The following is a 144,179-nucleotide window of genomic DNA, read 5'->3' as shown; positions in this document are numbered from 1 at the left end:
TATCTTTTTTGGCAATTTCTAAACATGTGACTGTGGTCACTTTATTCTAGCACACTCATAATTATACATAGTGGAAACAGCAGCGTTCTAATAAAGAGACGGTTTGAAATAGTCTTCTGGTAGGGTCCCATCACCGTCTGAGAAGGATGAATCAGAAGCTAGATTGACAGCTCTGAAATCCGTATCTGGGTCTTGGAGGTAGAGAAAAGGGTCTTCAGTGTTTTCTTCATTTGGATCTTGGGCATCTTGCAGATAAGGGTCATATGGGTCTGATTTTGGGCCTTCAGCATCATCGGGTATTCCTGCATCAATTCTAGTTGGGCTTGGTGGTAAAGCATACACTCTTCCACCTGGATCTTCAGAATTCAGATCTTCTTCAGAATATCTGCCTGGAACTTGTGTGGACGTACTGGGCTGGTCCGTTGGAGCATAAAAGGAGTATTGTCCAAACTGGTTGATTATTCCTGAAGTTATAAATCTGGACTGAAACTCTTGGAGAGTTATCGGTGGGACATCCGATTGAAATGGGAGTCCTTCAACTACATCTTTTTCTCCATATAGTCCAGGTTGCCAAAGTTGACAAAGGTATTTGGCCAAGGCATTCAGGACTGTCTTTTCATCTGTGGGCCATATGGTAGAATATCCAACAATTTCGACCCTGTTCTTGGTATGTGTCCTCTCATTATGTGCTTTACATCCAGAAAAATAATCTCTCTGTAAAGTGACAAAACAACAGAATTTTCGCTTTGTCTTGGAGGATTTATCCCATAATTGGTGCTGCTCGATCATGTTATATAACATTCCTCTCCATGCTCCAAGTGGTGCATACATAGCAAATAACCTGACTAGATGAGACTGGGCTTGAGTACTGTTACACAGAATGTGATATACTGGGAAGAGTGGTATTATAATAGCACATGGATATAGGGAAGACAGAGCCCAGATATACCACATCATCTCTTCTGGTATAGGTCCTTGGATTATTGGTATAGTGCAAAAAGGGGTATCCATGTCAAAGTACTTTGGATTTGGATGTATTTGGGTTATGGTAAGAAGCTGGTGTAGCCAGTAGAACAAAGTTTGCCTGGCTAAACAGACTATTTGAAACAGTGTCTGGGGTCTTGCTTTGAAAGGAAAAGGACCAATTTTTCTTCTGTATGGGTTATTACGAAGTGGACAATCAGGAAATGGGATGGTGTATGAAGGGTTGTAGGTGCTCATGGTGCAAATGTAATGGATTGGTTTAGGGAGTGATTCTACTGGTTTGGGGGGTGGTTCTTTGGTTGGCCTGGATAGGAAATCTGCAAGTGTGTTTTGGTGTCCTTTGATGTGCCTTACTTCGAATTTATAGCGAGAGAACCAGTCCTTCCATCTTAGCAATTGAGAGTCTGGCAGGATTTTTTTCTTGATTTCCAGCATTGATGGGAAAGAGGTGTTATCCATTTCCACAGTGAAATGATAAGAACTGAGGTGGAAATTGAATTTTTCTATCCCTCTTTTGACAGCAAGAATCTCTTTGTAAGTGGCATGGTAATGTTTTTCAGATTCTTTGAACTGTCCACTAGCATGCGCGCAATAGTGTCTTGTTCCATCAATCTCTTCAAGTAGCACAGCTCCCCAGAATTCATCACTAGCATCTGTCTGCAATATTCTTTTTCCTGTGCTGGGAATCTTTAAAGGTGGGGGGTCTTGTGCTATCTTCTTCAGGGTTTTGACAGCTGTGGTTTGTTCAGGTCCCCATGGTAGGGGCTTCTTTTTTAGGAGTTTTGACAGCTGGCTGGTGTGTTTGGTCACATCTGGGATAAAGTCTCTGATGTAGTTGACGATTCCCAAGAATTGTTGGACTTGTTTGACTGTCAAGTTTTCATCAGGAAAATGGATTAATTCTTTGGCAAGGTGATCCCCTGGTTGGAAAAATCCATTTTCGAAAATCATCCCAAGGAATTCAATTTTTGTCTTAGCAATAGAGCTCTTTTTTGCTGATAGCATGATTCCCTGGTCTTTGATGATCTGAGTGAATTGGGCCAGGAGTGCCCTGTGGGCTTCGCTGTCTTTTGAGAACAGTAAGATGTCATCAATGTAGATGAGTGTGGAGTGTAGTATGGGCTCAAAGATTTTGGTCATTGCTTTTTGGAAGAGAGAGGGGGCTACTTTGAGTCCAAATGGCATTACTGTCCATTGGTATTGGGCTTCAGGTATACAGAACGCTGTTTTATACCTATCTTCAGGATGGAGCCCAATTTGCCAAAATCCAGCTTTCAAGTCAAACTTGCTGAATATTTTTGCTCCACTTAATCTTTGTGTAATAACTGAGATTCTTGGTAGAGGAAACTTGTCGTCTTGTAAGAAGACATTAAGTGGCTTATAATCAATGACAAGCCTCTTTTTCCCTCTATTTTGCTCAGCTCTTTTTTCAACATAGAATGCTTGACATGCCCAGTTGGAGTTGGTTGGTTCAATGAGTCCTTGAACAAGAAGGGCTGCACATTCAGCTCTTGCCAACTTAAGATCTTCAGGGTTCATTCCTGAGTGCGTGGCCTTTGTAGGGTTGATGTCTTCATTCTTTTTGAAGGGGAGTCGGACATAAAATTCTGGATTTTTCCATAAAGGAGCAGGGTGGTTGAATTGATCATGACTATCACAGCAAGCACTGAGGAGTAGCTGTTGGATCTCCTTATATTCTTCTGGAGCTTCTTGGATTTCGAGGATACTTTGTATCCCTGTAAAAGGCAAAAACTGCCCTTTGTAACTCAGACCAGTGGGTTTGATGTGTAGCCCATGAGTTCGGAAGAAGGCATCGAATCCGAACAGAACATCTTTGTCAGGGAGGTAGCTTCCCAGCACTCTAAGCCAAGTGGTCTGGCCTGCAAATATCTCCAGTCCAACTGGTTTTTTGGAGATGAGATTGATGGTGAAGACTTCACTGTTAGCTGCTGCAAATTTCTTGGAAAAAGGTGCCCACATCTCTTTTGGTAAGACATGTGGTTTTACGACAGTAGCACAAGATCCAGTGTCCATTAATGCAACGGCCTTTATTGGTTTATCATAGACAGATGTTTTGACTTTTAGATCAAAATGAGGTCTAGGAGTACCATCAATCTGTTTTACTCCTAAAGATCCGAGATACCCAAGTTCTTCTTCTGGCATACTCGTTCCTTTAGGAATTCTTGTGGTGATGGAAGCAATAGATGATATGGTAAAGATAGACCTTTTTGGTGGGAGGTCTTCTTCTGAACTATTCTCTTCTGAGTCAGAGTCCTGGAAGACGTATTCAGTTTCATCATCTTTGCTTCTCTGTTCCTCAAGTACTGACTCTAGATCTTCCTCTTCACCAATGGAGGCAGCATCCATTAAAGACTGGAGCATTTTTATTTCCTTCTTTGTCTTGTGAGGACATGACTTAGCAAAGTGTCCTTGTTTTCCACAAATGAAGCATTTGTTTGACTTGGTATGGGGTTTCCTCCTTTTGAAGTAACGGTATTTTTGCTTGCTTCTTCTCCTTCTGAATGCTTTCTGATGAAATGTATTGGTTGATGATCGCCAATGCATCTTTTTCTTTGGCTTGCATTCACACATACTTGACTCTTTGCACTTAATTTTCAGATGGGATTTGCTGCATGCTCCTTTGAGTTTGCCTAAGTTTTTGTTAAGCTGTTTGAACATTTGTTGTTGTTCACACAACTTGTCCAAGGCAGCTAGGGCTAACTGGTATATTTCTCCAATGGTTGTGGTAGCCACTTCTTTGCGAAGAGTCATCATCATTCGCTGTATTTCAGGCTGAAGCTCATCTGGCAAGGATGCTATAAAGACTTGCTTAAGTGGCGGATTATTATTTCCTCCAAGAGGATAATATTTAGCAGCCATCTTTTTGTAGTGTTTTTCCAAGTCTTTTCTGTTGAGGGAACAACACTTCATCTCAAAGTATTCTTGAGAATTTCTTTTTTGGATAATTGCAATGTCTCCTAGAAATTCTTGATGTATTATCCCCAGAAATTGTGAAGAGGTACCATTGATGAGTTGGAGTCTTTCATACTCAGAAAGGTTAGTTGCCCATTCTCGGAGATTGCCAGTCATCCGATTTATAAAATCTGCAAGGACTTGTCTGCTTGTGAGATTTGGGTTGGCCATGTTGGTCTGAATCCATGCACTAAATTCATTCAACCTTTCTCTGTATCTTGCTGGTGGGACATCATCAAAAGTGAACCATTTGTTGGGAGTTTTAACTTCAATTGGGCTTATATGATCGTGATTAGCTGAAGTTTCTGGTTCATCCCTTTCAGAAGTTATCTCTTCCTCCTCTTCCTCTACAGGGTTGACCATGGCTATTGCTGAAAGATCTGCTTCATAATCTCCTTCAGACTCCTCATCTTCTTGTTCACTGGTCTCAGTAGTCTCATCTTCTGATTCTTCAGTAATTTCTTCACTGGGTGATTGAGTATCCAGAGTAAGGGTATATATTGATCGTCCTGGAGCAGGAGACCCTTCTTTGATGCCCTTATCTTTCATAGGGACATTGGAAGATGTTTCGTCTCTAAAAAAATTTCCTGGTTTCCAAGGAGGATGATGTCTAGATTGAGATTGTGGTGGCCTAGGCAAGGACGAATGATGCCGTCCTTGAGGAGAAATAGATCTTTTAGTGTTTGCTTGCCTGGCCAAATGGTAGGTGGATTTGAAGATGGAGTCATAATCTGGGGTTTCTGGTGGTGAATATGTGGAAGGGAATAAGACAGGTGAATATGAGGGGTATGGTTTGGCATACATGGATAATGGGTCTATGGACAGCGTCTGGGGTACAGTTGTTTTGCTTTTGTCCATCTCAATTTGTCGAAGTTGAGCTTTGACTTGATCCAATTCTCTGTTCTTCTTTTGGAATTCTGGGCCAAAGTAACGATTGTCAATGTAGGCCTTGAGTTCTTGATCAAGTTGAAAAGCTTGTGCAGAAAGTCGATCTTTGAGTTCAGCCACTTGTTCTGCCATAGAACTTAATTGTACTGAGAGACCCTCAGTTTTTTCTACAAGAGTATCAAGAGTGTGATCTATTCGGAGCAGTACTTTATTTTGGCTGACTGCATTATCTGTATGCCAATTGAGCACTTCTTCTTGAGGAGTTGTAGCTTGATGTCCATGTGGAGTGATTCCTTGAGGTATCACATAAGGTCTCCTTGTGATTTTCTTTTCATCAGTTTGGATCACTAAAGGTGGGAATTCTTCCTCATAAGATCTGAGGGTGGCAATACATGGGATTGTATCGTCTGGCTGAAAAGGATAATCTGTGAAGCTTTTCCTAGACAGTTTCGTCCTTTTGATCATTGGTTTCTTTCTGAGCATTGGAGCTGATTCAGCATCATCAGGAGGCTCAGGTCTTTTATAGGAGCATGGGGCTTGTAACGACTTCTTCTTCTTTTTCTTGTTCCTCCGTCTTCTAGCATAATCTTCATCATCAGTGTCACTCCATTGATTAGCACAGTCACAGTCAGAATCACACATAGAGGGATCAACATCCCAAATGAAGTGGCCATTTACGTGAGAGACGTAAACAGGTTTTCCATTCTCATAGAAATGCACTGGTGGATCATTTTGATCATGAGTTGTTTGCACCTGAACAGGAGAAATCATATTGATCCTTCTGAAGGATGATCTTCGCAGTGAACTTTGTTTGGTCATCCCAGGTTTCTGAAAAACAGTCGTCACCGTTCCATCACTATTATGGGTAATAGTTGGAGGTGCTATAGTATGAACATCAACCTGTTCTTTTGGGAAAGCTTTCTCATAATCAGTAATCCATTCCAACGGAATGATAGAAGCAAGTTCTTCAGTAGTGATCATCCTTGGAATATTTACTATTGCAGGTCCTCCAGCACTGTCTGTGAACATGAATAGGGCTTCTCCGGTAGTGTTTGGGAGATTAAGATCAAGAGCATGATCTTGGACTCTGTAGAGGACTTGGTGATGTAGAGTGGCCTGTTCAGCATTAGAGTCCTGAATTACTCCTACCAATTGTATTTGGATTTTCAGCCTTTGACTTATCGTAGGATCTGATAATCTCATGGTGAAATTAGGAGCTATAGTAAGAATGACACTTCCATTTGAGAGTGTTGTTACTAATGCTCCGATCAAGGCATGTTGGTATTCTTTGAAAGTAGTATCTAAAAGAGCAACTTTGGCTGTTACCGGAAGAGATCTCCTTCCATGAAGGGTAAGAATGAGCCTGACTGCCCCTAGATGCATATGAGTGTAGCCTTGGTTTTGGTAGTTTTGGATGAGTTCTTGTGGGATTTCTAAGGTGATGTATTGTTCGGTAGTAGTGGCTTTTAAACCACACTGTTGGAGACTAGAGGACTGGATGACTTCTTTGGGAGGAGGAGAAGGGTTTCTATGGATGAGATGGCGAATAGAAGTGAGGGTTGATTTCTTTTGTCTATGGTAGAAAGAGTAAGGACTTATGAGAGGGTATTCAGTGGCCGGGGTACGAGAGTCTTCTGGAACATGAGTGAATTCTACCAACTGATCAATCTTATTTCCAAGAGTTTTCTTTAAACTGGCGGGTAATCGGTCTATGCTCAGAGGGGTAGAGTGATGTATAGGTTGAGAAGAACTTGATGAGTTTGTGAGATCCATGATTATGTTTAGTGATTCTCTCTTACTTGCTTTTACTAGTAATACCTTCTTCTTCCTCTTATCAACCTGAGGCTCTGATACCACAGGGGTGGATCTCCAGTACTTCAGGATAACAACGATACAATGCATCGTTTGCTTATCCCAATCACTCTTTCCAATTATTATAATGAGTGAGATCAAAGGGTCCGAGCAAAATTTAGCATTATAACATTGAATCCCTTTTCCACTATGAGAAATTACGAAACTGTCTAGGAAAAGCTTCACAGATTATCCTTTTCAGCCAGACGATACAATCCCATGTATTGCCACCCTCAGATCTTATGAGGAAGAATTCCCACCTTTAGTGATCCAAACTGATGAAAAGAAAATCACAAGGAGACCTTATGTGATACCTCAAGGAATCACTCCACATGGACATCAAGCTACAACTCCTCAAGAAGAAGTGCTCAATTGGCATACAGATAATGCAGTCAGCCAAAATAAAGTACTGCTCCGAATAGATCACACTCTTGATACTCTTGTAGAAAAAACTGAGGGTCTCTCAGTACAATTAAGTTCTATGGCAGAACAAGTGGCTGAACTCAAAGATCGACTTTCTGCACAAGCTTTTCAACTTGATCAAGAACTCAAGGCCTACATTGACAATCGTTACTTTGGCCCAGAATTCCAAAAGAAGAACAGAGAATTGGATCAAGTCAAAGCTCAACTTCGACAAATTGAGATGGACAAAAGCAAAACAACTGTACCCCAGACGCTGTCCATAGACCCATTATCCATGTATGCCAAACCATACCCCTCATATTCACCTGTCTTATTCCCTTCCACATATTCACCACCAGAAACCCCAGATTATGACTCCATCTTCAAATCCACCTACCATTTGGCCAGGCAAGCAAACACTAAAAGATCTATTTCTCCTCAAGGACGGCATCATTCGTCCTTGCCTAGGCCACCACAATCTCAATCTAGACATCATCCTCCTTGGAAACCAGGAAATTTTTTTTGAGACGAAACATCTTCCAATGTCCCTATGAAAGATAAGGGCATCAAAGAAGGGTCTCCTGCTCCAGGACGATCAATATATACCCTTACTCTGGATACTCAATCACCCAGTGAAGAAATTACTGAAGAATCAGAAGATGAGACTACTGAGACCAGTGAACAAGAAGATGAGGAGTCTGAAGGAGATTATGAAGCAGATCTTTCAGCAATAGCCATGGTCAACCCTGTAGAGGAAGAGGAGGAAGAGATAACTTCTGAAAGGGATGAACCAGAAACTTCAGCTAATCACGATCATATAAGCCCAATTGAAGTTAAAACTCCCAACAAATGGTTCACTTTTGATGATGTCCCACCAGCAAGATACAGAGAAAGGTTGAATGAATTTAGTGCATGGATTCAGACCAACATGGCCAACCCAAATCTCACAAGCAGACAAGTCCTTGCAGATTTTATAAATCGGATGACTGGCAATCTCCGAGAATGGGCAACTAACCTTTCTGAGTATGAAAGACTCCAACTCATCAATGGTACCTCTTCACAATTTCTGGGGATAATACATCAAGAATTTCTAGGAGACATTGCAATTATCCAAAAAAGAAATTCTCAAGAATACTTTGAGATGAAGTGTTGTTCCCTCAACAGAAAAGACTTGGAAAAACACTACAAAAAGATGGCTGCTAAATATTATCCTCTTGGAGGAAATAATAATCCGCCACTTAAGCAAGTCTTTATAGCATCCTTGCCAGATGAGCTTCAGCCTGAAATACAGCGAATGATGATGACTCTTCGCAAAGAAGTGGCTACCACAACCATTGGAGAAATATACCAGTTAGCCCTAGCTGCCTTGGACAAGTTGTGTGAACAACAACAAATGTTCAAACAGCTTAACAAAAACTCAGGCAAACTCAAAGGAGCATGCAGCAAATCCCATCTGAAAATTAAGTGCAAAGAGTCAAGTATGTGTGAATGCAAGCCAAAGAAAAAGATGCATTGGCGATCATCAACCAATACATTTCATCAGAAAGCATTCAGAAGGAGAAGAAGCAAGCAAAAATACCGTTACTTCAAAAGGAGGAAACCCCATACCAAGTCAAACAAATGCTTCATTTGTGGAAAACAAGGACACTTTGCTAAGTCATGTCCTCACAAGACAAAGAAGGAAATAAAAATGCTCCAGTCTTTAATGGATGCTGCCTCCATTGGTGAAGAGGAAGATCTAGAGTCAGTACTTGAGGAACAGAGAAGCAAAGATGATGAAACTGAATACGTCTTCCAGGACTCTGACTCAGAAGAGAATAGTTCAGAAGAAGACCTCCCACCAAAAAGGTCTATCTTTACCATATCATCTATTGCTTCCATCACCACAAGAATTCCTAAAGGAACGAGTATGCCAGAAGAAGAACTTGGGTATCTCGGATCTTTAGGAGTAAAACAGATTGATGGTACTCCTAGACCTCATTTTGATCTAAAAGTCAAAACATCTGTCTATGATAAACCAATAAAGGCCGTTGCATTAATGGACACTGGATCTTGTGCTACTGTCGTAAAACCACATGTCTTACCAAAAGAGATGTGGGCACCTTTTTCCAAGAAATTTGCAGCAGCTAACAGTGAAGTCTTCACCATCAATCTCATCTCCAAAAAACCAGTTGGACTGGAGATATTTGCAGGCCAGACCACTTGGCTTAGAGTGCTGGGAAGCTACCTCCCTGACAAAGATGTTCTGTTCGGATTCGATGCCTTCTTCCGAACTCATGGGCTACACATCAAACCCACTGGTCTGAGTTACAAAGGGCAGTTTTTGCCTTTTACAGGGATACAAAGTATCCTCGAAATCCAAGAAGCTCCAGAAGAATATAAGGAGATCCAACAGCTACTCCTCAGTGCTTGCTGTGATAGTCATGATCAATTCAACCACCCTGCTCCTTTATGGAAAAATCCAGAATTTTATGTCCGACTCCCCTTCAAAAAGAATGAAGACATCAACCCTACAAAGGCCACGCACTCAGGAATGAACCCTGAAGATCTTAAGTTGGCAAGAGCTGAATGTGCAGCCCTTCTTGTTCAAGGACTCATTGAACCAACCAACTCCAACTGGGCATGTCAAGCATTCTATGTTGAAAAAAGAGCTGAGCAAAATAGAGGGAAAAAGAGGCTTGTCATTGATTATAAGCCACTTAATGTCTTCTTACAAGACGACAAGTTTCCTCTACCAAGAATCTCAGTTATTACACAAAGATTAAGTGGAGCAAAAATATTCAGCAAGTTTGACTTGAAAGCTGGATTTTGGCAAATTGGGCTCCATCCTGAAGATAGGTATAAAACAGCGTTCTGTATACCTGAAGCCCAATACCAATGGACAGTAATGCCATTTGGACTCAAAGTAGCCCCCTCTCTCTTCCAAAAAGCAATGACCAAAATCTTTGAGCCCATACTACACTCCACACTCATCTACATTGATGACATCTTACTGTTCTCAAAAGACAGCGAAGCCCACAGGGCACTCCTGGCCCAATTCACTCAGATCATCAAAGACCAGGGAATCATGCTATCAGCAAAAAAGAGCTCTATTGCTAAGACAAAAATTGAATTCCTTGGGATGATTTTCGAAAATGGATTTTTCCAACCAGGGGATCACCTTGCCAAAGAATTAATCCATTTTCCTGATGAAAACTTGACAGTCAAACAAGTCCAACAATTCTTGGGAATCGTCAACTACATCAGAGACTTTATCCCAGATGTGACCAAACACACCAGCCAGCTGTCAAAACTCCTAAAAAAGAAGCCCCTACCATGGGGACCTGAACAAACCACAGCTGTCAAAACCCTGAAGAAGATAGCACAAGACCCCCCACCTTTAAAGATTCCCAGCACAGGAAAAAGAATATTGCAGACAGATGCTAGTGATGAATTCTGGGGAGCTGTGCTACTTGAAGAGATTGATGGAACAAGACACTATTGCGCGCATGCTAGTGGACAGTTCAAAGAATCTGAAAAACATTACCATGCCACTTACAAAGAGATTCTTGCTGTCAAAAGAGGGATAGAAAAATTCAATTTCCACCTCAGTTCTTATCATTTCACTGTGGAAATGGATAACACCTCTTTCCCATCAATGCTGGAAATCAAGAAAAAAATCCTGCCAGACTCTCAATTGCTAAGATGGAAGGACTGGTTCTCTCGCTATAAATTCGAAGTAAGGCACATCAAAGGACACCAAAACACACTTGCAGATTTCCTATCCAGGCCAACCAAAGAACCACCCCCCAAACCAGTAGAATCACTCCCTAAACCAATCCATTACATTTGCACCATGAGCACCTACAACCCTTCATACACCATCCCATTTCCTGATTGTCCACTTCGTAATAACCCATACAGAAGAAAAATTGGTCCTTTTCCTTTCAAAGCAAGACCCCAGACACTGTTTCAAATAGTCTGTTTAGCCAGGCAAACTTTGTTCTACTGGCTACACCAGCTTCTTACCATAACCCAAATACATCCAAATCCAAAGTACTTTGACATGGATACCCCTTTTTGCACTATACCAATAATCCAAGGACCTATACCAGAAGAGATGATGTGGTATATCTGGGCTCTGTCTTCCCTATATCCATGTGCTATTATAATACCACTCTTCCCAGTATATCACATTCTGTGTAACAGTACTCAAGCCCAGTCTCATCTAGTCAGGTTATTTGCTATGTATGCACCACTTGGAGCATGGAGAGGAATGTTATATAACATGATCGAGCAGCACCAATTATGGGATAAATCCTCCAAGACAAAGCGAAAATTCTGTTGTTTTGTCACTTTACAGAGAGATTATTTTTCTGGATGTAAAGCACATAATGAGAGGACACATACCAAGAACAGGGTCGAAATTGTTGGATATTCTACCATATGGCCCACAGATGAAAAGACAGTCCTGAATGCCTTGGCCAAATACCTTTGTCAACTTTGGCAACCTGGACTATATGGAGAAAAAGATGTAGTTGAAGGACTCCCATTTCAATCGGATGTCCCACCGATAACTCTCCAAGAGTTTCAGTCCAGATTTATAACTTCAGGAATAATCAACCAGTTTGGACAATACTCCTTTTATGCTCCAACGGACCAGCCCAGTACGTCCACACAAGTTCCAGGCAGATATTCTGAAGAAGATCTGAATTCTGAAGATCCAGGTGGAAGAGTGTATGCTTTACCACCAAGCCCAACTAGAATTGATGCAGGAATACCCGATGATGCTGAAGGCCCAAAATCAGACCCATATGACCCTTATCTGCAAGATGCCCAAGATCCAAATGAAGAAAACACTGAAGACCCTTTTCTCTACCTCCAAGACCCAGATACGGATTTCAGAGCTGTCAATCTAGCTTCTGATTCATCCTTCTCAGACGGTGATGGGACCCTACCAGAAGACTATTTCAAACCGTCTCTTTATTAGAACGCTGCTGTTTCCACTATGTATAATTATGAGTGTGCTAGAATAAAGTGACCACAGTCACATGTTTAGAAATTGCCAAAAAAGATAAGGCTTATCCTTATCCTCCAGGTGGCATTGTATGATAGGCTTGTTTAGATTTCGCTTCTATCTAGAGGCCTCTATATAAAGAGGTGCTCACCCCAGTTGTAATCAGATCTCAAGAAACATTGTAATATATCCACTTTTCCTATCTCTCAAAATGTTCTGAATTCTTTTTCTCTCTCTCTGAAAGCTTAGCTAGTATTATTTCCTTCTTCCTCAATCCAGTGCCATAACAAGTATGCTCTGAGCTTGCCTCTTTAAGAGGATCCTGCTCATCAGAAAATGGCATGGACCAGATCCACGGGAATTTCTCATAGTGGAAAAGGGATTCAATGTTATAATGCTAAATTTTGCTCGGACCCTTTGATCTCACTCATTATAATAATTGGAAAGAGTGATTGGGATAAGCAAACGATGCATTGTATCGTTGTTATCCTGAAGTACTGGAGATCCACCCCTGTGGTATCAGAGCCTCAGGTTGATAAGAGGAAGAAGAAGGTATTACTAGTAAAAGCAAGTAAGAGAGAATCACTAAACATAATCATGGATCTCACAAACTCATCAAGTTCTTCTCAACCTATACATCACTCTACCCCTCTGAGCATAGACCGATTACCCGCCAGTTTAAAGAAAACTCTTGGAAATAAGATTGATCAGTTGGTAGAATTCACTCATGTTCCAGAAGACTCTCGTACCCCGGCCACTGAATACCCTCTCATAAGTCCTTACTCTTTCTACCATAGACAAAAGAAATCAACCCTCACTTCTATTCGCCATCTCATCCATAGAAACCCTTCTCCTCCTCCCAAAGAAGTCATCCAGTCCTCTAGTCTCCAACAGTGTGGTTTAAAAGCCACTACTACCGAACAATACATCACCTTAGAAATCCCACAAGAACTCATCCAAAACTACCAAAACCAAGGCTACACTCATATGCATCTAGGGGCAGTCAGGCTCATTCTTACCCTTCATGGAAGGAGATCTCTTCCGGTAACAGCCAAAGTTGCTCTTTTAGATACTACTTTCAAAGAATACCAACATGCCTTGATCGGAGCATTAGTAACAACACTCTCAAATGGAAGTGTCATTCTTACTATAGCTCCTAATTTCACCATGAGATTATCAGATCCTACGATAAGTCAAAGGCTGAAAATCCAAATACAATTGGTAGGAGTAATTCAGGACTCTAATGCTGAACAGGCCACTCTACATCACCAAGTCCTCTACAGAGTCCAAGATCATGCTCTTGATCTTAATCTCCCAAACACTACCGGAGAAGCCCTATTCATGTTCACAGACAGTGCTGGAGGACCTGCAATAGTAAATATTCCAAGGATGATCACTACTGAAGAACTTGCTTCTATCATTCCGTTGGAATGGATTACTGATTATGAGAAAGCTTTCCCAAAAGAACAGGTTGATGTTCATACTACAGCACCTCCAACTATTACCCATAATAGTGATGGAACGGTGACGACTGTTTTTCAGAAACCTGGGATGACCAAACAAAGTTCACTGCGAAGATCATCCTTCAGAAGGATCAATATGATTTCTCCTGTTCAGGTGCAAACAACTCATGATCAAAATGATCCACCAGTGCATTTCTATGAGAATGGAAAACCTGTTTACGTCTCTCACGTAAATGGCCACTTCATTTGGGATGTTGATCCCTCTATGTGTGATTCTGACTGTGACTGTGCTAATCAATGGAGTGACACTGATGATGAAGATTATGCTAGAAGACGGAGGAACAAGAAAAAGAAGAAGAAGTCGTTACAAGCCCCATGCTCCTATAAAAGACCTGAGCCTCCTGATGATGCTGAATCAGCTCCAATGCTCAGAAAGAAACCAATGATCAAAAGGACGAAACTGTCTAGGAAAAGCTTCACAGATTATCCTTTTCAGCCAGACGATACAATCCCATGTATTGCCACCCTCAGATCTTATGAGGAAGAATTCCCACCTTTAGTGATCCAAACTGATGAAAAGAAAATCACAAGGAGACCTTATGTGATACCTCAAGGAATCACTCCACATGGACATCAAGCTACAACTCCTCAAGAAGAAGTGCTCAATTGGCATACAGATAATGCAGTCAGCCAAAATAAAGTACTGCTCCGAATAGATCACACTCTTGATACTCTTGTAGAAAAAACTGAGGGTCTCTCAGTACAATTAAGTTCTATGGCAGAACAAGTGGCTGAACTCAAAGATCGACTTTCTGCACAAGCTTTTCAACTTGATCAAGAACTCAAGGCCTACATTGACAATCGTTACTTTGGCCCAGAATTCCAAAAGAAGAACAGAGAATTGGATCAAGTCAAAGCTCAACTTCGACAAATTGAGATGGACAAAAGCAAAACAACTGTACCCCAGACGCTGTCCATAGACCCATTATCCATGTATGCCAAACCATACCCCTCATATTCACCTGTCTTATTCCCTTCCACATATTCACCACCAGAAACCCCAGATTATGACTCCATCTTCAAATCCACCTACCATTTGGCCAGGCAAGCAAACACTAAAAGATCTATTTCTCCTCAAGGACGGCATCATTCGTCCTTGCCTAGGCCACCACAATCTCAATCTAGACATCATCCTCCTTGGAAACCAGGAAATTTTTTTAGAGACGAAACATCTTCCAATGTCCCTATGAAAGATAAGGGCATCAAAGAAGGGTCTCCTGCTCCAGGACGATCAATATATACCCTTACTCTGGATACTCAATCACCCAGTGAAGAAATTACTGAAGAATCAGAAGATGAGACTACTGAGACCAGTGAACAAGAAGATGAGGAGTCTGAAGGAGATTATGAAGCAGATCTTTCAGCAATAGCCATGGTCAACCCTGTAGAGGAAGAGGAGGAAGAGATAACTTCTGAAAGGGATGAACCAGAAACTTCAGCTAATCACGATCATATAAGCCCAATTGAAGTTAAAACTCCCAACAAATGGTTCACTTTTGATGATGTCCCACCAGCAAGATACAGAGAAAGGTTGAATGAATTTAGTGCATGGATTCAGACCAACATGGCCAACCCAAATCTCACAAGCAGACAAGTCCTTGCAGATTTTATAAATCGGATGACTGGCAATCTCCGAGAATGGGCAACTAACCTTTCTGAGTATGAAAGACTCCAACTCATCAATGGTACCTCTTCACAATTTCTGGGGATAATACATCAAGAATTTCTAGGAGACATTGCAATTATCCAAAAAAGAAATTCTCAAGAATACTTTGAGATGAAGTGTTGTTCCCTCAACAGAAAAGACTTGGAAAAACACTACAAAAAGATGGCTGCTAAATATTATCCTCTTGGAGGAAATAATAATCCGCCACTTAAGCAAGTCTTTATAGCATCCTTGCCAGATGAGCTTCAGCCTGAAATACAGCGAATGATGATGACTCTTCGCAAAGAAGTGGCTACCACAACCATTGGAGAAATATACCAGTTAGCCCTAGCTGCCTTGGACAAGTTGTGTGAACAACAACAAATGTTCAAACAGCTTAACAAAAACTCAGGCAAACTCAAAGGAGCATGCAGCAAATCCCATCTGAAAATTAAGTGCAAAGAGTCAAGTATGTGTGAATGCAAGCCAAAGAAAAAGATGCATTGGCGATCATCAACCAATACATTTCATCAGAAAGCATTCAGAAGGAGAAGAAGCAAGCAAAAATACCGTTACTTCAAAAGGAGGAAACCCCATACCAAGTCAAACAAATGCTTCATTTGTGGAAAACAAGGACACTTTGCTAAGTCATGTCCTCACAAGACAAAGAAGGAAATAAAAATGCTCCAGTCTTTAATGGATGCTGCCTCCATTGGTGAAGAGGAAGATCTAGAGTCAGTACTTGAGGAACAGAGAAGCAAAGATGATGAAACTGAATACGTCTTCCAGGACTCTGACTCAGAAGAGAATAGTTCAGAAGAAGACCTCCCACCAAAAAGGTCTATCTTTACCATATCATCTATTGCTTCCATCACCACAAGAATTCCTAAAGGAACGAGTATGCCAGAAGAAGAACTTGGGTATCTCGGATCTTTAGGAGTAAAACAGATTGATGGTACTCCTAGACCTCATTTTGATCTAAAAGTCAAAACATCTGTCTATGATAAACCAATAAAGGCCGTTGCATTAATGGACACTGGATCTTGTGCTACTGTCGTAAAACCACATGTCTTACCAAAAGAGATGTGGGCACCTTTTTCCAAGAAATTTGCAGCAGCTAACAGTGAAGTCTTCACCATCAATCTCATCTCCAAAAAACCAGTTGGACTGGAGATATTTGCAGGCCAGACCACTTGGCTTAGAGTGCTGGGAAGCTACCTCCCTGACAAAGATGTTCTGTTCGGATTCGATGCCTTCTTCCGAACTCATGGGCTACACATCAAACCCACTGGTCTGAGTTACAAAGGGCAGTTTTTGCCTTTTACAGGGATACAAAGTATCCTCGAAATCCAAGAAGCTCCAGAAGAATATAAGGAGATCCAACAGCTACTCCTCAGTGCTTGCTGTGATAGTCATGATCAATTCAACCACCCTGCTCCTTTATGGAAAAATCCAGAATTTTATGTCCGACTCCCCTTCAAAAAGAATGAAGACATCAACCCTACAAAGGCCACGCACTCAGGAATGAACCCTGAAGATCTTAAGTTGGCAAGAGCTGAATGTGCAGCCCTTCTTGTTCAAGGACTCATTGAACCAACCAACTCCAACTGGGCATGTCAAGCATTCTATGTTGAAAAAAGAGCTGAGCAAAATAGAGGGAAAAAGAGGCTTGTCATTGATTATAAGCCACTTAATGTCTTCTTACAAGACGACAAGTTTCCTCTACCAAGAATCTCAGTTATTACACAAAGATTAAGTGGAGCAAAAATATTCAGCAAGTTTGACTTGAAAGCTGGATTTTGGCAAATTGGGCTCCATCCTGAAGATAGGTATAAAACAGCGTTCTGTATACCTGAAGCCCAATACCAATGGACAGTAATGCCATTTGGACTCAAAGTAGCCCCCTCTCTCTTCCAAAAAGCAATGACCAAAATCTTTGAGCCCATACTACACTCCACACTCATCTACATTGATGACATCTTACTGTTCTCAAAAGACAGCGAAGCCCACAGGGCACTCCTGGCCCAATTCACTCAGATCATCAAAGACCAGGGAATCATGCTATCAGCAAAAAAGAGCTCTATTGCTAAGACAAAAATTGAATTCCTTGGGATGATTTTCGAAAATGGATTTTTCCAACCAGGGGATCACCTTGCCAAAGAATTAATCCATTTTCCTGATGAAAACTTGACAGTCAAACAAGTCCAACAATTCTTGGGAATCGTCAACTACATCAGAGACTTTATCCCAGATGTGACCAAACACACCAGCCAGCTGTCAAAACTCCTAAAAAAGAAGCCCCTACCATGGGGACCTGAACAAACCACAGCTGTCAAAACCCTGAAGAAGATAGCACAAGACCCCCCACCTTTAAAGATTCCCAGCACAGGAAAAAGAATATTGCAGACAGATGCTAGTGATGAATTCTGGGGAGCTGTGCTACTTGAAGAGATTGATGGAACAAGACACTATTGCGCGCATGCTAGTGGACAGTTCAAAGAATCTGAAAAACATTACCATGCCACTTACAAAGAGATTCTTGCTGTCAAAAGAGGGATAGAAAAATTCAATTTCCACCTCAGTTCTTATCATTTCACTGTGGAAATGGATAACACCTCTTTCCCATCAATGCTGGAAATCAAGAAAAAAATCCTGCCAGACTCTCAATTGCTAAGATGGAAGGACTGGTTCTCTCCTATCCAGGCCAACCAAAGAACCACCCCCCAAACCAGTAGAATCACTCCCTAAACCAATCCATTACATTTGCACCATGAGCACCTACAACCCTTCATACACCATCCCATTTCCTGATTGTCCACTTCGTAATAACCCATACAGAAGAAAAATTGGTCCTTTTCCTTTCAAAGCAAGACCCCAGACACTGTTTCAAATAGTCTGTTTAGCCAGGCAAACTTTGTTCTACTGGCTACACCAGCTTCTTACCATAACCCAAATACATCCAAATCCAAAGTACTTTGACATGGATACCCCTTTTTGCACTATACCAATAATCCAAGGACCTATACCAGAAGAGATGATGTGGTATATCTGGGCTCTGTCTTCCCTATATCCATGTGCTATTATAATACCACTCTTCCCAGTATATCACATTCTGTGTAACAGTACTCAAGCCCAGTCTCATCTAGTCAGGTTATTTGCTATGTATGCACCACTTGGAGCATGGAGAGGAATGTTATATAACATGATCGAGCAGCACCAATTATGGGATAAATCCTCCAAGACAAAGCGAAAATTCTGTTGTTTTGTCACTTTACAGAGAGATTATTTTTCTGGATGTAAAGCACATAATGAGAGGACACATACCAAGAACAGGGTCGAAATTGTTGGATATTCTACCATATGGCCCACAGATGAAAAGACAGTCCTGAATGCCTTGGCCAAATACCTTTGTCAACTTTGGCAACCTGGACTATATGGAGAAAAAGATGTAGTTGAAGGACTCCCATTTCAATCGGATGTCCCACCGATAACTCTCCAAGAGTTTCAGTCCAGATTTATAACTTCAGGAATAATCAACCAGTTTGGACAATACTCCTTTTATGCTCCAACGGACCAGCCCAGTACGTCCACACAAGTTCCAGGCAGATATTCTGAAGAAGATCTGAATTCTGAAGATCCAGGTGGAAGAGTGTATGCTTTACCACCAAGCCCAACTAGAATTGATGCAGGAATACCCGATGATGCTGAAGGCCCAAAATCAGACCCATATGACCCTTATCTGCAAGATGCCCAAGATCCAAATGAAGAAAACACTGAAGACCCTTTTCTCTACCTCCAAGACCCAGATACGGATTTCAGAGCTGTCAATCTAGCTTCTGATTCATCCTTCTCAGACGGTGATGGGACCCTACCAGAAGACTATTTCAAACCGTCTCTTTATTAGAACGCTGCTGTTTCCACTATGTATAATTATGAGTGTGCTAGAATAAAGTGACCACAGTCACATGTTTAGAAATTGCCAAAAAAGATAAGGCTTATCCTTATCCTCCAGGTGGCATTGTATGATAGGCTTGTTTAGATTTCGCTTCTATCTAGAGGCCTCTATATAAAGAGGTGCTCACCCCAGTTGTAATCAGATCTCAAGAAACATTGTAATATATCCACTTTTCCTATCTCTCAAAATGTTCTGAATTCTTTTTCTCTCTCTCTGAAAGCTTAGCTAGTATTATTTCCTTCTTCCTCAATCCAGTGCCATAACAAGTATGCTCTGAGCTTGCCTCTTTAAGAGGATCCTGCTCATCAGAAAATGGCATGGACCAGATCCACGGGAATTTCTCATAGTGGAAAAGGGATTCAATGTTATAATGCTAAATTTTGCTCGGACCCTTTGATCTCACTCATTATAATAATTGGAAAGAGTGATTGGGATAAGCAAACGATGCATTGTATCGTTGTTATCCTGAAGTACTGGAGATCCACCATTTGTTGGGAGTTTTAACTTCAATTGGGCTTATATGATCGTGATTAGCTGAAGTTTCTGGTTCATCCCTTTCAGAAGTTATCTCTTCCTCCTCTTCCTCTACAGGGTTGACCATGGCTATTGCTGAAAGATCTGCTTCATAATCTCCTTCAGACTCCTCATCTTCTTGTTCACTGGTCTCAGTAGTCTCATCTTCTGATTCTTCAGTAATTTCTTCACTGGGTGATTGAGTATCCAGAGTAAGGGTATATATTGATCGTCCTGGAGCAGGAGACCCTTCTTTGATGCCCTTATCTTTCATAGGGACATTGGAAGATGTTTCGTCTCTAAAAAAATTTCCTGGTTTCCAAGGAGGATGATGTCTAGATTGAGATTGTGGTGGCCTAGGCAAGGACGAATGATGCCGTCCTTGAGGAGAAATAGATCTTTTAGTGTTTGCTTGCCTGGCCAAATGGTAGGTGGATTTGAAGATGGAGTCATAATCTGGGGTTTCTGGTGGTGAATATGTGGAAGGGAATAAGACAGGTGAATATGAGGGGTATGGTTTGGCATACATGGATAATGGGTCTATGGACAGCGTCTGGGGTACAGTTGTTTTGCTTTTGTCCATCTCAATTTGTCGAAGTTGAGCTTTGACTTGATCCAATTCTCTGTTCTTCTTTTGGAATTCTGGGCCAAAGTAACGATTGTCAATGTAGGCCTTGAGTTCTTGATCAAGTTGAAAAGCTTGTGCAGAAAGTCGATCTTTGAGTTCAGCCACTTGTTCTGCCATAGAACTTAATTGTACTGAGAGACCCTCAGTTTTTTCTACAAGAGTATCAAGAGTGTGATCTATTCGGAGCAGTACTTTATTTTGGCTGACTGCATTATCTGTATGCCAATTGAGCACTTCTTCTTGAGGAGTTGTAGCTTGATGTCCATGTGGAGTGATTCCTTGAGGTATCACATAAGGTCTCCTTGTGATTTTCTTTTCATCAGTTTGGATCACTAAAGGTGGGAATTCTTCCTCATAAGATCTGAGGGTGGCAATACATGGGATTGTATCGTCTGGCTGAAAAGGATAATCTGTGAAGCTTTTCCTAGACAGTTTCGTCCTTTTGATCATTGGTTTCTTTCTGAGCATTGGAGCTGATTCAGCATCATCAGGAGGCTCAGGTCTTTTATAGGAGCATGGGGCTTGTAACGACTTCTTCTTCTTTTTCTTGTTCCTCCGTCTTCTAGCATAATCTTCATCATCAGTGTCACTCCATTGATTAGCACAGTCACAGTCAGAATCACACATAGAGGGATCAACATCCCAAATGAAGTGGCCATTTACGTGAGAGACGTAAACAGGTTTTCCATTCTCATAGAAATGCACTGGTGGATCATTTTGATCATGAGTTGTTTGCACCTGAACAGGAGAAATCATATTGATCCTTCTGAAGGATGATCTTCGCAGTGAACTTTGTTTGGTCATCCCAGGTTTCTGAAAAACAGTCGTCACCGTTCCATCACTATTATGGGTAATAGTTGGAGGTGCTGTAGTATGAACATCAACCTGTTCTTTTGGGAAAGCTTTCTCATAATCAGTAATCCATTCCAACGGAATGATAGAAGCAAGTTCTTCAGTAGTGATCATCCTTGGAATATTTACTATTGCAGGTCCTCCAGCACTGTCTGTGAACATGAATAGGGCTTCTCCGGTAGTGTTTGGGAGATTAAGATCAAGAGCATGATCTTGGACTCTGTAGAGGACTTGGTGATGTAGAGTGGCCTGTTCAGCATTAGAGTCCTGAATTACTCCTACCAATTGTATTTGGATTTTCAGCCTTTGACTTATCGTAGGATCTGATAATCTCATGGTGAAATTAGGAGCTATAGTAAGAATGACACTTCCATTTGAGAGTGTTGTTACTAATGCTCCGATCAAGGCATGTTGGTATTCTTTGAAAGTAGTATCTAAAAGAGCAACTTTGGCTGTTACCGGAAGAGATCTCCTTCCATGAAGGGTAAGAATGAGCCTGACTGCCCCTAGATGCATATGAGTGTAGCCTTGGTTTTGGTAGTTTTGGATGAGTTCTTGTGGGATTTCTAAGGTGATGTATTGTTCGGTAGTAGTGGCTTTTAAACCACACTGTTGGAGACTAGAGGACTGGATGACTTCTTTGGGAGGAGGAGAAGGGTTTCTATGGATGAGATGGCGAATAGAAGTGAGGGTTGATTTCTTTTGTCTATGGTAGAAAGAGTAAGGACTTATGAGAGGGTATTCAGTGGCCGGGGTACGAGAGTCTTCTGGAACATGAGTGAATTCTACCAACTGATCAATCTTATTTCCAAGAGTTTTCTTTAAACTGGCGGGTAATCGGTCTATGCTCAGAGGGGTAGAGTGATGTATAGGTTGAGAAGAACTTGATGAGTTTGTGAGATCCATGATTATGTTTAGTGATTCTCTCTTACTTGCTTTTACTAGTAATACCTTCTTCTTCCTCTTATCAACCTGAGGCTCTGATACCACAGGGGTGGATCTCCAGTACTTCAGGATAACAACGATACAATGCATCGTTTGCTTATCCCAATCACTCTTTCCAATTATTATAATGAGTGAGATCAAAGGGTCCGAGCAAAATTTAGCATTATAACATTGAATCCCTTTTCCACTATGAGAAATTCCCGTGGATCTGGTCCATGCCATTTTCTGATGAGCAGGATCCTCTTAAAGAGGCAAGCTCAGAGCATACTTGTTATGGCACTGGATTGAGGAAGAAGGAAATAATACTAGCTAAGCTTTCAGAGAGAGAGAAAAAGAATTCAGAACATTTTGAGAGATAGGAAAAGTGGATATATTACAATGTTTCTTGAGATCTGATTACAACTGGGGTGAGCACCTCTTTATATAGAGGCCTCTAGATAGAAGCGAAATCTAAACAAGCCTATCATACAATGCCACCTGGAGGATAAGGATAAGCCTTATCTTTTTTGGCAATTTCTAAACATGTGACTGTGGTCACTTTATTCTAGCACACTCATAATTATACATAGTGGAAACAGCAGCGTTCTAATAAAGAGACGGTTTGAAATAGTCTTCTGGTAGGGTCCCATCACCGTCTGAGAAGGATGAATCAGAAGCTAGATTGACAGCTCTGAAATCCGTATCTGGGTCTTGGAGGTAGAGAAAAGGGTCTTCAGTGTTTTCTTCATTTGGATCTTGGGCATCTTGCAGATAAGGGTCATATGGGTCTGATTTTGGGCCTTCAGCATCATCGGGTATTCCTGCATCAATTCTAGTTGGTATTCTTTTCATCAGAAAGCATTCAGAAGGAGAAGAAGCAAGCAAAAATACCGTTACTTCAAAAGGAGGAAACCCCATACCAAGTCAAACAAATGCTTCATTTGTGGAAAACAAGGACACTTTGCTAAGTCATGTCCTCACAAGACAAAGAAGGAAATAAAAATGCTCCAGTCTTTAATGGATGCTGCCTCCATTGGTGAAGAGGAAGATCTAGAGTCAGTACTTGAGGAACAGAGAAGCAAAGATGATGAAACTGAATACGTCTTCCAGGACTCTGACTCAGAAGAGAATAGTTCAGAAGAAGACCTCCCACCAAAAAGGTCTATCTTTACCATATCATCTATTGCTTCCATCACCACAAGAATTCCTAAAGGAACGAGTATGCCAGAAGAAGAACTTGGGTATCTCGGATCTTTAGGAGTAAAACAGATTGATGGTACTCCTAGACCTCATTTTGATCTAAAAGTCAAAACATCTGTCTATGATAAACCAATAAAGGCCGTTGCATTAATGGACACTGGATCTTGTGCTACTGTCGTAAAACCACATGTCTTACCAAAAGAGATGTGGGCACCTTTTTCCAAGAAATTTGCAGCAGCTAACAGTGAAGTCTTCACCATCAATCTCATCTCCAAAAAACCAGTTGGACTGGAGATATTTGCAGGCCAGACCACTTGGCTTAGAGTGCTGGGAAGCTACCTCCCTGACAAAGATGTTCTGTTCGGATTCGATGCCTTCTTCCGAACTCATGGGCTACACATCAAACCCACTGGTCTGAGTTACAAAGGGCAGTTTTTGCCTTTTACAGGGATACAAAGTATCCTCGAAATCCAAGAAGCTCCAGAAGAATATAAGGAGATCCAACAGCTACTCCTCAGTGCTTGCTGTGATAGTCATGATCAATTCAACCACCCTGCTCCTTTATGGAAAAATCCAGAATTTTATGTCCGACTCCCCTTCAAAAAGAATGAAGACATCAACCCTACAAAGGCCACGCACTCAGGAATGAACCCTGAAGATCTTAAGTTGGCAAGAGCTGAATGTGCAGCCCTTCTTGTTCAAGGACTCATTGAACCAACCAACTCCAACTGGGCATGTCAAGCATTCTATGTTGAAAAAAGAGCTGAGCAAAATAGAGGGAAAAAGAGGCTTGTCATTGATTATAAGCCACTTAATGTCTTCTTACAAGACGACAAGTTTCCTCTACCAAGAATCTCAGTTATTACACAAAGATTAAGTGGAGCAAAAATATTCAGCAAGTTTGACTTGAAAGCTGGATTTTGGCAAATTGGGCTCCATCCTGAAGATAGGTATAAAACAGCGTTCTGTATACCTGAAGCCCAATACCAATGGACAGTAATGCCATTTGGACTCAAAGTAGCCCCCTCTCTCTTCCAAAAAGCAATGACCAAAATCTTTGAGCCCATACTACACTCCACACTCATCTACATTGATGACATCTTACTGTTCTCAAAAGACAGCGAAGCCCACAGGGCACTCCTGGCCCAATTCACTCAGATCATCAAAGACCAGGGAATCATGCTATCAGCAAAAAAGAGCTCTATTGCTAAGACAAAAATTGAATTCCTTGGGATGATTTTCGAAAATGGATTTTTCCAACCAGGGGATCACCTTGCCAAAGAATTAATCCATTTTCCTGATGAAAACTTGACAGTCAAACAAGTCCAACAATTCTTGGGAATCGTCAACTACATCAGAGACTTTATCCCAGATGTGACCAAACACACCAGCCAGCTGTCAAAACTCCTAAAAAAGAAGCCCCTACCATGGGGACCTGAACAAACCACAGCTGTCAAAACCCTGAAGAAGATAGCACAAGACCCCCCACCTTTAAAGATTCCCAGCACAGGAAAAAGAATATTGCAGACAGATGCTAGTGATGAATTCTGGGGAGCTGTGCTACTTGAAGAGATTGATGGAACAAGACACTATTGCGCGCATGCTAGTGGACAGTTCAAAGAATCTGAAAAACATTACCATGCCACTTACAAAGAGATTCTTGCTGTCAAAAGAGGGATAGAAAAATTCAATTTCCAACTCAGTTCTTATCATTTCACTGTGGAAATGGATAACACCTCTTTCCCATCAATGCTGGAAATCAAGAAAAAAATCCTGCCAGACTCTCAATTGCTAAGATGGAAGGACTGGTTCTCTCGCTATAAATTCGAAGTAAGGCACATCAAAGGACACCAAAACACACTTGCAGATTTCCTATCCAGGCCAACCAAAGAACCACCCCCCAAACCAGTAGAATCACTCCCTAAACCAATCCATTACATTTGCACCATGAGCACCTACAACCCTTCATACACCATCCCATTTCCTGATTGTCCACTTCGTAATAACCCATACAGAAGAAAAATTGGTCCTTTTCCTTTCAAAGCAAGACCCCAGACACTGTTTCAAATAGTCTGTTTAGCCAGGCAAACTTTGTTCTACTGGCTACACCAGCTTCTTACCATAACCCAAATACATCCAAATCCAAAGTACTTTGACATGGATACCCCTTTTTGCACTATACCAATAATCCAAGGACCTATACCAGAAGAGATGATGTGGTATATCTGGGCTCTGTCTTCCCTATATCCATGTGCTATTATAATACCACTCTTCCCAGTATATCACATTCTGTGTAACAGTACTCAAGCCCAGTCTCATCTAGTCAGGTTATTTGCTATGTATGCACCACTTGGAGCATGGAGAGGAATGTTATATAACATGATCGAGCAGCACCAATTATGGGATAAATCCTCCAAGACAAAGCGAAAATTCTGTTGTTTTGTCACTTTACAGAGAGATTATTTTTCTGGATGTAAAGCACATAATGAGAGGACACATACCAAGAACAGGGTCGAAATTGTTGGATATTCTACCATATGGCCCACAGATGAAAAGACAGTCCTGAATGCCTTGGCCAAATACCTTTGTCAACTTTGGCAACCTGGACTATATGGAGAAAAAGATGTAGTTGAAGGACTCCCATTTCAATCGGATGTCCCACCGATAACTCTCCAAGAGTTTCAGTCCAGATTTATAACTTCAGGAATAATCAACCAGTTTGGACAATACTCCTTTTATGCTCCAACGGACCAGCCCAGTACGTCCACACAAGTTCCAGGCAGATATTCTGAAGAAGATCTGAATTCTGAAGATCCAGGTGGAAGAGTGTATGCTTTACCACCAAGCCCAACTAGAATTGATGCAGGAATACCCGATGATGCTGAAGGCCCAAAATCAGACCCATATGACCCTTATCTGCAAGATGCCCAAGATCCAAATGAAGAAAACACTGAAGACCCTTTTCTCTACCTCCAAGACCCAGATACGGATTTCAGAGCTGTCAATCTAGCTTCTGATTCATCCTTCTCAGACGGTGATGGGACCCTACCAGAAGACTATTTCAAACCGTCTCTTTATTAGAACGCTGCTGTTTCCACTATGTATAATTATGAGTGTGCTAGAATAAAGTGACCACAGTCACATGTTTAGAAATTGCCAAAAAAGATAAGGCTTATCCTTATCCTCCAGGTGGCATTGTATGATAGGCTTGTTTAGATTTCGCTTCTATCTAGAGGCCTCTATATAAAGAGGTGCTCACCCCAGTTGTAATCAGATCTCAAGAAACATTGTAATATATCCACTTTTCCTATCTCTCAAAATGTTCTGAATTCTTTTTCTCTCTCTCTGAAAGCTTAGCTAGTATTATTTCCTTCTTCCTCAATCCAGTGCCATAACAAGTATGCTCTGAGCTTGCCTCTTTAAGAGGATCCTGCTCATCAGAAAATGGCATGGACCAGATCCACGGGAATTTCTCATAGTGGAAAAGGGATTCAATGTTATAATGCTAAATTTTGCTCGGACCCTTTGATCTCACTCATTATAATAATTGGAAAGAGTGATTGGGATAAGCAAACGATGCATTGTATCGTTGTTATCCTGAAGTACTGGAGATCCACCCCTGTGGTATTACTAGTAAAAGCAAGTAAGAGAGAATCACTAAACATAATCATGGATCTCACAAACTCATCAAGTTCTTCTCAACCTATACATCACTCTACCCCTCTGAGCATAGACCGATTACCCGCCAGTTTAAAGAAAACTCTTGGAAATAAGATTGATCAGTTGGTAGAATTCACTCATGTTCCAGAAGACTCTCGTACCCCGGCCACTGAATACCCTCTCATAAGTCCTTACTCTTTCTACCATAGACAAAAGAAATCAACCCTCACTTCTATTCGCCATCTCATCCATAGAAACCCTTCTCCTCCTCCCAAAGAAGTCATCCAGTCCTCTAGTCTCCAACAGTGTGGTTTAAAAGCCACTACTACCGAACAATACATCACCTTAGAAATCCCACAAGAACTCATCCAAAACTACCAAAACCAAGGCTACACTCATATGCATCTAGGGGCAGTCAGGCTCATTCTTACCCTTCATGGAAGGAGATCTCTTCCGGTAACAGCCAAAGTTGCTCTTTTAGATACTACTTTCAAAGAATACCAACATGCCTTGATCGGAGCATTAGTAACAACACTCTCAAATGGAAGTGTCATTCTTACTATAGCTCCTAATTTCACCATGAGATTATCAGATCCTACGATAAGTCAAAGGCTGAAAATCCAAATACAATTGGTAGGAGTAATTCAGGACTCTAATGCTGAACAGGCCACTCTACATCACCAAGTCCTCTACAGAGTCCAAGATCATGCTCTTGATCTTAATCTCCCAAACACTACCGGAGAAGCCCTATTCATGTTCACAGACAGTGCTGGAGGACCTGCAATAGTAAATATTCCAAGGATGATCACTACTGAAGAACTTGCTTCTATCATTCCGTTGGAATGGATTACTGATTATGAGAAAGCTTTCCCAAAAGAACAGGTTGATGTTCATACTACAGCACCTCCAACTATTACCCATAATAGTGATGGAACGGTGACGACTGTTTTTCAGAAACCTGGGATGACCAAACAAAGTTCACTGCGAAGATCATCCTTCAGAAGGATCAATATGATTTCTCCTGTTCAGGTGCAAACAACTCATGATCAAAATGATCCACCAGTGCATTTCTATGAGAATGGAAAACCTGTTTACGTCTCTCACGTAAATGGCCACTTCATTTGGGATGTTGATCCCTCTATGTGTGATTCTGACTGTGACTGTGCTAATCAATGGAGTGACACTGATGATGAAGATTATGCTAGAAGACGGAGGAACAAGAAAAAGAAGAAGAAGTCGTTACAAGCCCCATGCTCCTATAAAAGACCTGAGCCTCCTGATGATGCTGAATCAGCTCCAATGCTCAGAAAGAAACCAATGATCAAAAGGACGAAACTGTCTAGGAAAAGCTTCACAGATTATCCTTTTCAGCCAGACGATACAATCCCATGTATTGCCACCCTCAGATCTTATGAGGAAGAATTCCCACCTTTAGTGATCCAAACTGATGAAAAGAAAATCACAAGGAGACCTTATGTGATACCTCAAGGAATCACTCCACATGGACATCAAGCTACAACTCCTCAAGAAGAAGTGCTCAATTGGCATACAGATAATGCAGTCAGCCAAAATAAAGTACTGCTCCGAATAGATCACACTCTTGATACTCTTGTAGAAAAAACTGAGGGTCTCTCAGTACAATTAAGTTCTATGGCAGAACAAGTGGCTGAACTCAAAGATCGACTTTCTGCACAAGCTTTTCAACTTGATCAAGAACTCAAGGCCTACATTGACAATCGTTACTTTGGCCCAGAATTCCAAAAGAAGAACAGAGAATTGGATCAAGTCAAAGCTCAACTTCGACAAATTGAGATGGACAAAAGCAAAACAACTGTACCCCAGACGCTGTCCATAGACCCATTATCCATGTATGCCAAACCATACCCCTCATATTCACCTGTCTTATTCCCTTCCACATATTCACCACCAGAAACCCCAGATTATGACTCCATCTTCAAATCCACCTACCATTTGGCCAGGCAAGCAAACACTAAAAGATCTATTTCTCCTCAAGGACGGCATCATTCGTCCTTGCCTAGGCCACCACAATCTCAATCTAGACATCATCCTCCTTGGAAACCAGGAAATTTTTTTAGAGACGAAACATCTTCCAATGTCCCTATGAAAGATAAGGGCATCAAAGAAGGGTCTCCTGCTCCAGGACGATCAATATATACCCTTACTCTGGATACTCAATCACCCAGTGAAGAAATTACTGAAGAATCAGAAGATGAGACTACTAAGACCAGTGAACAAGAAGATGAGGAGTCTGAAGGAGATTATGAAGCAGATCTTTCAGCAATAGCCATGGTCAACCCTGTAGAGGAAGAGGAGGAAGAGATAACTTCTGAAAGGGATGAACCAGAAACTTCAGCTAATCACGATCATATAAGCCCAATTGAAGTTAAAACTCCCAACAAATGGTTCATCAGAATTCAGATCTTCTTCAGAATATCTGCCTGGAACTTGTGTGGACGTACTGGGCTGGTCCGTTGGAGCATAAAAGGAGTATTGTCCAAACTGGTTGATTATTCCTGAAGTTATAAATCTGGACTGAAACTCTTGGAGAGTTATCGGTGGGACATCCGATTGAAATGGGAGTCCTTCAACTACATCTTTTTCTCCATATAGTCCAGGTTGCCAAAGTTGACAAAGGTATTTGGCCAAGGCATTCAGGACTGTCTTTTCATCTGTGGGCCATATGGTAGAATATCCAACAATTTCGACCCTGTTCTTGGTATGTGTCCTCTCATTATGTGCTTTACATCCAGAAAAATAATCTCTCTGTAAAGTGACAAAACAACAGAATTTTCGCTTTGTCTTGGAGGATTTATCCCATAATTGGTGCTGCTCGATCATGTTATATAACATTCCTCTCCATGCTCCAAGTGGTGCATACATAGCAAATAACCTGACTAGATGAGACTGGGCTTGAGTACTGTTACACAGAATGTGATATACTGGGAAGAGTGGTATTATAATAGCACATGGATATAGGGAAGACAGAGCCCAGATATACCACATCATCTCTTCTGGTATAGGTCCTTGGATTATTGGTATAGTGCAAAAAGGGGTATCCATGTCAAAGTACTTTGGATTTGGATGTATTTGGGTTATGGTAAGAAGCTGGTGTAGCCAGTAGAACAAAGTTTGCCTGGCTAAACAGACTATTTGAAACAGTGTCTGGGGTCTTGCTTTGAAAGGAAAAGGACCAATTTTTCTTCTGTATGGGTTATTACGAAGTGGACAATCAGGAAATGGGATGGTGTATGAAGGGTTGTAGGTGCTCATGGTGCAAATGTAATGGATTGGTTTAGGGAGTGATTCTACTGGTTTGGGGGGTGGTTCTTTGGTTGGCCTGGATAGGAAATCTGCAAGTGTGTTTTGGTGTCCTTTGATGTGCCTTACTTCGAATTTATAGCGAGAGAACCAGTCCTTCCATCTTAGCAATTGAGAGTCTGGCAGGATTTTTTTCTTGATTTCCAGCATTGATGGGAAAGAGGTGTTATCCATTTCCACAGTGAAATGATAAGAACTGAGGTGGAAATTGAATTTTTCTATCCCTCTTTTGACAGCAAGAATCTCTTTGTAAGTGGCATGGTAATGTTTTTCAGATTCTTTGAACTGTCCACTAGCATGCGCGCAATAGTGTCTTGTTCCATCAATCTCTTCAAGTAGCACAGCTCCCCAGAATTCATCACTAGCATCTGTCTGCAATATTCTTTTTCCTGTGCTGGGAATCTTTAAAGGTGGGGGGTCTTGTGCTATCTTCTTCAGGGTTTTGACAGCTGTGGTTTGTTCAGGTCCCCATGGTAGGGGCTTCTTTTTTAGGAGTTTTGACAGCTGGCTGGTGTGTTTGGTCACATCTGGGATAAAGTCTCTGATGTAGTTGACGATTCCCAAGAATTGTTGGACTTGTTTGACTGTCAAGTTTTCATCAGGAAAATGGATTAATTCTTTGGCAAGGTGATCCCCTGGTTGGAAAAATCCATTTTCGAAAATCATCCCAAGGAATTCAATTTTTGTCTTAGCAATAGAGCTCTTTTTTGCTGATAGCATGATTCCCTGGTCTTTGATGATCTGAGTGAATTGGGCCAGGAGTGCCCTGTGGGCTTCGCTGTCTTTTGAGAACAGTAAGATGTCATCAATGTAGATGAGTGTGGAGTGTAGTATGGGCTCAAAGATTTTGGTCATTGCTTTTTGGAAGAGAGAGGGGGCTACTTTGAGTCCAAATGGCATTACTGTCCATTGGTATTGGGCTTCAGGTATACAGAACGCTGTTTTATACCTATCTTCAGAGAGAATCACTAAACATAATCATGGATCTCACAAACTCATCAAGTTCTTCTCAACCTATACATCACTCTACCCCTCTGAGCATAGACCGATTACCCGCCAGTTTAAAGAAAACTCTTGGAAATAAGATTGATCAGTTGGTAGAATTCACTCATGTTCCAGAAGACTCTCGTACCCCGGCCACTGAATACCCTCTCATAAGTCCTTACTCTTTCTACCATAGACAAAAGAAATCAACCCTCACTTCTATTCGCCATCTCATCCATAGAAACCCTTCTCCTCCTCCCAAAGAAGTCATCCAGTCCTCTAGTCTCCAACAGTGTGGTTTAAAAGCCACTACTACCGAACAATACATCACCTTAGAAATCCCACAAGAACTCATCCAAAACTACCAAAACCAAGGCTACACTCATATGCATCTAGGGGCAGTCAGGCTCATTCTTACCCTTCATGGAAGGAGATCTCTTCCGGTAACAGCCAAAGTTGCTCTTTTAGATACTACTTTCAAAGAATACCAACATGCCTTGATCGGAGCATTAGTAACAACACTCTCAAATGGAAGAGAGAGGGGGCTACTTTGAGTCCAAATGGCATTACTGTCCATTGGTATTGGGCTTCAGGTATACAGAACGCTGTTTTATACCTATCTTCAGGATGGAGCCCAATTTGCCAAAATCCAGCTTTCAAGTCAAACTTGCTGAATATTTTTGCTCCACTTAATCTTTGTGTAATAACTGAGATTCTTGGTAGAGGAAACTTGTCGTCTTGTAAGAAGACATTAAGTGGCTTATAATCAATGACAAGCCTCTTTTTCCCTCTATTTTGCTCAGCTCTTTTTTCAACATAGAATGCTTGACATGCCCAGTTGGAGTTGGTTGGTTCAATGAGTCCTTGAACAAGAAGGGCTGCACATTCAGCTCTTGCCAACTTAAGATCTTCAGGGTTCATTCCTGAGTGCGTGGCCTTTGTAGGGTTGATGTCTTCATTCTTTTTGAAGGGGAGTCGGACATAAAATTCTGGATTTTTCCATAAAGGAGCAGGGTGGTTGAATTGATCATGACTATCACAGCAAGCACTGAGGAGTAGCTGTTGGATCTCCTTATATTCTTCTGGAGCTTCTTGGATTTCGAGGATACTTTGTATCCCTGTAAAAGGCAAAAACTGCCCTTTGTAACTCAGACCAGTGGGTTTGATGTGTAGCCCATGAGTTCGGAAGAAGGCATCGAATCCGAACAGAACATCTTTGTCAGGGAGGTAGCTTCCCAGCACTCTAAGCCAAGTGGTCTGGCCTGCAAATATCTCCAGTCCAACTGGTTTTTTGGAGATGAGATTGATGGTGAAGACTTCACTGTTAGCTGCTGCAAATTTCTTGGAAAAAGGTGCCCACATCTCTTTTGGTAAGACATGTGGTTTTACGACAGTAGCACAAGATCCAGTGTCCATTAATGCAACGGCCTTTATTGGTTTATCATAGACAGATGTTTTGACTTTTAGATCAAAATGAGGTCTAGGAGTACCATCAATCTGTTTTACTCCTAAAGATCCGAGATACCCAAGTTCTTCTTCTGGCATACTCGTTCCTTTAGGAATTCTTGTGGTGATGGAAGCAATAGATGATATGGTAAAGATAGACCTTTTTGGTGGGAGGTCTTCTTCTGAACTATTCTCTTCTGAGTCAGAGTCCTGGAAGACGTATTCAGTTTCATCATCTTTGCTTCTCTGTTCCTCAAGTACTGACTCTAGATCTTCCTCTTCACCAATGGAGGCAGCATCCATTAAAGACTGGAGCATTTTTATTTCCTTCTTTGTCTTGTGAGGACATGACTTAGCAAAGTGTCCTTGTTTTCCACAAATGAAGCATTTGTTTGACTTGGTATGGGGTTTCCTCCTTTTGAAGTAACGGTATTTTTGCTTGCTTCTTCTCCTTCTGAATGCTTTCTGATGAAATGTATTGGTTGATGATCGCCAATGCATCTTTTTCTTTGGCTTGCATTCACACATACTTGACTCTTTGCACTTAATTTTCAGATGGGATTTGCTGCATGCTCCTTTGAGTTTGCCTGAGTTTTTGTTAAGCTGTTTGAACATTTGTTGTTGTTCACACAACTTGTCCAAGGCAGCTAGGGCTAACTGGTATATTTCTCCAATGGTTGTGGTAGCCACTTCTTTGCGAAGAGTCATCATCATTCGCTGTATTTCAGGCTGAAGCTCATCTGGCAAGGATGCTATAAAGACTTGCTTAAGTGGCGGATTATTATTTCCTCCAAGAGGATAATATTTAGCAGCCATCTTTTTGTAGTGTTTTTCCAAGTCTTTTCTGTTGAGGGAACAACACTTCATCTCAAAGTATTCTTGAGAATTTCTTTTTTGGATAATTGCAATGTCTCCTAGAAATTCTTGATGTATTATCCCCAGAAATTGTGAAGAGGTACCATTGATGAGTTGGAGTCTTTCATACTCAGAAAGGTTAGTTGCCCATTCTCGGAGATTGCCAGTCATCCGATTTATAAAATCTGCAAGGACTTGTCTGCTTGTGAGATTTGGGTTGGCCATGTTGGTCTGAATCCATGCACTAAATTCATTCAACCTTTCTCTGTATCTTGCTGGTGGGACATCATCAAAAGTGAACCATTTGTTGGGAGTTTTAACTTCAATTGGGCTTATATGATCGTGATTAGCTGAAGTTTCTGGTTCATCCCTTTCAGAAGTTATCTCTTCCTCCTCTTCCTCTACAGGGTTGACCATGGCTATTGCTGAAAGATCTGCTTCATAATCTCCTTCAGACTCCTCATCTTCTTGTTCACTGGTCTCAGTAGTCTCATCTTCTGATTCTTCAGTAATTTCTTCACTGGGTGATTGAGTATCCAGAGTAAGGGTATATATTGATCGTCCTGGAGCAGGAGACCCTTCTTTGATGCCCTTATCTTTCATAGGGACATTGGAAGATGTTTCGTCTCTAAAAAAATTTCCTGGTTTCCAAGGAGGATGATGTCTAGATTGAGATTGTGGTGGCCTAGGCAAGGACGAATGATGCCGTCCTTGAGGAGAAATAGATCTTTTAGTGTTTGCTTGCCTGGCCAAATGGTAGGTGGATTTGAAGATGGAGTCATAATCTGGGGTTTCTGGTGGTGAATATGTGGAAGGGAATAAGACAGGTGAATATGAGGGGTATGGTTTGGCATACATGGATAATGGGTCTATGGACAGCGTCTGGGGTACAGTTGTTTTGCTTTTGTCCATCTCAATTTGTCGAAGTTGAGCTTTGACTTGATCCAATTCTCTGTTCTTCTTTTGGAATTCTGGGCCAAAGTAACGATTGTCAATGTAGGCCTTGAGTTCTTGATCAAGTTGAAAAGCTTGTGCAGAAAGTCGATCTTTGAGTTCAGCCACTTGTTCTGCCATAGAACTTAATTGTACTGAGAGACCCTCAGTTTTTTCTACAAGAGTATCAAGAGTGTGATCTATTCGGAGCAGTACTTTATTTTGGCTGACTGCATTATCTGTATGCCAATTGAGCACTTCTTCTTGAGGAGTTGTAGCTTGATGTCCATGTGGAGTGATTCCTTGAGGTATCACATAAGGTCTCCTTGTGATTTTCTTTTCATCAGTTTAGATCACTAAAGGTGGGAATTCTTCCTCATAAGATCTGAGGGTGGCAATACATGGGATTGTATCGTCTGGCTGAAAAGGATAATCTGTGAAGCTTTTCCTAGACAGTTTCGTCCTTTTGATCATTGGTTTCTTTCTGAGCATTGGAGCTGATTCAGCATCATCAGGAGGCTCAGGTCTTTTATAGGAGCATGGGGCTTGTAACGACTTCTTCTTCTTTTTCTTGTTCCTCCGTAGAAACCCTTCTCCTCCTCCCAAAGAAGTCATCCAGTCCTCTAGTCTCCAACAGTGTGGTTTAAAAGCCACTACTACCGAACAATACATCACCTTAGAAATCCCACAAGAACTCATCCAAAACTACCAAAACCAAGGCTACACTCATATGCATCTAGGGGCACTCAGGCTCATTCTTACCCTTCATGGAAGGAGATCTCTTCCGGTAACAGCCAAAGTTGCTCTTTTAGATACTACTTTCAAAGAATACCAACATGCCTTGATCGGAGCATTAGTAACAACACTCTCAAATGGAAGTGTCATTCTTACTATAGCTCCTAATTTCACCATGAGATTATCAGATCCTACGATAAGTCAAAGGCTGAAAATCCAAATACAATTGGTAGGAGTAATTCAGGACTCTAATGCTGAACAGGCCACTCTACATCACCAAGTCCTCTACAGAGTCCAAGATCATGCTCTTGATCTTAATCTCCCAAACACTACCGGAGAAGCCCTATTCATGTTCACAGACAGTGCTGGAGGACCTGCAATAGTAAATATTCCAAGGATGATCACTACTGAAGAACTTGCTTCTATCATTCCGTTGGAATGGATTACTGATTATGAGAAAGCTTTCCCAAAAGAACAGGTTGATGTTCATACTACAGCACCTCCAACTATTACCCATAATAGTGATGGAACGGTGACGACTGTTTTTCAGAAACCTGGGATGACCAAACAAAGTTCACTGCGAAGATCATCCTTCAGAAGGATCAATATGATTTCTCCTGTTCAGGTGCAAACAACTCATGATCAAAATGATCCACCAGTGCATTTCTATGAGAATGGAAAACCTGTTTACGTCTCTCACGTAAATGGCCACTTCATTTGGGATGTTGATCCCTCTATGTGTGATTCTGACTGTGACTGTGCTAATCAATGGAGTGACACTGATGATGAAGATTATGCTAGAAGACGGAGGAACAAGAAAAAGAAGAAGAAGTCGTTACAAGCCCCATGCTCCTATAAAAGACCTGAGCCTCCTGATGATGCTGAATCAGCTCCAATGCTCAGAAAGAAACCAATGATCAAAAGGACGAAACTGTCTAGGAAAAGCTTCACAGATTATCCTTTTCAGCCAGACGATACAATCCCATGTATTGCCACCCTCAGATCTTATGAGGAAGAATTCCCACCTTTAGTGATCCAAACTGATGAAAAGAAAATCACAAGGAGACCTTATGTGATACCTCAAGGAATCACTCCACATGGACATCAAGCTACAACTCCTCAAGAAGAAGTGCTCAATTGGCATACAGATAATGCAGTCAGCCAAAATAAAGTACTGCTCCGAATAGATCACACTCTTGATACTCTTGTAGAAAAAACTGAGGGTCTCTCAGTACAATTAAGTTCTATGGCAGAACAAGTGGCTGAACTCAAAGATCGACTTTCTGCACAAGCTTTTCAACTTGATCAAGAACTCAAGGCCTACATTGACAATCGTTACTTTGGCCCAGAATTCCAAAAGAAGAACAGAGAATTGGATCAAGTCAAAGCTCAACTTCGACAAATTGAGATGGACAAAAGCAAAACAACTGTACCCCAGACGCTGTCCATAGACCCATTATCCATGTATGCCAAACCATACCCCTCATATTCACCTGTCTTATTCCCTTCCACATATTCACCACCAGAAACCCCAGATTATGACTCCATCTTCAAATCCACCTACCATTTGGCCAGGCAAGCAAACACTAAAAGATCTATTTCTCCTCAAGGACGGCATCATTCGTCCTTGCCTAGGCCACCACAATCTCAATCTAGACATCATCCTCCTTGGAAACCAGGAAATTTTTTTAGAGACGAAACATCTTCCAATGTCCCTATGAAAGATAAGGGCATCAAAGAAGGGTCTCCTGCTCCAGGACGATCAATATATACCCTTACTCTGGATACTCAATCACCCAGTGAAGAAATTACTGAAGAATCAGAAGATGAGACTACTGAGACCAGTGAACAAGAAGATGAGGAGTCTGAAGGAGATTATGAAGCAGATCTTTCAGCAATAGCCATGGTCAACCCTGTAGAGGAAGAGGAGGAAGAGATAACTTCTGAAAGGGATGAACCAGAAACTTCAGCTAATCACGATCATATAAGCCCAATTGAAGTTAAAACTCCCAACAAATGGTTCACTTTTGATGATGTCCCACCAGCAAGATACAGAGAAAGGTTGAATGAATTTAGTGCATGGATTCAGACCAACATGGCCAACCCAAATCTCACAAGCAGACAAGTCCTTGCAGATTTTATAAATCGGATGACTGGCAATCTCCGAGAATGGGCAACTAACCTTTCTGAGTATGAAAGACTCCAACTCATCAATGGTACCTCTTCACAATTTCTGGGGATAATACATCAAGAATTTCTAGGAGACATTGCAATTATCCAAAAAAGAAATTCTCAAGAATACTTTGAGATGAAGTGTTGTTCCCTCAACAGAAAAGACTTGGAAAAACACTACAAAAAGATGGCTGCTAAATATTATCCTCTTGGAGGAAATAATAATCCGCCACTTAAGCAAGTCTTTATAGCATCCTTGCCAGATGAGCTTCAGCCTGAAATACAGCGAATGATGATGACTCTTCGCAAAGAAGTGGCTACCACAACCATTGGAGAAATATACCAGTTAGCCCTAGCTGCCTTGGACAAGTTGTGTGAACAACAACAAATGTTCAAACAGCTTAACAAAAACTCAGGCAAACTCAAAGGAGCATGCAGCAAATCCCATCTGAAAATTAAGTGCAAAGAGTCAAGTATGTGTGAATGCAAGCCAAAGAAAAAGATGCATTGGCGATCATCAACCAATACATTTCATCAGAAAGCATTCAGAAGGAGAAGAAGCAAGCAAAAATACCGTTACTTCAAAAGGAGGAAACCCCATACCAAGTCAAACAAATGCTTCATTTGTGGAAAACAAGGACACTTTACTAAGTCATGTCCTCACAAGACAAAGAAGGAAATAAAAATGCTCCAGTCTTTAATGGATGCTGCCTCCATTGGTGAAGAGGAAGATCTAGAGTCAGTACTTGAGGAACAGAGAAGCAAAGATGATGAAACTGAATACGTCTTCCAGGACTCTGACTCAGAAGAGAATAGTTCAGAAGAAGACCTCCCACCAAAAAGGTCTATCTTTACCATATCATCTATTGCTTCCATCACCACAAGAATTCCTAAAGGAACGAGTATGCCAGAAGAAGAACTTGGGTATCTCGGATCTTTAGGAGTAAAACAGATTGATGGTACTCCTAGACCTCATTTTGATCTAAAAGTCAAAACATCTGTCTATGATAAACCAATAAAGGCCGTTGCATTAATGGACACTGGATCTTGTGCTACTGTCGTAAAACCACATGTCTTACCAAAAGAGATGTGGGCACCTTTTTCCAAGAAATTTGCAGCAGCTAACAGTGAAGTCTTCACCATCAATCTCATCTCCAAAAAACCAGTTGGACTGGAGATATTTGCAGGCCAGACCACTTGGCTTAGAGTGCTGGGAAGCTACCTCCCTGACAAAGATGTTCTGTTCGGATTCGATGCCTTCTTCCGAACTCATGGGCTACACATCAAACCCACTGGTCTGAGTTACAAAGGGCAGTTTTTGCCTTTTACAGGGATACAAAGTATCCTCGAAATCCAAGAAGCTCCAGAAGAATATAAGGAGATCCAACAGCTACTCCTCAGTGCTTGCTGTGATAGTCATGATCAATTCAACCACCCTGCTCCTTTATGGAAAAATCCAGAATTTTATGTCCGACTCCCCTTCAAAAAGAATGAAGACATCAACCCTACAAAGGCCACGCACTCAGGAATGAACCCTGAAGATCTTAAGTTGGCAAGAGCTGAATGTGCAGCCCTTCTTGTTCAAGGACTCATTGAACCAACCAACTCCAACTGGGCATGTCAAGCATTCTATGTTGAAAAAAGAGCTGAGCAAAATAGAGGGAAAAAGAGGCTTGTCATTGATTATAAGCCACTTAATGTCTTCTTACAAGACGACAAGTTTCCTCTACCAAGAATCTCAGTTATTACACAAAGATTAAGTGGAGCAAAAATATTCAGCAAGTTTGACTTGAAAGCTGGATTTTGGCAAATTGGGCTCCATCCTGAAGATAGGTATAAAACAGCGTTCTGTATACCTGAAGCCCAATACCAATGGACAGTAATGCCATTTGGACTCAAAGTAGCCCCCTCTCTCTTCCAAAAAGCAATGACCAAAATCTTTGAGCCCATACTACACTCCACACTCATCTACATTGATGACATCTTACTGTTCTCAAAAGACAGCGAAGCCCACAGGGCACTCCTGGCCCAATTCACTCAGATCATCAAAGACCAGGGAATCATGCTATCAGCAAAAAAGAGCTCTATTGCTAAGACAAAAATTGAATTCCTTGGGATGATTTTCGAAAATGGATTTTTCCAACCAGGGGATCACCTTGCCAAAGAATTAATCCATTTTCCTGATGAAAACTTGACAGTCAAACAAGTCCAACAATTCTTGGGAATCGTCAACTACATCAGAGACTTTATCCCAGATGTGACCAAACACACCAGCCAGCTGTCAAAACTCCTAAAAAAGAAGCCCCTACCATGGGGACCTGAACAAACCACAGCTGTCAAAACCCTGAAGAAGATAGCACAAGACCCCCCACCTTTAAAGATTCCCAGCACAGGAAAAAGAATATTGCAGACAGATGCTAGTGATGAATTCTGGGGAGCTGTGCTACTTGAAGAGATTGATGGAACAAGACACTATTGCGCGCATGCTAGTGGACAGTTCAAAGAATCTGAAAAACATTACCATGCCACTTACAAAGAGATTCTTGCTGTCAAAAGAGGGATAGAAAAATTCAATTTCCACCTCAGTTCTTATCATTTCACTGTGGAAATGGATAACACCTCTTTCCCATCAATGCTGGAAATCAAGAAAAAAATCCTGCCAGACTCTCAATTGCTAAGATGGAAGGACTGGTTCTCTCGCTATAAATTCGAAGTAAGGCACATCAAAGGACACCAAAACACACTTGCAGATTTCCTATCCAGGCCAACCAAAGAACCACCCCCCAAACCAGTAGAATCACTCCCTAAACCAATCCATTACATTTGCACCATGAGCACCTACAACCCTTCATACACCATCCCATTTCCTGATTGTCCACTTCGTAATAACCCATACAGAAGAAAAATTGGTCCTTTTCCTTTCAAAGCAAGACCCCAGACACTGTTTCAAATAGTCTGTTTAGCCAGGCAAACTTTGTTCTACTGGCTACACCAGCTTCTTACCATAACCCAAATACATCCAAATCCAAAGTACTTTGACATGGATACCCCTTTTTGCACTATACCAATAATCCAAGGACCTATACCAGAAGAGATGATGTGGTATATCTGGGCTCTGTCTTCCCTATATCCATGTGCTATTATAATACCACTCTTCCCAGTATATCACATTCTGTGTAACAGTACTCAAGCCCAGTCTCATCTAGTCAAGTTATTTGCTATGTATGCACCACTTGGAGCATGGAGAGGAATGTTATATAACATGATCGAGCAGCACCAATTATGGGATAAATCCTCCAAGACAAAGCGAAAATTCTGTTGTTTTGTCACTTTACAGAGAGATTATTTTTCTGGATGTAAAGCACATAATGAGAGGACACATACCAAGAACAGGGTCGAAATTGTTGGATATTCTACCATATGGCCCACAGATGAAAAGACAGTCCTGAATGCCTTGGCCAAATACCTTTGTCAACTTTGGCAACCTGGACTATATGGAGAAAAAGATGTAGTTGAAGGACTCCCATTTCAATCGGATGTCCCACCGATAACTCTCCAAGAGTTTCAGTCCAGATTTATAACTTCAGGAATAATCAACCAGTTTGGACAATACTCCTTTTATGCTCCAACGGACCAGCCCAGTACGTCCACACAAGTTCCAGGCAGATATTCTGAAGAAGATCTGAATTCTGAAGATCCAGGTGGAAGAGTGTATGCTTTACCACCAAGCCCAACTAGAATTGATGCAGGAATACCCGATGATGCTGAAGGCCCAAAATCAGACCCATATGACCCTTATCTGCAAGATGCCCAAGATCCAAATGAAGAAAACACTGAAGACCCTTTTCTCTACCTCCAAGACCCAGATACGGATTTCAGAGCTGTCAATCTAGCTTCTGATTCATCCTTCTCAGACGGTGATGGGACCCTACCAGAAGACTATTTCAAACCGTCTCTTTATTAGAACGCTGCTGTTTCCACTATGTATAATTATGAGTGTGCTAGAATAAAGTGACCACAGTCACATGTTTAGAAATTGCCAAAAAAGATAAGGCTTATCCTTATCCTCCAGGTGGCATTGTATGATAGGCTTGTTTAGATTTCGCTTCTATCTAGAGGCCTCTATATAAAGAGGTGCTCACCCCAGTTGTAATCAGATCTCAAGAAACATTGTAATATATCCACTTTTCCTATCTCTCAAAATGTTCTGAATTCTTTTTCTCTCTCTCTGAAAGCTTAGCTAGTATTATTTCCTTCTTCCTCAATCCAGTGCCATAACAAGTATGCTCTGAGCTTGCCTCTTTAAGAGGATCCTGCTCATCAGAAAATGGCATGGACCAGATCCACGGGAATTTCTCATAGTGGAAAAGGGATTCAATGTTATAATGTTAAATTTTGCTCGGACCCTTTGATCTCACTCATTATAATAATTGGAAAGAGTGATTGGGATAAGCAAACGATGCATTGTATCGTTGTTATCCTGAAGTACTGGAGATCCACCCCTGTGGTATATATAATTGCGGATATGAAAATAATACCCTTGATAAAATAAAAAAAATGAAGATAACGCTTGAACTAAAAAATGACGAGAAGCAAGAAGTCTTGATCATTATTGATGTTATATATTTCCTTTTATTTTTTTTCTATAAAAAAAAATCTTGTTCACATTCACTTAGATAGCGTTTGATAGAGAGACAAAGACTGAAAGATGGAGATTGAAAGACAGAGACTAAGAGACAGAAATTAAAATAAATCTTAGTATTTTGTTTGGTGCAAAGTGGAAAATATGAATTGAAACAAGAATAAAGTTCTAATTTAATTTATACAAAGGGTAAAATTAGAATTAATTATTAAAATGAGAGTATTTTAGGTATAAAATGTTATTAAAATTTCAATTTTCGTCTCTAAAATTTTCAGTCCTTGTGTCTCTACTTTTTGGAGGTACTGAAAAACTGAAATTTTAGAGATAGAGACAGAAATTTTAGTACCAGTCTCTGAACTAACAAATATAATACTGAGTCTCAGTCTCTCAATCTCTATCTCAATACCTCAAAACAAACACTACCTTAACGACTACTACCTCTTAGGCTTAAATATAAAGATTATGTTAATATAAAAACCACTTTCTTAATAGGCATGTAAATTTTGTTTTATTTATAAAAAATATGTTTTATATACTAACAATAGAAAAGAGTCTTATATAAGGGTAATTTATTATCTTTGAAATTCGACAAAAGTTTTAAAAATATCCATAAATTTTATTTTGTTTAAATTTTATATTAAAAATTTTAGATTTACATCAAATATATCCTTAAAAATTAATTTTTCAAAGAATTAGGACCAATTCGATAACAATTTCATAAGAATAACCTTTAAAAGAAGTAAATCAAGTATAATTTTCATGCATTATTATTAGATTAGTCTTAAATTTTTTGAAAATTTAGCTGTCAAAGGTATATTTGATGCAAATCGAAAATTTTTGGAACAAAATTAAAACAAAATAAAACTTAAGGATATTGTTAAAACTTTTATTAAATTTCAAGGATAAAAAATATACTTTATCCTTTGTATAAATATCAAATATATATTGTTGTCACATTTATAAAAATAATTAATTCTTAAACCCACTACTTAAAACTCAGCTAAATGTATGACTACGTAAAATTATTTATAATGTCAATTTATTAAAATTAACATTTTTGTGTTAAATGAAAGTAATAATGATAAATAAAAAATTAGTTATTATGGTAAATATTTTGCACTCTGAATAAGAAATTTTGAATTCAAATTTTAGACAAAACCCCTCTTAATATTTTTGCATTCTGAATAAGATATATATAATAAGAGTATTTTATTCAAAAAAAAATAAATTTGTAGGCAAAATCCCTCTCAATAAACATCACATCTTTTTAAATAAATTAGAATAATATTTCAATCTAGATGAACATTCCTAAAAAGGTTTTATCATCTAAATTTTAATAATTATATCATGTCTGCAATCTTTTACTCTACTAGTTATTGACTAATTTATTAATTAAAATTTGCTTAAAACTAAGGTAATTATTAACTGTAAATTTCTTAGCTTAAAGAAGATAGTCAGAATATTAATCAATAAATTAAATAAATTTTAACAAGCAACATCTGTCAGATAAGTAAAAGTATTAAAAACAAGACAGGATATTTGTTTTAAAATAAAAATATATTACTTTCAGCGATATACACCAAAAATAAGTTTTGGAGATGATAATGTCACTTCTGTTTTAATAATATTATTATTTTTTTTATAAATTCATATAAAATACATTAAAAAAATCACATAAAAAATAATATTATCAAAAATAAAAGTTGCATTATCAGTTTTCTTAAGTTTACTTAATTGTCATGACAATATAACATGATCCAATGATTACATTAATAAAATTCATCCCACTTGAAAATGATTTAATAATATAAATTAAGAAGACTTATACATATAAGTATAACAGATGACAAAAATATAAAAATAGACCAATCAAAATTTCTACGACGACCTCAGAAGTAGTTTGAGCGAAATCCATGTGCACAATAAGTAAAGTCAACGTGTGGATATATATATATATATATAAAATATATTTTTTGTCATTAGTGTTAAAAAATTTAAAAATATTCTTAAATTTTATTTTATTTTAATTTTATCTAAAAAAATTTTAATTTGTATTAAATATATTATTGATAACTAAATTTAAAAAAAAATAAGATTAATCTAATAATAATTCATGATAAATATGTTTGATTTGCTTATATTAAAGGTTATTTTAATTTTGTCAAGTTATTCTTGAATTGGTCATAATTTTTTTAAAAATTAATTGTTAGAAATAAATTTACCAAAAACTTCTAAGGTAAAATTAAAATAAAATAAAATTTTAGAATATTTTTAAAATTTTTAACGAATTTTAAGAGAAAAAAAATATTTCACCCTAAATTATATAATTTTTTATGTGATCTTGAAAGAAAAAATACACAATAAAATCACGTTAACAAAATATGTCTTAAAGTCTTTTAATTAATATTACATTGCGGCCTTCCTATTGCGAATTTTTAAATATAACACTTGCTTCTTTTCTGTCCAACCGGTTTACTTGCTTAATTAATAACTCTTAATTGTAAGAATGCAAATCACGGCACCTTAAAAAAGAGTTTTAGTGAGGAGGCTCGTGATGAGATAGAAAATGTAATCCGTGATAGATTTAAAAAATTTTGTCAAAAATTATTTAACTAACAAATTAAAATAATGAAATAATAATTTAAAATAATAATAGATCATCTAAAATTTTAATTTTTTGGGTTTTATAGTTTAAAAAGATTGAATAATTTTTTTATTGTCAATACAATTAAATATTTTTGTTTTTATATATGTCACTGAACAATCATTTAAAAATTTATTTCCCATACAGTTACGAAGCCGACTCTTTATGATGTTTATAGCAGAAAAAGCTCTTTCAATTGATGCAGTTGCTACTTGCTACGGTCAAAACTAAAGTTAACTTCAAAAGAAGAAACACTAATGGATAAACAATATGTTTTCGAGTCTCAACCAATTTCTGAGAAAGAGCACAAATCCCACTTAAGTTTGAGAATCGATAATCAACACGCATATCTAATATGAAATTCTCAAATTGACTATCAAGTGCCAAAAGTTGAGTGGAAGAAAATTTTAATGGATAGAATTCAGCTAACTGGATCAACTTTTCCTTATCAAATGCAAAAAATGAATGTCTTGAATTCAGACAAGCTATACAAAGAAGCAATTCATTATTCACCTCTGTAAAACGATTGTTGAGTTCTTGAAGTTGTCTATCAACTACTTGATAGAATATCTCAACTTGAAAATGATGCAAATTTGTGAATATACAAAAATCATTAACAAATAAATTAATGAAACCAAATTAACAAACTAACTAATGCAATTATCAAACAATGAAGCAAATAAGCAATGAAGCAAGCAGATCAGTGATTCAGTATTTCAGACTTTCAGTGAATCATGAATGAATGTACCAAGAGTCCAAGGAGGCAAACTTTCAGTATTTCAAACTTAGTATTGTTTTATTCAGTTGCTTCGCTAGGCTGAACTGCTAAATTCAGGAGGCAGAACACATAAGTGGTGCACCGCCCAAGCCCAACGACAGCAGGACTGGAAGACGAAGGCGGAAGGCTGAACTGTTGAAGATTGAAGACCAGGGACCGAGGGACGGATCGCAAAAGAAGGAGACAAAACCAGCAGAGCAGAAGTCCTTGAAGAGGAACGCAAAAGAGGAACGCAGAAGAAGAAGGCAGAACCAGAATACCAGATAACCAGTAAGACAGTGAAACGCTGAAAAAGAAGGTAAAACCAGACACCGAAAGCAGCGGCAGAACCACACAAGCACACAGCCAGTGACGCCGAAGAAGAAGGCAAATTCAAAAGCTGAGACACACAGAAGAAGAAAAAGGCAATGCAAGGAGATTTATATACAGTGACAGAGATGTGGAAGAAACGCTGAACGGGGGTAGCGGTGCATCACCGTCAGCTGCAATGAGCCAGTGACACCGGCGGAGACGCAGAGTAGCTGCACTGGCAGCAATAGCTCTGGAGGGAGGGCGGAGGCTGGAGTAGGAGAAGAAAATTGGAAAAAAGGGGAAAAAGAAAAGGATTAGAGATTGGGGGTGGATTTGGGGGATGGGGTCAAAATTAATTAGATAATGGGGGCAAATAAGGTAAATCACTAAAAACTACTCAGTATTTTTTTAAATTTTACTGGGGACATTTGCCCCCACTGCCTGAAGAGTGTATCTGTTCCTAAATATAATTGACAAAGCAATGGTGCAAGAGGAATAATAACATATTTTGAGTCGATTATTATCTAATAAATAAGTAATTGAAGGCGATTTAAAAAAGAAAGTAAAAGTCTTTTTTTTAAATGTTTGTACTAAGAACAATTCTAGAAATTCAACCAAATTTTGAAATTATTTTTTAAAACAAAGAGACTGACACATGAGATTGATACATAATTTGTTAGATAGATTTTAGATTGTAAAATTTCTTTGAATACAGTTATATTGCCATTTTTTTAGATATGATAGATGGTATTATTGGTGTTGGACTTAGTTATAGGGTCTTTCTCATGATAATTTAAGGGTTTATTTATTGGCTCATCTTTAAAAAAATGTCAAATACTGGTTGATTAGTTATATGAGTATTTAGAGAGAAATCGAATGCATCCTTATGATTGATGGTTGAATAGATCAAAAACAAAAAATATTGATTAATTTCTTGGTATATTATTCTTAAAGTTTGTGCTTTGTAAAATTTGTAGATAGTTAAAATATAGTTTAAAATATTTTAATATTGTGTAATTTGTTTTTTGAGGTGATTGAATAAATTGACCCTAATAATATTGTGCATGTTATATTGCCAATTATGTTGCTGCGTGTAAGTATTCATCAGAAATATGAAAATATTTATTAGTTATCATGTGCTGCTCATTGTCTTAATTTTATTTTGAACGACATAAGTAGCATGGCAAATATTTCTAATATTACATTATGTGCTTCCAAGATTATAGTATTTGTGTACAATCATATGGTCTTCTTATCTCGGCTTAGAAAAAGATCTACTTGAAAAGAAATTGTCCGTCTTAGTACAATTTGTTCTGTTACTGTGTTTATCACATTAAAGAGATGTTTAAGCAAAATAAAATTGCATATCAATCATACACAGATATTATCAATTTAAGATGGGACAAGCATTTAAAAAAATTAAGATCTTCATGTAGCAGCCACTACAAGAAATTCTTTGGAAACCGTCAGATCTACCAAACAAAATCTGCCGGTAATATGTCTACTGTCGAATTTAGCGTCGGAATAAATTCGACGGTATAAATCTCATCGATAATTGTTTACAGGTAGATTTTTTCATCTGCCATTAATTACCGTCAAAAAATTTTTGCCGGTAATTTTTACCATTAGATTTATCCCCCGATTAATTCGACAGTAATATATTATTAATAATTAAATTAATAAAATCTGCCGGTAAAAATTTAATATATAATTTAAATATTTAAATTTAATTATTTTTAAACTAATAAGTCAGAAATTACAACACTAATTAACTCAAAAAATAATTAACTTAGATAATAATAAACTTAAAAAATTAACAACAATAAACAATAAGTCAATAATTAACTCAGAAAATAAATAAGTTAAGATTGACTCAGAGAATTAATTACACCTAAAGCCGCCGCCACTGCTCTGGTACACAAATTAGCCATCAACGAACATCAACTTCCACTGCCAAGCCAACATGGATATTAATTTTAAACAGCAACAGATTAAAACTAAATAAATAATTATATAAATCTCATTAACATCTTATCAAAACACAATTCTTTTCACTAATGTTCTCACATTCAAAAATTAGAGAATGTATTAATAATATTAATTTAAATACAAAATAAAAATAAAATATAATTACCTAATATTTCTCTTGTATAATTACCTAAAATATTAAGAAGACGTCACCTATTTTGGCTGTCCATTGCGATCAGTAACAGCAGTAGATGTGCTATTAGCTTCTTTTATGTGATGTCCCATATCATTACTACCATTTTCAATAAAAATCCTAAAATTCAATAAAAATAAAAAAAATCGAAATTAAACAGGAATAGAGGCATACAGCATAAATTTGAGTTTAGAGTTTAACTACTCTAAACTAACTAGGGAGTGAGTTACTCAGAGATAGTGGTGGTATAGAAAATTTTTTGACATAGTGATAGCACGGACGACGCAGTGGTGGCCACCATGACTAACCACCAGGCTACATTAGGGTTTTTTAAATAAACATAAAAAAATAATAGGAAGAAGGAGGAGAACAACCTACCTGAAGAGAGGGAGGGAGGAAAGAACTCCTGCACACAGGGAGCAGTGGCGGCGGCGGTAGCAATGTAGGAGCGACGAAAACGGTGGGGACAGAGCAACCAACGCGACGCAAGGAGCCCATGCGGTCTTTGGAGGCTGTTGGTGGTGCAAGTAGACGGGGTTGCCGAAGGTGGTTTGGGAGAGAGAGAGAGAGAGAGAGAGAGAGAGAGAGAGAGAGAGAGAGAGAGAGAGAGAGAGAGAGAGAGAGAGAGAGAGAGAGAGAGAGAGAGAGAGAGAGTATCGCCTTTCAAACTGATGGGAGAAGGTGCGCGATTCCAATTTAGGACAAATTTACCGTCGAATTTACTGGTGGATAAATCTGACAGTAATGCATTCCGCGTGACCAAAATGCAGCATTCCATTAGTTGAGTTTTACTGGCGGATAAATCTATTCGTAATTCTGACGGTAATACTCGCGCCAAATTTTTTTTCCTTCAAATATTACCGGCGGATTTACCATCGAAAAATCGAATCTGACGGTAACTTTTTTACCCGACGAATTTATCGTCAAATCCGCCAGTAAACTTGGCGCTAACGTTCGATGCTAAATTCGACGGTATTCAACATTTTTTTGTAGTGAGCTTATTTTCTGAATCTTGCTTTCTTTTCTTATGAAAATTATATAAAGCACCTGATGTCATGTAAGGTTTACTTGATCTTGTTACATTGCATTGCAATTGTAACCATTTGAATTCAGTTGAGGTAATGAAAGAAATATACTTATATAAAGATAGGATGAAAAGCTTAGATAGACTAAAAGCTATTCAAATTGTAAGAAAACTTAAGGTTGGTAAGAATATTTGTTTAACAAAAACTTATTTTGTGCTTTCATTTTCTCAATATATAGATAACTAATAGTATGTTATGGATTTCTAATTGGTAGTAGTAAAGGTTGTTTGGTAGTTCTGCTCTATGTTTAACAAAGGATGATTGTTCGTATTCTTAGTCAAACATCTGCTTCCTCCGAATGTGAGAGGAATTGAAAATTTTTTTTATCAAATTCATATAAAAAAAGAAATAAATTGAAGCATAATAGACTAAATTATATTGTGTTTGTTACTTATAATTTGCGTCTTAAATCAAAATAATATATGTTTCATTTCATATAATTTTATATGCAAATTTTACGATAACAAATTTGTAAATCATTAATATTTCATATATTGTATTTAATTTTTTAAGAAAGAAAAAAAAACAAAAAAAAAACAAAATGTGCAATATAATCCAATTGATTATGAATACATCAATTTGGTTAATTTTTAGATGACTGAAGATGTTGTAGAAAAAAAGTTTAATCTTTCTAGTAACGTTGAAGATTTACTATGTGAGTATTATAGTTTATTTTGTGATGATGCGTAAGAATGTTAGTTTTTAATACATTGATAACATATCAACATATGTATTTTGTTAGGTGATATTAAATTCATTTTCATCAAAGTGGTGGTGCTAGTAGTAGTTTTTGTGCTACATTTTTTGATTCTTCTGCTCAAAATGGTGAAAATGAAGGTGAAGATAATCCCAACGTAGTAAATCGGTAACAACTTTTTGCAAATTTTGATAATTAATGACAAATTTTTATGTTGGCATCTCATATTTGGATATTTTTTTTTATTATTTGACTTTTGAGTTTGTACTTTGATAACATCATAAGATTTTGATTGATGTAGTATTTTAAATTTGCATGATATTTTAAAGTTGATATTAAACTACAATTATATTTTAATGTGTTTATTTATATTTTATTATTATTATATTATAAAATAATTGTTTCAATTGAACTATAATTAAACCGATTAAACCAATAAACCAATAAATAAGTAATTAAAATAATTTGATAACCGATCTAATTTTTAAAATTTTAGAATTGTATTAACTTTTTTAAATAAAATATAACTTTATCACTAAATAACTCGTTACTCTGTATGCTATGTATATATCTGCTATCTATGAGTATTGCCCTTCACAAAAATGATTTTTGTTAACAAACAAGTGCTTAAAACGTATTTTAGTATCAACTACTATTTTAGTTTCTAAAAAATTCTTAAAAGAAAAAAAAATGATTTGACACTCAAAAAATATTTTAGAATAATAATATATTATTTTTTTATAAATGATAAATAATTCATGCACTAGATCTATCTAATTTTTTTTAAAACCATTGGCATAATTTTATAAGGTGCATACAAAGAAGACAAAATTCAATAATGCATAAATTTTTTTATTTTATTTTTTAATTTTTTATCATTCAAATAAAAGAATTGTCAAAAAAAATCTACTTAACGTAATTACCAAATTTAAAATATAAAAAAAATCTTATTTTTCTTAACAAATTTATAAAATATTATACTAAAAATTAATCTTTAAATATATTTTTAAAATATAATTTTTGGATATAATTTTTGTTGAGTTTGGACTACTTTAATTCAACTTAGTTAAAAGAAAAAACGCTTGTGTATGTTGTAGTAGGATTTTTTTAAATAAATAAAATAAATATTTTATTTACAGAAATAGGTAATTTGAAACATTTTTATCGATTTACATTACATTACTTATTTCGTTTACAGTGTAAACGAAATAAGTGTGTGTATATCTCGTCTACATCATAAACGAGATAAGACATGTTTGCTGTGTTATAACACATAGTTTATCTTATTTATAGTATAAACGAGATATATACACACTTATTTCGTTTACATTGTAATCGAGATAAAACTTAGACACGTCTACATAAATAACTCGTTCACGACGCCTCAAGTGTCACTCTCATTGCCCATTACCTTCATTTCTCCTTTTTTCGAACGTTTTTCTTGATATTTTTGAGATACTCGAACTATATGGCGCGTACGGATGCACAAAATGGAGACATCAATCGCTTGAATGCAACTTGACACATTGCAGGAGCAATCGACTTCCAAATTAGTGTTGTTATTTTTCACTTCTAAGTAAATGAGCATGTAATTATAGTTAATAGTTAGAGTACTTTTATCGATTAAGTATTGTTAGACATGTAGAATAGGTTGGCATGTTATTAGAATTTGTTAGGTTGTGAAATGTAGAAATTAATAAATATTAATTAATTAATTTAACAAAAATTATTAGTTAAGTTAATTTGTTTATTAAATGTTTATTCCATTTTTGTATTTCTTTAAATCAAATTTTATATTTTTAATCTTAATTTTGGATATGTTGCAATGACGCTGGATAAATTTTTTAAACGTTTGATTTTTAAAGTTAATTAGGGGATGGATCCTCTTAATTATTAAAAAAAATTGAGAGTAAAGTGTGATCTTTAACCCTTCATTGTTCTCTTTCTCATGTTTTTTTCCCACTTATAAAATTAATGGTAAGAGATCACACTTTTCTCCCTTAATTGTTAAAAATAATTGAGAGGATCTATTTCCTTTTATTCTGAAACATTAAATAATTGTTTATTATTATTATTATCATTTTATCTCGAAATAAAAATCTTTACAATTGAAATAGATCTTTTATTGAAATATTTTATTTTTAACAGAGGCCTCGCCTACTACTCCCTAGGCGAGTGAGTCACACTCTTGCATCACCGGATGCCATTCTCTCGTACTTGAGAGAGGCTGGGTTTGGCGACATGGTGCGGCTCAGGAACTTTATATTTGACAACTCCTTGATTACTGTATTCGTGGAGCGCTGGTGTCTGGAGACCCACACTTTTCACCTGCTTTGGGGTGAGTGCACTATCACCCTACAGAACGTTGTGTACCACCTTGGGTTACGCACTCACAGAGAGCTAGTGGGTGGGTGCTTGCGTGATTTTCACACATGGTACCATCACCCAACCTAAGAGTGGGTAGAGGAGTTCCTCAATGCCAGATCTCCTCATGCTCAACAGTAGGGTGCACAAAGGAATGAGTCATTCTCCATCAAGCTTACATGGCTTCAGGACCGAGTATGTTATATGCCAGTTACTACAGATGCATCCACCCTCTGACAATACACGAGGTGTTATATCCTATTGCTGATCGGGGGTTACCTGATGATCGACAAATCAAACAATTAGGTACATATCAGGTGGCTACTATTATTGGATGACTTCGAGAGGTGCCGCGATCTGTCGTGGGGATCTGCTGTGTTTGCATAGGCATACCACACCCTATGCTCTGCAACACATCGATATACCATTGACATTGATGGATGCACCCCGCTTCTCATCTTGTGGATCTACCACAGATTTTCTCAGTGGTGTCCACTCGAGAGACAGGTCCTGAGGTTTCCACTGGCCGTGAGGTAACTATTTTCATGTCGGGCATTTCTTATTTCTACATATTTAATTCAAAAGTTTGTTACATAAATTGAGAGATTGTTATTGTTGCATATGTCCACAGCTTGATAGGAATGGTCCAGCGGAGTAGGGATCAGTTTGATCAGCAAGTCCTTTGATGGTGTCTTACGTTGGACCGGTTACAATTGGATGAGGTACGTAAAGGTGGTTTAGTTAGTTGTCTCTAAACCATTATCAACTTCCAACATAATGAATTGAGAATGAGAGTTATGTCAACCATTATTTTACAGTTTCTATGGACGCCATACAATGATCCAGCTCTGCAGGCCATCAGTCTCGACTGGTTGAGAGAAGAGGCGGAATGGGGGATATGGAGGAGTGTTGTTCCCCTTGTTTGCTTCAATATCGTTAAGTTTCACCATGTTGACTGGGTGGAACGCCAGTTTAGTGGCGAGCAGTTGGTGCCTGAAAACCCGGTCAATGTTGACTAGTTCTTGACCACCACAGGATGGGGCAAGGACGTGTGATGGCCCACTCGTCATTAGTAGTAGTATGATGCATGGAGGACTCAATTTCAAGAAGGCCACAAGATCTCTATTCAGTCATTCACTGACTACCAACCTTCGTAGGAGTATTGGGACTGGTTCCAACATACTTGCCACGTCAGACACCTGTCAGGCCAGGACTGTAACACCCTACCACACTGAGCTTTACGCTTAAGCCGTAAAACAGAGTTGGTGTGGTATTACGACCTCTATAATATAATGTATACATATAATAGCAGAAAGATTATAATATACTAGAAGCCTTGAAGAATAGATGAAATAAAAACCTCGAAATAAAAACGCAACGCTCATGAAACGAGTTAACTTGCGTGCTAAGAAAACTATAACTATCAAGCATAAGATAACATAAGTAGAAATAGAGGGCCAAAGGTACAAAATATCAAGCTCCTAACTTAGTCCGCGAAGTCAAAACTGGCCGGAGAATATTTACACATATATATGCATATCCAAAACCCAAATATACATAAACGAAATCATGTCTCTCCATAAGCCTCTAAGAGGATCAAAAGGAACAAGTTATGCGAAGAGAAAACTAAATACATACATACATACATACATACATACATACATACATACATACATACATACATACATATCGCTATACAACAAAATAACCCGATAACCACTTCGCTTCAGAAGTCCAGATGCTTAACGATGTGCTTCTCGACCTGCATCTAAAAAACAACAACATAGTATGGGTGAGAACCAGAGGTTCTTAGTATGGTAAAGGTGTCACACACATAAGATATAATGTCTTGGGAATGCCAGAGGCAATCCTAGAACACCGACACTCAGATTATAGAGTTTAAAGTATTAAACAGAAGCCACATAAAAGGTGGTTTACTAAGAGTATCTAAACCTAACTTAACTTAATCTTGAATCTAAGTCCTATTCCCTTTTCTCCATACCTCCATCTTCGACAACATTACACAGATAAATAAGCAGATAAAATCAAACACAAGAAGGTTACAAGTACTGCAGGTAGCAAATATACATTTAACATAACAAGTACACTTAGGTACACCCAGTTAATGCACAAACAAGTAATTCAAGTAGTATGCACATGATGCATGCCTGTCCTATGGCTGATGAGTCTCATTTGTCGGTTATCAAGTCAATCCGACAAGTCCAGTTTGCTAAACCATTGGATTGTCCCCCGACGCGCATCCCCATGAGTCTATGCATAGCTTTTACTCATATGTATATCAAATCGCTCAATGGGGGTACAATTCCCAGGAATTTATAAGTATCCAGTCACCCTTACGTCGTAGGGTCAACAAAGTATCGAATTTTCAATCTGATACACGTGGTGAAAAGCCACAGTACTTTACCCAGGGAATCTCGTATCTCAGATCATTTAATTAATCAAGCTAAGTATCATACATGATCATTCATTCGATTATTCAAGCCAAGTATCATACATGATCATACGTACATTTCATAATCGATTCATCACTTTTCAACTTTACTTTATCTCCAAGTTATCCCCATTTCCTAACTTCATCTGATCATCAGCTTTAATACTATTATTTATGACTAAATGAATGAAAATAGAGGTTTAGAAGTTTGAAATAGGGTTTAAAACTCAAAAATCATGTTTGCTGGAATAGGGGCCACGCGTACGCGTGGGAGTGTGAAAATGCAGTGTGCGCGCGCGTCCCCTTGTCATGCGTACGCATAGGTGAATACTTCATGTCACGCGTACGCGTGGGCCACGCATACGCGTGGACATGCATGCTGGCTCACTACGCGTACGCATAGGACCACTTGCGTACGCACAATCAAAACGCCCATGCCACGCGTACGCGTGGACGTACATTTTCCAAAAAAAAAAATCAGATCACCAGAAAGCTGCATAATCACCTGCATAATGACATAATTCACACCACAACTTCCGATATGCATAACTTAATCGTTTTAAGTCGTTTTCATCCATTCTTTGAATGGCACAAACTTTGCGAAACAAATTTTCATTTAAAACAAGTTGAAATCAATTTTGGGTTCCGAAGGCCAAATTATAGCTCGCCGAAGTTCGGCCCAAAACCAAGTTTTACAATTTTTCTCAAACCTCATTTTCATTCAAAAGATCCATTCGATTCACTTCCAAACCTACCAATTCAACACAACATACCCTTTCTCATCACCATAACAATCATCACAATAATCATATTTCAAATCATCAACAAATTCATCAAATCACCACTAACCATCAAGCATCATCAACCATAAATTTACATCCTCAAATTATTCAATTCACTAGTTAGTTAACAAACACTAAACTAACATCAACTAATTAACAAGATACTAAGCAATAATTATATACACATACATTCCAACCTATCCTATGGTCATCTAGCCTATGTTTTCACAGAAGATTATATATTAAATGCAAGAAACATAAACCATACCTTGACCGATTTTCTGCGTAGTGATTAAGGTAACTCACTAAACAAAAACAGCTCCCCAAAAAGGTCAATAAACACTAGGCTAAGCTTCCTCCAAGTTCCAATATCCACAATTTCAAACTCCAATTATTTATTCACAACCTAATACACATTCAGAACATATATATACCTAATTTAATACCCAAAACTCAAATTCAGTAAAATTAAAATAGAATCATGGTATCCTCACCTTATCCAAGCTTCGTATAAGCAAGAGTGAACATTTTTCTCAAGTTAATTGGATCCTAAAACATCAAAGAGTAAAGAAATTCAACATCTCTATTCAATTTTCGAAAATTTGGGGGAAGAGGAGGTTGAGAGTGAATAAGCAATTTACCAATAAAATTTTTCTAGTAGAAACGTAGAGACCGACACGGTGGTCGCGTGGCCACAAACGGTACGACGATCGGAACTCAAACGGAGGAGTTACGAGAGTTTGAATTTAGGAACGAGGGTTCGGGAGTGTTTTTTCGTTCTCCCCCTTCCTCTGCTTGGTGTAACATAACGATGGAAGGAAGGGGAAAAAAGTGGGGTTCATTTAATTTCCTTTTGGGCTGGTTTGAGCCCACGGGCCTAGTTCAATCGGTTAGGCCTGTTCGGTCCAATCTTGGACCGAATTTCTTGAAATTAGTGTCAAAATTCTCGTTTTGATGAGCTCTATCCTAATTTAATATAATATTCATATTTCTAATTTTTTTATTAGAAACTAATTTATTGGCTAATTACTTACTAATTTAACGAAGTTTACAAGGACGTGTTAGATGATCCCAGACTTTTTACTCTTCCAGATGACGTGCAGCCTCTCCGCCAGTCAGCCTAAGGACGTGCTTCACCTTCCCCAGGATGTCCCTAAAGGACGTAGGTGTGCCAGGGAGGTACGAGCTGATACCCATAGGCCGACTAGGAGAAAGAGAGGTGCTAGGGATCGCAGAGGAGCTGCGGGGCCCTGCATAGAGCAGGTCAAGCCTCGGAGGGAGCAGTTAGATGTGGAGTCTAAGGAGGAGGAAGAGTATGACCGACAGGAGAAGCATGGTGACATACCAGCCAGCGAGGATTACTCCCCACCACCACCACCACTAGGGTCACAAACATAGTATGTTCAAGACGATCCATTTTTGGCCCCACCTGGCTGGGTGGATCTTGGAGCATCGAGCATTCGTCATGAGGCCTCGATGGTTCATGAGATTCAATTCGATGAGACATTTCAAATCCATACCACTAACCAGCATACCATGCAGCGTATTGCGGATCAGTTTCGCATAGGTAACGAGCAAGTCTCGAACATGGTCTTCGTCATTCATCTTCTCTTACATCTACCTCAGTGTGGGTTTCATACTCGTCACCGGGGCCTAGCACCTCATATGGCACAGATGTCCACCCCGATGCTCAATATGCGACACCTCCATCGGTCGACTATAGGTGATTGATGATTGCATCCCAGCCACCTCTACCACTACTACTGTATCCACTTGTACAGCCTCACACCAGACACAACCATATCCATATGTGTAGTACTATGACCAGCATGTGTCACCACATCCTTCACCCCTTGTACCAGTTCCACTATTGCACACACAGGCTCCTCCGGCTCCACTACCTGGCAGACCATCTCGGATGATCCAACCTCTATTTTGTGGCACGGGGCACCGCTTGCATTACCTGCCTGATCAGCACCATTGATGTACTTTACATGTCTTTTGTACTATTCAGTTTGTATCATGTACTTTATTTATTTTATGTAAGATACATTATGTAGTTTGTGTTTTAAAATTTATTTAGTTTGTTTATCGACTTTTTAAATAGCTTGCTCATAGTTAAACTTTATCATTGTTGCATATTATCCAAGAGAAGTTACTTTATTAAATATGATATAACTTAAACTGAATAAAGTACGTCAATGACACTTTAGATTTTGCATTCAATTTCTAATAAATGAGATAAACATAACAAACAAGATAACGAAGCCATAGAAATACACGATGGCTCTACAACACACTGAATACAACAACGAACATGATGTAGCTAAGTGTCTTCTGTGGGTTCATTGGGACAGCCTCTTCGAATATGGTCAGTTTGCCTGCATAGCCCACACTGTTTCTCTTGGCGCTCAACCTCATCCATCTCGTTACGAAACCTTGTGACAACTGGTCTCCCGGTGGCTTTCCTATGCATGGCGGGATTATGATCAAACGTGTGCTGTACCACTATGGTCATAGCTTCTAGTCGGGTAACGCGGGAAACTTAACCTTGTACACTTTGAACACAACCTCTTGTATGCACATTGGATCAATATATGATCCCCACTCAACTCTTGCTGTGGCACAAGCAGCAAGTGCATGTCAACATGGGAAATAAAGTGACTGAAAAAGGTCACAATCACATGTGCCCACACTCAACCAAACACAAAATGAACCTTGAGACCAACCCTCAAAGGGCACTAACTCCTCTACCACAAACACCGAGGCCTTCCTGTCATCGTGTGTAACATGCATCTTGGGAATTTCTTCCCTGTTCTTCTCAATAGTAGCTAGCAACCACTAAGAAAACCGATTACTAGCTATCATTTTTGCATGTGCCTCCCTACCCTTCCTGACGAACAACTGATGTAGCCTCTAGTAAGTGCATCTAACGATGGATGAAATCGGTAAATACCGCATACCCTTCAGAATAACATTCATGCACTCAGAGGTTAGTAGTCATGTGGCCAAACCTACGATCGCTATCACAATATTGTAACCATATTTTCTTGTTGAATCTATCGGCCCAGTCTGCCATCTGCTCGGATAAACCTCTCAAAGCATCCATGTACCACTTGTACCCAGTATTGCTTGGACTATAAGCAGCATTCCTGAGATATCACTTCTCCTTGACAGATTTAAAACGAGACATGAAGTTCGTGACCACGTGTGTGACACAATAAGCGTGGTACACGTTAGGAGGCTTCCAACCATTATCATCAACTCTAAGTGCGGCCTTGATCGTCTAGGATCTATCAGATATAATCAAAAGACCTTCTTGTGGTGTCACATGTTGTCGCAAGTTGGTAACGAATAACGACCATGACTCCTTAGTCTCAAAATCGACAATTATAAATGCCACAGGAAAGATGTTACTGTTATCATCTTGTACTACTGCAATTAGCAAGACACCACCATATTTGTCATATAGATGCGTGTCATCAACGGAGAAGAATGACTTGCAATACTTGAAAGCCTCCACATAGGGAGGAAAAGTCCATAATACCTTATCAAATTGGTTGTAGCCACGTACCACCAAGTGCCCATCATAATACGGTGCCGCCCTGAAATCACATATTGTTTCGGGACAACAAATCTGCAACACTTACAGAAACCTTGGCACCTTATTATATGACTGCTACCAGTCACTGTATATTCGCGCAATTGACTTTTGCGTCGCCATCTAGACCATTCTGTACGAGGGTTTGAAGTGATAGCTTTGCCCAACTACACCTTGTAGAACAGGGATAGTGACTGATAGACTAGACTATATGAAGGGCAGGATGACACTACAAATGAGGTTGCTATCCAACTATCGATGGTCCTAAGATATGGCGAGTGCTAAATAGGTATGTGTACCGCCAAATTTTCACACCTCCCTAACGAAATAAAGTATAATCGGTAGGCAATTATAACCAAAATAGTCATAATAAATAAAAATATATACTACAACTAAACTTGAGTTACCAATATCCAAGATTTTGTCGCAGGACAACACAGAGACTTTAAGCACATCCTGCTACAAATTGCTCGCAATGCACATGGTACTTTGATTGGTCCGACTCCACGGCTCAGTACTCGGCACTTCTTTGAATGATGTAATTCTTCACACCTTGCATGACTGCCTCTCTGCTTTTGAATCTGTGTCCAATGTGAAACTCTACACTACCATCTATATGTTGTAATCGCCCACACCCATGTTGGAAAATGGAATTTCCTTGTGCATCGTATCCAAATCCAATGTATGATAGTGACTAGGAACAGCTAATAAGGCCGAAATTGGTTGTGGGATAGGCAGAAGATACCGCACCGAAGAACCAACTGGAGTCTCTAGTACAAACTTCTTCTCCTCTTCCTCCTCCTCCTCCTCATCATCATCAGAACCGCTGTCGTTGCTATCGGCAACATACTTGTCCTCATCGTCCATGTCCATGTCTACTATTGGACTAGCGCAGTAAAGCGGTGGTGGCGCAAGAGGTGAGTCATCTTAGACAAAATTCGAGTGGCTAGATCCACCACCACCAACATTCGTAAAAATTTCCATGACTTGTTTAGCATGATTCTCCCGATATCAAACATGAGGCGCACATGCTCGTTGCTATGGAGTCAAAATAGACGAAACCGAAAAACTCCATTTCCCATATGTGCTAGCAACCTATACCCAACTCTCCCAACCTCTTTTGTGTCGTTAACACCGACGTGAGTCAATATTAGACTCTTCAACTCATAGCCTCGTACAAAGAATTTACTCTTTGAGTGTATACCATAATAGGATTATTACACTCAAATATAACTCTAGTGTCATTGTTTCTCATGTGACAGCTGATATACACACTTACAACCACATATCTACTACCATTAGACATTTTTGCTTAATGTTTGGAAGAAAAAGAAAGGGAAGGAGAAGTGAAATGCTTGTGGAGAATACAAATGGTTGCAGATTCTTTTATAGCTGCTCGAAATTTGTCGTATTTTATCTCGTTTACAGTGCAAACATTATAACTTTTTCCATATTTCTTGTTTACAGTGTAAATAAAATAAGTGTGTGTATATCTCTGTGTTGATCGTTCTCTCTCTCATATCACGTGTACAAACGTGATACGTGCAATAACAAACGTATCTTATCTCGTTTACAGTATAAACGAGATATAGACACATTTATTTCATTTACACTATAAACGAGATAAATAATGCAATATAAATCGATAAAAACATTTTAAATTATCTATTTTCATAAATAAAATATTTATTTTATTTATTTAAAAAATATAATATTTGTAAATCCTCAACAGCTATTTCCTTTTTTTTTTTAATTCTTCCTTAACAAATGCTCTTCCTCCCGCAATATTTAAATATACATAACAACCAGAACCACTTTATAATAATAGAGCGCGCTCTATATATTTCCACTTGGTAGTGAATTGCTGATTAAAACATGAATACATGATTCCACCTTTGATTTCCTATTTTCCGAAACTCAAATTTCAAGCGATCTCAACGCTTTGAAGTGCCTGTAGGAATGCCTCTGTAGCCTTTCTCTTTTCACATCTCCTTTAGTCTTTTATAAAGCCTTCTGTTATATTCATATCAAAAAGAAAAAAGAAAAAAAAAATACCTTCTTTTGGAACAGACGATCAGGACTTCTATGGTTGGCTGTTGTCTTCGGCTTGGTTAAGGATTAATTACAACATGTGATACATCCTGGTTGAAGTGGAGGTTTGTCTCATTCTTAGCCTATTAACTTTCTAATATTTTTTTGGTGTCTAGTAACTTTCTAATATAATAGTAAACTATTATTTTGACTCCTTACATTTTTTTTAAAAATAAAATAATCTAAACTGGAAAAAAAAATATTTTAATAACCATCCAATAATTATCTTTATCTGATAAATTATATTAAATACAGGCAGATATATATCTTTTAAAAGATTCTAGAAATTAAATTTTGATGTAATTCTTTTATGACTGTGTTGTCTGTGTGTTTATTTTCAAGAATTCTAATTTATTCCTTGAAAATATCGTATTCTAATACTATTTTTTAAAATTTAACTCCTAGAAATATTTTATTTCAAGGAAAAATTTATGGCCATAAATTTAAAATGTATTTGATATTCTCATGTCAAAAGAACAAAAGTTAATTAACATATAAAATTAAATTACTATTGTATCTTTCAATTAGAAAAATAATAATAATGTAATTTTTATTTTTTATAGTGTTACTACTCTACACGTGATATTTTTATATTGTATGTTGGTATGAATTTAAAAAAAATATATATTATTAAAATAAGAGTATTAATTCCCATTCTCCTCGAGTATTATATTTTTGTCAAGGAGATTCTCTTTCTATTGATTAGAGTATTTTGGAGAGGATTTTTTTTAAAGATATTTTTTAAAAAATTAAAATTTAACATATATAATTAATTAAACTATGTTATTTTTATTAAAATTAGACTAGACAAATCAATTTAACCAAAAAATTAATAAATTAAATTTTAAATCGATCTAAATTAATATTTTTTTATAAAAAATGACTATAATATCCCTAATTAAAATATTCCTATATATATATATATATATATTAAAAACTCTAAATCCTAATCCTATAACGACGGAAGAAAAAAAAGAGATAGAATTTAGAATTTTTAAAATTAATATATATAATAAGAATATTTTAGTCATTTTCTATAATAGGGGTATTGTAATCATTTTTTATGAAAAATAATATTAATTTAGATAGATTCAAAATTTGATTAACCATTTTTTGGTCAAATTAATTTATCTACCTAATTTTAACAAAAAGTAACACGATTTAATTGATTATATGTGTTAAATTTTAATTATTAAAAAATATCTTTAAAAAAAGATGTTTTAGACGTCTTTATTGAAGCGTCCCTTTTAGAAATTAAGAATCAATTTCCGGTATAATAAAACAAACATATTGATAATCTATTTTTGAAAATATTAAAATGAATCTGCAATAATTTATAATACTAAACAAACAAGAATTTTATAGTACTCGAATATAATATTTCTAAGTATAATGCTTTTGAGAATATAATTTCTTGGAATATATTTTTAAAACTTGAAAAAAAAAATACTTACTATGTGATCTTTCAATTTTCCAAATTTGATCATTTTATCCTAATTAAGTGGACATTTGTTTTAAGAAATTCTTTTTTTTTTTTTTTTTACCGAAAATAAGGAAACTCGAATCCATGACCTCTTAAGTAAATATGGGAGACTATGTCATTCGAGCTATATCTTGTTGGCTTAAGAAATTCTTTTTTTTTTTTTTTGAAAGAAAGAGCTCTACATTCGAAGTGGAGCATACAAGGACTAAGGTAAAAATACAAGACTAACTAACTCTTATGTCATCTCCGGCATAGCCATCAACAATATAAGCTAGTTACCACACCATTCCGTAGCACAAAGAAACGATTGTGTCACACACTCTACAACGCCTGTTGTCTTGTTCTGGAAGATTACATCATTTCTCCATAACCAAACATTCCATATAACTGAAAAGAACACAACTAGCCAAAACTTGAGTACCTCCTGTCTCATAAGCATGGATCTCCAACTCTCAAAGTGATCTTTCAAGGTGCCGGGAGCTGTCCACTCCTGACCAAATTTCGAGATCCATCCACACCACACCTGCCAAGAAAACTCACAAGCAACCAACAGGTGATGAACACTTTCAACGGCTTTCTTACACAACACACACAGATTATAATGTGGTCCCAGAATACCTAACCTACTAAGCCGGTCATTTGTGTTGACCCGTCCAATCAGAGCAAACCAAGTGAATAATTCAACTCTAGGCAGAACTAATCCTCTCCAAATCTCTTTTGTGAATCTGTACCTCAGAATCTCCTCATCCAGAGTCGCTTCCTACAAAACCTGCACAAATGAGTTAGTCGTACAAACACCTTCCTTTTCGAATTTCCACACCACTCTATCTTGTACTTCTGCTATCAGTCTAACAAATTGCAAGGCATGCAGCAGCTGATCTAAAGTTTCTGATTCCCACTGGCAGAGCTTCCGCCTCCACTGAAAATGCCATACCCACTCTATCCCATCTCAAAACTTATAATCCCCAATTGGTGATCCTTTTTGGCTTGAAATCAAGAAGAGTCTCGGATAAGAGTCTTTCAACTTTCCTATTTGCAGCTACGTATCCTCCCAAAATCTGGTAGTCTTGCCATCCCCTACCTCAATAGCGAGGCCATCAATCATCTTCTGCCTTACTTGTTGCTCCTTTATTTGTAGTTGACATATATTTCTCCATGGATCCCCTCTCACTGGTAAAGTCTGAGTAGACATCAACTGATTTGGGTTCAATCTATTGCAAAAACACACAATCTTCTTCCACAACGGACAGTCCTCCTTTGAGAAACGCCACCACCATTTAAACAGTAAAGCAGTGTTACGAACCACTACATCACCCACTCCCAATCCTCCTAACTTCTTTGGTGCTTAGATCATCTCCCACTTCACAAGAGCCATGCCAGGTCGTCCGTCATCCTTCCCCCAGAAGAACCTTCGCTGCAGAGAAATGATTCTTCGAGCAACCGCATTTGGCATCTTATACAGGCTCAGATAATAAACTAGTAGACTGTTTATGACAGACTTAATGAGTACCAGCTTTCCAGCCTTACTTAGAACCTTCGCTTTCCATAGGCTGAGCTTGTCTTCCACCTTCTCTATAACCGGCTTCCAAGTTTTTACTAACCGTGGATTTGCTCCTAGACTAATACCAAAATACCTCACCGGCAGGGTTGCTTCCTGGCAGCCAAGCAACTGACACATCCGACTAGTTCACTCCTGATTGCAATTCACTGGTATCAAACTAGACTTCTCAAAGTTAATGCTCAGTCCCGACATAACCTCGAAACACCTCAAAAGTCTCTTATAACTTCTCAATGTCCCCTCCTCTGGCGGGCAGAATAATATTGTGTCATTCGCAAATTGTAAGTGTGATAACTCAATATCATCCCTACCGACCAACAGTGAAAAAATGTGACCGTTCCTCACTGCCTCGCCGATCATTCTGTTGAGCACATCCACCACCAAGACAAACGAAAACGGCGATAATAGGTCGCCTTGACGAAGTCCCCTCTCCATTTTGAATGCTTTTGAAGGGGATCCATTAACCAGAATAGAGATGGATGCCGACCTTATACACTCCTTAACCCATGCCCTCTATGTACTACCGAAATCCATCTTCTCTAACACGGTATCAACAAAGCACCATTTAACTCTATCATAGGCTTTGTGGAAGTCCAGTTTGATAATCGCTGATGCCTTTCTTTGTCGTTTTAGCCAATATACTGTTTCGCATGCAATTAGAGCTCCATTGTATATCTTCCTTCCTTTCACAAAGGCAGTCTGGGATTCTCCCACTAATTCTGGCATTACACTCCTCATTCTTCGTATCAACAATTTAAAGATAGCTTTATACACACAACCAACCATGCTGATTGGTAACCAAAATATTTACGAAAAAATATTTGATAACCAAAGAAAATTAGCCAAAAACAGTCATAACTTACTTTATTTAATATTTATTAATTGTTACAATAATTAATAAATATTAAATATGATAAGTTTTAACTATTTTTTTTTTATCTTCCTAATATTACCGTTCTTATTCACTTGTTTGAAGTTTTAAAACCTAATTCATAAGAATAACTTATGAATTTAATTTTCAAGCATCCACGATATAGAAAGTTTTACACTAACTAGTCGTGTGTAGTCACACAAGCAAAAATAATTAATTTTTAAATTTATTACTTAAAAAATTATTTTAATATATAAATATAATTAAGTAATCATATCAAATTTCTTACATTATTAATAGGATAATTCACGTTAATAAGAAGTGTGAGATTTAAAATTATATAGATATCTTAAATACGATTTAGTTATACATCTGTTTTATTTATATATCAATGTAAATCAAATTAATTTGATTCGATTTACTATTAGTACATTAAATATATGTAAATCAAATTAATTGAATTCAATTTAGCTAAAATAACAGTAAATTAATTTGATTTACTAATTCTAGTTGATTTATATATATATATATAAAATTAAATCTGATTTATTCAATTTACTAATTATATAACTTATTGAGATATTTTACTTTTAAATTAATTTTATTTTATATTAATTTTAAAACATAAATATCAGTATTAAAATAATGATAATTAGTTGAGAGTTAATAATTATATATATCTTAGCATATTTATTCGATCAAAGCAGTAACTACTCCATTCTCTTTCAAACATCACCTTTATCATTGAGCTTCACCAAGCAACTTCCACTACAAAATGACCCTTTTTCTTTCTTTTTCTTTCTCTGACCAAACAAAATCCACAAAACCATATCTCTCTCCCTACTTTCTTGTTCGTCACTAGCAATTCCAACGCCGTCGGGACTACTTTCTCTCCCTTTCTTCTTCTCCTCACAATCTCTCTCTAGCTCGCCTTCATCTGCCACCAGACGCCGGTCAAAGTCCACCTACATCTATCATCTTCGTCACCTTTCCAAATTCAATCTTCAGCAGTTTGTTCGGCCTCCTCGAGTTTTTCATGTCGTCACCATGCCACACGCGTCCTCCTTATGTCACCGCACTGCATGTGTCATGTTCCTCTACGTTTTGAATCACCGCACCACATGCGTTCTCTTCTACGTTTTGAAATGTCATCTCTCTTTCAGTTTGTCACTCTTCTAGCAGTTCTATATATTTCTATGTTTTTCTTCCAGCAATTCTATCCGAGCTTTAAATTTAAGAAAATTTACATTTTTTAAAATTTATAAATTTAAAATAGAATAATAAATAATTTTTAAAAATTTATTAAAAATCATCATTTGACTCATTAGCATATCTAAAGAATTATTATCGAAAATTTTTATGTTAAAAAAAGTAATATATAATATAACCCTCCAAAGTAGTATATGAGTTAAAATTTGAATTTTATTAAAATCAGAAGTGCCAGATAATTATAAAAATATAAAATGACTACTATATTTATATAATATATAATTTAAAAAATAATTAAAATATTATATAAATTAAATTATCATTTAATTAATTTATGAAATTAAGTATAAAACTTATAGTTTGATGATGTTATGCTCTGAAAATCAAAGCATAAGTTTTATAGTGGTTAGCTATTTGTCCCAAAGGTCTCACACTAGGCTAAATTCTGAGCTGGGATGATTAAAGAGCCATATATTGAATCAAGTTGGGTTGATTTAGTGGTTAGTTTACTAGTGTGCTTAAGTAATTGTTGGGTTTGAATCCTGCCTTTTACATACAGCAATTTATTGGCCAATAACAAACTTTTAAATGGGATCCAGCACCGCAACAAATTAGTTCTTGGCAGGTTGGGAGATATCATAAAAAAAAAAAAAAGCCATATATTGTGTGTGTGAGTGATTGAATAATATAACCCTTATTGGATAAAAAAAAGAAGGTTGTATTATTAATTCGATAGCTAATACAAAGTTCTGTCGAATTTTATAGTATCTATGAATAATATAACTTTTACAAAAAAATTTTGAATGATGTTAACATGACTTTCTTATTCTAAATATATTTTGTTTATTTTATCTTTGTATCTGTATATTCGACTTCATCTTGTTATATGTTAGGTTAAATTAATTTTACATTTCATCATATATGTATTCTCAATATCTCATTGAATCTTGCATCATATGTAGCATAAAGATGTAGCAAACCAAGATCATCAAGATAAAGGATGAAATAGAAGCATGTCGATCCCCTTTGTACCTGACTTTTTGCAAGAACGTGCATTCGATGCAGTATCTACTTTCTTAACAACGCAACTAGGCTACGTGTGGGATTACGAGAAAAGATTCGTCGATGTAAGCAAAGCTGTAGAGGCTCTCAAGAATGATAGAGATGGAGTGCGTGATAAAGCCGAAGAAGATGAAGGACGGTATGGGAGAGCAATATATGATAATGTTGTAGAATGGCTGGCTCGTGTGGATGCAATTGTTGCTGAATATGAAAAATTCAAACAAGAACATGATAAGAATGGAGAGTATGCACTTGCTTTTCCATTTCAAAATCTAGACATAAGATATCATCGCAGCAAAAAAGCAAAAGATATCAAAGAAAGGGTTGAAGAATTGCAAAATGAGAAGCATGATAGTATATCTCGTTGGCAGGGCCCGCCTTCTTCAATGGGTTATGCGCTTCCTTCTGTTGAATATGAAGAGCTTGATTCAAGAAAACAAAATATGGAAGATGTTAAAAAAGCCTTGGAAGATTCGAGTGCTACAATGGTTGGTGTTCATGGCCTAGCTGGTATGGGAAAGACTACTTTGGTCATAAAAGCTATTAACACACTTCAAAATCGAGAACCTAAGTTATTTGATATGGTGATTATGGCAAATGTGGGCAAAAATCCAGACATCAGAAAAATTCAAGGGCAGATTGCTGACATGCTCGGGATGACATTGCAAGAGGAGAGTGAGTGTCTATCTATCTATACTCTATACCTATATAATAAATAATGGGAAGTGCTAGGTAAACAATGACTATCTTGAACAACATGAACAACCACCAATCAAATAAAAATACACTACATCCTAATTTAATGCTATTAATTAAATTTAATATTAATTTACTCTTTTAACCCTATTAATTCACATTGTTCAAAAATATTGTTAGTTACATATACTTTTTCATAAATAATAGTTGTTTAAATAGCATTTTGTAATTGTTTTTTGGTACTTTTCTCTCAATTTAATAAATATTTTGGACTTATTTAAAATTTATTTTAAATCGTATCTCTTTTAAAAAAAAACATATTTTTCCCAATTTTTATTTCGTTAATATATCATAGATGATAAGGCTTAATAATAGCATAGTCTGATTCATATAATTGATTCCACTTAGTTGAATAAAGTTTTGTTCTTATTGTTATTTTTTATTTTTTATTTTTTATTTTCTAATTTACTTAAATAATTATGAATTAAAACAAAAAAAATTGAATATAAACATATATATTTGGTGCATGTTATGGTACATATAATTATAGTGGCTGCAATGGCTATATAATTTTAGAAATTCTTAATAAATATTACTAAAATTAAAATAATATTTTTTACTATTCAATAACTCTTTTTAATTTTAAAGATAAAAATTAAAAGTGTTACCAAAATATAAGTGACTTTAATTTTAATCATATTTTTTAAGTATTACAAAAAGTATTGTAAATATACTATGTTAGTTCCTCAATTTTTTTATCCCCTAATTCATTATATTATTAGGGATTAATGTAGTATATTTTTGTTAATTTCAAAATTTAGTCATGGATTATATTCCTTTTACTATACTATATCAGAAGAAAAAAGATATAAATAGTTGTATACATAGACACTGTAATTGAGCAACCCACTCTTTAGCTAGTTCTGTAAAAAATATTGAAATAGGAATTCGGCACAAATATACAAATATGGATATCTAGAATATTGTTGTTCTTAATAATAATTCTTTAGATTAATATTGTTCGTCTTCTCGCCCAAGTCTTTGTTCGTGACGGCTTTGTCCTAAGAAAAGAGGCGGGGTCCTAAATAGGCCTTGAAGGCATTGTTGAGTTGATATCTTTTTTTTTTTTCTAAGAAAAACATCCTTTTTTGTATTGTATTTGTATTTCACATCTATGAATACTTGTACAATGTAGGTGAGTATGCGAGGGCTATTCGCATAAGAGAGAAATTGAAGAAAGGAAAAAACACCCTTATTATTCTAGATGATTTGTATGCAAAAGTGGACTTGGATATGTTGGGAATTTTATCAGAGAGTGGCGATGAGAAAAAGAAGAATCTCATTCTCAAAGAAGGAATAAAATCTTCCAATCCTTCTGGGGCAGCTCAAACTAAGACAGAAACAAAGAATGTTGCTGGTGCTGGACAAAATTTGACAAGAAAAAATTCAGGAATAGATGGTGCTGGACAAAATTTGACAAGACAAAAATCAGGAATAGATGGTAGTAAACTATAATGCACAAATATTTTAATTTTTATTTGCATACACATCTCATATACATATTTATATCAGATAATACCTTAAATTTCTTAAATTTGTAAGCAACTTTTTTGTGATTATATTTATATATTATACGTACAATATATCGTATTGTATTCAATACTTATATATATCCATATTTTTGTATAGCTAACAGGACGAGAACAGAGAAAAAAGTTGACGATACCTCTAGTGGTTCTAGTAAAGTAGGAAAAGCAGTACAGGAGCATCACAAAGGGTGCAAGGTTTTGCTAATTTCTGAGGCAAAACGAGTGTTGAGCCAAATGGATGTGAAGGCAAATTTAATTATCTCTATGGATATCATAAACTCTGATGACGCCAAAAAATTGTTCAAAAAAAAGGTTAGAATGTATTATTAGCCAACTATCCATTACTTATATATATCTAAATATTGTGGCACAAATTTTATGATATTTTTAGCCACCTATCCGTTACGATATTATTTTACCTTGAGAATCAATTTTAACGGCACAAATTTAATGAAAATGTTTTTGTAAATAGTGCTGTATAAAATAATGTACATGTATAAATATAATATCAAATATCATATATACTATCAGTTTATATACATAAAGGTAAATAATAGGAATAAAGTTTGGGACCAAAATAATGTTTTACCCTAAATAATAGTGTATATAAGAATTATTACAGGAATAATATCTTGCACTAATATTTAATATAAAAAAAATTCTAAAACCGTATAAAAATCATGACCTAAAATAATTCTCATAGTAATATCTATTAATTTTTTAGAATAATTCTTATACTAAAAATTAATACATATGTTATTCTCAAATGCATACTCATTATTTTGAACATAGTCATCCCTCTTTCATAGAAGAAAAACCTGTATCTCTATGTAATTTAACCACTACATCTCTATGTGTAATCCTCCAAATAGTTGTTGTACATTTGAAATTACAACAATTTAAATTATACTTTGTATAATGCATAAGATAAATGTTAAAGGACTAATAAAATTTATTATTTTTAGCTATCAATTAGTCATTAATGTTTAAAAATGTGGCCTAAAAATATATCAAATGAATTACTAAACTAAAGAAATTAGATTGATGATAAAAAATAATAAATTCTGCTAGCTCTTAAATGTTTTTCAGTGCAAAATAACCTTAAAAAACACATTATTTCTTTACTCCTTTGATTTCAAATATTTTCAGCCACTATTTACAAAGTGATTAAACCCCATATGTATTAACAGATTATAGTATACATCAGAATCCAAATATTGTTACTTTAAACATGTTAAAGTTTTATGACAATTTTCTTTTCTCATAAAATTGTTGTGATTATATATCATATCATATTGTATTCAATACTTGTATTTTTCTTGTACAAAATAGGTGGGAATAACAGACGACAAAAACTCTGATCTTGAACCGTTAGCCATTGACATTGCCAAGAAGTGTCATGGATTGCCCATGTCAATAGTTACAACCGCTAAGGCATTGAAAAATCAAAGTCGCTCAGTTTGGGAGGAGACCCTTAAAACGCTTGAAAGGCAAAAACTTACAGGAACACCGGAGTATTCTACAAAGTTGAGTTATCAACTTTTAGAAAATGAGGAGCTAAAGCTTATCTTCTTGCTTTGTGCTTGTATGGGTCAAGATGCATTTGTTTCAGACTTAGTGAGACTATGCATTGGTTTGGGTTTTCTTGAAGGCATCTACACAGTAAGAGAAGCCAGAGATAAAGTGCAAATGTTGCTTATGCATTTAAAAGAGTCAGGTTTATTGTCTAACAGTTATTCAAACGATCGTTTTACCATGCAAAACCTTGTTCGCAATGCAGCTTTGTTAATAGCATCGGAGGAAAAAGATGTGTTTGTATTGACGAAAAGAAAGCTAGATGAATGGCCTGACGATGATAAACTTAAAAGGTACACTGCTATCTTCTTGCATCATTGTGATGTCAATACCGAGGAGTTTCCTCAAAGTGTAAAATGTCCTAAACTCAAAGTCTTTCATTTCCACAATAACCATCAACACTTCAAAATACCAAAAGACTTCTTCCAAGAAATGAAAGAACTTAGAGTGTTGGTTCTGATTGGCATTGATCTCTCTGCACTGTCTTCATCAATGAAATGCCTAACAAAACTCAGAAAGCTTTGTTTGGAGCAATGCATTAACCTAGATGAGGAATTATGCATCAATATTGGCAAGTTGATGAAGAATCTAAGAATTCTAAGCTTTTCTGGATCTGATATTAAAAGCTTGCCTATTGAATTGAAGCATTTATCAAAGCTACAAATTCTTGACTTAAGTAATTGCTCCGAGTTAAAAAAAATTCCTCCACTTCTAATATCAAGCCTCACTGGTTTGGAGGAGCTGTACATGAGAAACACTTCGGTTGAATGGAGAATTGATAACAGACAGAACAACAAAAACAAAAATGCCAGTCTTTCAGAGTTGGGACATCTAAATCAAATAACAAATGTTGACTTACAAATCCCAAGTGTTGCCCATTTGCCAAAAAACTTGTTCTTTGATAAGCTGTACAGCTACAAAATTGTGATCGGCTCGTCAAGCACACATTTGGAGCCAGATTTCAAGATGCCGGAGAAGTATGAACTGCTGAGGTATTTGGCAATACAGGAGAAAGGCGGTGCCTTTGACATTCATTCTCAGAAAGGGATCAAAATGTTGTTTGAAAGAGTTGAGAATTTGTTGCTTGAAGAACTCAATGGTGTCCAAGACATCTTTTATGCACTGAATTTGAAAGGATTTCCATGTCTGAAGACTTTGTCCATTGCAAGTAGTTCTGGCATTCGATCTCTGATTAAGCCGCAGGAGAGGAAGCATCCAGAGAATGCTTTTCCAAAACTGGAGACGTTGCACCTCTATAAGCTTAATAACATGGAGCAACTATGCTTTTGTGAGTTACTTTCACCATCCTCATTTCGTAAACTAAAAGTGGTCAAGATTAAGCTCTGTGGTCTCTTAAAGAACGTCTTCCTAATTTCTATGGTCAAGCTTCTGGTTGTTCTTGAAACAATTGAAGTTTCAGAGTGTAACTCTCTAAAGGAGATTGTCTGTGTGGAAAAGAACGCATCTGAGAACCTTGTGTTTCAAGAATTGCGCACTTTGACTTTAAAATCATTACCTGAGTTCCATGGATTCTATCGGATTTCATCTACAGAGCAACACAAGATATTATTCGACCAACAAGTGAGTTCCATTTGCAAAATTTAATTTTTTTTTTGGTAAAGTATATTTTTTGTTCCTTAAGTTTGATAAAAATTTTAAAAATATTCATAAATTTTATTTTGTTTTAATTTTATCTCAAAAATTTTTTATTTGCATCAAATATATCCTTGACGGCTAATTTTTTAAAAAATTTAAGACCAATTTAACAATAATTTCATAAAAACAACTCTCAACACTAATAAATTAAACATAATTTTCATACATTATTGTTAGATTAATCGTAAATTTTTTGAAAATTTAGCCGTATAGTATATTTGATGCAAATAAAAAATTGTTGAGACAAAATTTAAACAAAATAAAACTTAGAAATATTTTTAAATTTTTGCCAAACTTTCAAAACAAAAAGCATACTTTATCTTTTTGCTTTTTATACATTTTGAATTTATATTATATATGTACTTATATTATTAGTTAAGGTGGCTATTTAAGCCAATATATGCTAGGTAGGAAAAAAAAAAAGCCAAAACTTACTTTTTTTAACATTAACTAATTGAAGTAATAATTAATGAATATTAAATAAGGCAAGTTATGGCTATTTTTGGCTAATTTTTTTTTATTACCAAATATTTCCGTTTATATTAATATTTATGAACCGATTAATTAAATGCGTTAAACTATCTAATAATTTTTAATTATTATTTTTATATAATTTTTTTAAATAAAAATATATTTATTTGAGTAGTTATTATCAATTAATAAAAAATAAATTTATTTTTAAAATAATAAAAAATTCAAAGATAATTTTTTTATTTATAATTATCTATTTTCTTAATAGGTTGGATTCTCAAAATTAGAGAGATTGGAGTTGTCGTCCATCCAAATCCACCAAATATGGAACGGTCAAAATCCTCCTTTTGCAAAATTGGTACACTTGGAGGTGAATGGATGTGGTAACTTAGAAAATTTGTTGTCATTATCTATGGCAAGAAATATGCTGAATCTCCAAAGCATTTCTGTCAGCGAATGTGACAAGATGAGATATATATTTTTCAAAGAGCAAGGCAGCAGTGATACTAGAAAAAAGGTATGTATAATTTGGTCCGAGCATAATAGATTTCCATTTTTTCATTATGTGAGGCGCAGCCACGATATTTTCTTAAATTCAAAAGAAAATAGTTTTTTTTTTTGTGTCTAAAAAAATAGTTTATTCCTGAAAAAACTACCATTTTATTCTCTAAAAAATTCAATTTCAAATTGATGAATTTAAATATTATGAGTAATGTTACATTTACACTAAAATCAGCCACTAATATAAAATACATGTTAGAATATAAATACACATTAAAAATAAATTAAACCATACATATATTTATATACAAATACATTAATGACTAATTTTAGTGACTAATTTTAATATACAAATAATATTTTTGAAATATTAGCCGTCTTCAACTACTATACAAAAGACTAATGCTTAGTTTAGTGATTTATTTAAATAAAAATATATTTTTTAAAACATAAAATAATTTTATTAAATTTAAATATTTTTGTGAACAACTAACAAAGTTTCTTCTTTTATATATATATATATATATACACGAAGTTAAAAGAAAAAAATGTTTGAACAGGTAGGATACATAGAGTTAAATAGAATTAGACAACATTTTCATGTAAAAGATCCGCGAGTTTGAAATCAGAAAAAGTACCAATATTTGGAGAGTGAATCCTTCATTATTTTTGTGAATAATTTATTAGATGTCTCGAAAAAAGAATTATTTAATATGTTTAAGTGAATAAGACGGATAAACGACATATATCTGTCTCGCAAAGAGATGTATGAGAAGATTCATTTGTTTGCGGTATATTACGAAAGGAGGTTAATTGAAAACAATAAATGAAATGAACCGAATGCGATTGCGGACTAAAAAGATATATCCGAGAGAGGCTAAGTATAGGAGGAATGTCGATGTTAAGGCGAAGCAAGATAAGAAGGATACAGATAACAATAGTTTTTTTGCGAAAAGGCTCTTTGATCGTAGAAAAAATCATGTACCTAGGGATTGTTTGAAAATCGTGCAGACCAATAACAAAAGGATCTCTATTGTTGAACACGACTACACCAAGAATTTTGAAGCACGTAATGAACCGATGAAAGTGCACTGGGACATGGCGGAGGAAATGATGACACAAGGTTCACGGGAAGAGGATCAAGATGACTGCAGAATGGTCATTTCCATTGCGGATTTGGATGAATGGTAGCACGTGTTTTCGAAACAGAAAACGGATAATCCTATAATTCGAATGGCAGTTATGGTTTGTGCAGATTCTATGGGATCTCATTCAAGTAGTGATGAAGGAGTAAGCTTACCCAGACGACACCAAGAGAAACTTGACACGGGTAGGGGAGGATCACTATTTTTGTGGGAGAGGGGCATGGTTTCAAACGCAATGATTATGCTATTGCAGTGACATGCGATGGCAAGTACTTAGTCCTGCGTCTCCATAAGGCTATGTTGGTGTTGCGAGGGCATGTGACGGAGATACTACGCCATCGAAGGGGAGAAAGGTCGAAGGGTTTGGCCTTTGTGTAGAGGATGTGGAGGGCGCGACTTAATGTAGGACCAATGGGACTGGTGGGGGAGAGGCAATGAAGGAGGCAAGAAGACTGGCAAGTGGTGATGGTGACTGTGTGGAGTTCCGAACAGAATACGTTGGTGTGGTGTGTAGTGGAGAGCGAAAACCTCATGGAGTCACTGCTGAACCAGTCTGCACTGGGTTGGGGTCTGTCGGAGGTGCGGGGAACAATATAGCAACAAAAGAAACTGCGTTAAAAATGCGGGCACATTCTAATGAGAAGATGACCATGATATTTGTTAAAGCTGGTACAGATGCTTATACAAATAGTGACGATGCGACAGGCGACAGTGATTAAAAATGAGATAAGGAGTTTAAATGGTATATGTACCACTACAAATAGGCGGGAGTGTGAAGATAAACACTGCTCCAAGCAAGATGAGGAATGTTGAAGCAGAAGAATCATCATTGATGAATGAAAATTGCTTTGAATAGGAAGGAGATTTAAGGAACTTGGAGAACTCTGGAGGTTCTGGAAAGGATGTAGGCAGTGAATCAAATCTAGAAAAGCAAAAAGGAAGTTGGAAAGAAAATGAAGCGAATACACAGAAAAGGAGGCAAACAAAACAAAAAGAGAAAGCAAGAAGGAGTCGTCCTAAAAATCGAAATAAGGTGTGTAATACAGTTGTTGGAATATGAGGGATTTAGAGGGTGTCAGAATGTTGGGAATAGTGAAAACTTTTAAGAGGAAAAATAAGGTAAAAATGTTAGGAATGATACAAATGAAGAAACAGGTGGTGACTAAATTTGATGTAGTGCAAATTTAGGGGAATGATATGGGTGAAAATTTGTGGAATGCTTCTGGGTGTTTATTGTGATTTGTGGGATGACATGATGTTTAAGTGGAATAATTGTTATAAAAAGGAGAGATGGTTGTATGTAGAAGGGATATTGACGAATAATAGTTTTAATTATGCATTTTGCTTGATGTACGATGGATGAGGTTGTAACGGTAGATGAGAAGAAAGGAGCCATTACATAAAGAGCAGCAATAGAAGATTTTAGAAGCTAGAGAGCTGGTGAATTTAGAGCTGAATGACCGTAAGTTTACTTGGTTTAGGGCCAATTGTGCAGTCGTATTGATCAGGTGTTAGTTAGCGTGAAATGAGTTGAGAGAGGTTTTTATTATCTGTTGATGGATTTTGTGTTATTCATATGGAATACTTGGATAAAAAGAAATGTCAAGATATTCAGGAATTAAGAAGCAGGTGTTATGAAAATTATCAATAAGTCCATTAGAAGCTACAAAAAAGTAGACTAATTTTAATTCTTCTAATAGTTGATTGCAATGTCAGACAAACGTTTAATTTTTTGTTTTGTTACGTAGTAATTTGTAACTACTTCACTTTATTGCGTTGAACTTTTTGTTTCAAAAAAAAATAAACATTACTCATAAAAAATAAGTTTTGTTCGAGAAAATATAAAAATTCGAATTTTTAGTTGACTCTGAAAAAAAAAACCCCTAAAATTCCCATGGTACCCTCGTTATCTACACTGTCATCCCGCTCTCTTCTTTCACCAGCAATCTACTTCACCACCGTCTCCATCATCAACATCGTTAACTTCGTTATAAATCAACACCATTCCTCCCCACCCCACCACCGCCACTCCTCACCACCACTGCCTCTTCCACCCTCCTAACCCTTCCCATTCTGCCAGCCACGGCTCCAACCCCCAGCCTCATCCTTCTCCTTCCTCCTTTAACTTTCACATCGATTCGGTTATTCTGAGTCTGTGCCTCGCAATGCCGCGTCCGGAGAAATCAATGAGGCCGTCGCACGAACGAGGCGGCGCCTCCAGGGATTCGGACGAGCCCTCTAACAATCTCTGGGTTGGGAATCTAGCGCCGGACGTAACCGACGCCGATCTGATGATCTGTTCGCGCAATAGGGCGCCATGGACAGTGTTACCTCTTACTCGGCGCGTAGCTACGCGTTCGTGTACTTCAACAAGGCTGCGAAGAACGCTCTCCAAGGGTTTTCCCTGCGCGGCAATTCCTTGAAGATCGAGTTTGGCAGTCCGGTTTCTTCTCATATTCTTTGTGCTCTGTTAGGGTTCATGTATTCTTATTCTTATTGTTTTTATTGTTGCAATATGAACCGTTTTATTATTGTTAAATTCCTATTTTCGACGAGGAAGTATAGGTAGCCAATCGAATAATTGTACAATGTGTACAATGGAGGTTTAGGGATGTTCGATTCAGCATTAGAGATATAACTATTAGTGTTACCTTTTTCATCAGCTTAAGCTTTTGGGATTTCATGACATGGCATCAGAGCTCTAGATCCGAAAAGTTAAGAGTTCGATCTTTGGTGAATCCCAAAATCAGTTTAAGGTTTTGGGATGAGTGGTTTCATGACATGAGATGTTTATTATCTCTACTACCGGATAGTTATTTTGGATAGTACGGGTGATGTTATTTTTTAACTCATATTGGGCAAAATAAATAGCCTATTGTATACATTGTACAAATATTCCATTGGCTCCCAAGCAAAACTCATTTTCGACTCTTCAAATTGCTCGATTAATGTTTTTGTTCTATTTTTTGGCTTGCATTTAATGATGTCTCAAATGGAATCACTATCTTTTAACAATGATCCTATTTTACCTGCATGACTAGAAGTCAAATCTGCGTTGAGGCAAATCGCCATTGCAATAGATTCAATTGCGTTAGGCTATGGATGAGTTGTAATTATTATAATACCAATTTGTTCATTTCTCATTTCCTCCTCCTCCTCCTCCTCACCCTCCTCCTCCTCGTTGTTGTTGTTGTTGTTGTTGCTAATCTGCATTTGAATTGGGGATGGAGAAGGATGAGGCTGGGGGTTGGGAGCGTGGGTGGTAGAATGGAAAGGGTTAGGAGGGTGGCAGCTGCAGGGGTGACGTGGGGAGGAATGCTGTTGATTGATAATGAAGATAATGATGTTGATGATGGAGATGGTGAAGTGGATTGGTGAGAGAAGAGGGTGGGATAGCATTGGAGAGGGTACTATGGGAATTTTATGGTATTTTAAACGGTGTCAACCAAAATTTTGGGTTTTGGTACTTTTGTCAAATGACACCCATCTTTTATGGGTACATTGTTAGTTTTGTTTTTTTGTAAGAACATTCATGAGTATAAATGGTTGTTTTTCCTTTTGAGAAACATAAGTTAACTTTGAAATGCACGCCTAACTTTTAAAAAGTGCAAATACAAAACAAGTCCAAAAACTTTACTAAACCAAGCCAAAGTCTCTTGGATAACAACCAATTTAGCGACGAAATTACATTTTTACATCTTGATGTAGTTACTTCTATTAATTTACTATTTGTTATCTCTCTTTGTTGGTTTGATTTGTATGACATTTGGTTTAATTTGAGTTTGTTGTTATTGCATTGTGAACACACAGCAGGTTACCATCTTTCCAAATTTGAAGAATATTAAAGTTAGTAGCATGAAGACTTTGAGTGGGATATGTAATGGTTTTGAATTCCCAATAGATTCCTTTGTCAAGTTGGAGACCCTCGTCATTGATGATTGTGATAAATTGGGCTATGTTTTCACTTCTCATGTGGGAATATTTCAGCACGTGAGCAACTTAAGGGTTACTAATTGCAAGTCAATCAAAGCTATATTTGACCCAGCTTGGGAAAATAAGCCAGCATCTTCTAAGGATGCAACAACCAACTTGCAAGATGTTCATTTAGAGTCACTTCCAAAATTAGAGCATGTGTTCAAGTTCAACAGGAAGAAAAACCAGCTGGATGGGATTCTTAGCTTAAACAATTTGCATAAGATATGGGTTCAGGATTGTGAAAGGTTGGAAAACATATTTTCAGTTCCTGTCGCCAAAACACTTGAAAATAATCTTGAAGACCTTATGGTGTCGGATTGCTCTCAATTGAGGGAAATTGTTTTCAAGGAAGAAGACGTCGACAGGAAAATAAGTAGTCTTACTGCATTTAACTTTCTAAAACTGGCAACCATCAAATTTTTGAGACTACCAAAATTCAAGAGTTTCTATCCAGGAACTGAAGAAATAAAATTTCCAGCACTGAACAACTTGTCTATTGAAGAATGTGAAAAATTGGAACCATTCAGAGAAGAAATTATAGATGCACAAACAAAGCCTATCCTCTTTCCTGAAATGGTAATAACAATGCCTTTAAAGTTTAAACTCTTGAGTATTTCTATTAGTATTTCATAATAGCAAAAGAAAAATAACTTAGAATAAAATAAAGTTAATTAGATTACCTGTTTGCATTATCATCAAATAAAAATATATGTCAGGTTTGATGGTTATTGCAATGATGGTCGTAACAGTGTGCTATTATTATAGGCATCTTTTGTTAGAAATTAGAGAATGTGTAATTTTTTGTTTTATGCTCTGTGTTTCTACCAGGGAACTTTTTTGGTCATCATCTCTGTCGGGATTTAGGGTCAGTTTGAATTAGCTTTTGAAAAAAGTACTTATTTTTTTCATCTTTTTAAAAAAGATATTTTTTTCTTAACACACAAAAGTTATTTCACATTTGAATAGGCTTTTTAAAAAGGGTTTTCAAGTATTAAAAACGTCAAAAGTAAGGTATTGTTAGCTTTTAGAAAAAACAAATAATTTATTTTTTTAATAAAAATATATTTTTTAAAAGACATCTAAATAAGTTTCAAATTGAATAAAAGTCCTTTATTTAAAAAAATCTTTTTTTTTTTCACTCAAAAGCCAATTCAAACGAACACTTAACCTTCAAACCTGTAAAAGAATCAAATAAAAATGTTTTCATGAGCCAATTGAAATGGCATAGAGAATATATATGCATTTTGATATGTTTAACTTTATGCATGCTACATTAATTTTTCTGTTCATGATTTATTAAATATGTAGGTAATCAACAATTTGAAGTCAATTCAAATTGAGTCGAGACATGCAACGTCATCGACTAACTATGATTATCGAAGGGACAATCTAGAAGAGCTTCACTTATCTAAATTGAAGGATACTAAAATTCTATATTCTTTCCTTCATAGCAATCCTAATATGAAGAATCTATGGTTGAATGATTGTTCTTTTGAAGAACTGGTGCCACTTGAAAGGCTTGCAAAGATTGAAAGCTTAGGAGTCGTTCCACAGTTAAAAAGCTTGAAGTTAACAGATCTACCAAATCTTCGAAGGATTGGCTTTGAGCGAGACCCAATTCTTCAAAGGATAGAGTCATTGGTTTTTCAAAATTGTTCAATATTGAAAACCATAGCACCTTGTAATGTATTTCTCTCACACTTGACAAAGCTTGAAGTGGTTGACTGTGAAAGATTAGAATATTTAATGTCACCATCAACTGCTAGAAGTTTGGGTCAACTCAACACCATGAAGGTAATTAATTGTGGATCTCTTAAGGAAATTGTGTCGGAGAAAGGACAAGGAAGAAAAGAAGATAATAAAGACAACGGTGACATTATTTTCAAACAACTGGGAACAATTGAGCTCGTGTCTCTGAAGCACCTCAAAAGCTTTTGCAGCTCCAAGAATTGTGCCTTTCAGTTCCCAACATTAGAGAAATTTGTGGTGAGTGCTGTCCCAAATTGAAAAGTTTCTCCCAGCAAGAAGGCATGGACACGCCAATGTTGCAAAAGATCTATGTTGTACATGAAAAAGAGAAGATGAGATCGTACTGGACTAACAATTTACAACAAACGATACAATATCTGTTCAAGAACAAGGTACACAAAAATAGATGTGTAGCCCATTGTCTGAATTTCATTCTTTTCTTTTGGTAGTTCTCAAAGAATTAAGATTTGGAATACATGATATATATAATTTTTAATTTAATATATTCAAACAAATTCACAGATGTTTTTTGAAGGCATGGAGGAAGTAAGTGTTTCTGATCATCTTGCTCATCTACAACAACTAATGCAAAGCAAAGGAGTTGGCCAACAAGAAAATGTGTTCAAAAAAGGGCTACGGGAAGAATTGTTTAACAATTTGAAAACTTTGAAGCTGAGTGGTTGTGAGTTTGAACCATACGCAATTCCATCAAATGTTCTTTTTACTTTCAAGAACTTAAAAGAATTGGAAGTGGATAACTGCGAAAAAATAAAAGGCATTTTTGAAATGAATGATACTAAGATGATGGGAACATCGTTCCAACTGAAGAAGCTAACTTTGGAAGCGCTACCGAATGTGAAACATGTGTGGCAACCCAAAAAACAAGGAATTCTCAGCTTCAAAAATCTGCAAATAGTTACCGTCAATGAGTGTAAGGATTTGAGAACTCTATTTCCTATAGCCTTGGCCAGAGATCTTAAGAAGCTTGAGGAACTTGATGTTAGAGATTGTGATGAGTTATCCAATATCATTGAAGCAGAAGAAGCTGGAACTGTTGATGAACATCTTGTGTTTCCTTGTTTAACTACATTGGCATTGTGCTATTTGCCAAGTCTTACTGACTTCTGCTCTCAGAAGTTCACTCTGGAATGCCCTGAGTTAAATTGCTTTGACGTATATGATTGCAATGATCAACTGGAGCTATTTCAGAGTCATCTAGAAGAAAATCAAAACAACACTTCAACTACTAAGCAACCACTTTTCATGAATACAAAGGTAAGTAATTTATATTGTAATTTGTTATGAGTTGCTAGGGAGAGACAATCACTCAAAATTACTTTATTTAACTTAACATTTATAATTTTATGTATGTAATATTTATAATTACACACTTATTATATCTAATATTATTCAATTATTCTGATGGTAATAAAGGAATTCAAAATAAAGTAATTGAATGCAAAATAAAATAACTTTAGACTGTTTTAAGCTTGGTTTGATAAAGCTTTTTGAAGAGGTACACAAGCTTTTCATTTTGTGTTTTGTAAATCAAAATGATCATTTACTTGTACTTATAATTTTTAAAAGATAGAGCCATAGAGGTGCTTGCTTTTGAAAGTACCTAAGGTGGAGTTTTTTAAAATTGACTTGTATTTATTAAAATTAAAAAAGTCTAATATAATTTCATACATTAATTAATTTCCAAATTTAACTCTTACATTTATGTCTATTTATAGTACTTTTAAATTTTAAAAGTTAATTTACCAAACATAATTAGTGTTACTTGTTCTTATTAAAAACTATTTTTAAATTGATTTGTCAAACATAGATGCACTTTTAAAATGATCTTTTAAAAGCTAACTTTCATAAGCTACTTTTAAAAATTTAAAGTTTTCTTAAACCAAGACTTAGAATGATTTTATATTGTCTTCCAAATATTTTTTTATTTATTATATACACCTTCCAAAGTGAATGTAATAATTATAACTTCTTTCGAGTTCCATTATCCTATTCTAAATTTTTCATTTTATATTTATAACTATTTTATTTTATAGGATTCAAATCTCATATTTACATTCTCAATCTTACTTGCACATCCAAAAAATAAAGTCTCTAAAAACCATTTTTATCAATTACGTTGAATGAGATACATACTTTCGAATTTGTTAAGGGTATTGTATAGATACCCATTTTTTATCTTTTCTGATGTGGAAAAAACATTATTATATGTTCTTCAATCTCAATTTTTTTCTCTGTTTTCTTAGTAACTCTAATGAGGAAGTCTGCAAATTAAATTTATTTTCAAATGATTATTTATTTATATAATTAGTCATATAAAAAATAATATATGTGTGTTTAGAGTATTTAATTAAAAAGTTCTTTCTATTTATTTGAGCAATACGCAAAAATTTACTTAGAAAACCTAAAACTCTATTTGATAAAGTTATTTTTAAAAACTATACAATAATTGTCTATATTTAAAATAATTGATAATTATTAGAGTCAATTTGCTAACAATTTCGTAATTTTGAAATAATTAAATGTTACATTTTATAATCATAAGCTTCAAAAAGTTATTTATACATATAAACCCTTTCTGTCATAGGATATTTCCAAGATGGAAAATTTGACTCTGAATTGGAGACACACTCAAGCATTAGGTTCATGGTTGAGAAAATTTAAGGATGAAAATCTTGAGAGTTTGAATGAACTTTACCTTCTTGATGATGATGGGAAGAGTAACTGTAATGTGCCGGTTGGATTATTTGAGAAGACACCCAACTTGGAATCACTGGAAGTAAGCTATTACTGTGATGAAACCCTCAAAAATATATTGCCCTCCCATGATGATGAAGCTAATAATAATAAGGAAATTCTTGGAAAGTTGAAAGAATTGTACCTATTCAAATTAAATGAGTTGCAATCCATGAGTGGGGTAGAAAACTTGTCGAAGCAGCTGCGTCTATTAGATGTTTCTGATTGTCCAAAATTGACAACAATAGTGCTACAATCTTCCTCCAATCTGAAAGAACTGCACATAGAATCATGTGAGGCATTGCTACGTCTATTCACATCTTCAACAGCGAGAATGCTAATACACCTTGAGGAGTTGGAAGTTGAGACTTGTGAATCATTGGAAGAAATTGTGGGGGAAGAACAGCAGAATGCTATGACGGAAGACGACGTTATTGAATTTAAGCAGCTAGAGAGGATAACCCTTCGATCTTTGGAAAGCCTGGAATGCTTTTATTCAGGGAATGCCACTTTGAAGTTACCCTCTCTCATTCAACTGGACATAGTGGATTGCTCCAAGATGAAAGTTTTCTCTCATGGAAATGTCAGCGTTTCTAGAAGGATTCAAGTTTCGTACAACTCAAGTGATGATTTGGTCTTCCACCATGATCTTAATGCTGCTGCAGTATGGCAGTTTCTTAGTGAGGTAATAAATAAAATAAATAAATAAAGACCCTTCTCCAAATAAAATTTTATTATGTCCAAATTTGAAATATTTTCTACACTTGGTTATATTAACTGAACTGATGAACAGTTTATTTTAAGTGATTTCAATAGGATGGAAGAGAAATCATTTAATCTTTTAAGCTGATTGATCAGATTCTTAGTAACAGATTACTTTATGGATAATAAAAGCTTAATTTAACCATATATGTGTGTGTTTTTAATTGTTAATCACAGGGACACCAAAAGGACTTCATTTCGTTCACAAGACTAGATTTATTTTTTTGGGTGACTACAAGACTAGAATAATACATAATTAAAAAACGTTACACTATTATAATTTTTAATTTTGATGACCTTATATATTTTGTTACTCTACAATATCTTGGTAGTTTATTGAAATACTCAATTATAAACTAGTTAAATTATTATTTTTTCAATACAAAAGAGATATTTAAATAATTTTAGCTTGGGAAACCAAAAAATGATTTTTTAAAATATTATTTATTTTTTATTATTGAGTTATGAACATTTGCCTCATAATCATAATTTACAATGTTAGGGTCTATTTTTTTATATTTATTTTACATTTGAATTAGTATTAGTCAACTCTGTTTTTTCAACTAAAAGTATTATGGTGGCCCTGCATTCGCCCTTAATAATTTTCATGTTTCTTTTTTTTTTTTTGGGGAAAAATATTTTCAGGAACGTATAGTTCTTAGTGATGTTCCTGATCTACAAGAAATATGGGCCAGTAAGGTGCCAATCCCAGTGGATTGCCCCAGTTGCAAGTTCCAATACTTAGAGGTGGATGGGTGTGATTTTTTATCTGATGCAATAATTCCATCTCATTTACTTCCTCTTTTAACTAATCTAGAAGAGTTGGTGGTGCGAAATTGTGATTCTGTTAAGGCAATATTTGATGTCAGAGTCAAAGATACTCCAACATCTGATTCAAGCACAGTGGTTATTCCATTGAAGAAATTGACTTTGGAGAAATTGCCAATTCTGAAGCATGTTTGGAACAATGATCCTAATAAAGGAGGTCTCAACTTTCCTTATCTGGAAGAAGTTACTATTGATGAATGTAAGAGAATAAAGCATCTGTTTCCAGCTTCAATTGCCGGAGATAACCTAAGAGAATTAGATGTGGGAAACTGTGAAGAGATGGAGGAGATTGTTGCTAAAGATGCAAATAAAGAGCTCATAAAGTTCCACAAGCTAGCCAAGTTAATGCTGTTTAATTTACCAAAATTGAGGTGTGTTATTAGTTCCATGATGCATATTCCAGAAGGGTGTGAAATTTCATCAAATGCATTACTACCATCTCATTTGCTTTCTTCCCTGAATGATTTGAAAGAGTTGGTGGTGATAGACTGTGATTCTATTGAGGCAATATTTGATGTAAAATATTCATCACCAACACAAGATCCAAACATGATTGACATTCCCTTGAAGACAATAATTTTGGAAAACCTACCAACTTTAAGGCATGTGTGGAACGAGGATCCTAAAGGTGGTTTCAGGCTTCCATTGCTAAATGAAGTCATTGTTAAGGAATGTAAATGCATAACAAGTTTGTTTCCGGCATCAGTTTTCAAAAATAAGGTACGAAAATTAGATGTGAGAAACTGTGTGAAGCTAGAGGAAATTGTTGGAAAAGATGAAGCCATAACTGCAGGGGAAGAAAATGATGGGGAACTTCTAATGTTCCCTTGCTTAACCACCTTGACTCTCTGGGAATTGCCTGCTCTAAGGTGCATTTGGTCTGGAATGCGAATTCTGGATTGGCCCGAGTTAAAAGAGTTGGATGTTTATCGTTGTCCAGAGCTGAAGATGTTTGCAGCTGATTCAGAAAATTCTCCATATTCAAAACCAGAGGATCAAGATGGCATTGCAACAAATGACAAGAATGATGATGCCAATGAAGGTGACAATGATGATGCTAATGATGGCGACAATGATGGTGATGATGATGATGATGATGATGACGACGACGACGACGACGACGATGGTGATGGTGACAACAATGACAACGATGACAGTGTGGTGTCACCTTCAAAGGTATTAAACCTCTTGCCTCAACTATTTGCATCATGAGTTTATTTGTTCAGAAAAGTTTAGTGCAACTATTTCTATTAGTTCTCATTTTCTACAAGTGATTCTTTACCATAAAAAAAGGTCTATTGCAAATTTTAGGGCCAATTATTTTCAATCAACAGTTGACTAACATTTTTTTGACATTTTATTAATTTCTGCACATATATACTTACATGACATATAAACTGATAAAGTTACTTTATTTTGCACGTTTTTATAACTTTAGTATCTTAGTATTGGTGCTTTCAAGTCATTCCATCCCACGAGTGTTGGTTGCATATTTGGAAAGAAAAAAAATTATTTAAGACTCTTAATTTATTATTACTATCCTTGTCATTTTGGATTTTGCATCCTAGATTGTTGCTCCCCGTTTGCAACGACTCTCGCTCAACAAGGAAGACATCATAATGATTGAGCAAGGACAACTTCAAGTGGACCTCCAAAAAATCTTATTCCTCAAATTGCATAGTTTCCATGATGACTTACATTCATTTCCAGATGATTTCATCTCAAAGATTCAACTAACTGCTATAGAACAGATCGCAGTGGTCGATAGTGGCTTCAAACAGATATTCAACTCACAAAGGCCTGAGCATGACACACAAAATTATACCAAAATTCTTTCACAGCTTAAAGGCTTGGTTCTTAGGGATTTATACAAGCTTGAATCCATAGGCTTTGAGCAAACCTGGATGGCCCCACTTCTTGAAAATCTTGAACACTTGAAAATTTTGGCATGTAATTGTTTGATGAACTTGGCACCATCCACCGTCTCATTCTCCAAACTGACTCAGTTGAATGTAAAGGATTGTGCAAAATTGGAATATTTGTTTACATCCTCAACTGCTAACAGTTTTGCTGAACTGAAAAGGATGTCCTTATCAAACTGTGAGTTGTTAGAGACAGTAATGGTTGGAGATGGAGACAATGATAATGAAGATGTGACGTTCCCCAAGCTCTCATTTATATATCTTGGCAACTTGCCAAAGCTTGAAAGTTTTTTCAAGGGGAAGCCAAACTTGAATTTTCCACAGTTGCATAAAATTTTCATAACTGAATGCAAGGGTATGCAAACTTTCTATCAAGGTAATGTGGTATCACCCGAGCTACAAGGGGTGAAAGATACAGAGGGAGAATTTTGCCAGAGTGATGATCTGAATACTGCAATCAAACACTATTTGAGAGGCGAAGAAGACGACAATGACTCAACCAAGCAGGAGGAAGAAGGCGAAGAAGAAGAAGACTCTAATTAACATAATCAATGAATCAAGGTTTCAGATAGCATTCTTTGTAAGTGTTTCTTGACGAGCTATGTTAATGTTAATTATCATGTGAATCACATATCTTGTGCAATAATAAAAGATGTAGTTTAAGGGGTATCTAATGAAAACGAGTACAAACAATATATTCTAACTTTAAAGCTATTTTAACATTTACCAAATGACAAACATAGTAGACACAAAAAAAAAAATGACTAACATAGCTGTTCATGAAATTTGTTTGCAAGGTTTCATGGAATTCCAAATACAGCAAGGGAGGACAAGTGGATCACATCATGGCAATAAATATTAATTCTTTTCTGTTAGAGTGTGTTGTGAACTTGTGTGATGAATAAGTTTTCTGTATTCCTACAGGAAGAAGTGTGAATTGCTTTCAAGTGACATTAATGTGTCTTATGAATAAAATTGTATATCATGTACTTATTTTTCAGAGTATATAAGAGGTGGGTGTGTATGATTTTTAAGTTATTGAATGTTCTTATAAATAAGAGTGATTTGTAATTCTACAGGAGTGTGATTTTCTTTGAAGTTATAAGTGTTGTAAAAACAGAGTTGACCATAGCAGTAGAAGTGTTTTTACTGCATAAGATTGTTTTATGAATAAGGTTGACTTATATTTCTATGAAAAGATATGTATGGTTTTTAAAAATTATAATTATTTAGTTGTTATCAATTTTTCATTTATTCATGATCAAAAGCAATATCTTTAAAATAGAAAAGCTTATCGGAAAAGCTCTGCAGGCTTGTATGCTTTACAAGCTCATTAAACAATAAAATCAAAATACGCGCTGCTCCACGTACGTTGATTACACGCGCTATATAAGATCCCGCGTATATCTAACTACCAAATTTAAAATATTTGTTTCCTTCTTCGTTTTCGTTATTTTGAGATTTGGTTGTTCTTCTTCTCGCGCGTCTTCCCTCGTTCTTTTCCTCTCGCTTTCTTCTTCGTTTACGTTACTTTTTTCTCTCTCTGCAACTCGATCTTCGTTTTCTATTTTGATTTGTTGTTTTCTGAAATCAAAGTTTGAACTCGTTTTGAAGATAATGGATCATTCCACCTCAGATTCTCAGCTGAATTCAGGCGAAGTGGATTATGAATTTGAATCTAACGAAGTCCCTGAGGTTTGATTTACATAATGAATTTTCTTTCAGTAATTTGTATAGCATTGTGTAGTTGAAAAATTGCTGAACATTGACTGTGAAAGTAACACGTTAACATGAATCTGTCGATTCAATGTATTAGTTGTGATTAATTAACTGAAATTTATAGCAGACGCTCGGGTGTAGATTAGCTCTTTTTTTGGGTGTATTCTTTATTGAAGTGTGGGTGTATCTACAGTACTGGTTTTGTTATTTTAATTGAGTTGTTGTTGTTCAGGTGTATTATATCAGACATGATTGGGTGTGTTTTTAGTTTTTGACATGGTGTATTCTGCAGCCTGTGTATTTACAGTTTATGGCTTTAAAGGTCATTGTGTAGTTGAGTTGTTGCGGTTCGGGTGTATCATATTAGGCATGATTGGGTGTATTTGAATCATATCTATGGGTGTATTTACAGTTTCTGACACGGTGTATTGTGCAGCCTCTCTCGGTTGTTGATGACGAGCTTGTTCCGAAGGTTGGAATGACCTTTACCACCCTTGAAGATGCTGGAAAATTTTACAGGAACTACGCCAAGGCTGCAGGTTTCTCTACAAGAGTTCGGTGCACAAATAGGAAGGAAAACGAGATTAAGAATCAACTGATTACATGTAGCAGAGAGGGAAAATGGAAATCTAAAATATCTCCGACCGAGAAGACCAATCCTATAGCCGGTTTAAACTGTCCTGCAAGAATTTATATACACACATTGAAGGATGTCGGTGCTTGGATTATTTCAAAGGTTGTGCTCGATCATTCACACCCCTGTTGTCCAAGCAAAGCAGAGATGCTCAAACAGCACAGGGAACTAAGCATGTCCATTCGTCGTACGATAGAGAATAACGAGGAGGCCGGTATCAGACCAAGCAAAACATACCAATCATTTGTTGCGGCTGCCGGGGTCATCGCGAGTTAAATTGTATCAAAAAGGACGTGAAGAATTACATTACGAGGGAAGTGCGGAATGTTTCCGAACAAGAAGATGCAAAGGAATTCGGGAAATATTTGTTAAGAATGAAAGAGAAGAATCAGAATTTCTTTTTTGAGCTCCAACTCGAAGAGGATCAATCGATTAAGCTGGCTTTTTGGGCCGATGCAAGAAGTAGAGCCGCCTTTGAGTATTTCGGAGACGTCATTTCATTCGACACCACCTACAATACAAACAGGTAACAAACTGCCCCTGTTTATGATGCTAAATCAATGTATTTTTACGAATCCGCATCAGAGGTGTATATTGGCTGTTTCATTGGGTGTATGCGAAGCATTTGTTAAGGTGTAACTAATGATTTTGCATTCTGGACCATGGTAATTTGTTTCAGGTATAATTTGGTCTGTGGTTCTTTCGTCGGGGTGAATCACCACGGTCAGTCAACACTTCTCGGATGCTCTTTGATGAAGAACGAAGAAATTGAATCATTCAAATGGTTATTTCAATGCTGGCTTCGTTGCATGGGAGGAAACGCTCCGAAAGGGTTTCTCACCGATCAGTGCGCATCAATGAAAAGGGCTTTAGAGGCCTGTATGCCAACGACAATTCACCGTTGGTGTATTTGGCACATCATGAAGAAGATTCCAAGCAAATTAAACGGGTACAAGGGACATGCCGATATCGAACAAGAAATGAACCAAGTTGTTTGGAACTCTCATAGCAAAGACTCATTCGATAGGAATTGGAACGATTTTCTGCTGAATTTTGGTCTTGCGGACAACAAGTGGTTTTCATGTAATGTCTTTTTAAAATCTGCAGCAGAGGTGTAAATTGCATGTTTTCTCGGGTGTATTTATAGTCTGTGTTTGGGTGTATTATGCAGATCTGTACGAAGACCGTCACATATGGGTTCCTATCTATCTGGATCACCACTTCTGGGCAGGGATGAGAAGCACACAAAGGAGCGAGAGCATGCATTCATTTTTTAACAAGTATATCACCCGGAACAGCTCGCTTATTCAGTTCGTCAAACAATACGATAATTGTCTCGGAAGCAGGGAGCAAGCAGAGAGAGAATCAGATGCTGCAGATTTTCATACGGTCATACCATGTGCAACCAAATCCTCCATTGAAGCTCAGTTTCAAGAGGCATACACTCATGCAAAGTTTAGGGAAGTTCAAGCGCAATTCAGAGGAAAGGCGAATTGCATCACCAGATTAAAGAATTCCGCTCTAGGCTATTCAGTATACGAAGTCGGAGAACAAGTTTCCAGCTCAATATTCAACAAGTTCGTGGTTACTTACGACTCGGTTGCAGCCGAGGTAAAATGCCAATGCTTATTATTCGAGTCGAGAGGGATACTGTGCCGTCACGCACTAAGCGTGTTAAGCTTCGAACAAGTAAGCGAAGTGTCCCCTAGATACATACTGGAACGATGGAGCAAGAAGGTAAAGAGGCGACACACACACATCAAGAGCAGCCACGACGAGCCACTAATGGAGCCAAGAAGCAAGAGGTTCGACCAATTAGTTTTTCGTTCGCAAAATATTTGCGAATTTGCCTCCGAATCGGAGGAGTTGACTGCAATTCTGCACCGTGCGTACGATAACGTCATGGCCGAGATGGAAGCATTAAAAGCCAAAAGGAAGGGGACATCTTCTTTATCCCACGAAGACGCCAACTTGGAATCCGTTAATGAGCTTCAAAGCCCGCCAAGGATTCGAACAAGAGGACGTCCAAAAAACAGGCTAGGTTCAAAGCTGGAGAAACATATTGCAAATGCCACAAAGAAGAAGAAGACGAAAGTTTTAAGCGAGGTAAAAGTAATGTTCTTTAAATTTGTGGCGATTGAGTTTATTTTTCTCGTTAATAGATTAGCTAATGTGTGAGTGTTATATTCAGATAAACCTGTTTGATGCTGCATCAGCGGCGCATTCAAATTCCAGCCAATATCAAGGACACGTTATGAATTATCAGTTCAGGGTACCAGCAGCAGGGTATAACTCTTTGGGTGTATAGTTTTTTAGGATATGGGTGTAAAAGCACTGTTCTTTTGGGTGTATTTTTGTTAATTCACAATTTACATATAGACACATATATAGATACATATAGAACAAAAGCTGTAAAAATTCGCAGGTTATGGGTGTATATTTCATTTGATGTTTTTCTCCATATCTTAGTACATGTAATTCATACATTTTGAATACAGCACAGACAGTTTGGGTGTATATTTTATGCAATCTTGGGTGTATTATTAGACTTGCGTTGGGTGTAACAGTTTATAATTTGCGTTTATATATGCCTTGATTTTTTGCTTCATATTTTACCACCTGTAATACAGTTTTTGAATACATCACAGACAGTTTACCAGCACAGATAGTTTAACTATGGGAAAAAATATACATGGAATAGAAGTTGTTGATAAATGGCAAATATTTACATCATTTGTTCAATTTACAAACTACCCACAGTTGGATTACGCAGTTTCTATATCAGCAGAATTAATCTGACAAAACGGACTCAATAATACAGAGGATGGCTTCGACAGCCTTATAGCACTTCTCTCTCTAATTGCCCGATCTCTTTCTTTATTCATCTCGCTGAATAGTATCCGAGAAGCATACTCCACTCTATAGTGGTCCACCTCCTCCTACAATTAAAAAGTATATTCTGTTTAAACAGCAATATTTATTCAGTAAAGTAATACATAGTTATATAGTTCTAAAGACAGTTACCTGTGGCCAATTATCCCATTCATACTTCCCCTTTTTGATGTTTTCCGGCTCAATTAACTCCATCCACTTCATAACGTAGATAGCGCAGTCATAGCTGAAAACGAAGAAAATAAATTACAAATCTTATTTACGAAAGTTTAATGTTCAGATTCACAAATTTATACCTTGTTTTTTGGCCTGATATTTTAACATATGATGCTTTAATTTTTTTCTCGTTCTCCCCTTTATACAGAGTTTCCCTGCCGGCATATGTTATCAATCTTGAAAAGACATATTCCTTAAATAGCAAAACAAATCAGTAATACACCCGAATAAATGCACAAGATACACCCAACTGAATGGACAATATACACCCAACACAACTAACGAAATAGAGCTAAATATTAAAGTAAACAAGACAGAGGCAACTTACAGTGAATTTATTAACCTGCTTTCTCTCATCGCTTAGAGCTTTTTTGTGTAGCGGGTCAAGTATATGACATTTCCGCTTTGTTGTATTTATCAGCCATAACCACCAATGCCCCATGTGGCAAACAGGAGCAAAAATCTGAAGGATTCCCACATTTCAACAGTGCGTTATTTTATTTGGCATATAAGTAAATAAGCGTACTAACAAATTTAGCAAACGAAAACTTACATATCGATGCGAAGTTAATTTTTTTCTATCTATGAAGGGAATGAAACTCGGGTAGGCTTCCACCTTGAATTCCTTTTTCGTTTTCGATGATACGAATTCCCCCTTTGGGTGATCTGAAAGTGCCATGCTCTGCAAGAATTGCGAAACAAGAAATGAAATACTAAACTTACACCCAATTGAACGTAAAAAATACAGCCATATCAATACACAAAATACACCCAAAGTTCGTAGAAGTAACACTTACCACAATATCGGGGGGGGGGGGAGACAGTATATTTGTTCTTGAAACCTCTTTTCATTTTTCTGGTTGAGGATGAGGCAGATGGCAGATACAATCTAGAAATATATGCCGAAATCAATTTTACATTAATAAGCATTGCAATTGACTTTGGTGTAAAAACATTAATGTTATTCTAATATTACCTGAGATTCTATATCACTTTTTGCCTGGAGGGATACAAGGTGCATTCTCATCAAAATGTATTCTCCTTGGCCAATCAGAGTGCACATTTCCTCATATTCGTTAGTATTGCCATCTGCATCTTCCTTCAGTCTCGTCCCCCAGATGTAGCACTTTTGTTTCATATCATCCGTAATCTGATATAATCCCCCAGGAGTTTGAAACTTTGCAGAACTTTCTCCCCCAGTCTCCCTCTGAATTTGTGGACTTTTGTTTTTTCCCTTAGCCGCACTGCTTGCTATTTTTTGGACCAAATCGTCCAATTGTTCTATCAAATTTGCAGATTCTGGAGATTTTGCCCTTTCTGTCTCCTGCGTTGACGCCCCCTCCTGGCTTGAATCAGTCAATCCAAGGATGAATGATGGCACCCCTGCATCTGTTTTAGGAACATAGGATGCTGTCCGTGCCATCATCAACAGGGCAGCAACGTCTTCTGCGTCTGGATGACTGCGTCATCATGTATAAGAATAAGAATAAGAATAAGAATATACGGATGATAAGCAAAGATTGATATTAGTCTGATGAACTTACATTTTAGTTGGAGCTGGGGGAAGCGTGGGTGTGGTCTCTTGAAGTTGTTTGGGGGGTTCAGGAGTGCTGCACAGTTACAAAAAATTAATCATGGCGTAAAAAAAACTAATCAGGAACAATATACACCCAAACTATTATTAAATATACACCCAACCTCTAAACAAATATACACCCAATACTATTTCTTACGTTTCTGTAGTCCCTTCAATCTGTAGCATAGGGGTTGGTTCAAAATCTGTCTCAGTGGTTGTTTGGGATGTCGGCACAAAAACCTGAATCGGGAGTCTAAACAAGAAGAAAAATGAAAGTTTAACAATGCTTTTGAAAATAATGTTATAAGGTTGAAATATTATTGGAAAACTCACATTGCAAGTGCTTCCGACGGTGTCTGTTCCCTCACAACCATCACATTCGAATCAGCCGGACTTAACCTAAAATACACCCAAATAAATTCAAAAAATACACCCGAACAATTAAAAAAGAAGACAGGCTTTGTTTTTTGAGAACTTACATACTTGCAGTTTTTGCTTTTTTTTCCTGCCTTATTTTTCTTGAATAAAATAATAAAGGGCTTTTTTTTCTAAAAAAATATATACAGAATTAGAAGTAGAAGGGTAATAGAAGAACAAAAGTAACGGTTATTTGAAAGAGAAATTACATGCTCTGTGACGGCTGGTTTACACTACTCTGTTCTGTGCGTCCTTGAGAGGAAGGATCATCACTTCCCAAGTTCACAGCCGGTATTCTAAAACAGATTTCATGTTATTCAGACAAAATAAGATACAGGTATAAAATACACCCAAATGAATGCACAAGATACAACCAACCGAATGGACAATATACACCCAACACAACAAACTTAATATCCCAACTTAATAAACAACATACACCCAACTTGATCAACACAATACACCCAAATAGTTCCACAAAATACACCCAAATCATGATAACAAGATTTTATTAAATAAAGCTTCTTACGTTTCAGAGGACACATAGCGACCTTCTGTCGATCGCAGGTCAGGTTGGTTCTCCCTGCGAAACAAGAAACAATTATTAGCATACAAAACACAACAAAATATGAAATAGACAGTCCAACAAGACATACCCCTCTGCAGCAGATTTATCAACGTTTTGCCCTAGCCATTCATCTAGTTCGTCACTTGATATTTCATATGTCTCACTACATTCATAAAAGAAGATGTTAACAAAAATAATTACGATGATAGAGGGTAATATAGCTTACGAGGTACTGTACCCGTCAAAGTATTGGTCTTCTTTAGGAGGTGAATCCTCCACGACAACTTTTTTCTTTTTTGGTTGTGTTCTGGGTGGAAAAAAAAGAGTACCAATTAGAAATAAAAAATTAATTTTATCACAGAATATTATGCAAAGAAGTGCTTACTTTTTTGGTGTTGTTTTTGTTTTTTTCTTTTTCTTCTCCTTCTCTACAGGTGTTGATTCTTCGCTCCTATAAGTTAATAATAGACACTTCAGTTAATACACGAAATCTTAATAATGAAGCCAAAAGAAAGGAGTAATAATTTCAGGACATTACTCATCACTTGGTTCAGATTCAGATTCTGAATCAGAATCTAACTCCTCTTGCCTCTGCTTTCTTTTTCTGGAGTCCATTCTGGAAGGCAAACAATCATTATTTAGAACATACAAAAAATACACCCAACGTGATCAACAAAATACACCCAACTCGAAAAAGAAATTACACCCAAGTATGGTACTTACTTTTTTCCCTTTTTGCTGGGGTGTTTTCTTCCTGAATCCTCTGAGTCTTCTTGAGTCTCAGACTCAGAGATAGAAGTGTCACTGTCAGTAGCTGTTTCTGCCTCCGAAGACGATGTTGGACTCGCCTTCCTTTTTTTTTGTTTTTTTTATTTCTTGTTTTTTTTCTTGTTTTTTTTCTTTTTTTTTTTCATTTTTTCTCTTGTCTCTGCCATCTTCACAATCCCCTGAAACATGAGATATTTTAGCTAGCAGCATTCAGGTAAATAAAATACAAGCAACATATTATGTTTACTTACCAAAATTTCCTCTCTTTCTGCAGTCATTCTTTCCACCAACTACTCCTTAGTCCAGTTGGCAATCCAAGGCTTTGGTGGTCTTTCAGCCCTCTTCTTGCCTTTGTTTTCTGAAAGATGAAAGTATATTATCATCAGGGCAAAGAGGCAGCCATCAATTGCCTTCTTCTTCTTCTCCTGGTAGTCTGTGATGCTCTTGATCGTGAAGGTCAAAACATCCCCCCCCCCCCCCAATTTCTCTCCGATATGCCGTCCATCTTAAAAATTGGGGCCAGGTGCACGGGCGATATTTTGTTTATCGTCGTTGGCAAAAGGAACGCCATCTGTATGTAGAGGATGAATATCCTCTTGAACATCAGGCGTTCCTCTTCGTTGCCAACGCCGATTTGCATCATTTCATCGGTAAGACTTTTGAGGGTCTTACCCTGGAATCTTCTATAAATTATTTTGTCATCATCATAAAGTTTCTTATACTCAACTTTCTCAGGAAACAGATTTCCTACAAAAAGGAAAATAACAAAGTATCAAAGTCGGTTCAAATACACCCAATCATCAACCTTAAATACACCTATGTATCAACTTAATATACACCTATAATTTTGAGCTAGTTACCTGTTGCATTGATGCCAAGCGCATCACCTATTGTTTTTGGTGTTATTTGGAAAGAACCATATCCTGTCTTCAGTCTGTTCTCCCCAAGTTTGAAGTTGTTTGCCAGTTCCCTTAAGATTTGGTGATCCACCCTTAGTGGTGGGATGTGCATCAACCCACCGAATCCAAGATCCCTCACAATTGCCTTCTTCTCCTCAGTCATGTTTCTGAACTTATCACTCAGGAGAAGTGTGGCACACTTAAGGTCTTTCGTTTGGTTTCTTGCTGCCATTTTCTCTGAAACGAAAAATACACCCAAAGATATCAGTAAGATACACCCATATATAAGAGTCAGATACACCCATTGATAACAGTAAGATACACCTACAGATAAGATTCAGATACACTCATTGATAACAGTGAGATACACCCATAGATATGATTCAGATAAATCCATATATATCAGTCAGGTATCACTCAAACATCCTTCAATATCAAATTAATTGAGATATCAGTAAGATACACCCATATATAAGAGTCAGATACACCCATTGATAACAGTAAGATACACCCACAGATAAGATTCAAATACACTCATTGATAACAGTGAGATACACCCATAGATATGATTCAGATAAATCCATATATATCAGTCAGGTATCACTCAAAAATGCTTCAATATCAAATTAATTGAGATATCAGTAAGATACACCCATATATAAGAGTCAGATACACCCATTGATAACAGTAAGATACACCCACAGATAAGATTCAGATACACTCATTGATAACAGTGAGATACACCCATAGATATGATTCAGATAAATCCATATATATCAGTCAGGTATCACTCAAAAATGCTTCAATATCAAATTAATTGAGATATCAGTAAGATACACCCATATATAAGAGTCAGATACACCCATTGATAACAGTAAGATACACCCACAGATAAGATTCAGATACACTCATTGATAACAGTGAGATACACCCATAGATATGATTCAGATAAATCCATATATATCAGTCAGATATCAGTCAAACATGCTTCAATATCAAGCCACATTACAAGTTCAAGCAGTATACACCCCCCAATCTACGGAATAAACCCCCAAAAATCAACAACAATAGCAGGAGAACTTAGAACAAGAACGTAGAATGACGTAGAACTTAGAAGAACAACGTAGAACTTAGAACAGTGTAACAAAGAAGTAAGAATAATAGCCCAGTAAACCCTAGAAGAACGACGTAGAAGAAAAGTAAAATATACAGGAATCTTAATGAACTTACGTTGAGTATTGTTGCTTTGTTTTCTCTTCAGATTCTTCACGCAGAGTTTGATGGTGTTTTGATGGAGGTTTCGAACAACGATTTGTATATTTTGAACTTTGATTTTCACTCGAAAATGGAAGGGTTTCCTTGTTTTCAAAGCGTTTTGAGAAGTGGAAGAAGTGGAAGAAGTGGAAGAGTTTCCCATACGTAACCGTTTGTGTTGAGCGCGTGAAGTGACGCTCCATGTAATCTGTGTTGATGCGCGTGACTTGTGTTTGGGCTGGGCCAACTTGTAAGCTTGTATGTGTAGCCCAACCCTTAGCTTATATAATAAAACATGAGAAAATACATATAATTTAAAATAACATTTGTCTATGTAGCTTTTTAATCTCATCACAATGTCATTATTTACTATAAAGAGGTGCATCTTTTTCATTCTTACAAAATATGAGCTTTTCGTTTAACGTTTATTAAGCATAATTAAAGTTTGGTTAATCACGTTTGTTTAGTGTCGATTTTGATCATAACAAGCAGACGTTTTTCACTTTTTTTTCTCTTTTCGACAATATTAAATTAAAAAATAAAAATCAAACAGAAACTATCCAAAACGGAAAATTTTTTGGCATGTTTAGTACATAAATTTTATATTTATTTTATTTATATAAAAAATTCGGATTATTTGATAAATTATAATATTATATATAATATTATTATTGACTATTATTTGGGAACCCTTTATTCAAGATCTAATGGTTATCACTTATCAACGAGTGAGAGATTAACTTTGGTTTAAAATGTGACACTGCTCAATTCTCATTATTAAATTCTCTGGTGTACTGCGATATTGTCCACAGGATATTCCATTTTCCATTTTCCATATTCGACTCTCTGCTGTAAGGTAAAGCTATTTGAGCCCAAAATACAAGTCAGATAAAAAAAATTATAAAATAAATAAAAGGAGAATTGAGTACTAGTGAGTGGTGAGTAGTGACTACAAAACCCTAATAAAGTTGGCTACTTGGCCTTGCCGCCTATCTCTGTCTACTAGTTTTGGATCTCATCATCTCAGAGGGGCGTCACTTGGAAGCTGGTAACATCGATCTCTTCACATTTTCTCTCTGTTCTCTTTTTCATTCTTTGATGTCACGTTTTTTGAGTTCCTCTGTTTCTTGGTTGAACTGAACTAACAGGTAGTCCACGTCATCATCGAGAGCTTCACGGTTTTCTTCTTTGAAGCGAACCGAAGCCATGGCCTTAGTGAGTCCCTCCCTCATTCTCTCTCATAATCACCATCTCTTGCCTAACCATTTCTCTTATTATTCTTATTATTTAGGCTTTAGGGTTTTATTCTGAATTGGGGTTTTTGAAATAGTATGCAAATTTCATAGATGAGTTTTTTATTTGAAAATTTACATAATGAGTTCTTGATTGATAAATGTGTTACGTTTTATACTTGTGTTAATCTAATCTATAGTTCAGGTTCTCTTGATCTAACTCATAGTTGCGCAGATCCTGCATGCAGGTAAATCAAACAAAAATGCTTACAAGGCACTCATTGCAGCTGAGTATGCCGGCGTGCAGGTTCAGTTGGCCCCCAACTTTGAGATGGGTGTGTCTAATAAAACCCCTGAATTTCTCAAGATGAATCCTATTGGCAAGGTATCATATTTTTCCACTCATTAATCGCTTTGATTTGGTTTGACCTTGTACTTACATTGCATAGTATTCTTCCAGGTTCCTGTGTTAGAGACACCGGAGGGTCCTGTATTTGAGAGCAATGCAATTGCTCGTTATGGTAGGATTTTACAATCATTATTCATTATTTGATTTATTTTTGAAGAAATCCCAACATTATGATGTGATCTTATACATCTTATACATGATTTATTTTGCAGTTGCTCGGGTAAAGGAGGACAACACTTTGTATGGTTCTTCCTCTATTGATTATGTAAGGGTTTGAAACCTGTGTTCGTTTCTTGCATGTTTTGGTTCATAATACTTGTCTTTGTTCCACTATTCTTTTGTATTTTTTGCTCATATTTTTAATTCTTTTATGTTGAAGGGCCACATCGAGCAATGGATTGATTTTTCATCATTGGAGATTGATGCTAATATTGGCAGGTGGTTCTACCCAAGAAAGGGATTTGGACCTTACCTTCCTCCGGTTAGTAGTGTACAAAATATTTTTTTAATGTTAATGTTAATTTCACCTTTTTGAAACTGATTTGAAGTTTGCAATGTGGATTGTAATCTCTCTGTGGTTGCTATTCCATCCCCAAACAGAAGTATGAAAAATGATGACTGAGAACTAAGGAACACAAATGTTTATGCATAGTTTTTTAGTCATGTTTCAAAATTTGTTAACTGTTATTGGCATAAAGAGCTGGAGAATGTTTTGCAGTTGAATGGTATTATGTGATGAATGAGTGGTATATATGTTCATTTCATAAAGTTGAAATCACTTGATTATGTTCATGATTTTTTTATTTTTTTTCTACATTATGTTGCTAGTGCCACTAACGGTTAGCTTCAATTTTATTTTCTTTTTGGAATGAAGGCCGAGGAGGCTGCAATTTCTTCCCTAAAGAGAGCATTGGGTGCATTGAACACTCATCTTGCCACTAATACTTACCTGGTTGGACACACGGTGACCCTGGCTGACATCATAACAACATGCAACTTGTATTTGGGTTTCACTAATATCATGATCAAGAGTTTCACCTCAGAGTTTCCTCATGTTGAGAGATACTTCTGGACCTTGGTTAATCAGCCAAACTTCCGCAAGATACTCGGTCAAGTCAAGCAGGCGGATGCTGTCCCCCCGGTTCCATCTGCTAAGAAGCCTGCCCAGCCAAAAGAATCTAAGCCCAAGGCGAAGGATGAGCCAAAGAAAGAGGCAAAGAAAGAGGCGAAAAAAGAACCGGAAAAGCCCAAAGCAGAAGAGGAGGAAGAAGAAGCTCCCAAGCCAAAACCCAAGAATCCTCTTGATCTTCTCCCCCCAAGTAAGATGGTATTGGATGAATGGAAAAGGCTCTATTCAAACACCAAAACTAATTTCCGTGAGGTTGCAATCAAAGGTATTTTCATTGTTTCATTGTATCTGTGTAGCTTGATCCGTTGCAAGATTTATGGTTACTTGTCATTTCAAATTATGTCTTAATAAATGGATTCCAATTTTTTTTCATATAATGCAGGATTTTGGGACATGTATGATCCGGAAGGATATTCTTTGTGGTTCTGTGATTACAAGTACAACGATGAGAACACTGTTTCGTTTGTGACGATGAACAAGGTTGGTGGGTTTCTTCAGCGGATGGATTTGGCCCGTAAGTATGCATTTGGAAAGATGCTCGTGATTGGATCCGAGCCACCATTCAAGGTGAAGGGGTTGTGGCTTTTCCGTGGGCAAGAAATTCCCAAGTTTGTGATGGATGAATGCTATGACATGGAGCTTTATGAGTGGAGTAAGGTTGACATATCTGATGAAAATCAAAAGGAACGCGTCAATCAGATGATTGAAGATCATGAACCATTTGAGGGAGAGTCTCTTTTGGATGCTAAGTGCTTTAAGTAAACATGTGATTTTGTTGCATGAAATGGTATGTTCTTTGTTTGTCTTCGATTTTGGTAGAGTTTTGATTAAGGTTGCTACATTTTGAATGGACGTAAGCATTTATAAAATTACCAGTATTGAGTTTTATTTTTATCTTTTGGGGGATCAATTGGATAGACTGAAACTGCGGAAAAGCTTTATATAAAGAAATGGCAGAACTAATGTTCAAACAACACAACTGCTTTTAACATCCTTTTTAAATCTGAACAAAATTATAAGTTATTAGCCAGGAAATCTTGGATTGGATATAGACACAAACATGATAGTAAAGTTGTTCCATTTTGATACTTTCTCCACTATTTTAAGTTCTTAGGACGGAAAACTAGGTAAATTTGTGAGCGGTGTTATAATTATTATTATTATTTAATGTTGTATTGTGTCTTATGGATAGTTATCCTCTATTTTCAGAGGTTGACGTTTTTATTGTGAATAAAAGTGACCTATAATTTATGAGTGATGCCAAGATTTTCTTGCAACGAAGATAGTTTAAATCCAACAAAAATCAGCTTCATTATTAGTGTTTTTTGTGTTCTTTGTGTTCTGTGTTTCTTTTTCTTCTTTATATATTTCTTTGTCATTGTTTTTTTTATTGTTGTATTTTTTTTTTCTTTTCAAAGTCCTCTCGGTGGGTTTTTTTTTTTTTGAATTTTGAATTTTGAATTTTGAAATAGAAAGGGGAGAGAGCGTGGGAGAGTCTTCGAGGGTGGCACATAGCGAGGCAGCCGGCGAGAGCAATAAGGGGGAGAGTGGAGGTGGGTGAAGGGGAGCAATAAGGGGGAGAGTAGAGGTGGGCATGCATCAGGTGAAAAGGAGGGAATTAAAGGAGACAATAACAAGGCGATAAGATGGGGATAAGATGTCTACAGTAGTTGGTAAGCAAGGCGATTCGGAGATACCAACTGTGATGTTCACTGAAGAAGCAAAGGAGATATTGGCAAAGCCTTACAAAAATGTCATTGTGATCAAAGTTCTTGGAAAAAACTTTAGCTATACGGCGATCACGCACAGGCTTAAAGAAGTCTGGAGAACCAAAGGAGGATATGAGGTACTAGATGTCGGTTTTGGCTATTTCTTAGTCAAGTTTGATCTCTTGGAGGATAGAGAAAAAGTTCTTCTTGGAGGACCGTGGATGATTACTGGTAGTTATGTTGCGGTTAAACCTTGGAGTTCTTCATTTAGACCTTGTGAAAACACCTTGGAATTCTTCATTTAAACCTTGTGAAAACACTTTTGGATCTACCATGGTTTGGATAAGAATCACAGGTTTAAACATTAACTATTATCAAGAGAGAACCATGAAAATGATTGCGTCAGCTGTTGGTAAACCGATCCGCATCGACTTAGCCACCAAGTCTGCGGAGAGGGGAAAGTATGCAAGAGCATGTGTGCAAATTAACTTGGGACTTCCAATCATAAAAAAGATTCAAGTTGATTATAGAATATGAGCAGTTGAATTTACTTTGTGAAAAATGTAGCTGCTTTGGGCATGTAATAAGAGAATGTGCGAAACGGAAAGTAGGAAACCATGGTGAAGGAGAAAAATTTGTCGTCACTATTTCCGGTGGATAACAACGAGGAAACGGCAGAAGGTAGTCAAAATCCAGTAAAAAATCAAAATTCAACTTTTGAATTTTGAATTAATGCCAAATCAATTCCAATTATGGAGAAGCATGGAGCAGCGGGTCTTGTGCATGATAATTTACAAGAATCACGCATGGAGAGGGATACTCAAGCAAAAGAGGGTGAATGGGTTACAGTTAGTAGAAAAGGCAAGGAAAAAGTGGGTAAAGGCCCCAATGTGGTGCCAAAAAAAGCAATGTAGCAATATGCTCCAATTTGGTGAGTAAGAAATTTTCTTGAGTCTAATAAAATGCATGTTGGATCCTCATCAAATGCAAAGGTGGAGCCTAAGGAAAAGAAAGATCTTTCATCCACGCTTGGCTCTTTGGGAACAACTCAGGTGGCTTTCAAGGATCAGAGTACTCCTTTTTTTTAAAGCAGGGCACAAAAGGCAGCGTCCTATTTCTCTTCAAAACTCACCTACTGAAGTATTGTCAACAGATTCTCGAGTACAAAAAGAGCTTGATAAAGCTAGTGCAACAACAAACTTGGAGAACCAACTTCAACAGAAGAATGATGGTTCTGCGACGCAAGTCCACCAGAAGACAATTGGAGATAGGGGTCCATCAACGTGAGGTAGAATGATTATAAATTCCAATTATTTAATTTATTTTTATGGATTGTGACCATTTAAATATTATTAATTGGAATGTAAGGGGCGTCAAATAAGATGTCTCGGGTGCACTGTAAGGAGTTAGTACGAAAATTTCAACCAACTTTTTTTATTTTGGTGGAAACTCATATTGGGTTTGAAACTATGAAAGAATTTTGGGGGAGATTAGGCTATTATCCTGTAGGGATTGTAGATGCTGTTGGACATAAGGGAGGAATTTGGTTCCTCTCTGCTAATTTAACATTTTCTTGTAAAATTCTTTGGGCTGTGAATCAATGTGTAACTTTGGAAATTGATGGTAGTGGACGAAGATGGATTTGCAGTGCGGTTTATGGCAGCCCTCAAGCCACTAATAGAGTAGAATTATGGAGTCATCTGCTTGATATTGGTTTGTACATTTAGGACCCATGGGTGGTGGTTGGGGATTTTAATGATATTTTGAGTGTTCATGAGGTGAAGGGGGGTAATTACTATTCGACCCGCAATAGTGTCTTTGCAAGTACTCTAGATTCTTGTGGTCTTTTTGATCTGACAACCTCTGGAAGACGGTTTACTTGGTTCCGTAAAATTCAAGGAAACAGAGAAATTACAAAGAGATTGGATAGAGCTTACTGTACTGCAGAATGGCGTCTTCTTTTTTCAGAAGCTTTTGTTGAAATTCTCAGCCATTCCCACTCTGATCATTGTCCCTACTTATTCAATGTCAAGGAGTTCCTATCAAGAAAGGAAACCGGCCTTTTAGATTCCAAGCGGCATGGGCAACGCATCCTGATTACAAGGTCATTGTTCAGAAATCTTGGAATAGTACAGACTTTGGCATCCATAGGAAGTTGTTGGGGTTTCAAGAAGCTTCGTTGGAATTCAACTCTACGGTCTTCGGCAATATTTTTATTAAAAAGAGGGAATTGGAGGCTTATTTGAATTGTATTCAACGGAAAATGGAAGCTGACGATGATCCGATTTTGAAGCACAAAGAGGAAGAATTGAGAGTTGAGTATAATCTAGTTTTGGCCCAGGAAGAATTGCTTTGGTACTAGAAGTCAAAAGATCAATGGGTTCGGTATGGTAATAGAAATACTAGCTTTTTCCATATGCAAACCATCATTAGAAGAAAATCTAACAAGGTTCATGGGTTGCTGGTCAGTGATGGGTCCTGGTCTAATGATCCGGAAGTTTTGCAAAGAGAGGTCGTTCATTTTTTCAAAAATTTTTTTTGCTCTACTGAGCCTGTTGAGGTTAATTGCATGGGAGAAATTCCTATGCCATCTCTTAGCCAGGATGCTTGTGATAATTTGTCTAAACCAGTAACAATGTTGGAGGTTAAAGAAGCTCTGGATAATATGAGCTCGTTCAAAACTCCTGGGCCGGATGGTTTTCAAGTTTTTTTCTTCAAGGAATATTGGGATGTGGTGGGTCATGAGGTGTGGCGTACTGTTCAGAAAGCATTTTTAGGGGAGACTTTAAGCCATTTTTTGTTGGAAACTTTGATTGTTCTTATCCCTAAATGCGACCCTCCAACTAGATTGAAGGATTTTCGGCCAATAAGCCCTTGTAATGTAATTTATAAGCTAGTGACTAAAGTGCTGGTTAATAGATTACGACCTTTTTTGGATGAGATTGTTAGCCCAACTCATGGAGGGTTTATACATGGTAGAAGAGCGCCTGATAATATTATTGTGGCCCAAGAAGTTCTTCACTTTCTTAAGCGGACAAAGTCTAGAAAAGGAGCTATGGCTTTTAAGATTGATTTAGAAAAGACTTACGATAGAGTTGATTGGAATTTTTTTAGCACACTCTTGAATCTTTTGGCTTTCCTTCTCTAATTATTCGGCTTGTAATGAATTGTTTTCAGGCTTCAAATCTTTCCATCCTTTGGAATGAGAATAGATTGGACAGCTTCCAGCCTCGCAGAAGGCTCAGACAAGGAGATCCAATTTCTCCTTATTTATTTATTTTGTGCATGGAGAGATTGGCGTGCTTCATTTCCAAACAAGTTGACAAGGGTATTTGGGATGGTGTGGCTGTTTCTAGAGGAGGACCTAGAGTTTCTCACTTGATGTTTGCAGATGACCTCCTCCTTTTTTGTAAAGCGAAGAAAAATCAAGTTCAGAATGTTGTGCACACCTTGGAGTTGTTCTGCAAAGCTTTAGGTATGAAGGTTAACATTGAAAAATCTAAAGCTATTTGTTCTAGAAATATCTCTAATAGAAGGAAGGAAATGTTGTCTGGTGTTTCTCATATTCCATTTACTAGTGACCTAGGCAAATACTTGGGGGTGAACCTTAATCATCCTCGAGCTGCTAGGTCTGTTTTTTCGGACTCTTTAGAGAAGATCAAGAATAGGCTGGCTAGTTGGAAAGGTCGGCTCCTTAACAGAGCAGGCAGGCTTTGCTTAATTAAATCTGTTGCTTCTTCTCTTCCTATTTATCAGATGTAAGTGACTCTTTTTCCTACTTCGGTTTGTCAAAAGATTGATTCTGTGCTTAGACAATTCTTGTGGAAGGGAAAGGTGAGGGAGCGTTGCTTAAATTATGTCAAGTGGAGCAAAGTTGTCACTCCAAGAAAATATGGAGGCTTGGGAATTAGAGATACCCAGTGTGTAAATTTTGTTTATTAGGAAAGCTTGTTTGGCAATTACTGCATAATAATGATAAGTTTTGGGTAAGAATTATGTTGGCAAAATATTTATCTGGGAGGTCTTGCTTTTCACCCAATTTTTCTAATAATGTTTCAAGCACTTGGCGAGCGATTTATAAGACAATAGAAAAGCTTCGTGATGGTTTTGATTGGTGTACAGGCAGGATATCTCAATCTTTTGGTATCATGCTTGGCAACCATGTGGAACGCTAGCTCCTTTGGTTCCTTTTGTGCACATCTCTGATTCTCACTTGAAGCTAGAAGATGTCTGGTACCATGGACATTGGCGGTGGGATATTCTTTGCACAATGATTTCGGAAGAAGTTAAAATTGATTTGATGCTCTTTGATCCTATCAAGCAGGCAGGAGATAAAACAGGTTGGTTTTGGACAAACTCAAATACTCTCACCTACTCGACTAAAAGCGGGTATGAATGGCTATTGAAGAAGAAATTTGGCTGGAACGATAATGAAAATTGGCTTTGGCTTTGGCGCTTGAGAATACCGAAGAAGATAAAGTGTCTGCTCTGGCTTTGTCTCAACAACGGAGTTCCCATAGCTAGTTACCGGTTTCAAAGAGGTCTTGCTACTTCTGATTTTTGTCAGCGATGTTATCTTGCTCTAGAGGATATTAACCACTGCTTTAGGACTTGCCAAAAAGCTCGTCAGATTTGGATTAGCTTAAATTTGGGAATGACCGCTGAGGACTCTAGTTTGAATTTTGTGTCTTGAATTCGTTCTAACCTCAACAAAAATGAGTTTCTCTTTGCAGCGGCCTTTTGGTGGATTTGGAGGGATAGGAACAATGACATCTTCCATCAAGATGATCCATGGAGTAAGGAGAAAATTGTTCACTTAGTTCAACATGCTGCTCGCGATTTCTCTAAGGTTGTTACCAACCAAAAACATATTATTCCTTTCTCTTTGCAATATAATTGGGAACCACCTCCAATAAATGTCTGTAAAGTGAACTGCGATGCAAGCGTTTTTGAAAATGGGCAATTAGCTGGCTTTAGATGTATTATTAGAGACAACATGGGAACTTGGATGAAAGGTTGTTCTGCTAGTATATCTCTTTCTAGTGTTCTCTCTTGTGAGTTTCATGCTATTTGAAGAGGGCTTGTTATGGCTTGGGATTGCGAGTGTAAAGAGGTCATATGTGAAACTGATAATCTTGATGCGTTTCTTCTTGTTTCGCGAGGCACAACCAGCATGATTACGAATGACTCTGATCTGCTTGACAAAATCAAAGAGATGCTTCAACGCAATTGGACAGCTACTTTAGTGCTCATTCAGCATACAACAAATAGAGCGGCTGATTTAATGGCTAAGACTGCTGCTTTAAACAAGCAGGTGTATCTAGAGTGGTTACAGCCCCCTAATAATTTAGACATTATTATTAGAGAGGAGTGCTACTCTTTCTCTTAGGTGTTTTTTCTTTGTGTTATGTTCAGTCACAAAAAAAAAATAAAAGAATTATGAGAAGTTGGAATAAAAAAAATAAGAAGATGATAACGAAGGAGAGGAATTTTGAGTTATACAAAATTTATCAAAAAATAACATTGAAAATTTTTTTTCTGTGACACCAATTTTTTGAGCTATACTGATTGGATTAAATTCTTGCCATAAACAAAAATAGCATCGAAATTTCATAATTTTAACATCAAAATTTTGTTACAAATACAGAACTGTTGCATTTTTTTTGCTTCTTATTATTCTTTTGATTTTTTTTTCTTTTACTCTTACATCTTCTTTTAGGAGTATTCTTCTCATAGTAGACTTAAATAAATATGTATACAATTTTATTTAGTTGAATGAATGTAGATTCACACTTATTGAATTGAATTCATGTTAGAAACAAAAATAACACTAAAATTTGTTTAAAGTGACACCGAAATTTCAATGTCAAAACTAAGATATCTATGTTATTATTAAGAAATTTCGGTATTTTTTTTTTTATAAATTTTACATAATTTAAATATTTTTCTTATCTTCTTTATTTTATTTTATTTTATTTTTTATAATTTTTTTGTTTTTCTCTTTATGATATGACGATGATGATAGAGGAAAAAAAGGAAAAAGAAAAAATTTAAAAAAAAAAAAAGGAGAAAGAAGGAGGTAGTGGCGAAGGCAGTAGTGGTAGTGATAACAATAACAAAAAAAATAAAAAAAAAAGAGAAAAAGAAGAAGTATATACAAAAGAGAAAAAAGAAGTATACGTGAATATGAAAACGTTTATATAATTTGGTTGTATAAATTAGGTCGTAGAGATTTTTGATAATTTATATGGACGTGTGTATGTTGAAGTTACAAGAGTTTTAAATAATTGAGTTGGCGATGGAATGTATTTGTAGAAATATGTCAGTGTTTCTACATTAAATTGTTTCGTGGATAAGATTGAAAATGATCTAGATTCACCTAAACACCAATAAAATAAAGATACATGAGGGGTAAGAGACAAAGACGTAATGATGTTTAGACCTACAAACGTGTATCTCTATTATAACAACTTTTATCAGTGGTATATCAACAATCGCAATCAAAAAGAGAGATATAAATCATATAATTTAGAAATTGTAGAAGGGCAATTAGTTTTGGCTAATAGTTTATAAGACTAATTCTGTTTTTGGCATGCTTTCTTTTCTATTCACTCCCTTTCTCACTTCTTCACTCTCGTCTTTCACCTTCACTCCTTCACTTCTTTTTCTTGCTCAATTCATCATTCACCTCAAATCCACATCAATGGCAAAACTGTTTTCAGATTTTGATAAGACGTTTTCCCTCTTTAATTTTGTGATTTTCGTTTTGAATACTAAAGTTGGGGAGCAGAACATTCTATCAATTTCTGGAGTAGCAGTATCGTTTTATCGGTTCTCAGTTTTTTACACATGCACAAAAAGAGTCTGGTATAATTTGCATCTTTATTACAAATTTATGAACAATTTGAAAAAACAAATATACACGCATAAATATTATATTTTGTATCTCTTTATATCAAAATAAAACATGCTACTATACGAAATTTTTGTTGCATTTTCTTTTTTGTTTATGTGGTTGGGTTTTCTGTTTGAAATTTACCTAAGATTTTGTAAATGTTAGACCAAAAATATTATTGAACACTTAACTAGAATTTTCTTTGTAAGAGAATTAAAAACAATCCATAACAATATCTAATCTAACAATTTACACCAAAAATAGAGGTGCCACACGGCTTCAAAGAATACCCTGGCTTTACTCTTAAAAAGAAGAACAATTAAAAAATATAAATAAATAAACTGATTACCCTCAAAATTAAAAGAGCTTAATTTTCTTTTCTGCTAACACTCATAAAAAAATAAAAAATAAAAAAGAACATAGTGTATTATTGTTTCATATACGCTAGCTGAAATAAATAATACGACATGACCACTAAATATTATCATTTTTCACCAATATTTGACCAGTAATAATTTGTATCTATATTTACATACAAAAAATATATAATTTACACATATGAATCAATATAATTTGTATCTATATTTTTTAGAATTTATATACATGAATTAATAAAATTTATTTATAAAAAATAATTTAATATTTATAATGGCCAAATAATAACCAAAAATATTAAAACTTAGTGACTCCTAAGAGTTTCTCAGCTGAAATAGAACATGAACCACTAAAGATCTCACAACTAAACAAAGCAATCAAATCACAATATTAACCAAGAAAAATATACACAAAAGCCACACATATATTCTGGCCAAAGAGGGAAGGAAAAACGTACAAAAATGTATGTGCAACATTGCCCTACTAACAAAACCAAACACCTAAAGGAAAACTAACTTTTGAACTTTGAAGCCATGTTTGGAAGCATCAAAATCTACTTTAACTCCCCTTAGTATGCTACAGCTCAAAACTCATAAAACTACTAAACTCAAATGCCTCAACCCATTCCTCATTTATATACACATAGGTTGTGTTTGCTAAGTATCTTAAGATAACAATTCAAGAACAGTCTCATAAGATGATTACCAAACAAAGCCTTAATTCCCTATCTACAAAAACAATCTACACCCTTTCCTACTCCACTATTGCATATGAACACAGAATCTACACACAACCCACCTTTTGTGTGAGTGCAATCAATCTGAGTCAATGAAAATTTGATCTTCATCAAGTCATTGGAATCCTTAGAAACAAAGGTTCCGGCATGGTAGAGGATCCATTGCCCTTGATTATCCAAATGGCTTTGGGACACGACGTGGCCACCGGAAGTTGTTAGCTGGAATTTTACAGGTTTGATGTCCCAACCATGGATGTGCTCGGAGTTACAAACTCGACGGCCGAGCCTCTTGGATGACTTGCCGAGCATAAGCCTGAAGAACACATTGTATGACCCGGGTGGAAATCGGAATTCAATATCTCCTTCCACTTCAAGCCACCAAATTTGATGAAGATATGCAATTGTATGGAATCTGTTTGGAGAAAAAAGAAAATATATATTAATGGGATTTCAACTTTGTCTTATTCTTCTAACACATGCAACTAATAACAAACCCAAATAAATAAACACATAATATTAATGCAAATCTTTTTTTGTGCCTTTAGTTCGGTGCTGAATTTTGCAAAACTTACCTTTTAAGTTAAACAGTAAATATTTAAGAATTTATTTTTATATTTTTAAATTAAATATTGACTTTTCTTTTTCTTTTTTTAACAAATTAGACAACAAATTTTAGGCACTATAGCAATCACTATAGGACAATTCATTTAGTCGATACAAAAGGTGGCAACACATAATTAAATAATAAAAAAAAGAGCCTAGTGCATAAACATCCCCCATTAACGCTAGATGCAAATTAAAAAAGGGGTTCGTGCAAGATTATAGACCCGGATTTCATGTGTTCTAGATTGAGCCTGTGGGAAAGTAAGTAGGACCAAAATTCTGAGGTAATCGTTCCAACTTTAGACATGTACTAGATTTTGACGTTGGATATTCTTAGATCTTAGTAAATTGGAGTTTGGGAAAGTGCCAATTTCTGAATCCTTGAACTTTTAGAGCCAGAAAGCGGGCCTAACACAGTGTAAAATGTGTGAAACCAATCCAGTAGTGAAAATTTTTCATACCAAGACCAAAAAAATAAAAAAAAAATAAAAAAAAACTAGGTAAAATGACCAATGAACAAAATCAAAGAATAAAAGGAGTTTCACTTACAATAATCTCTCACCTTGACTCCTCTGTAGAAATGTGACTCCAATATCTCCGATCATCTATTCCTGTAATCCTCAATGCTTTGGAAGAAATTGCCAAACAAACCCCACCGGTTTTCTTATCTAGCCAAATTTCCTACACCAAAAACAACATTATTTACACCAATCACTCATTAAAAAGCATGATGAAGTGGATCAAACAACCCCATAATGTCCTCCATCCTTTTTTGAGGTTAGATTAAGTGTTTATCAATAGGTCAAAAATTACATAGCTTCTCAAAACTCCATCTAATCAAAACCTATTCCTCATAATTTTATTAGAAGATTCAACCATATGACTTTAATCCCATACTACTTGTCGAATCAAACACTTATCATTAGTCATAACCCATAACTCAACCGTTGACTATTGACCTAACTTCATTTTCTTGTGAATTCCCAAACCTACATCAAACATAGTACTAAAACTTAAAAAAATCTAACCTTTGTTCCATTGTCAAACAAACTAGGCTTGCAGAGTCTTGCATACACATCCCTCTTCCCCAAATCTTCCATTGAAAAAGCATCATCATCATCATCTTCCAAAGCCTTCTCCATGATGAACCTATAATTCAAAGGCAACTTAGATTCCCATATGAAATCTGCCAAGGAAGCACCACGAAACGCTCTATTCAACCGTGCAAGCTTGCATATATCAAGAGGGTCCAAATACATTAACACCAATGCCACACAACTCTCTGGTATGTCCCCAAGTCTTGGCTTCAAGGAACCACCATCACCATCATCACAAACACACGATGACAAATTAGAACCCATACCAACACACAATAAAATATTCTCTTAGATCTCAATGACCCAGAAGCTGAATTCGCCTCAAAATTTGAGCTTGAACTTGAATTTGTAAACTTTGAGATAAAGGGGTAGAGAGAGAAGAGTCAATAGATAAACAACTCCAACATCATGAGACAAATACATGGAATTATTTTGACCAAAATATATACCAAATAAAGGGAAGAAGAATAAAGCAAGAAATTTTCAAAGGGTCATGAAAATTTTCACAGCTTGTAGAATTGAAATGGACAAAAAATAGAAAAGAGGGTGTGTCCTAGTTGTAGTTGGAGAATGGATAGGGAAACGACACGAACACACGATGATTCCTATGAACGACACGCATGTGTGTCAGAGTGGGTGCCGTTTTATGTTTACAGCTGATGATCTGGGACACTTTTGAGATCTAAGAATGGAAACTATGAGAATTTGGTGTTCTTATCCAAAGTACAAGCAATACTCGCGACTTTTACGCAGCTTTGTCAGATAAGTTGTCGCTGTCATTATCAATCATTATCACATTAATTACTCTATAGCCTTAGTTTTAGTAATACTTGTACAGGAGTGGATTCTCTCCCGAACAAAAAGTTAGATGGTGTTTAATATTTAATTTTTTTTATTATTTTCTTTTTTTTATATATTTTTAATTCTATTTATAAAATTAAAAATAAAAAATCACATTTTATTATTTTAAATATTTAAAAAATAGAAAAAATTTATTTCTGTAGTTGTACCAAATCATTCTTAAATGGTGGAGTAAATATCTATTTTATAAAAAGAGTTTCGAATTTTTTAGAAAAATAACAAAAGATAATTAATTATTAATAAAATTTTTATATTTAAAATTGTAAAAATTCATATGAAGTTAATAATAAAAAATAATTAAATAATTTAATAAATTTAATTAAATTATTATTTAATAATTATTAATTATTAAAAGATATCTGTGATTTAGAGAAGAGATAAAAGAGCGAGAAAAAAGAATTATAAGAAGACTAATACTTTAAATAGGTCTCCAAAGATTTGGTAGTTTGATAGATTTGTCTCTCAGAAAAATTAACTAGGTTTCAGACCCTAAGATTATTAGATATATGCCATATAGGTTTCCAAACCAAGTTGAACCGGTTAACACGACACCCTCTCTCCTATGTAGAGGTTGTAGGTGTGACGTGTCAGGTAAAACAACACGTATCTTGCTCAAGACACATTAGTCCCTGGACACATGGTTAGAACAACGCCAAATGACGCTGTCTCGAGGGAACAAATTCGTTCCCAAATTTGTTCCCTAGTTCTCAAAATTTCGATGTTCTAAAGTCAAATAGGTCCCCTAAAATTTTTGTTATAAGTCAAAAGTCTCTGAATTTATAGTATATATGTCAAATTGGTCCCCTTGAATTAAGCAACTAGAACCATAATTAGAATCAAATCATGATGAAATTATCCAAAGTATGTCAAAGTATGCAATCCCAAGCACATAAAATGACAAATCTCAAGTATAATTATAGTCAAACAATTAGAATTCATCAAATATCCTCATCTAGCATCTTGTTCTTTTGCAGAACTTTGATATCTTTATCTTTCATGAACTGGATGAATACCAGATTCCAAGTTAGCAGAAGTGGGATCATACTAATACATTGCCTTGTGGTCATGATAATTCAAGTCTAAGAAAAATTTGTATAGGTCAAAGAAACAGATCAAGTCAATGTCCATTGGGAGAAATTTTTTGACTTCTCCATTGATGTACACAAGCACCCCTTTGTTGTCTCTAACAAAAAGTTTCCCCACGGTGAAATACAGGTATTATGTCTTTATTAATCTAAATACCAAAAAATAAAATTCTGTCACAAGTTAACCAAGCAACCAACACAATACAACATCATAATAGAATAAAAATTTCAAATACCTACATTGTTTTTGTTATTATCAAATATCTATCCGTAACCACTTCACAACTCTCACTTAAGCTACACCTACAACATACTGTCTTTGATCTACCCTAAACATACATCACATGTACATTCATCATACTTTACTCTTTACTGCCAATTTAATACATCAAAAACTAACTTAACTTATCTCGAACAACGACGATATGCACGACACACCACCACCAAACAGTCCCTGTACACACTGTAAAGCACTATTACGAACTTGGATAAACGTTAATGGGGATGAAGAATATGAAGGGTTAGGTCGTAAAACTTAGGTGAGGGTTTGAGATACTTGTAATTTTACAAAGAGAAAGGGAGAGGATGCATTTTTTTTATGCAAGATACCCACTTAAATTCAGGAACCTTTTTGACTTATAACAAAAATTTTAGGGGACCTATTTGACTTTGTAACATCGATGTTTCGAGAACCAGAGAACAAATTTGGGGACGAATCTGTACCCTCAAAATGGCGTTGTTTGACATTGTCCCAAAAAGACGTCATTTTAGCCACGTGTCCAGGGACTAATGTGTCCTGAGCGCGACACATGTTGCTTTACCTGACACGTCACACCTACAACCTCCACGTAAGAGAGAGAGAGTGTCATGTTAATTGGTTCAACCTAACTTGGAGACCTATATGGCATATATCTAGTAATCTTGGGGATCTGGGACCTAGTTAATTTTTTTGGAGGATAAATCAGTCGGACTGCCAAATCTTTAGAGACCTATTTGAGGTATTACTCTTATAGGAATATGTGTTTGATTGAATTCTTATCACTAGTCTGTTACAAAACTTAAGTAAGATATTTATACTATGGAATGAGTCTTAACAACTTAACAGAAAGAACAGCTCAACAACTACTAATACTAACAAACTTGCAAACTCAGCATAGATACTTAACTAATACTATATTGCTTGTTCTAGTCTGATCTCCTAATATACCCCCTTAGACCAGAAGGTAGTAGTTTCACTTCTTCTTCTCTCCTATCATGTCCCCTCAAATCAGAGGGTGATGTCAGAACTCTAAGCTTTGGTCTGAAGTTAAGAAACAATGTCTGAGAAACGGATTTGATTAGAATATCTGTCAGCTGATCTTGGAATTGTACGTAAACTATATGTGTCAGCTTCTTCACAACTCGGCCTCTAACAAAGTGAAGATCAATTTAAAAATGTTTTGACTTGCTATGAAGCACAAGATTTCTTGTCATTAATACCATACTTTGATTGTCACAAAACAGAGTCGGCGTTGGTCCAGAAAGTATGTGCATTTCGTGAAGGATTCTCTGCAGCCAAATACAATTTGTCATTGCATCAGCTAGAGCCCGAAACTCGGCTTCAGTGCTCGAACGAGAAACTGCTGCTTGTTTCCTGCTGGACCAGCATATGAGATTCGTTCCAAGAAAAACACAGTAACATGTAGTAGATCACCTATCATCAATATCGTCTGCCTAATTTGAGTCACTGAATTCAGAGTTCTTGTGAAATTGCAGCCCCATGTCTAAGGTTCCAGCAAAATACTGCACTGTTCTTTTTATTGTATTCCAATGTTTGCTGGGAAGGATTTTGCATGTATTAAGAGACTTTATTGACAACAAATGTGATGTCGGGCTGAATGGTGGCATATTGGAGGCCTCTCACAATCGACCGATAGAGGGTAGGGTTCTCAAAAGACGAGTCACTGGTGGTAGTAAGCTTTAAGTTGCTCACCATGGGTGTTGGAATCGGTCTTGCCTCAGCCAACTTCGCTCTCTTTAAAAGGTCTTGTATGTATTTTGTTTGCCTGAGGGTGAGGTTGTGCACTACAAAAAATACGTTGAATACTGTCGAATTTACTGTCGGATTAACAGTGGCTATTACCGTCGAATTGATATGCAAATTTTGCGTTGGATACAAGCTAGATTTATGTTCGGACACTAAATTCGACGGTAATCAGTGACGTGAAATCTTATTTAAGTGTTGCCAACTTTATCTGCGGATCTTCCGTCAGAATCGGTCGTCAGTATGTCATTTTAGTGAAAACGTTATGTTTATGCAATTCGACAATAAATTTAGAGTAAAATTCGAACACAAACCCCAAAGAGCAGAGACAGAAGCATGATAATCATGATGATGATGCTGATGCATTATAGAAATTCCTTATGATTGTTGTTGTTGTTCATGGCCCCAACTATATTTGTGTCTTGGCATGTTTCTGTTACCACTTATTTTAACTCTGACACCATTGATGAACATCTCTATGAAGATGATGATGATCCTCCACCATCCTTCTCATCATTGATCTCCACCTAAACTTACCACATTTACCAAGCACATGTAATCAAAATCCTAATTTAAAAATATTGATTATATAATGAATATGTAACGAGTACATTATAAATTTATATGGTACTCGTAACATTTGGCAAGAAATTTTTAAATTTTATAAAATTGTTTATAATAATTACAAAAAATGTTTACAATAAAAATTTTAATTTTATAATAAAAAATTTATAAAGAAATCACTTTTCTAGTAAAATTGGTTTATATTAAATTAATTTATATACATTTAGTAGTCCTAATAAATCGGGTTAAGATAAATTGAATTACTTTAAAGTACTATTTTTTTTACTAAATAAATTTAAGTTAAAGTGATTTATTTAGTAATAGTGAAGCAATTTAAGTTAAAAATAATTTACTATAATTCCCTATTAAATTATTTTAATTTATATTGATTTATATAAAGACATTTTAAAAACGAAATTTAAAACGAAATAATTTGGTAATATTAAAAAAGAAACAATTTAAAAATGTGTTTTACCCTTAATTTATTATGTTTCATGATATTAACTACTTGTTATTATCAATTTGACAATTTGTCAAAAGCTCGTTCAAACACAATTCATAATTTGTGTCTTCTAATTAAAGGCTTGGTTCATTCTTTATGAAGAAAGGCTTAGTTCATTACTTCATTCTTATCCATTTGAATAAACAAATGAAGTACTTATCCAAATACTAGGTTTTATTGACCACTTCTTGCTAGATTTTCTCTTGATACTTCCATCAATCATAGAGCCAAGTAGTCTAATTATTTTTATTATATTTTTAAGACAACAATGCTTTAATTTTTAAAAGTTTGAAAATGGTCGATTTTTGGTTCCCCTCTTGCTACCCAACATGTGTCACACATAAAATAATTTCCCTTTCCACACCCACCCGGATTATATTATTTGCAAATAGCTTCTTGGTATACTTTTCTTATTTTATTTTATTTTCTAAAAAAAGTTTTGAATTCAGTAGTGAAAATCAATTCGTGAAGTTCATAACATACACAATGTTTTAACAAGTATTTACAAAAATTTTTACATATTACCTATTAAAAGAACTATCATAACAAAAAAAAAAAATTTAATTTACATTATTTTTTAAGATATATTTCAATCTTTTCATCAACGCCTTAATATAATTTTCTTTTATTTATGATATTCATTATATTAGAAATAACCATATATACTATGTATATATTAAAATTAGACATCAAATTAATTATTCATATAAAAATATATATTAAAATTTAAAATATATATTAATTAATTTTTATACTAACAATGATATATTGGCATCATAGATTCATAGTATTAATCAACAAGAATATAAGATTGATCGTTTTCTCCACTTGTATATGTACCCTCATGGATGCTGAGGTGTCCAATCATAAAATTAATAATGATTGATTATTGATCATTGTTTAATTTGTAGCTGAGTCGGATACACATAATGATGGCAACCCCATTTGGATTTGTTATTCTCAGGAGGCTGTTAGAAAAAAAAATATTAAATTAAAAAAATAAAATAATAAGTTTGATAGCAAGAAAGTAAATTATTATATTTCCGTGTTACCACTTTAATTAGCATTCATATTTAAAAAATTAACATCAAGGACTAAGATGTTTGGCTTATATTAACTATTTTCGGAGGAAAACAAGAGAAGGAACATAAACATTAATATATAAGTTATGGAAGCATCAAGGATCTATCATGTATTATTAATTTATTATGCACACCCAAATACAGAACATCAAATAATTTTTTTTTTTTCCATAGGAAGTAGTACGCTTTTTGAATTTTTATTTTTGTATTTTAGATTATGAGTAGTGAACTCTTTAAAGGTAATTTAAATTATGTGTTATACGTTGTTATGGATATTTACAAGATGTCAATAATATTTTTTTTATATAATTAAAATAATATTTTTTTACAAAATATCAAATATTTTATTTTTTAATAATTAAAATAATATTTTTTTATAAAAGGTCGGTAATATTTTATCTTTTGATAATTAAAAAATTTTTTTTTTATAAAATGTCAATGATATTTTATATTATTATTATTGTAGTATAAAATATTAAAATAATTAAATATTATCGTGTTTCACAATGAGATTATCTATATCTAAAAATTTTAACTTTTTTAATAGCCGGCACTATTTGATGTAATATATAAGGGAGTTTATGATAATATTATTATTGTATTTTAGTTCATAATATTATTAAATAATTTGATAAATTTAATGTGAATTTTTGTTTTAAACTATTTTTTTATTTAAAAAAGTTAAAAATATTAAATAATTTAATATTTTTCCTTTTTAAAATCAGTGTAGATGGAAAAATTATTCAAATATATTATTTTTTAGTAAATTTAAAAGCAAAAAATAATGGATTCTGTTTGTGTTTTCCATTTATATTTTGACAAATTAGATATGAAATTAAAGATTGGTATTCTACTAAACAAATAATGAAAATATTAATTTAATCATTATTAAATTAAGATAATAAAATTCATACATTATATAAATTATAAAATTAATAATAATTAAATTTTATATCAATGGCTAAAAGGACAGCCTATTAACTACGTTAATTATTTTTCTTTAAAACTATAAAAAATAAAATTTCAAAACATGCTAATTTGTTTGTTGTCTTTAATATATAATAAATATTTTTAATGAGCATTACATTTATTATTTTTTTTTCAAAATATATTAGCATTTGTCTTGTAATTTGTCTCTTGCAAAAATTTATTTTATGAAAAAAAAAATTTTCGTCTGATCTATCTCTTACAAAAAACCCATGATGAATTGATCCCACTGATTCCCACACTAATGTTTTATTGTTAATATTTTTTTTTCGTATCTATTTTGAATTCTATATGCCATTCCTGCCGGAATAACTTATACTATATGGTTCCATTTCGAATTCTCTAGAGAAGGAAGAAAAAATCAATATCTAATCATGTATCAACTCTCATCCGAGGCATATATCAATAAAAGACAAAAAAAAACGGTAAAATAGTTTGGCTAAAGACACAAGTGTCAAAATGCCATTATTTGAATGCTAAATAGCCAGGTAAAAAGTAAAAACAAGTTATATGTGCTAACTAGTACATTGAGCACAAGTTAACTTCATCAATAAAAAATTTTCAATTAATATATCTTCCTTTTATACCTCAAGCGTAACGATCTATCATATCAAAAACATTTCACTCTTTGTACCTACATAATGGCAATTTTATATATACAACAATAACAATAAAGCTTTGTTCTAAGTGAGGTCGATTACATAAATCAAATAATGTTATTGTGCTCTGTCATATATTATGTCTACAAAGATATCATTTACATGTAGATCTCATTTGACCACCTCATGGATGATCTTCTTAGGTTTTCATATGTCTTTCGCCCCTTGTCCATCTTCCATCTCATCCACCCTCCTGACTGGATGTTCTATCGATCTTCTTCTCACATGTCCAAACCATCTGAGACGCGATTCAACTAACCATCTTTTCAACAATGGGTGCTATTCCAACTCTCTCCCTTATATCTTCGTTTCTTATTTTATCCAATCGCGTATGACCACTCATCCATCTCAACATCTTCATCTCTACCACACTCAACTTATATTCGTGCTCCCCTTTAGCCGCCCAATACTCCGTACCATAAAGCATAGCCGGTCTTATAGCGGTGCAATAGAATTTACCCTTAAGTTTTAAAGGCACTTTTTTGTCGCATATAAAACCAGATGCACTCCGTCATTTTGACCAACCTTCTTGGATCCTATGATTTACATCCTATTCAATCTCTCCATTATCCTGTATGATGCACACAAGATACTTAAAACTTTTAACTTTTCGTAGGATGTTTTCTCCAATCTTCACCTCTATATTAAGGTTTTTCCTTCTCGGATTGAACTTACATTCCATATATTCCGTTTTGCTACGGCTTATGCGCAAACCATACACTTCTAGAGCTTCTCTCCATAAGTCAAACTTCTTATTTAGGTCTTCCTTTGACTCTCCCATAAGGACGATATCATCGGCAAAAAGCATGTACCATGGCACAAGCTCTTGGATGTTCTCTGAGTACTTCCAAGACTAATGTGAAAAGGTATGGACTTAAGGATGATCCCTGGTGTAATCCTATACCAATAGAAAATTCATCTGTCACACCACTTTGTATCTCTTTTCTCAATCTCCGTTCTATCACCATTTCCCATAACTTCATGGTATGACTCATAAGTTTGATTCCTCTATAGTTTTCGCAACTTTGTATATCCCCTTATTTTTGTAGATAGGTACCAAGGTGCTCTTTCTCCACTCATCAGGCATCTTCTTTGACCTTAAAATCTCATTAAAAAGCTTGGTTAACCAGTTGATGCCTTTTTCTCCAAGACCCTTCCAAACCTCAATCGGAATATTATCAGGTCCTACTGCCCTACTATTTTTCATCTGCTTTAGAGCCTCTTTTACCTCGAAGTCTCGAAACCTTTGATAGTAGTCAAAGTTTTGATCTTCTTCCCTTGTGCATAACCGACCAAGGCTCGGAAGAGTCTTCTGTCCCTCATTAAATAACTCGTAGAAGTAGCTCCTCCACCTTTCGTTAATCTTCTCCTCTTGAGCCAACACCTCTCCATCCTTATCCTTTATGCACTTAACATGATCCAAATCTCTCGTTCTTTTTTCACGGCTTTTTGCGATTCTATATATACATTTTTCTCTTTTTTTCGTGCCCAAAGACGGGTAGAGACCCTCATATGCTCTTGTTCTTTCTTCACTTACAACCACTTTTGTCTCTTTTTTAGCCGCCTTATATTTTTTCCAGTTATCTGCGTTGCGGCAATTATATATATATATAAATATATGTTAGTGACAATTCATGGTAAAAAAGAATCAAAGGTTATTTAACAAAAAGAAAAATTATATGAATGCTATCTGTCCATCAAAAAAGTTTTGAATAATAAAAAGTTGATCGGTTGAAATGAAATATGAGTGACGCCTAATATTTATATGATATGGATGGATAAAACACAATGATTATATAACTTAGAAAACGTTTCAGGTACGTCTGTGTATCTTATTGGCATTTTAATTCTTCAGTCTTTTTAGTATTGAGATTTATTGTTAAATATTGGAATGGTTCAGATCCTAGTAAGGTGGTTATTGTGAATATTAAGGTAGGAGGGTGTATGTTGTATTTTCCATCGACTAAGGCGTTACGGAGTAAGATTATGTAAAAATATTAAAATATCCATTGTGGGCTCAGTACAATGGCTTCGAGCAGAGTTGAATGAAGAGAGCAGTAGCCAAGCCGACTTAATAGGCCATCTGTAAAGTTTTGGGTTGAAACCATGGGAAATAGGCTAATTAATTATGTCCATGAGTATGAGAAAAAATTTATCTGTATGAATGAAAACGAAAAGCAAAACTTATGTCCATGAATGAAATTTAGTTCATCCAAGTTTTGGCTTAAGCTGTGTATTTTTTTTTTAAAATGAATCAGTTTGAGTTAGGTGGTTATAAATTTTTTTTTTTTGGAGTTGACGCAGGTGAAGTGAGAATTTATTTAAAATGCCAATTAAAAAAAGAGTAAGTACATATGGAAAAACACAACTAAAAAATATTGTTTCTGTTATTGTGAGTGAATATATTTAAGTAGAGTTTGATGTATGACAAAAAAAATTTCAAAAAGACCGTTAAAAACGATTTAATTGTTAAAAAGGATATTTAATTAAGGTTTAATTATTTTGTTGGTCTTTATAGTTTCGCGAAATTTTCAATTAGGTTCCTATACTTTTTTTCCTTTTAATTGACTCATTTCCTTTTAATTGACTCCTTGCACCAAATTTTTTTTTAATTGGGTCCCTACACTTTTTTTCCTTTTATTTAGGTCCCTATACCAATTCTTTTTTGTATAGTTGAGTCCCTATAAAATTAAGTCAATTACTACTAAAAAGGATTTAATTCAAAAAAAAATTAGTGTAGGGACTCAATTAAAAAAAAAAGTATAGGAACCTAATTGAAAATTTTACGAAACTATAGGGACCAACAGAATAATTAAACCATTAATTAATATCAAAATTATTAATAAAGACATATTTTTTTATAATATTTTAAAAAAAAAGCAGATTTTTTTATAAAAAATAAATATATCCTTAATTATCTTTTATTTATGTTTTATAATTTTGATGTTGATAATTTATATTTTTTCTAAAATTATTATTTATTTAATTTCATTTATTTTTTTGTTTTTGTGATGTTTATCCGTTGACAAAAAATGACAGAAGATCACAAAAATTAAAAATAAATAAGAAACAGATAATTAATTAAAATTATTAAAATTTTAAAAGAAATAAAGAAAATAAAATAATAAAAAATAATTAAAGATATATTTGTCTCATTATAAAAAGAGCTGGTTTTTTTTCTTAAATATTATAAATACTATAAAAACATTTACTTGTTAATAATTTTAGTATTAAACATCCTTTTTAATAATTAAATCTTGTTAATAGTCTTTTATAGTAATTGTTTCGAAAAAAAGAAAAAGTTTGATACAAATTGGTTCCTTTTGAATTCCTGTTGTGACTTTTTCGTTGTTAATTGAACTTTAAGGTAATTTGAGAAAATGTAAAGTGATATTTTTTAAATAAATGAATAAACGTTATTGTGTTAATTTTTTACCTCAGTTTTTTATTCGTGGTTTGGAGTTATGCCAATTTTATAATAAAAATAGTTGTAAAATTATAGTAAAAGATAACATGAGATTTAGTGGTCGAAATTACAGGTGATAGCCGAAAATAGAAGGTGTTAAAAGTTGGAATTGTAAATAAAAGTTTGTGGTTGTGTGGCGTATTGAGACATGAAATTTGGTGTGGGTCGTTATCGGTGTATCATGTGGGGTGAAATTTTTATAACTTGATTTTAAGTGTTGAGCAAATTAGTGTTTGGATCATAATAGAATTCATTCATAGTAAAGTGGATTACACAAGTTGGATTGATCATAGAAGCTTAACATAACAATTAGCGACATCATCATGCAGTATAGAAATATATTTCCGGTAACGTTACTAATTAAAAGCCCTCCTAATGATGTGACGATTGATCTGTGGAATGCAGCTGAATTGGATAAAGGGTGGGAAGAGTACTATGGCGATACATTGTCCAGACTGCTGTCGTAGCCGTGGAGACGACACTTCTCCTCGAGGCGTTGAACCTCTTCAGAAAGTGCATTGTTGGCCCTCTCTAGCATCTTTGCTTTCAAGTAGTTGAAGTCCTGTATTTCTTGATCTGTGGTGTGGAGGACCTTTTGAAGCATGTTGTAAGCAGCATCTTCCTTAGCATCCGTCTCGAGAGGGTTGTACCTTCCCTTGGCGTGGACCCCGGCTCCCAACGGGTTCCCAGGGAGAATGACCGAGAAAGCATACATGACTCCCGTGTCACGGACACCCAACTCAGTACGGAAGTAGGAAGGTGGTGGCAAGGAGGCGCCGTAGGAAACCTTCTGAAGCAATTCTTCCATGCTGAGGTTGACGGCATAGGCACCGGAGGCAACCTCGCTAGGTGGGATGCAGTTAATCCCTATGTGAAAGTTGAAAATTTAGGCTTTAGGCATGTCTTGGAAAATGGTGTAAATTTAGCAGACTGTGGTATGTATTGAGGTGAAGAAAGACCTACACCGACAAAGAGGGGCCCGACGGCCGTTTTCGGTGACGACGGTCGGAGGGCATTTTCGTGGCGAGTCATCCGGTTGGCCCATTAGTTGCGTCATCTCATCAAGCGCCTCATTCTCTTTCTCGATTGCCTTTAATCGCGCTGTGTAGGAACCAAAGGCTAGGGCCTGGCAGTTGAAGGCCTGGTATTCGGCGTTTGGATTGTCGACGACCTGAGCACTGGCCACGTCGAAGGAAGTGAAGAGTCCCGTGTTCCTTCCTTTGATGATGACGAAGTAGGTGAATTTCCTCAATTCGGCCTCCATCGTTGTTGGCGATTCGGCAAGGTATTTTACGTTCCAGGTCCCAAGCAAGTTGGTTGTTCTGATGTTGTTTAGGAGGGGATTGGTCTAAATCAACAAGGGCATGGAGTGGTTTGTTGTTGTTCGGGTGAGTATGTGAGAGATGTGAAGATGGTTCTGACAGATAGGTTTATTGAGGCTCAGGCCATGATGTGAAGAGACTTTCACAGGAAGATTCTAGAGTTGAGTGAATTTAGATTTTATTTAATTTAAAGTTATTTTTTAGGTTTTAAAAAAGGTTAGTTGAATGATGAGTAAAATTGTTTGGAAAAAGTAGAATCAGGACGTTTTTGACAAATGCGTTAAAAGAATAAAAAACACAATTAATTTAGTATGGAACTGAAGTGTTTGTTCAAGTTCGCCCAAGAATGATGCTTAAAGAGGATGGTTTGTAGGTTGAGTGGTAGAATATGTGTAATTAATGCACCTGGATGATTAGGACCAGCATCATGTCGTATCATAGCCTAACCTGTCAGCTGAATGCATCCCGTGACAGTGGCAATGATGAAGTCTTGACAGTTGGTATTTCCCAAAGTAAAACCTCATCATGCCATTGTCTCACTCCATTTGGTGAACAGGTGAAGGAATGACATTCACCAAGCCCCTCTTGAAGGGGCAAATCGTAGCATTTAATGCGCTGCAATAGTAGGTTGGAGTGGGTTTGATAGAAATTTGCTCCATGTGATGCATACGAAGAGGCATGAAGGACTCATGTGAAAATTATGTTTCCATATGTTGGTAATGACCCTTAGGATTTTTGGGTTTTCAGAAATTTTGTAAATATAGTGTACCCAGAAAACTATTAGCTTAGAAGAATCCACATTTAATTTATTTAGGTTTTGTTAATTAATTTTAATAAATAAAATTATGTTTAATAATTATTAAATATTAAATAAATAAATTCTAGTTATTTTTTTAGCGTTGATATAGCATGGAAGGACTCTCATTTTCTTCAATACAGTAGTTTGAACCAGGCCATGCAATTTTTGGAAATTTTAGATTGGAACCGGTTCGGTTGAACCGATGCCTAACGAGTTTAATCGGTTTTTATTGGTTCACATTGTGTTTAACTGGTTCGTTTTGGTTCGTTTTGGTTCGTTTCTTTGTACGAATCAACTATCGGACCGGACTGCTAGTGGGTCCGATTCATCGATTTTTTGGTTGAATCATTCAGTTCGGTCCAATTTAAACACCTATGGTTATAAATAACCCCTAATGTCTCTTCTCACTTCTGGAAGAGAAATCTCCACAACCCTAGATAAATTGGCGGTTATTTATCATCAATAGTAGAACTACTCCAACCCTAGATAAATACCCTGATACTCTCAAGTATGCTTAAGATCCAAGACACTATAAACCTGCTCATACCTATGCTGTTTTTTATATTTTGTTGTTGATAAGTGGTGATTTTTTAGTTATAAATTACGATGAAAAAAGCATTGTGATTATGTCGTAATATTTTTTCAGTTATCGTTGGCTTGTCATCACTTTTTGAAAATCACAGTATGAGCATATTTCCTTTGCTTCTGCAGTTACGAGTTCGGGGAAGCTTACCTGATTCGACGACCCCCATGTATGATCCGTACACCCCAACTCCACCCTCTTCATGATCTCCTCAGATTCCAAGGTTTGCTGGGATCGAAATTGCTGGGATAACTTCGTCGCCACCTCCAACACTGGACGTACTATTGGGGCACTACAAGACTCCTAAATTTAGGCATCCGTTCATCCGAAGATCACCTTGGGGTGGTCGGGGACGTGTCCCTGTGGCGACCCAGGAGTCAGCAGTGTACTGCATACCACAGGCAAGTTGTTATCCTTCTCGTTTCAGTTTCAATACAAACTTCATGTCTTCGACAAACTAACCGGATAACCTAATTTTTTCTTCCAGCAATACAACATGTGGTTCAGGCCAACAGTTGACATGGGCCTATGAATGGATGAATGTCGCTTAGCAACGTATATTTTCGGGAATAACGACGAGCTGAGATAAAGAGATTTACCAAGTCTCTTAGTTGGTTTCATGTGTTATGGCATGCTAACTGTCACAACCCAGTTATTGACCAGACTCCTCTGTACACCGCTGTGTCTCATAGCGCAACCGAGGTGCTGTTCAAGCACTACGAAATGAACCTCCCTCGTCATCCCTTTTGCCGGTCAGTCTGATGCGCCTCGACCTTTGATGCTCAGCCTTACGTTGTTGCCGCTATTTTCGTGCCTCGCATCTGAATTGGCTTTGCTTTCTCCCATTCTTTCAAACATCTTCTCACCAACGAAAACCACCATTCTCTTCTTCTTCTTCGGATCCAAGCATGGTTAACTTCTTCGATGATTTGAGCACCATGCATCACAACAATGCCGCTTTCGTCATGGCTAGTATGCACAACTATCTTTCACCACAGTATTTATTTCTTCTGTTTATTCTTTTTTTCGTTCTTCTATTTTAATGGTCAATTTAAGATGGTAATGTTAGTAGGTATACGGATGGCTATTCTAATTTTTATGTAGATGATTATTTTTATTATTATTATTCTGTAGCGTAACAGAGTTCTGAATTTTCTATTTTTAAAATTAATAGAGGTGATTGTTATTGACCTATTATGCTTAAAAAAATTGTCAGTAGAAATTCTATTTGTTAAGTAAGTAAAGATAACTGCTATTGAGCCTGTGGCGGATCAAAAATTTTTATTAGAGAGGGGCCAAATTAAATACAAAATATATTAACAGTACAGTATTCAACTGGTTTATTTAAAAAATTTAATTATTTTTAAAAAAAATTTCTCTGTAAAAATGTGATTTTAAAGTTTTTAAATTTAACTCATCCAAATTATTTATTCTTACAAAAAATTCTTTTGGTAAAATTTAAAAATTTTATTCTTATGCTAGAAAAAACCATATATATAAATTAAAAACTAAATTTAACATTATATTTAAAACATATCACAGATTATTTTCATTACTTGTTGGAAGTGTTTAAAGACAGAATTTAAAGTTTATGTTCCGTGAATATAAAAGAACTGTATAAGTATGATGAATCGTACATAGTCGTCCAAAGAAGTCTATTTGAATATGCTAAGGAAGAGCTCGATTAGTAAATTTTGTCAAAGTAAAGCTATAAATGTAAAAAAATTTTGAGCCTTCAATAATGATCAACTGTAGACACTCAATTTAGATGACCCTATGTAGACACTCTCACTTTAGATGACCCCCTAGCTTACTAAGCCACAAAAGTTTTGCACTAATTTATTTGGAGTCTATATATGTTTAAAGTTAGTTATGTATTCATCTATTTGTAGGCCGAAAATAGTGCTCACATTAGTACTGCAGATAACATGAGACAAAATTTTTATGATATTATCTAAGATAACTTGAAACAAAATTTTTTTGTTATTATCTAATCTAAAATATTTCTTCTTGCTATTGTTGCCACTATTTCTTGTTATCCATGGTAAAATGCTTACTCTTAACGTACATGATCTAATGGTGTTTCATGGCCATTAGGGTCTATAAAGAGGCATGCCATAAAGATGTTTGGTATATAGTTTGGCAATGCAAGGATCTGCTCAAACATTGTCAAAATTTAGTTTCAAACCCTTGGCACATTGAGCCGAAAGCATTTAATGCTCCTGCAGTGGATTACCAAAGCAGCAAATCATCATGATTACCCAAAGTATCGGTCACATCAGATTGGCCTTATGTCTCTAAAAGCAATGAAATTAAGTGAAAAAAGGATCCCTATTCTGCCGAAAAGGCTTCCCTTCCAAATATCTTTCTATTTCTATTGCACATCCTCCTTTGTAGTAGAACGTCCAGCAACACAAATGGAAGCGTCGGACTCCGTCGGGAATGATCCGGAGCAGCCCTGCCTAACATCATAGTAAGTAACCTCTGTGACATTGATAACCTTGCCTAAAAAAAAAGGTTGGTGGGAACATCCGCCGATGCGAGTTTCATATTTTTAAATTACTTCCCTAATTGGGTGATGGAATTGATCGTTGCATATGTATGGATTCAGGCTTCAACCTCCTCGCAACATGGACGAAGCCAATTGGAAAAATGATGACTATGACACGAACGCCTTGAATCTTGACCTAACCATGGACGTGGTAAGTTTGTATTTTGAACTATCTCTATCACTGCCAACAGCTTTGTGACCCTAAGCAATCAAAACCAGTGCTCATGCGTGGCCTTTGTTTTTGTAGCCCCTCCTTAATGTGGCGTCGCAGTCTGGCATTCTAGTTGAAGAGTTCATTCCGCCTTCTGCGTATAAGCCCCCCCCCCCACAAGCTCCGACCGAGGTCGGTTGTTGATCTGAAACCTTTGTTGCCCGAAAAGAAACGATTTTATTTTGATCTAAATTAATAAAATGAAGGCATGAACTTTTGAGCTGTTACCCTTTCAGAGCATTAAAGCACGTTTGATGGCCATCGAGCAGTCGGTTGCAATGCTTGATGTTCGGGCCACCCAAACGGAGGCTCTCATTGTGTATATCAAGATGATGCTACCCACTTTATGTAAGAAGGAGGAGACGTTTCAGATGATACTTACTCCTAAGGTTCAAGTCCAGGATGAAGCCACAGACAAGAAAATAGCACAGCCGCCAAACACTCCTGGATGTGTTGCCACCGCTGATGTGGTTGTTTTGAACAATAGCAACATTGGAGCACCTGGTCAGATGTTCACCCATCAGCTAACCAGTTCACAAAAAGGTAAGGGAATCTTGGGTGACCCCATCACAAACTTGAGCTTGGACGTTGTTGTCCCGGATTCTTCAGGTTCAGAGGATGACCTCGTGCTACTTGACCATCTTTCTTCAACACCCATTATCTCCACCAGTGCAACACTAATCCCGACCGAAGCACCAACAAGCCTTTACTGGTCGCGTGGGGTCCGAAAATGTGGAACGAGTCCAAGGATGATCCACTAACACCATGCAATGCTACTGTACAGGTGAACTTTTCGAATAATGTTTTTCTAAGCATAAATATATTTATCTCTATTCCTAGATAAGAAAATTTTGAGATTATAGAGTTGATCACGGATAACAAGCTCATCGGCAATTGAAACATGATCCCCTGCCCTGGTATACGCAGCTTTGTGTGGTGACGTATCAAACCTGCGCCCATGAGTACTACGATTCTATTGTGCCCCGGGGGTGTAAACCTCAAATCCAATGAAAAATCCTTTAAAGGCAAGTTACCCCATTGTAACCGCCGCACATGCTTGACTACCCAAAAGAAGGCAAACAAAAAAAAACCCAACGCACACATCAACTTGAAATTTTTTATGAATTTTTTCAAAGTGCAGTTGGTATTATGGGACTTTAGTGATTTAAAAGATGGAAGGCAAACCCATTGTTTATCAAAGCAAGGCCCCTTTCTAATTTAATAGTCCGCAGTGTAACATATATCCCCACACCCTTTTTCCTTTTATGTCCATGATTTGAATTTTGACTTGGCCTAATTTTGATGACCATTCCCTTGATGGTAGGGGTGTTCAAAACTGATCCAATTCGAACAAAACTGATCAACCGAACCAAAAAAATCGATAACCGAACAAACCAAAAACCAAATAAACCGAAAAATTTGAATTTTTGCAGTTTTTGCGATTCAGTTCGGTTTTCGATTTTGATAGAGAAAATCCTAACCAAACTGAACTGAATCAGTTTTATAAAAAAACCCTAATATAAAAGCAGCCTCCCTTCACAATTCCCCTAAACTAGCCGCAGCCACCCCTACCAGGAACCCTAACTCCCTCAAGCCCTCTCTGAGCCTATCTAGCGTTGAATCTCAGCACCGAACCTCCTCTTTCATCTCCACCATCCACGCCGCCGAACAACACCATCACTGCAGCGCGGCCCTTTTCTCTCCCTCTCCCTCATCCTCGACGGCTCCACCCACCATGTCTCTAGCAGTCATCTCCTCCACGAACCAGCAAACGTCGTCGTCCTCGACAAACCGCAACAGCACGCACCAGACGCAGCTGAAGCCCCCACCGTTCGTCGCCCGTCTCTCGTTCATCGTTGAAGCCGTGTTGTCTGTCCAGTCTCTTCTTCTCCGTCATTGAAGTAGTGTTGTCCTTCCATTTCTGGTTTTTTGTTCATCGCTGCCGCCGTCTCACCATCCTGTACCTCCGTTGTCCTCTGTAATAGAGCTTAAGTCTCAGGTTGATTTTTTTTTGTTCTAGTTTAATCTTCTAATTGATTCTAATTTATAATGAACAAGGCTTTTTCTTGATTCTATGGTTGAGTTGTTGATTCTGATTTTGTTTCTTAATTCTGAACCTTTTGTTCTGTTTGATTTAAGGTAATTCTGGTTTAGGGTTGATTCAGAACTTTTTGTTTATTCAATGTTAATGCAGGAAAGGAAAAGGTGAAAGAGGAAGAATCTGTGGAATTGGTGCACAAAATGAAAATTTTTGGAATTAATTTGGTTGTATTACTGATTTTGTATAGTTCTATTTCTTGATTCAGTTTGGAATTGGTGCACCATTTTTGCAGAATTTTTGGAATTAGTTTGGTTGTATTTCTTGATTCCTCTTGATTCAGTTCAGGTTGATTATTGTTCCATCTGTTCCTGCCATTTTTGCTACAAAATTGTTAATAATTTTAATTTGTTGTGCTTCTGTTTAATCTATTTTATTTGATTATTGTTCAATATATTTGATTATTATTTAATCTGCAATGCTATGACTGTGAAATAGTTATTGGCTTATTGATTATTGAATATATTTATTGAATGGATTTGTTGAATATATTTGTTGAATGTATTTTTCCTCCTAAAATGTATTTTGCTCTTATAACTTAGATGATGGAAAACACTGCAACTTGGAAGACTATGATATATATGAATAGTAACTACTCATAAATCATAAGTGCTACATTCAGAAATATTATATTTTTATGTGTTACTATGTTCATTGTGTACAGAATTCCAATTCCATTCAATACATGAAATTAGGAATGTGTTGAACGGAAGTGTACAGAGTCATGACTCTAACTGTTCATGCAATTTTTAGACTCTTTTTTTCTGAAATTAATTGAAAAACCGAAAAAACCGAATCAAACCAAACCATATTAATTAGTTTGGTCTGGTTCGGATGGTTTTAATGAAAAACGGAACCAAACCGAACCGCATAATTAAGATAACATTGGATCGGATGACTTTTTACCAAAAAATTGAACCAAATCGCAAACCAAACACCCCTACTTGATGGCTCTGATTAAATCAAAACCCTTGGGCTAGAGGTGCGTTGGCCCACTTGGGAAATACCCATGTACTATATTTTTAATGTGATGCCTCTAAATATATCTGGGCTTTTCTTTGGGAAAGATAAAACTATGGCCGATTTTATTGTTTGTATATATACATATACATAAATTATAACCCAAAAAAACAAATAGACGTAAATTACCATAAAATAAATCACATTGGTAGAACGTTCGAAACTTAATTAGTTAAATCTCATGAGTAAGACAATTATTTATATATATATATATATATATATATATATATATAATTATGAATCAATATCCACTTAATGTTAATCTTTAATTAGACAAAATAATAATTATTAACGGTGTTATGAGATTATCATTATTTTCTTATGTTAGAAAATATTTACCATTACTATTTATTATTTATTTTTTCGTAGTCTGCTAATAACTATTAAATGTTGATACCATGTCTCGAAAAAAATAGATGCTGATGACATGTGAATTTAAAAACACGCTTACAAACACAAATAAGAGTGATAAGTATCTGATAGGCCTTTAGTAAATAGTCGAATGCAAAAAACACAATTTTTTATTAATTTGTGTGAACCATGATTTTTTTTTGGTACCGTGGGCCAAATGTTATTTGGCCTAAATCAGCCCCCTTGCAATACCCCAACCCAGGAAGCCTTTCCAATCGGAACCTCTCGAGTTGGTGTTCACCCGTCAATGATGCCTTGAATGTACATAATCGAATGAAAAATTTTTCCTATTCGGCGCTGGTTGCTAACAGAACACTAGCTTATCTTGTTTTTTTTTTTTCAGAGAACAAAGGTTGGAGGGGATTTCGAGAGTACAACTCGGCTCTGTGATCTCTATGCCTCTTCCGAGCTAGGTCCGAGGCGTTCGAAGATGCCGCGGTTGTCGAGCGCGGAGGTGGCTGCAACCGTCCTTGACAATGCATCCATGGGCTCTCCTCCCAAGACCCAATCCAACACGGTGCCGCAGAGACAACCTCTGTTTTGGCATGCTGGAAGGGGGGGTTGGGGATGCATTCCGGCGCCGAACATGGAAAACCCGGTTTACCACATCCCTAAGGCAAGTCACGTAACATTACCCCTGTGCTTAACCCTGTGGATGATTGCATTTCACTGTTGGGTTCAAACTCTTTATTATGCAGATACACTGTGTAGTTTCAATGCTAATCACTTCAAATGTTTCCAACGCAAAATTTTGCCATGTGGTTCAGGCCCACTGCCGATATGAGACTGACTAGGGATGAGTGCCGCCTTGGGACGTATATATTTTCCAAAAATGAAGAAATGAGATTACAATCTACAAAACTAGAACACACTCAACAGTTGTTTCAGGTTTGATCATATATCTCCAGGATTCAAACAAAATCCATGTTCATGTTTGTTGTCCTTCCAGGGAAACAGAGAACTTATTTAAGCATTACGAGCTAACCCTGCCTCGCGGAAAGTTCTTATCCCTTAGGCTCGAATGCATGCCCCACTTTGATGTAATACCTTTTGAACTTGACTTAATACTCTCCCCTAAATAACAACAGTATTTGAGTGAAAAACTTCACAGTTCAAAGCTAAGACACTTGAAATATGTAGGTCGTCAACACTGTTGCAATGCTTTCCTCGCTTCAGGCCAAGGCAAACCCTGTGCCCCATTGCTGGTTCTTCCCGTTAACATTTGCCGTCGAGCTCTTATTCCAAACTCCGATGGAACATGTAATAGAGAGCTATGCGAGATGCTGGATGCCACCAACTCAAGAACTTGAGCATGTAAGAAATATTCAAGTTATCGTCTCTCCATAATTGCTCCAAGTTTATCATTAACTCGTTAGAAATCCGGCATTCACACACAATATGGATATATTTTAACTGATGTTGTATTTTGCTGCTCGCTTGAACATGTCTTTGTACCCATTTGCGAGCCACCTGAGACTTGGTACATGCTATTGTTGGATGTGAAGAGACCTTCTGTTTATGCTCTTGATGTTTGCATAAGCATGGAGTCCGTTCCCAGGCGTGAGCGCAACATGCGCCTTATAGTACATAACCCACATAGCATTTTGTACACAGTATATTTAATTATCGTGCAACTCTTTCTTCTGAATTTTATATGCTTTCCATGGTGATAAGAATTGCAGATGGCTGTCATCGGGAACATTTTCAAACTTGAGCCGAATCTGCCCAACTTTAAACACGTTTCGCCATATCCAAACTCCTGGGGACGCATGGAATACCCCATGAGCATTCCTAGCAGGCTAGGCGCGTAAGTCATTCTATGATGTCTCTGCAATTTTTCTCTCACATAATTAGTTTGTACACACTTTTTCATACTTGATACAATCCAAAACCACACCCCACAAACCAAACTGTTGGAAACATAATTTTAAATATTGTGGCAGACTGTATGCCTTTTATCTCACTCGTTTATGGCTGTGACAATTTTCATTGGATAGAGATGAATCTGGAATATGGTGCATCTGGTGGATGTCTCACAATGGCCGATTCTCCCCAGCTATCCTAGGCAACCTGGTAAGAACACCGTCATCGTTATAGGTTTATGGAAATTAAGTTGGCCTTGGTGATATTACCACTTAACTATATATATATATTTCGCAGGGTGATGAGGCCACATTGAGGATGAAAACAGCAATTAGGATTGTCGCATCTGACTACAGTGAGCTTAAGGCTCTTGTGGACCTCAAGGCGGAGACAGTGTGGCGTAGTCTCCCGTTCCTCCCCTAATTACTACTCTATTTACATGCTTATATATGAATGAAATTGGGAACCATTTACAGGGCCCAAATATTTTGAAATTACTTGTTGCTATTAAATATTGCTAATTCCAGACTTTAGTATTTTTACTCTACTTGTATTATCCCGGTGGTCGACATTGGATATGCACCCACCTGGGTTGCAAATGGTCTAACTATGTATGCACCTGTTATAGTTAACTTGCATGATGACTTGTTGAAGAATGTAAGTGGGAACCATTAACAAGGTCCATATATTTTGAAGTTAGTTGTTGTTGTTATATATTGCTAATTCCAGACTTTAATGTCTAACTACTTAGCTTGTATTATCCGGGTGGAAGTCCGGTTGCAAATAGTTTCCCTATGTATGAATCTATATTAGTCAGCTTGCATGATCAGTTTTTCATTTCTCATAATGATTTTTTTTTAAAGTTGCATGTGTGGTGAGTGTTTTAATCAGGTTTTGTCCCAAAGAGATTGTGCACTGCCCAGGATATATTGATACTCAATATACTGGTCAAGATATATTGCCACTACTCCATCGTTTCTTTCTTGGTTACGTGCTGCCCTACAGGAGTAAACTATGCATCAGCTAACAAGACAACATATTAATTATTACACACGGTGCTTTAAAAAAAATTCTATAAATTTGCCCACATGTTATAGGATGCTAAGAAGCCAATGTAACAAAACGAAGTTGTTACCAGAAGAGGATATTTCATAACAACCCAACATAGTCAAACAAAGTGTTCTTGCGCTAGTTTCAATTACACAACATGGTTGGTGGCTGGCCACTCACTAGGTAAACTTTAAAAATAATCTACTACACTTAGAGGAATAATTAAAGCCGTTACAAGTCTATCTATCTATGCTATCCTCTTATGACATGAATTGCAGGAATGTGTTTGGAAGTTCAACCCTCAGTTTCCTCTTCCTCGTGCCCGCGCCCATCTGCAATTCCTGCTGCAATTTACATTTATGTTTGTAAAGATTATGGTGCTTGCCCACAAATAGCAAATCTACTGATGGAAATCTAAACAAAATGCGTGGCATAAGTCAATAAATAGTTACAGGACAATATTGGCACTTACATAACCTGTAGCAAGTTTAGAGGCAAAAAAAGTCGAGTGCTCTTGTCGAGTTGTCTGTGACGGTGTCGCCTGCACAAAGTAAAAAGAGGCAAGTCAGGTTGTAAATAAAATGTTTCCAACTTAAATTCTAATGGATTTGAATTCTTAATGGATTTGAATTCTTTGTGGATCCAGATCTGACAAAAGAAACCGCTCCTAATATTAATGAATCCTCCCAATATGATTAATTGATTTCACAGAAAACATATGCCTCTACCCCTAAGAGCTTGAATTGCCTATATTGACATTCATAAATTCATACATTTATGCTTCTCCTACTTAGTGAATAGCTCGGTAACTATTTATACTTTGATGATGCTTCTACCCTGTTTGACATGTTACATCCTCATGAAATAATGATGCTATTTGTTTGATGAACAATTGTGAAGATCTACCTAAATTCAACAATTTTATCAAGTTCAACTTTATTTTATCAGCTACTTGTTTCGGGATCTACTCACATATGGCATGTCTTAATTAGGTTATCATTGATCATTCAAAGTTTGAAAAATATCATGACCACCCTAAAAATCACATGAATTATAAATGACACACAACATATGGTTCTAACCTGAAGTTGAGCCTGGCAACCCTCAGGAACCGGTAGCGATCCACGACATCCCTGTCGCAGGGCAGGCACACTGGGGCAGCGAGTTCGGCGATGACCCAGTTTCCTGCAGGCACTGCCTTTTCTCTTCTTTGGTCCCTTTGTTACCTGAGAAACGTTTTCTCTGCCAGTGCCTTTTGTTCAGACACGGACCGGATCATTTATCCCACCACCCCCTCACCGTTAAGGTGTGGATTCACATTTGGGGTCACACGCAACCCATTCTTGACCTCCAACATGATAGCATCTCGTGCCATTTTTCACTAAATACCTTGTAGTCCTCGTCCCTTAGAAAAGCGAACTTGGCAAAACGCTTACATTGGCCTACAAATGCACCAAGTCTGCTACGGTACTGGGATACAACATCACCCGTTTCAGTAACATGTCTAACGGAAGTCACATTGTTCTTGGCATTTTTGCACCACCTTTTGAGGACCAGAGTCTCTGGCAAAGAACCGATATCAATACCAACCAGAACTACAATTATGTGAACACAAGGGATCCCATATGACTCTATCCTGCGGCAATTACATTGAAAGGTTCTATTGTATGGCTAGTGCAAGACTTGCCAGGTTGACTCCGGTCGGCGATACTTCTGTATTACATAGCAACATCCATTTTCACAATCCTGGCGGTTGACAATGTAAAATCTAACGGCACGCTTTAGGGACTCTCGAAATCTATAAAAAAGTTCACGAGTATACAGGATTGCCGCTGACCTCTCAATCTCTGGGAACTGTGTTTGAAGCACCGGGGTACCATAAAAGGAACGAAAGTCAAGCTCCTCCTCCTTGTCTCTAAGGAAATTAACACACCTTTGAAAATTTGTAACAAAGTACAATATCCCATATCTACTCTCCACAAACCCACCCAACTTAGCATGCAACGACTCGCACTGAGAGGTTGTCCTTAAACCTGCAAAGAATCTGTCCTGTATGTATGCGGTGGCCCATGACAACTTTCTATAGAGGTCCATCACCCATTCAACCTCTCGAACACCACACTCGTCAACCATCGCCTCCCATTGCATTTTAAATTCACCAACCTCTATGTCAGCGAGCATGTACTGTTTGAATAATTGGGTGAAACGTGGTTGTGAGACATGAGTAGTGGCATTCCATAGTAGGTGCCACGCGCAAAGTCTGTGATGAGCATTTGGAAAAACATGCATAATAGCTAGCCTCATAGAAGGATCCCCATCAGTTATAACTGCCTTCGGGGCCTTTCCCCGCAAGCATTCCATAAACCGTCTCAGCACCCATTTGTACGAATCCTGTGACTCACATGAAACCATTGCTGCTGCAAGCACGCATGTCTGACTATGGTGATTAACCCCGGACAAAAAAATGACAAGAAGGTTATACTTGTTCCTCCCATACGTCGCATCAAAGACGAGGACGTCATCGAACGCCTTATAATCTTTCTGGCTTCGACCATCACTCCATATAATGTCACACATACGAGAACCAGCTGCTACCTCATACCTCAAAAATAGTTTCTCATCGTTTCTGGCATCATGTTCGAAAAAACGCAGTGCAGCGTTTACATCTCCGTTCTGCAATGCACGTTGCCTTCGAACCTCGTTGTGCATTTCTTGCTTAGTAAATCATACTAAGTTAAAGCCCCCAACCTGAATCGCAAATGACTGGTATATCTTTGGAATGCTTATTGTAACACCCTACCATACAGAGACTTATGCTTAAGTCATAATTCAGAGATGGCAAGGTATTACGACCTCTAAAACAAAAATTTAGTACGTATAGTAGTATGAATAATTGATTATAACTAGGAGCCTTTGTAGAAAAAGGGGTAAACAAAAACCGTAACTCGAACGCGCAACACTCCGATCGATAACGTAACGAGCAAAGGATAAGCTAACGCAAGATCATATATATAAGGAGTGTCAAAAACGGGAATATCAAGACTCAAAATCCGGCTGCGAAGATAACCGGTCCGAGCATAATAATATATACATATAATAAAATAAGGAAACCCCAAAGGAAACCCAAAGGGACACAAATACATAAAACCTATTCTCCAAAATCCCCTCTAGAAGGAGTCATCACAGTTTGTATTATTTAATGGAGATAAAAGTATCTAAACAAGATATATAAACCAAAACAGAGTCCCGAGAACAAAGGATCTTCGCTAATCCAGAAGTCTCCAGCATGCCTCAACGAGAAGCCTCGCGTCCTGCATCTGAAAACCACAAAATCCGCATGGGTGAGAACCAGAGGTCCCCAGCATGGTAACAGCTTCCACATATATAATACATAATAATAGAGGAAAGCCGAAGGCAATCCTAGAACTTCCTCCAGATAATATCAAAGCTTATAAACAAGCTAAACCGTAAGTGGCAACTGACTAAAGATCCTTCAGTCTAACTAATACTTCCCTTTCCAATTCCTTCAGACCTCCCAACCACCAACAGGAGTATAATATAGCAAACACAGTTATATCAGACAAGAGATTTACAAATAGGAACAGATAGGGCATTTAGACAATTAGCAAGTAATATGCAGTCAAATAGGCAATTTCAAACAATTCATGTAGTATGCTTATGATGCATGCCTGTCCCTAGTGGCTGATGATATCATCGGTCGGTTATAGAGCCAACCCGACAAGTCCTGGTAGCTAACCATTGGACTGTCCCTCTGTCGTGCATCCCCAACTCAAGTTATACTCATCATAAACTTGATCATAATCATGATCCATATCCATCACCCTCACTGGTGAATATTTATCCATCACCATCACTGGTGAATATTTATGGGGGCGAGCTCATCCGGGCCTTTCACAGTGCCCGGTCACACTTACGACATTGGGTTAACAGAGCTTCGAGTCTCAACCTGGAGCACATGGTGGCTAGCCATTGCTACTACCCAGGGAAACCCTCATCTCCAATGGTGGAAGTGCAAACATTCACAATTCAATCAACAGCATATATGCATTTATACTTGGCCATAAACATGGCTCCGCCGTAACACGGCAATAATCTAGCCATCCGGCTCACGGTTAAATCCATAACCAGCCAATTCATTAACAATTATGGCCCTTCGGCCCATGGCATAACAAGCACTTCCACCGCCATTCTCCGCATCGCACATTTTCATCTTTGATCCTCAATGATCATTCATTTTCCCCTTGCTTCACTCGCAAGTTACCACATTCACTAGCTCTTTTTCCTCATGCTAGGCATATCATAATGATTTAAGATATAAGTGGTGAGATCGGAGGCTTAGAAGTATGAAATTTGGCTTTTAAAACTCAAAAATCAACTTTGGGATGAAAACAGGGCCACGCGTACGCGCACTCCACGCGCACGCGTGGATGGCCTTAAAAACTCATCGACGCGCAAGCGTCATACGCGCGAACGCGTGGGTTGAAAATTAGCCAAACGACGCGCACACGTCAGCCACGCATACGCGCGAATACATTGTGCCCCAGGCACAAAACTGGCACAACTCTCTGGAAAATGGATGGGCATTCGATGCAGCGCATCGACGCGCCCGCGCACACAACGCGCACGCGTGGATGTTGCTTTCTCGAAGAACGGCGCGTACGCGCCAAGTGCGCCTACGCGCGAGGGGTCATTCTGCTAAAAATTTTCTAAGTTAAAAGCTGCAGAATTCACAGATTCAACCCCCAATCTTCCGACGGTCATAACTCTCTCTTTTTAAATCATTTTTCACCCGTTCTTCGAATGGCATGGACATCCCGGATCCAATTTCATTTCTAAATAGATTTGGCGCAAATCAAAGATCTGTAGTCCAAGTTATATCCCGTCAAAGTATGCCCAAAAACCATATTTTCATTCAAAACCACAAAGTGCCATTTTCAAAATAAGCCACTTTCAACTCTTTTCAAAATCAATCAAAACATGCCAATTTCAACCCTTTTCTTTGAAATCATTCAAAATGTACCAAAATCAACAACAAGCCATCCTCAACTCACACATTGATATTTTACCAAAATTTCCAAAACCACATCCAACCATTTTAATACTTCTCAATCAAATGGCTAAAGGACAAACACAATATCATGTCATACATCCTTCCTCATCCCAATTTCCAATAATTCCATTTCCAATCAACCATCATTATACATAATCATCATCATACTCACCATTAACATGGTACTACCCATCAATTCAACCTCAATCATTCATCAAGCATATATCACAACATGCATTTTCCCATATATCATACAATCAAGGCATCAATATTCATAATCACATATATGATCACACCATATATCTCAATCATTCAACAACATCATCAATTCAATGCCTATCTTAGGGCCTCTAGCCTAGGTATTTCCTACCACATTACATATTAGATACGGGAAACCGAGACCATACCTTAATCGATTTCCCAAGCTTAACCGGAGCACTTCCAAACCACTTTTCCTCAAGCTCTCAAGGTCTCAACACCTCCAAGAACAGATTTTGTCACACAAAACCCTCTTCCAAGCTTTCCAAAATCACCAATCAAGCTCCAATATTCACATATACACAACCTAAGCCACAATCATCATACCCATACACAACATCTCAATGCCCAAACCTCATAGAACAACAAATTACACTAGGGTTGAGAATCTTACCACACCCAAGGTCCAAGGAGACAAGATTAACCTTCTCCTTCAAGAGAGTTGGGTCCTATAACATCAAAGAGCCCACAATCTCAACATTTTTGCTCATGAAACTCGAAATCAAGGGCTGGAATTTCGAACAGTAAAACGTAGCTTACCTCAAGATTAATTGTATGAGTTTTGTAGAGCTCTCCGCGGTGAACGCGTGGCTGCAAACGGAGCGGCAATCGGAGCTCTAGATCAAAAGTTATGGTGGTTTGAAGATCAAGTGAGAGAAAGAAGTTGAGAGAGTGTTCTTCCCTTCCTCTCCACCATTTCAGCGTGTTTGAGTGTGTTGTGAGGAGAGAGAGTGCTGAAAACTAGGGTTTTGGTTTAGTTTAGTTGGGTCAAGGGCCCACTTTGGGTCCGGTTGGCCCGGTTTAGCCCGTTTGGTCCAATCTTGGTCCGTTTTCTATAAAATTGGTACCGAAATTCTCGTCTCAATCTCCTCTATCACATTTAGCCATAAATATCAAATTTTTGGCTTTCTAGAATAAATTCTCATTCATGGGTTAATTAGCCATTAATTAACCGGGTCTTACACTTATCCTAACTTGCCTCATGCTATTCATTTGAGCAATTTCTACATCAGACATATTCTTGTGTGAAGGCAGATATCTAATAAACCTTTCAGAGAGTAGGGTGTGGTTATGATCATCCCCAAACTGTGAAACAAACCATTTTCTATTAGTATGATTCTTCTTTATCCTCATCTCTGCTACACACCTGCATCGCGTTATAGGCTTGTGCTCTTTTTTCCTATCCAGCTTATCTAACCACTTCTTGTGCCTAAACCCTTGTCTGTTGCAAACAAAAGTGTATCTAACGATCTCTCCTTTGGCATTTTTTACCCTCTTACTCTTTCTTATTGCAAAACCTTTTAGCTTACTATAACTCGTGTATAATTCTCTTGCTTCCCCAACGGTACAGAACTCCATCTTCAGCATATCTTCAACACTGACATGACTTGGTACCTGAGCAGATTGAAGCTTTATGTCTGTCTGCATCATATTCGGAAACCCTGCTTCATTCCCTAACATGCTCATGTCAAAAAGTGTCTCCTGCACAACAATTAACAATGCTACGATAACCCAATTTTATATTAACTTATACTATTCATCTTCAGAATGACAAAAAACTAATACAATCCAAATATGCAAGTTCTACCCTATCATATACCTCATTTAAAAGCCCGTCCTCCGGGTCTGGCATCGCCGATTCACGATTGGTTGATGTCGATATCGGCTCATGATTTATGTTGTTCATCTGTTTCCTAATAGGCAGCAACTGCTTCTTCTAGATAATCCCCTCACTTGTGGTTCCTAAGAACTTCAACAATTGCATAGGCAACAATAATATCCAGTCTCGCTGTCACAATCTGGCCAATTGATGCAACCATGTTAACAAAGCAACTTATTGTAACATGTTAACATAGGAAATGCAGACCTTCTACTCCAATTTCAATGCTTCCAGGAATTCTTTACACTCACTACATCATCATCGGAAAAACTCACCCTATACAAACAACTACCCCTCTTTGATCATTCATATCAACAAATAAAAAAGCACACCTAATATATCTTAACAAAATGAAGATCACAAAATAAATGTCATAAATACAACTACATTTGAGACTAGGAGAAAAATGAATTTTCTATATAGTTAATTGCTTATTAGTCCTTTAAGAACAACCAAATTGCTTATGCACTTAAATAGCTCAAAAAGTACTTCAACTTCACTGATAGTGATTGTGAAACCAAAATTTGTTGTAAGTTTAAACAACTAAATTGGCATGAAGGCTTCAGAAATAGACATTTAGCCAATTCCATAACAAATGTAAAACAAGACAATTCTATTTTCTAATAACAAATAGACCAGAAGACCAGTAAAGCATATTAACCAACCAATTGGAATTGAAATTTGGAGAGGTAAAAACTAACACTTTTTCTTTTAAAGTGGTGACCAGATGGATAGTAAATAACTGATGCCACTAAAATCACTTGCAGTTATTCTTAATCTTTTCAACCTAGCAATTAAAAAAGAGTTATGTGCTGAATAAATAAATAAACTAACTCTTTATTTAAGTTTATAAAAATAAAACAATTGTAAAAAATTAAAAAAAATAATATTTATTTGCTGAATAACTAAAAAACTTCTACCATTGCTTCTCTATAGAACATGACTCTAACTAAATGCCAATGTCCATCCTCCACTGCACACCAGTATAATCCTTTAACGTGAATCAATTAATGTATCTAAAAGGATCATATCCAATTTTTTTGGGTACACACCATGTCAATAATCCAACAGAACACTGCCAACACATTTAATCTCCATGGGTTAGCTCGAATACCTTAAATCTAGCCCTAAAAAATTCACCTCCTACAAAAATTAATGCCAAAAATAAGGAACATACCATTCGATAAGCCCTTCAATGGAGCAAACTTTTGCAATATGCACATTACCGACTGCTGAATCGCACTTTCCACCTTTTCTCGCAACTGCAGAGAAAAAACCCCAAGTGCAGAACAACGACTCAGATAGTAAGGAGAAGGTCGAGAAGGCCGAAAACCCCGAACAACTGTAGCAGTAGATCAGAACAACTCTCGTCGATTCTGCTTTATCAACGGCGGACAACAGGGGAGAGGCGAGGACATTGAGTTCTCACAAACATGGTTAAGGATCTCATTCTTCCAACTCAGGCAACATTATAAGCCAATAAAGTTTCTTGGCATCTTGCTATTTAAGTTGCAAGATTTAAATTCAAGAAGCAAGCTCTGAAGAATTTTTAGCTGACCAATTGGGTAATTTTAAATCATTTTCAGAGGTTAATATAGTCTTTTAATGCTTCACTACAAGACAAATATATAACTGATAACCTAAAAGTAGATGGCATTCCAGTACTCCAGTAAAGTACACTGGAGTACCTGAAACGTGTCCTATAACTTATTACTATGTCATAAACAAAAGTAAGAGCTAACCCTAACTAATCCTAAGATTATTAACAAATTAAATTAAGTACAAACCCTAAAGTTTAATTAATTTCAAATTTAGCTGGAACCCCAAGAATGTAATGTGAAATGTGTATGTTTTTTTTATATAATCCAAGGGCTTTTTGACATAAATATTATTTGGTTTTTAACACAATGGCAGCATCACCTGCCTCGCTGGGAGCTGCACTTAGGTTTGAATCCTCAGTGAGGAATATAGAACCCATGTTAGTAGTAGTAGTGTGTGTGTGAGTGGGTGTGTTGTGTAATGTATAAGACAAAAAAAAAATACTTCTTATTTCTTAGGTGAATTTTAAAATAA

At 36.5% G+C, this 144,179-nt stretch overlaps 9 protein-coding genes across 9 annotated transcripts; 5 read left to right on the top strand and 4 right to left on the bottom strand.

Annotated features, from left to right (window-relative positions):
* The first annotated feature begins 60,843 nt into the window (after positions 1-60,843).
* Positions 60,844-80,844, top strand: LOC107624887 (uncharacterized). The gene is made up of 8 exons (XM_016327364.3): positions 60,844-61,111; positions 67,130-67,904; positions 69,121-69,426; positions 69,615-69,826; positions 70,847-72,670; positions 73,485-73,733; positions 78,676-79,413; positions 80,146-80,844. Exons 2-8 carry the CDS (start codon positions 67,181-67,183, stop codon positions 80,842-80,844), a joined length of 4,752 nt encoding a protein of 1,583 aa, XP_016182850.1. The 5' UTR covers positions 60,844-61,111; positions 67,130-67,180.
* On the top strand, positions 80,733-87,857 carry LOC107624888 (uncharacterized). The gene is made up of 6 exons (XM_016327365.3): positions 80,733-80,978; positions 81,109-81,861; positions 83,192-84,025; positions 84,748-86,106; positions 86,499-87,432; positions 87,650-87,857. Exons 1-5 carry the CDS (start codon positions 80,868-80,870, stop codon positions 87,393-87,395), a joined length of 3,954 nt encoding a protein of 1,317 aa, XP_016182851.1. The 5' UTR covers positions 80,733-80,867; the 3' UTR covers positions 87,396-87,432; positions 87,650-87,857.
* A 5,417-nt stretch (positions 87,858-93,274) lies between these two features.
* Positions 93,275-99,003, bottom strand: LOC148573028 (uncharacterized). The gene is made up of 5 exons (XM_088505633.1): positions 98,942-99,003; positions 94,223-94,288; positions 94,047-94,142; positions 93,858-93,923; positions 93,275-93,773 (listed from the first exon to the last, which is right to left on the bottom strand). Exons 1-5 carry the CDS (start codon positions 99,001-99,003, stop codon positions 93,275-93,277), a joined length of 789 nt encoding a protein of 262 aa, XP_088361759.1.
* On the top strand, positions 98,659-101,453 carry LOC107624886 (elongation factor 1-gamma). Its single transcript, XM_016327361.3, has 8 exons — positions 98,659-98,843; positions 98,944-99,010; positions 99,263-99,412; positions 99,488-99,548; positions 99,649-99,701; positions 99,816-99,917; positions 100,311-100,830; positions 100,948-101,453. Exons 2-8 carry the CDS (start codon positions 99,002-99,004, stop codon positions 101,325-101,327), a joined length of 1,275 nt encoding a protein of 424 aa, XP_016182847.1. The 5' UTR covers positions 98,659-98,843; positions 98,944-99,001; the 3' UTR covers positions 101,328-101,453.
* Positions 101,454-105,751: 4,298 nt separating this feature from the next.
* Positions 105,752-107,348, top strand: LOC148573027 (uncharacterized). The gene is made up of 3 exons (XM_088505632.1): positions 105,752-106,032; positions 106,397-106,614; positions 107,008-107,348. Exons 1-3 carry the CDS (start codon positions 105,752-105,754, stop codon positions 107,346-107,348), a joined length of 840 nt encoding a protein of 279 aa, XP_088361758.1.
* A 2,561-nt stretch (positions 107,349-109,909) lies between these two features.
* On the bottom strand, positions 109,910-112,718 carry LOC107624885 (F-box protein PP2-A13). Its single transcript, XM_016327360.3, has 3 exons — positions 111,912-112,718; positions 111,446-111,564; positions 109,910-110,692 (listed from the first exon to the last, which is right to left on the bottom strand). Exons 1-3 carry the CDS (start codon positions 112,242-112,244, stop codon positions 110,269-110,271), a joined length of 876 nt encoding a protein of 291 aa, XP_016182846.1. The 5' UTR covers positions 112,245-112,718; the 3' UTR covers positions 109,910-110,268.
* A 10,924-nt stretch (positions 112,719-123,642) lies between these two features.
* On the bottom strand, positions 123,643-124,473 carry LOC148573026 (uncharacterized). Its single transcript, XM_088505631.1, has 2 exons — positions 124,173-124,473; positions 123,643-124,076 (listed from the first exon to the last, which is right to left on the bottom strand). The coding sequence occupies exons 1-2, from the start codon at positions 124,471-124,473 to the stop codon at positions 123,643-123,645; spliced, it is 735 nt and encodes a 244-aa protein (XP_088361757.1).
* Positions 124,474-133,229: 8,756 nt separating this feature from the next.
* Positions 133,230-134,490, top strand: LOC107624883 (uncharacterized). Its single transcript, XM_021115411.2, has 5 exons — positions 133,230-133,244; positions 133,345-133,518; positions 133,887-134,011; positions 134,202-134,277; positions 134,365-134,490. Exons 1-5 carry the CDS (start codon positions 133,230-133,232, stop codon positions 134,488-134,490), a joined length of 516 nt encoding a protein of 171 aa, XP_020971070.1.
* A 6,904-nt stretch (positions 134,491-141,394) lies between these two features.
* Positions 141,395-142,133, bottom strand: LOC107626815 (putative protein FAR1-RELATED SEQUENCE 10). The gene is made up of 2 exons (XM_016329711.1): positions 142,047-142,133; positions 141,395-141,928 (listed from the first exon to the last, which is right to left on the bottom strand). The coding sequence occupies exons 1-2, from the start codon at positions 142,131-142,133 to the stop codon at positions 141,395-141,397; spliced, it is 621 nt and encodes a 206-aa protein (XP_016185197.1).
* Between the last annotated feature and the right edge of the window lie 2,046 nt (positions 142,134-144,179).

This window comes from Arachis ipaensis, chromosome B2 (assembly GCF_059453495.1).
Source record: "Arachis ipaensis isolate K30076 ecotype BB chromosome B2, ASM5945349v1, whole genome shotgun sequence".
In the NCBI taxonomy this organism is placed as follows: Eukaryota; Viridiplantae; Streptophyta; class Magnoliopsida; order Fabales; family Fabaceae; genus Arachis; species Arachis ipaensis.
Note: the sequence above shows the minus strand (reverse complement) of the source record. Positions and strands in the feature narration are given on the sequence as shown.

Coding starts and splice junctions, on each gene's coding strand:
- LOC107624887 (XM_016327364.3), top strand. CDS start 67,181: ATGTCGATCCCCTTTGTACCTGACTTTTTGCAAGAACGTGCATTCGAT. Junction 67,905..69,120: donor GATGACATTGCAAGAGGAGA/GTGAGTGTCTAT, acceptor TGTACAATGTAG/GTGAGTATGCGAGGGCTATT. Junction 72,671..73,484: donor AGATATTATTCGACCAACAA/GTGAGTTCCATT, acceptor TTTTCTTAATAG/GTTGGATTCTCAAAATTAGA.
- LOC107624888 (XM_016327365.3), top strand. CDS start 80,868: ATGGACACGCCAATGTTGCAAAAGATCTATGTTGTACATGAAAAAGAG. Junction 81,862..83,191: donor CACTTTTCATGAATACAAAG/GTAAGTAATTTA, acceptor TTTCTGTCATAG/GATATTTCCAAGATGGAAAA. Junction 84,026..84,747: donor TATGGCAGTTTCTTAGTGAG/GTAATAAATAAA, acceptor AAATATTTTCAG/GAACGTATAGTTCTTAGTGA.
- LOC107624886 (XM_016327361.3), top strand. Junction 99,918..100,310: donor TTGGACCTTACCTTCCTCCG/GTTAGTAGTGTA, acceptor TTTGGAATGAAG/GCCGAGGAGGCTGCAATTTC. Junction 100,831..100,947: donor CCGTGAGGTTGCAATCAAAG/GTATTTTCATTG, acceptor CATATAATGCAG/GATTTTGGGACATGTATGAT.
- LOC148573028 (XM_088505633.1), bottom strand. CDS start 99,003: ATGGCTTCGGTTCGCTTCAAAGAAGAAAACCGTGAAGCTCTCGATGAT. Junction 93,924..94,046: donor ATTGAAGGGACTACAGAAAC/GTAAGAAATAGT, acceptor GTAACTGTGCAG/CACTCCTGAACCCCCCAAAC. Junction 93,774..93,857: donor CCCCCAGCTCCAACTAAAAT/GTAAGTTCATCA, acceptor ATGATGACGCAG/TCATCCAGACGCAGAAGACG.
- LOC148573027 (XM_088505632.1), top strand. CDS start 105,752: ATGAAGGTTAACATTGAAAAATCTAAAGCTATTTGTTCTAGAAATATC. Junction 106,033..106,396: donor TCTCTTCCTATTTATCAGAT/GTAAGTGACTCT, acceptor ATTGGTGTACAG/GCAGGATATCTCAATCTTTT. Junction 106,615..107,007: donor GCAGGCAGGAGATAAAACAG/GTTGGTTTTGGA, acceptor TTCTCTTTGCAG/CGGCCTTTTGGTGGATTTGG.
- LOC107624885 (XM_016327360.3), bottom strand. CDS start 112,244: ATGGGTTCTAATTTGTCATCGTGTGTTTGTGATGATGGTGATGGTGGT. Junction 111,565..111,911: donor TGTTTGACAATGGAACAAAG/GTTAGATTTTTT, acceptor TTTTTGGTGTAG/GAAATTTGGCTAGATAAGAA. Junction 110,693..111,445: donor ATTTCTACAGAGGAGTCAAG/GTGAGAGATTAT, acceptor TTCTCCAAACAG/ATTCCATACAATTGCATATC.
- LOC148573026 (XM_088505631.1), bottom strand. CDS start 124,473: ATGGAGGCCGAATTGAGGAAATTCACCTACTTCGTCATCATCAAAGGA. Junction 124,077..124,172: donor TCGGGCCCCTCTTTGTCGGT/GTAGGTCTTTCT, acceptor ACTTTCACATAG/GGATTAACTGCATCCCACCT.
- LOC107624883 (XM_021115411.2), top strand. Junction 133,519..133,886: donor CAACTCAAGAACTTGAGCAT/GTAAGAAATATT, acceptor TAAGAATTGCAG/ATGGCTGTCATCGGGAACAT. Junction 134,012..134,201: donor ATTCCTAGCAGGCTAGGCGC/GTAAGTCATTCT, acceptor TTCATTGGATAG/AGATGAATCTGGAATATGGT.
- LOC107626815 (XM_016329711.1), bottom strand. CDS start 142,133: ATGAACAACATAAATCATGAGCCGATATCGACATCAACCAATCGTGAA. Junction 141,929..142,046: donor AGGACGGGCTTTTAAATGAG/GTATATGATAGG, acceptor ATTGTTGTGCAG/GAGACACTTTTTGACATGAG.